A 132,064-nucleotide genomic window follows, 5' to 3' on the forward strand; every position below is an offset into this window, starting at 1 on the left:
AGAGAATAGTAATCTTTAGACTTTTATTTTATCCTTTTGTGAAAAAGGCTGGTCAGTACTGTCAACTCTTAACAAAGTTCTGTTTCTTTAAGGGGGGGGGGGAGAGAGAGAGAGAGAGAGAGAGAGAGAGAGAGGAGTCTGTTGCTATAGAAACCAGTGCATGCATTGCAACCTGATTGTAAAAGGAAAGAAAACACAGGTTAGAGAAAGTGATCTCCTGCTTGCAGTGGGGTAGTTTTTCACTACTTTTTTCAAGGCTCATTGTCTTTTTGGGAAGAGACATGGTGGGTTGTAAATAATTGGGATTTATTTATCTATTTAAATGATTTATGTGGCCACCTATGACGGCAGGTTAGCTGTTGTTGGGCCTAACAGATGAGAGTAAGAATTGAGAGGGGATACCTGGAGCAGGAAAATCTGGGTTTCACAGCCATTCTCTTTGCATTCCTGAATTCATATGTTCATTGTTAAACCTGTTACAGAGTTGGGATTCACTGGGTGTTATCAAACAATTTCTGATTGATGTTAACCCTTAAATCTCTGCTTACGGCACAGGGAGATTGTCCACCAGGAATCTCCATTTCCGCCAATTTCAAAGCAATTGCAGTTTCTTATTCTCACTGGATCCACTTCACTCCTAGAATCCTCTCTGGATTGGACCCAGGTTTGGCTTGTTTTCTATGCAGGTTGATGGGGTAGGATTCTTGATTAATTTGTACGTTCCTTGCCTCTATGTCATACTGAGTATCTCAGACCATAACCTGCCTCTATTTCAGACTTTCCTATTCTTCTATCTTTTTTTGCGGGGAAGGGCTTGGCTATGACACTGCATCTCTCAATTGGCCTGTTTGTTCTTTGTATGGGTTTAAGTGTTGTGTTTGCTAAGTCAAGGCTAATTTTGTGCATTTCACAGGGCTCTTTCAATTTTTCCAGAACCCCAATTCTATGTATAGAAACTCAACTATCATAATATTTTCTTCAGAGTTCTTCATGGGGAATCTTAACCAAATCTGGTCTCTCTAAGATGCAGAAAAAAGTAGGTGATATTAAGGAATACTAAAGATACAAGGCTATCATTGGGGTTTTAGGCTGGTTTAACTGCCAGATTAAATTTTCTCTGAAGAATCCTGAGAATGGTAGCTTTTGAGAATTTTGTAAGAAAGCCTTCCCTTCCACTAGATTTCCAGAATTCCCTGTGGAGAGGCAATGGCTCCTAAAATTTGTAGGGTGGATATACTGAGCATTCTTACATTTTTCATAGAGGAGCCTGCCAAAATCTTACAGGAAAGTACAAGAAAAGTATAATATTCATTCATCAACATGATAAAAATGGTGTGAATAGTGTTACTTTTCTGAATTTCTGGATTTAGGCCTATTAGGGATTTACCTCATATAGACTGGAAAGCCAGTTTGGTATAGTGATTAAGCTACCAGGCTAGAGACCAGGAGACTGTGAGTTCTAGTCCTGCCTTAGGCACAAAGCCAGCTGGGTGACCTTGGGCCAGTCACTTTCTCTCTGCCCTAGGAAGGAGGCAATGGCAAACCACTTCCAAAAATGTTGCCATGAAAAGTGCAAGGACTAGTCCAGGCAGTTGCCAGGAGTCAACACTGATTCAAAGGTTCTCTCTCTCACATACACACACCATTTAGACTTCCATAATTGTTAGATTTGGGGGAGGGGGAGGAAGTAGGCAAAAGGGAAAAAAAAATATATATTCTGCCTTGTGTTTTTCTATTCTTTTGTAGCACTCTGTACAACTGATGCCAAATCTCAACTGTCTGTCCACCTATCTATCTACCTACCTAACCACCCACTAATTGACTAATTCTCTGTCAGATACATTTCTGGTATTCATTTTAATTAATTGGCGACTGTGACTCTAGGGCGCACATGCATGTGTGTGTATACACATACATACACACATATGCACACAGAGTATGAAATTTCAGGATGCACATTTGGCCAAGAACTTTACTTCAAATGTGCAGCCACAAAACTAATGACATAATGAACTAGTTTGTCTGGATTTGGATTGCTGGGATGTGGCAACCTTGTGCAAAGGTTGTGGGAAATATCAGAAATAAGACTATATGAAACAAAATTCTGTGTCCTTTTACAGTACAATTGTCTCCACACCATCTTCTTTCCAGATAAGGGTGTATTCATGCAGCCTTAGTTACCCCTGCCTTTGTGATGTAAGCCCCTACGCATCTCAACAGCAGTAATAACCTTTTATGAAATGATTTCTGTGTGAAGGAATAGGATAAACTGGATTATCCCACTTGCCTCACATAGCACAAGGCTACAATTGCAGCCACACAAGTTAGGATACTGCTGTTAAGGTATCTTATTGCTTAGATAAAGAGTATTGCTATTACAATCTGCCACTGCTTACAAAATCCACCTCCTCTTTTCAGAGCTTTACCATTACTTAAAAGTGCATCCTTCCCAATACATTGGTTCCAAGTCTTGAAGCTCTCATTTCTCCACCATGCAAAAAAAGGCATCAGAAGAGGCAACAGAAGATAAACTAATAGAAAGAATTCCAGTTGCCAGCAAGGAGGCAGTGGACTTCCTGTCACTCATTGGTAAGTGGCCTTTTAATGTATGCCATGTGCTCTTGTTTGTTTCTATTTCAGAATTGTCTTTTAAGCAAAAGCTATAGTTGACATGAATATTTGCCATACTGAATTTTACCAGATAGGTGTCTTGGAGAAAAGTAGACATGATGCTAGACCAGCTTTTCCCCACCTGACACTTTCTAGTTCTGTTGGGACTACAATTCCCAGAATTCTTAGTTATGATGGGAGTTGACCATATTGGCCTGGAAGTTCTGATCCTAACACAGCTGAAGGATGTTAGGCTAGAGGACAATGCCCAGAATGCAGCACTATGAAACCTGGGTTTTCAAAATCAATAGATTCAGCAAAGTGGGAGATTTATATCAGGACCAAAGTACACATGAAGAAGAGTATTAACCCTTCCCTCCCCAGCTGTAGTTCTAATAGGGAATTCTTACATCCAGACTTCTATTAAGCCATGAGATCTTTGTGATCAGGCTGGTGTACTATGGCCTTCTGTTCCAAACTGCTAAGGAATGTTTTCAATCAGCATGGGCATGCCTCTATCCATGTCAACATTCCAGTCTCCAACTGCCAATCCACAATTAATGAATTAATTTCATTTAAAGCATTTGTATAGCTGCCCATCTTAAAACCAAACTCCAGGCAGCTTACACCCAGCAATAAAAAACATATATACAACTAAAACAGCAATAAACCCAAAAAAGGAAAAACAGTAAAATCTGGCATCACAACCACATGTTCTTTCTATGACCTCACCCATCCCAGTGCCTGTGGGAACACTCCAGCAGATTAAAAGGGGAGGGGTGGGACTGTCAGTTCTCCGGGGTGGGGTGTTCCATAGGGCAGGAGCTACACTGGAAAAGGCAAGCTTCCAAGAACCCACAAGGTGACAATGCTAAGGGAAGGGACCTGAAGCATACCTACCCTTTCCATTCTGGTGGGAAAGGCAGATACCCTGGGAGAGGCAGTCCCACAGATAACCTGGTACCATGCCATATAGGATTCTAAAGGTGATAACCAACACCTTGAATTGCACCTGAAGGGAACTGAGAGCCAGTGCAGCTTGCACAGCAGGGGTGTAACATGGAGCACCCAACAGTACCCAACACTGTGCATTCTGCTGCATTCTGGACCATTTGTAACTTCTGGGTGGCCTTCAAGGGCAGCCCCATGTAGAACTCATTGCAGTAATCCAAACAGGAAGTGACCAAGGCATGAGTGACTGTGAGCAAGGCCTCCCAGTCCAGGAAAGGGCACAATTGATACACAAGATGAGTATGTGAGAAGGTCCCCCCTAGCCACGGCTGCCACCTGCTCATCGAGTAGTAGCTGTAAATCTAGGAGGACCCCCAAATTGTGCACTAACTCTCTCTGGGAGAGTGCCACCCCATCCAGAGTCAAAGATGGCATATCACCAGACCTCCCCCCCCAGGGGGGGGGGAATCCAAAGCCACTCTGTCTTGCCAGGATTACGTTAGTTCCTTCCCATCCAGACCCTCACAGCCTCCAGATGCTCCAGGCACGTGCAAATTCCTCTTCTCTCCTCAGCCCAGATTGTTGTTTCTAATTGTCATGACATTTCACAGTTTTCCAAAGTTATGTTTTGGCATCAATCCATGCTTTACCTAACAATTCCCTTTTTTCATAGGCTCCTTGAGCCTACTCTGGCTTTGAACAGAAAAGAAGTCTGTTGAAAATATCCTCTCCTGAATGAGAGCTTTTGTGAGCCATTTTGTGGTCCAAATGCTGGTTGAAAGATGAGAGACTTAAATTATTTATATAACTTGTATAATTTATGTGCTGTCCAGTTCCACAAAGGATGGACAGATGTTTGACTGTGTTTGCTTGACACTAAGCAGACTTAATATGCCTTAAGCACAGTTTTTACACATAGTTGTTGTTTGAACCACAGTTCCCTGAGTTCTGAGAAGAAAGGGTTATTTGAACTTAGTCCTCATCTGGTCTGTAGATATAGAGGAGGGAAGCAAAAAGTGGGCTGCGTTCTCTTTTCCCCCCAATTTGCTTTCACACAGGGATATCCTGCATGGGCAAACTGGGGATGAAAATAGGACAAGAAAGCAGTAAAGAGAGGCTGTAACCCAACTGGGCCATCCCAGTTTATTATATTAAAGAGGGTCTGAGAGTGAGTGGATAAAATTTTCTCCCTGTCCTCCTGAGGATGAAATTCCTATATCTCATTTCTCAGAAATAGAAGAGATTCAGCCCTGCCTTTTTGAAGAATCACTGGTGGCTATTTCAGAGTCTGGAGGGACGATCGGGACATTTTCCATCTCGGTGAAGTGGGCCTGCTATTTGCTGGATGGCTGGCAAGAGGAAGACTGTTTCCTGGTCCACGCAAACAGCAAAGGGACCATTGATGGGGTGCCTTGCAAAACCTCCCTTACAGGTAAATTCAGTGCAGTAATTCAGCATTTGCCAGTCTGGTGTAGTGGGGAAGGCACTGGGCTAGAAACTGGGAGACTGTGAGTTCTAGTCCTGTGTTAGGCACAAAGCCAGCTGGGTGACCTTGGGCCAGTCGCACGCGCTCAGCCTAGGAAGAAGCCAGTGACAAACCATTTCTGAAATCTTGCCAAGCAAACTGCAGCGACTTGTCCAGGCAGTAGCCAGGAGTCAATACTGACTCAAAGGCGCACACACACACATCAGCATTTCTGTGTTTAAACACATTTAAACACATAATTTCTATGCCTAAATGTGGCCTTCCATTTTCAAAATTTAGCTGTTTTTCTTATTGGAAAGTCAACAGGACAAGGAATGTGGAAAACTAAGTTTCACTCTTGCCCAAGTGCAGCAATAAAAGTTTGTCAGGCTGGGTTGGTTAAGCTATTACTACAAGCAATAACACTAGAACAGAAGACTACGGATGCACTCGTAACCCCCTGGTGAAAAATAAAACATTTCCGAGAGTTATAAGAAATTTGCATGCAGCACCAATATGCCAAGATATCCCAGAACAGCTTTCTCTAACCTAATACTCTCCAGATAAAATTCCCATTATCTGGGCCAGCATGGCCAGTTGGAGTTATAATTCAACATATCTGGGGGGGTACTAAATTGGGGAAAGCTGCACAAAAGGAAGTACAGATAGTCCTCACTTAACAACCATTAGTGGCAGTTCAGACTTACAACAGTGCTGAAAAAACTGACTTACAACTGGTTCTCACACTTACGACTGTTGCAGCGTCCCTGCAGTTATGTGATCACAATTTGGGCACTTGGCAACCACTTCACATTTATGACTGTTACAGTATCCCATGGTCATGTGATCAACATTTTCACCCTTCCTGGCTGGCTTCTGGAAAGCAAAATCAATGGGGAACTGCGTGATTTGCTTAACGACCACATGCTTCACTTAACACCTGCAGTGATTCACTTTACCACTACCACAAAAAAAGTCGTAAAATCAGGTCAGATTTGCTTAACAACACTTCACTTAGCAACCTAAATTCTGGTCTCAATTGTTGTCATTAAGCAAGGACTACCTGTAAACAACTGTGTCATTGCCTTGATTTCTTACAAATTCCTTTTTTATATCAGGATATATAACAAAGAAACTGGAGATTTTGGAGCAGCACACTCAGGAAAGTGTGAGGGTGAGTGTCTTACATGTTTTGCTTTTCCCCCACTGCTGGTTTTATCAGCCAGCAGGGAGCCTGGTAGTGCTGGAACTTCTGCAGCCTCCCCCAGATTCCACTTCCCCCAAAGTGCTAAAATGTGCAAAAAACTGTGTTTAAAAGCCCACAAACAAGCTGGCAGGTGGGAGGGGGAGTTGTGAAGTGAAATGGGAAGGATCATTGGGTGGAGTAGGGAAAGAGCTACAGTACCTAGTAAATTTCAGTGGCAAAAAATGCAGGCTGCTTTTAAGAAGAAGAGGGATAAAACAGAAGCAAGAGAGCACAATACTGACAAATTATAGGAGGAAGGCATGGGTTGTACATGTATATCTCTAGTTTATTTGAGCAAATGGTCAAAGGATTGAAGTTGGCTGCAAACAGCGTTCTCTCTTCTGCCAATCTAGACAACATTGCTCTGATCAGTTTCCCTGCTTTGCTAATACATAGGTGCACGCACACTCAAGAGAGTTCTGGTTCTGGCTTTTGGTTTGCTTTTTTTTAAAGACCAGTGACTCTCAGAAGAGTGATACACCTGGGCTTAGAAGGACCTCACTTTTGAGAAGTGCTTCAGAAAGTCTCAGGCATTACGGGGGCAGATGCCTGGTTTCTACTACAGCCCTAGTCAAAATGGTTATGGAGGGCAGTGACCAGAGGGGAGGGGTCTCAGCACTGTAAAGTGGGCAGTGGCAGGAGCCAACTCCTGACCATGTCATCAACCAGATTATCGAGAAAGCATGCCAGATTGTATCCATGACAGAAATTGTGTTGGGAGAAGAGGGGAAACACTACTTTTAAACACTACTTTTAAACACTCAAGACAAATATAAGCTGATTCTGCAGTGGACTGGGGATGAGACAAAGGCAGTGTCACAAGGATATGTCCCTGGTGAATAGTTAGCAAGACATCTTCATACCACAGGTAGAGGAATGTGAGGATGAGCCCAAATTCCTTTAGCCTCCGTCTTGGCTTGAAGTACAAGGGACAAGAGGAGGGCCACCAGATCTGGGTTGCAAAACTCCAGATGGCCATTGGATGGCAGTATAAAGTTAAGAGTTTTGCAGAGGGAATTCCATCATTAAACCTTAGAGATTTTTTAGAGTGTCAGCAGGCACATGGATAGAGATAACCCAATCAACATTTTCCAAAAGCCTTTCACAAAAGTTCCTCATCATAGTTTCTTGAATAAACAGAGCAATCATGGAAAAAGAGGACTTGTCCTGTATGGCTTGCTAGCTAGTTAAAAATAAATAAAAAGCAACATGTAACAATTAAATGGGCAGTTATTAACAAGCTAATTAACTTCTCCATAAATGGTTTTGATTCGGGGGTAAGCAGCGAAATGGCCAAATTTGTGGAGTTTACTAAACTACTGAGAGTGGGAAAAATCAAAAAGTCATTCTGAAAGGTTCAAGAGGGATCTGTTTAAACTGGGACAATGGACAACCAAACTGCAAATGCAATTCAATTAAATATAATGTAAATATAAATATAGGCTTATACATTGGGGCAAACGTCACATATGCACTAATGGATATGTCTGTAGCTAATCAGGAAGAAGATTTTGGAGTGGATGGCTCAGTGAAGAGATCAATTCTGCAGCAGCTCTAAAAGGACAAATGCAATGATAGAGATCATTAGATGTGTGCTACATCCACAGCTGAAATATTGTGCATAGTTCTAGCTGCCATATTTGAAAAAGAATAGAGCAAGAAAAACATGTAAAAGTGGGTATCAAAATGATTGGGGGCATGAACATCTTCATACAAGGAAAGGTTACTGTAAATGTTCGGGATTCTTTAGTCTGAAGGAAAGGAAGCCTGAGGGAAGGCCATGATCCAAGTGTATAAGATCATGCATGGCATGGAAAAAGTGTACTAAAAGAAGCTTCTCTTAGAACAATAAAATCAGAGACATCTAACAAAGTAAATTAGAAGTATTAAAATAGAGAAGGAATACCCTTCTTTCCATAGACTATAATGAAGTCATTATCAAAAGACGTAATAATGACCACTGACTTGAATGCCTTTAAAGGGGGATTTGATATGTTTGTGGACAACTGGCCTGTTGAATGCTGTTCTTGTGGCCTGAGAGAACATAGGAAGAAGGAGTGCTGGGGTGCTGGGCTGTGCCACCTTGAGCCACTGGAGGAAAGGCAAGCGATAACAAATAAGAAAGGCTTTCGTGAAGTTCTTGGGGGAAAGCTATCTCAAGCCTCCTTGACTAGTTGTGAAGCTTCCATCTTTCCAGGAAAGCAAATTCCTGCATCGTTAGGGCTAGTCCTGGCATAGCTATGTCACCTTTCCCTGCCGCTTTTTGCTTTTCCTGCAGTTTAGAGATCATCCAGTGGAAACCAGGACCCAAGCGGTGAAGCGGCACGGCCAGCTTTATGTGACCAAAACTGTAGTGGAAAGAGATGTGAGTAAAGTGAGCTGTGCCTATAGAGCCTGGAATACCTATCCCAATTCCCCCTTCCTCACAGTTCACAAGAATTAGTTCATTCATTCATTCCTGTCTCTAGCTTCACAGGAGGTACAAGGTAGGGACTAATCCAGCTTCCTTCAGCCTAGCACCCTTCAGTTATTTCAGGATCCCAACACCCATCCAAGCAAGGCTGAAGTCTCCAAGCGTCTGCAAGAGTTTCGCCAGCCTATAAAACCTGCCTGACTGTGATTAAGAAACCTGATATATTGCAACTCATTAATCATAGTAAGATAGGTTAGGGAAGGCTGCTCTAGTTGATCTTGCCATTTAACTGTTTCATAGAACGTAATGTTGTGGCACAGGTGGAGAAACTTTGGTGCTCAGACTACGAAAGCATTTTGCATCTTGGGTGCAGAAACAAATAGCAGTATTCTTACACTTCTGTATTTATGCCTCACCTTGCTTCCATGGTGCTGCAGTAGTGAACTCCTGCACTGGGAGGAGTTGGACTAGATGATCTCTAGGATCCCTTCCAACTCTTGCGTTCTATGATGGTACCCTCAAGACAACGTAACTGGTATTCCCAGCCAGGCTGTCTTCATCCAGGGTGACTATCCCCAGAACCGCCAAGTTTGCTGAACAGTCTGTCTTCAGAGCACATCCTGACGTAGCATCTATCTAGCACATGTCCTCAGAGGGACCTGGAGCAAATACGTGCCCACTGACGCTTTCTTGGGGCTTGCAAGCTTGCTGCCCTGTCCCCTTTCATTTTTTTAAAGGAGCCGTTTCATTTAAAAAAAAAGTATATGGAAAGCTCATATGGTGCAAATCAGATACTAGTGGTTGGGCTGTCTTGGCCTTCTGAGATAAGCACCCAGTGCCAAAAGACATGGCACGAGGGTGGGAGAGTCCTGCTTGGATGTCATCCTTTCCCCTGTCCTCTAGGTCAGCGGAAGGAAACACTGATTGTCTTATGTGGCATTTCTTGGCTGGGGTGGGGTGGGGGAGAATGGCTAAAGGTTTGGGGAGGGGAAACAGGATGTGTTTGGAGGGGAGCATGTAAGTTTAATGTCAGCTCATAAATAGATTGCTTTTATCGGAACTGAGGACTCTGAAACTCCTAGTCTTAACCAGTATGCGTGAAGAGGAAGAAGCATTATGACCCCATCCTCCTCTTCCTCTGTCTTGCCAAAAAAATGGGTAGGTTTGTCTTGTCCTTTGGGTGTGCCTTCTATAAACCCCAAACATTTTCCTTAAGGACAGCCTGCTGATCTGGTGGTTGCCTGGGCTTTTGTAAAGGATGTCTAGCCTTTCCTCTCTCCCCCAGGAAGAGATCCACGTCGACACATTTTCTTACAGATGCGAACAACTTCAGGGCCTCATCTCAGAATCTGCCAACTTCCTGGTGCTGCGGGTGATGGCCAGGAGGCAGTCCTTACCACAAAATGCTATTTTCCTCTCATTCAACTCTGACCAGCACATCTGTACCTCTACCTATGTAAGTTCAGCTTGTGGGCACATTATAATGGAGCAAGTAGGTACTTGCACAACCCAGCAATATAGTGGGAACTCTGTCTTGGAAAAGGACTATAGATCAGTAGTAGAGCAAACGTTTTGCCCACAAAAGGTGCCAGTGATAGTCCTGGCATCTCCAGATAAAAGCTGGAAAAATCTCTTTCTTGCATCTCTATCTAATGACCACCAATCAGCTTAGGCAATAGGAAGTTAGATGGACCTACAGTGTCCCTCGCTATAAAGCAGTTTCTTATCACTCCTTATGCCCCCGCTGTTTGGAATATCCTTCACCCGGAAGTGAGATTGGCTCCCTCCTTCCTGGACCTTAGGAAACAACTAAAGACCTGGGTCTGTCATCATGCCTGGGGCGGGAGGGAGAGTAATCATTCCTAGGGATGGTTAGTCTCTTAGAAGGACCCTGCTCTGCTTGCGAATCACAGAGAACTTTTAGCCATTGGGTTCTTATTGTGTTTATTTTATTATGTATTATAGCATTTTATAGTTTTATATTTCTCTTATTTATGTTTTACTGTAAACCACCCAGAGTCCCTTTTGGCGATACATTTGATTAATAAATAAATAAATAAACAAACATTCTTGCCCTACTTCTTTGACATATCCAGGCATACTGATTCCATTTCATCCTATGTGTTTATAATTGGTAAGAAAAAAGAAGTATATGTTGAGCCAGAGGATAAAAGGGCAGGAAGCAGGTGTGTAAAGCTAGTGTTGATGTTGATGGATAAAAATGAAGCCCAGATATTCCCATGCAGAGTTTCCATTTACCTAGAATATGCCCTCAATGTCTAGAATATTTAAGCCAAGGAAGAGAGATTACTCGATGTCCAGACTGAACTGCAGTGTATAGATGAAATGTTGAAATCAACTACCTGTTCACTGGAGCAACTAACACAGTGTTGCCTCAACAGCCATCCTTATGCATTTATCTTTGCCGTTTCTGCCAATTCTTCAATCTCTTCCTAGAATACCCTTGGCTTCCAGAAGCAGCAAGTGAAAAAAGAGGAAGTGGATGTGTTTGTGATTGAAAGGACTGTACACTCTGTGGAGGCACCCCCACTGAATTGGCAGTTCTATTTCCTACCAGATGGGTAAGAAAGCTCTGGAATAACCATTCTTGTTCAGGCTTTTCCTGCAAGCAGTGTGGTCATTGCTCTAAATATATAGATATTCAGTTACGGTCTTTGGTATTGCCACTTAGTGGTAAGGCCCTTGGTGCCTCCTGTTGCTGCAGCTTGGCTTTCTTTGAAGCATTTACAATACTTCAAGTACAATCAATTAACTCAAGCTACTTTTTCCAATAAAAATGGTTTGAGTAAATGCATAGAAACCTTTTATTTTATCTTCTCTATTACACATATTTTTATACCAATCAGTCAAAATAACTCCAAGCAGTTGACAAAGTTAAAAAACAGGCAAGTCGGGCATCAAAATAGGGCATATAAACAGTCAACCAAGTACTTGGCTGCTCAGTCATCAAATAACGCTACCGTGTCAACCCCCAAATGTCCATTCAAACACAATCATCTTAACTACCTTACAGAATACCTTACAGACTGCTAATAGGGAGGGTGCCATTGTACTTCCAAGGGCAGGGTTTTCCAAAGCATGGAGGGTTGCTGAAACCCACACTAAGCAGATCTGTACTGAATCTCTCTTCTTCCCTTCCTTTTACCAGTCTTAGAAGTATTTAAAAAATATTTCTCTAAAAGCTTCAGGGATAACCTATGGTCCTCCAGATGTTTTCTGCATTCAGTCAGTCTTTGCTTACATGGCCAGTGGTTGGGGGGAACAGAATTATAATCTGACAGCATCCAGAAAATTCATAGCTTGTCTACTGTTGCAGCATTTTGGATGTTTTCAGCCCAAAGGCTGATTTTGAATACCATGTATCTGCCCTAAATAGATAGCACCTTCTGTAATTCTTTGCATGAGTAGGACAGCCTGAGACTTGGGTTGATGAGTCTTCCAGCAGGCAGCCCCTGTACCTTGATGCCTCTCAACACATCAAGGAAAGAGAATATAGCTATACCTAGCTGTTTTTCCTTTGGGCCTCAGCCTTGTTGGAGATTAAAGCATTCTGTGAGTGAGAGAGAAACAGCATTGCTGAGAGTGGAAATCTGATCTGAATAATGATTAGTGGGGTAGGTTTTGTAACTGCTGTATAACAGAAATAAGATTTATTTACCAGAAATATGTTGTAGGAATGGACAAGGTCTGGCACCTAACTAACTACATCCCTCTAGGAGGAGAGTCAAAGACCGTAAGTGCCTGATAAGAAAGGTGGGAAAAAGTGACCTGAAATTGGTAATTTCTTAGACAAATATCATGCAGTGTAATAGAGAAAAGACACAGAGTAAATCCTTAACTATCTGTACCCCACTGCCCTCTTGTGGTCAGTAGGTCATGAGGTACTGAAGAGCCAATGCCATTGGATTCATACTTCCAACAAGGCTACTGTCCATTCCCGTGTTTTCTGGTCAGAAAGCAATAATTTCAGTAATCTGAGGAAATGTATTGGAGGAAATATCAAGAGACTAGCTACCTCTTTTCTCTCTCTTTCAAGCATATGATGGTATAGGCAGCATTTGGGAGTTACACATTGTACTGTGTCATAAAGTGTCTGGGTTCGGCTTATCATGTTATCTAAAACCTGTCAACTTCATAAGCAAATTCTGGGTTAGTTATTGCTTGGTAACTTAGGTCTTGGCAACCTGGATAACACAAATAAAAGGGAAGCTTCAGGTTCTTGTAACTTGTGTACCCAAAGACATAGATCAGTTGATCAACTACTAGAGACTGAATTGAATTGAATTTATTTAATTTAGACACCACCTGACTTCAATATATTATAGCAGAGAGAATTCCCATTGGCAGCAATGGCATGCCAATAACAAGCTACCTACATTTCATCCTGAAGCTATTGAAGTCCTATATTGTTGTAGTCCTGTCCAGGGACTTTCCATCCTTCCTTGTCACCCCAAGCTTTCTTCTTCTCAGTGGTGTAATTTAGAGCATAAGAAGTTATTTTTATTGCTTCTGATATCAATAATTGGGAATCACAAATCATTTTAATCTACTGCAAATCAATGCATTACAATCTATATCTAGCCCAACACTGCCATTGGCTATTGCCTGTTTCCTGAAGTTCCACAGACAAATGCAGAAACTCCAATTAGTTTGTTTTACTTCTTTCCTCCTCCATCCAGGCATTTATCTCGCCGTGTACAAATTGGATCCCCGGCCACCATGGTGATCCTGCAGATGCCCATTTTGATTGACACAGGTAATATTTTTCTCCCTGTGATGCAGTTCAGAATTATTGCCAGTGTTGGAGAGGGAGTGTTGCTGACTGAGGTGTTCTGTGTTGGCTGAAATGGACAACTGCTGGAAACATCTGTCTCGGGAAAACAACAGGAACACCTTCTCTTTAAAAACAAGAAAGCTTCAAATTTCTAATACAGTATATTCTGCTGCTTGCTGTCTATATATCCCACATTCCTAAGATTCTCACTCAGTTTCCATCTTTTTCCAGATGAACCAGACCCTCGTCCCATCTTTGAAAAAGTCCTCTTAAACTGGGAAGAGGATGCGGAATTATATTCCAGGTTCTTAGACAGAAAGGTGAATTGTTCTGGGATTAACGACAGGGTAACATCTAGAGTATGGCTCACAATATGGCAGACCTCTAGGAACATAGGATAATTAACTTCTATATAATCTAATAACATAAAACTTCTGTGCAGTGTACAGTCATTGATTTCTTGGTGTCCTTGAAGCTTGTTTCTCTTCCTGCAGACATTGCATTACTACACTAGGTAACTTCACTGCATGCAGGAGTGGTATTTGTGGGTTGCTTATATGCGGTAGCTTATCTAACCAACCCAGAGAGGGTATTGTTTCCTCCTTGATTGTTCTTGTTTATCTGGTGCTGATTCCTCTTATCTGGGTGTGAGTTAATAGGTATGTGATGAACAGGGATGTGTTTATGTCTGTTAGCCTCTTTCCTTAACTTTTGATTGCTTCCTTTCTTGAATGGTATGTAGATGGAGCTTATCTCAATATGTCTGTTAGTAGCTGACTTGTCAGAGTCCCATATCTCTAGGAATTCGCTTGCATTTTTACATCTGGCTTAGTCTAAGAAGTCTACAGTTTCCCAATTGAATTTGTGGTTGAACTTGTCAGTGTGTTGTGAAATTAAGAAGTTTTCATCCTGTCTTCTGACTACCAGTTGATGTTTGTGGATGCATTGTTTCAATTTTCTTCTTCTTTGCCCCACATAGTAATTTTCACAAACCTGGCATTATATGCTGTACATGACTCCAGTTGTGTTTTTGGCTATTGGTGTGTCACAAAACAACCCACACCAATCAAGTATGCTCAACTATCACAGCAACAACCCAATGGCACACAAAATAAGCTGTATAAGAACTCCTAGAGGCATGATACTCTGCAGTAACCCAAACTCTAAAAAGCCAAAATAGACCATCCATACATGTTCCAGTGCAATGGATACCCAAGCAACTTCAACAAAAAATGTCTAACCATGCAACCAACAATTACACAATCCTCACAACCTATGAAAAGGATAACTCTACTATATATCAAAAACCTCTCTGAAACTACCGGCAAATTACTACAACCTCTGGCATCATGGTAGCCCACAAACCAACAAACTCTATCCAAACCATCCTAAGCAAACCCAAAGACCCAACATCCACAGAAGACAAAGCAGGAGTCATTTACAACATACAGCACAAGGACTGTAAAAACCACAATTGCAGTTGGGTAATTGTAGACATCTTAGGCCAAGCCAGATCCAAAAATGCAAGAGAATTCTTAGAGGCATGGCTCTGTTGAATCAGCCATTAACAGACACATTGAGATAAGCATCATCTGCAAACCAAGAAAGGAAGTATCCAAAGGTCGAAGAAAGAGGCAAACACACATCCCCCCTCATCACACACCTATTAACACCCAGATAAACAAGAGCAATCAAGGAAACAATACAATCTACCAAGTATAAACGACCAGCAAACTCTACTCCTGCATGCACTGATGATGTTCCTAGCCTGGTTATGAAAATCTTCAGGAACCAAAGTAAGCTCAGAAAACACCAAGAACCCAACAATTCAAACCTGAAGTACTTATATTCTCCATTGTCTCAGGGTACAATTGCTTCATTATTAAATTTTGTAGCATTTTTACTTAAAAGCAAATACTGTAAGGATAAGCATAACAGCAGAGAGGGAGAATGAATGAATGAATGAGTCTTTTCCCTATGATGCTTCCTGATTTTTGCCCATCAGTGAAGAGGTGGGGGCATACAGGTATCTGTTTCACAATTGGCTTACTTAGTAAATAGAAGTCTGAGTTGACTGGAACTTGTAGCTGATAAGAATCTCAAGGTATGCTCCCTTGATTTGGAAGTAGTACTAAAGAGCTACAGTGGTTGAATCCAGAATATGTTAATTACACTTCATTCTCATGAAATCAATGGGACTAAATCATGACTAACAAATCCCATTGATTTCAAATGAATGTAAGTTGGCATCCAGTGTCACAGATCTACAGCTGATACATAATCTAGTGCTGGAGGAAAGTCCTAGCAAGCATCATAGGGCTGGAAGAGTGGTGTGGCTATGACCAAAATGCCCGTGGGATAGAAACAGAAGAAACGGACAAGAGCATCCATGTTCCTACCTATGCTGAAGATGAGAGGGAGGTAACAGGCAACCTGGTGCTCCTGAGATGTTTTGAACTGCAGTTGCTATTACCATAGTTAGCATGGCCAACAATCGGGGATTATGGGTTGTAACCAGAACACATGAAGTTGTGGAACAATGGGGCTATGCATCCCTTAGGGTAGGAAAGTTTAAACATGAATGGCACTGTGGGGGTGGGGGTAGGTAAGCATCTTGTTTTGACCCTCATTTACTGCCCACTGAAGAGCTTTAGTCCTAAAGAAAGAATGGGCTGGTTCCCTTTCAACAGGAAGAGCTACAAGCAAGCCATGCTACCTATATGCGTCGCCATCCAGAACTCAGCACCTTGCTGGCAGATTTCTTGCAACTGCTTCTCCTTCGCAAGCCTGATGACGTGGTCACCTTTGCTGCTGAATTCTTTGCCCCCTTTTCTGCCCACCAACCGCCATGCAGATCATTTCAGTCATCTGACAGGCCCAGCCCTTTTCGCAGCCATGTCTAGAAGGACTGCAGCAAAAATAATAAAGATCCAGGGAATAACTCAGGAATTTGGGAGAGCTATTTCTGGAAACTGTTGGAGTGCTTTGCCTAGAGAGTTCTATGGTTCTTGTTTTACCATGAATGGTGGAGACTTAGTTATGGCCATCCTGTCTCTCAAATTATGTTTGGAGTGTTTCTGCAAGTAAAAGCTTCTGAACTGCTGAGACTGCATTTGGGGAGATAGTGATTATAGTATTGTACTGTTCTGTATTGTATTTTAATCAAAAATGATGGGCAGCAATGCCAAACTATAAGTAGCCTTTTGTTGTTAAAGATATGAACCAATGAAACCACCTAAAAAAAGTAAATCAGTTGCTGCAAAGTATTCCCAAAGGGTAGGTCCAAATATAAAGTTTTCATGATTTAACAACTCATAGTTAGTAAACTCATAGTTAGTGGGGGAATTGCTGTTGGTTGTGGAAAAATAGTCACTGGCTCCAATTCAGATGTAATGACAAACCATGGCTGGACCTAGAACTATGGTTTGTTACAAACTGCAGTCCAAAATGTCTGTTTTTACTTCTGAGACATATAAGTTCCCCATTCTGCACAGTGTTGGATTTTTTTAAAGCACTGAAACCTAACGTTTATTAAAAATAGGATAGTATCCTGAACTTCCTCTCCTTCTTAAGTCAATATTTAAGGACACCTGATGTATTCTCTTGACATGCATTCCCCTACTTAGAAGCAGTATAATATTTAGAAGCAGGAGATGTGGGAGTTAAAGCATTTTGTTCCTGTTACAGACTATGGTTACCTGTTTCTCATTTATCCTCACAATAGTTGCAAGCCTATGAACACTTATTTTGGAGAAAGTTTCATTGAACTGGTGGAACAGTCTCTGTTTTGAATTTTTTCCCAACATCTGGACAATCAAGCCATAATTCAGAAATGATATTGAGCACGTTTCCCCGATATGAAGATTATATATGTATAGGGGAAACATTGGTGTTGCCTTCAAACTAGAATTAAAGAATTAAGGACACCTGTACACAATCATATGACTGTTGATGTATGATTGTGTAAACAAACTAATTGTATATATTTGTGATAAACAGATATTTGGAGTCTATTTTCGTTAATAAAACTATGTTGTAGCTCCTTTCATATGACATTTTCAGAGGGATATGTTTTGAATACGGCTCTGCACAGCTTTCGCACTAAGAGTCTTGCATTGTGCAAGAAAGTGGATGAAGCCCCTCTCTTTGAGCCATTGAAGGAGCTTGGTCTTTTGCAAGGCTACTTCAGAAATTGCTCCTGACTGTCCCCATGTATGTACCTGAGAAAGTGACATTCTTTCTTGAAAACATTCATATATGTTCCTATAGTTTGCCAAGTCTAAGCTAATCTCTCTTTCCTCAGAGTTAATAAGCATGGGTTCCCATCTCTTGGCACGCTATTGCAACTCTGACTCAAGGTAGACTCAAATGAAGATGTAGGAGCATCTGTCTGGGAGAAAACTACCTTTCTTAGAGAATACTATTTTCCCTCAAAAACCCATTTTTCTCCACCTGCTTTTAGGGTGGGTTTTTCAGGCAACTGCTGCGGCCAAAACCGTGTTTCAGAAATGTGCTATTTGTTTCGTTTGTCGAATATGGCTAGAGGAATGCTCATGCTACGTCAATATGCAAGGAAAATCAAATCAGGCAGTTTTCTTTAGATATTGTGAAACTGGCCACAAGAAATTATGAAACTGAATTGTGGAACTGACTTCAGGATGAGCAAATGGAAGGTGGGTGGGGATTTGTGGGCAAGAAAGGGTTGATTCCTTTTTTAAAAATAAAACTAAAATGTACAGGAACAGCAAAGCAGCATCTGAACTTGTGGACAGAAAGTTGTATCAAAGCAACCACCCCAAGCCAGCAATAACGGGGGCCTAGAGCTAAAACCACATGTCCTTTCTGAAACTTCCTTCTGCCACATTTAAAGGTTAGTATCTCATGAGCATGTGAATTTGGTTCATAAATCTGTTGCATTTGTAATGCATTGCATTGGACAGCCTTGCCCACTATCTGTGTTGGACTTCAGGTGTTTTACCTGAGGAGGGGGGTAATGCTGCCCATTCCCAAAATGCCATTGGTTAATAAAATTGTGATAACAGGGTTGGAGAAAGGAAGAAAAGGGATTGGAAATAACCTTCTTTATAAAGGAAAATTAAAAGGATTTTATGACTTAACAGGATTTCTAATTTTCAGAGAAAATGACAGAACAGTCCTAATTCTCCAACCTATTTGCTTCAGGGGAACTGAATGAGGAAGCGATGCTCCTCCATAGGTGTACAGGGGCTCTGTCAGCAGAGGTGGAGGCACATTCAACCTGGAAGCTTTGCATATGCCTCTTGAAAGCATTATGGGCATGAATTGACCAGAAAAGCCCCACCCTCTGGCATTACAGAAGACTAGGAGGATGCCTTTTATAGCCAAAGCTGCTTATTCCCTCAGAGGCCCCAGGTTCAAGCCCATCAGCTCTGTCAGCATAGAGCTGATGTAGCTAGTTCACCCCACTGGCTTTATTAGAAAACAGCATTTCAAAAAATAAGGATTCATGAAAGGGGTGAATTCCTAATAAATCCACCCTCGCCTATCTTTTGCCTTGGCTGGTAAGGGTTTTGAAAGTGGAAGGTCATCTGCAGATTGTTGCTTCTCAGTTAAATTAGGATTGATGTTCCTGGGAGGATTGGAAGGAAGGAAGCCAAATTATGAGAGGGGGGATAAGGATGAGGAAAAAATGTGGTTTTCTGGAGAACTCTGTTTTCCAGAAAACAGCACTCAATTCAGAAAGGAGAAAAAAAAACCCAACAGAACTACTTCACACAGTATGTAGCTAATGGAATTCACTGCTATCATATTCTCTTGTTTATGTCATTTTAAGAAGGATTGGATACATTCATGATCAATGCTTATTAAAACTCGGTAATCAGAAGTGTGACAAAGAGTTGCTATCTTGGCCTTTCCTTCCAATAACAATGCTATTTTTGTTAGATGCCTATACATAAGTTCCATGAATAATTAGGTAAAGGTAAAGGTTTCCCTTGACGTAAAGTCCAGTCGTGTCTGACTCTAGGGGGCGGTGCTCATCTCCGTTTCAAAGCCTTAGAGCCGGCGTTGTCCATAGGACACTTCCGGGTCATGTGGCCGGCATGACGACACGGAACGCCGTTACCTTCCCACCGAAGCGGTACCTATTGATCTACTCACATTTGCATGTTTTCGAACTGCTAGGTGAGCAGGAGCTGGGACTAGCAATGGGAGCTCACCCCACCGCATGGTTTCGAACCGCCGACCTTCCGATCGGCAGCTCAGCGGTTTAACCCGCAGCGCCACCGCGTCCCCCCATGAATAATTACTCCCCCCCAAAACCCCAATTTCAGTTGACTGTTTCTTGTTGTAACATTTAATTTTACATCCTGGGCACTGTATCTTAATTACTGTGATAAGAACTCACTTCTTCCATCCTGATCATTTTGTTTTAGATATTTTTGTGCAGGGCCTGTATGCAAGGACAGAGATAGGCATGTTTCTCGCCAGTCATTTGTGGTCATCACAGAAGAAACATTTCGTGCTGCATCTCTGTGCTTGGCTTTAACCCCCGTTTGGCTCTCTGAGGGTGACTCAGCAAAACTAAATGAGGATGATGCAGTATCATGTGAGGCCGAACTTCTATATACAACCCAAGCACAAAGAAATTACCAACATTTGCAATCTTGGACTTTTCTTTCAATGACTATTTCATCTCTTGTTTGAATCTTATGAATGAACTTTGGCCCTGCTGAGAGTTACTGCCTTTCTTCATTATAATAGTAACCTATTGACTGGCTTGTTCAACAACTGAGTGACACCCTGGGCTTGGTAGCTGGGTGAAATTTTCTGCTAACTCTTATTTTCTTTCCAGAGTTTATTCTACCTTCCCCTCTGCTTCCACAGACTGCCATTTCTTCAGGTTTTATCCCATGGTCTATTAACAGTGTGGCTTACTTGCTTTACCAATGAAGTTTAACCATTTTGATGAGCACATAGAAGTGCTAACTTCAGTTTTGCTTAAACATGAATAAGGCAACTTTTGAAGGAGGAGAGTTTTGTTAGCCTGAAAAGGTGCTAACAGATTCCTCCTGATTAATGTAATCTTTGTATGTAGTAAAAGCTAGAAAAATCTCCCACTGTAAAATTACTCAGCCCTTCTTCCTGGAAACAGCATTTCTCACCTAGGAGGAAAAATACAGAGAATGTAGGCAGAGGGTAATCAGCTGCTCATAAGGGTAAGTCTCAGCCCACTCTCCCTTTGTACTTTAAAACACCCTGATCAGCAGATACTATTTCTCCACAGCAAATGAGTTTTCAGCTCCCAGGATCTGCAAAACAATTGAGCTGCATCCTCCTATGATGTTGCTGGCCATCTGACTATAGATTAATACCACCACAAAGGAGCACACCAAGCACCCCTTCTTTTGCAGAGATTAAGGATTGTTGTTGTTGTTGTTCAGTCATTAAGTCGTGTCCGACTCTTCATGATCCCATGGAACATAGCATGCCAGGCCTTCCTGTCCTCCACTGTCTCCCAGAAGTTACTCAAATTCATGTTCATTGCATCGGTGATGCTCTCTAACCATCTCATCCTCTGCCATCCCCTTCTCCTTTTGCCTTCAGTCTTTCCCAGCATCAGGGTCTTTTCCAGTGAGTCCTTTCCAAAATACTTTGGCCACCTTATGCGAAGAGAGATTAAGTTACATAGGATAATTTTTTCAAGCCAAAGTGGATTCCCGGTAGCACTTCGTATTGTGTTTTGCTTGTTGTTCTCATTTCCATTTTTCATTGTCTCAAGTTTCCCATGGATGTTTCTAGATCAGAAACCCCCATTGGCTAAAATATCTATTTTGCTCTGTTTTTGTTCCAGAAATGGATTGGTTGCTATAAATCATGGACCCCAACACTCGCCAAGCACAATTTCTCTGTGGCCATTCAGAGAACTGTGAAATCATAACATACAGCCTGATGGCATGCAGTTCAGTATCTACAGGGCTGGCTGGACCACCAAAGGCAGAGGCAGGCAGGCAAGAGTTCCCACTGGGAAAGCAGCCTACCTACAAGTTCTATAGAGCTGTAGGGCATGTCCTCATGTCCCCTACCCACAGCTTAAGCGATACCCCATAACTGTTTTGTCAGTCATGTTCTCATGATGAAGCTTTCATCTTGTTCAAAGGCCACTGAAGAAGCAACTTACATTCATCTTTAGCTGTTCCGGTGTTAGTTAACCCCTCTTCCTCACACAAGTCTTGTTGTCTGAATGGCTCATTGACAAAGTGGTCAGTGATGCAATTTGGGGCTAGGTTCTGCCCAGTTCCTTGTGATAAAATAGGTGGAAGTGACTCCATATTGAGGGCTAGCAGTTTAGTTATTGTTGTGTGGACCCAAAGAAGGGAGGAACCGATAAGGCGAGGTGTATGGAATTAGACAAGCCATTATGGGAACAAAGGGGTCGCTGTTATGACTTGATATGTGCTGATCTTGGCATCAACCCCAAGGAATGTGCATACAGGCATGGGACTGTGCATTCCAAGGCATGCCAAATTATAACAGTCGTTGAAAACTCCTGAACCCATCTTCTCCAACAACCCATGCTAGGGCTCAGCCAACATCTTCCTTTCTGGAAACATTCATTCTAATCTGGCTGTTTCTTGACTATGTTAGGAATGCTTCTTCTAAAAGGCTACCTTCATTTGTTCTGGTAGAAATATTGAATGTGGAGATTTAAAATGTTAATACTTCTGCTTAATATTACATGTGTATTCATATATATACCCACAAGTATAATTTCTGTTTGCCTCTGGTTTTGTTCTTGGTTTATTTTCCCTTTCACCTCTTGATGTTCTAGACTTGAGGTTTTGTTTCGCCAATAATAATAATTCTTCAATAATAATACCAATAAAACAACATTAAAAAGAAAATAATAAAGCAACTTGTAATAGGCTGTGAGAATAACCATGAGAGACAGGAGCAAAAGCCACAGCCTAGACAGTGGTCTGATAAAAGAAATCTGAGTCCGAAGTAGGAACGGGGAAAGGGTCTCAGAATTTACCCTCCCTAGTTCTCTGGAATGTAAAGGCAGGGGAGGGGGAAACCATTTCAGACTTGCAAGTTTTTGTAACTCTAACCTTACAATAAAGATAGCATTAGTAGTCTTGGTTTTGGTTTCCTGGTCTGGATTACCTTGAAAGGCTGACAGTACTATGGAGACATTCTTCCTTCTTGTTTAAGAAATACTGTTTAGTTCTGATATGTGCATAGACTTATTGGAGGGCAGGGTTGTAATGGAAACTATGTATCAACATTTTAGCACACAGTGCCTTTCCCAGGATCGCCATTTAGCTCTCTGTGTGCATGTGGGTATATGTGTGTGCCTTATCAACAGTTCATGACTGACAGAGCATCCAGATTTGCTGTGACAATCAAATGTTGAGGCATAAAGGTCAAGGAGCTTAATTTGCTGAATCATAAAGATAAAAGACACGCAACTGATTTGGAATATTTATTCATTTAAAGAGAAAGCATACAGATTCCAATTCCATGAATCCCATAGATATTACCCATGATACAGCACTATAGTTTCAACAGCTGTGTATGTATTTCATCAGTGTTTGAAACAGTACAGATCAATGGTATTTTGCCTTTTCATTAGCATCAAGAAGATATAATTTTGGATATTTACACAGCTAATCACAACAAGCCTACTAGTATTAACCAAATTATCATTCCAAAAATATTAAATGTTGGGATAACTTCACTCCTGTTCCTGCAACTCATCTATTCCAGGCAGCTCAAATATCCTGCCATAATCAGTGAGGTATAAAATAGTGATAAGTGAGAGACATATAGAACTGTTGTTCTCTGAAGGACCTACGTACAGACATTGCAAGGTCACTGTCATGAGCACCGTTGCGCTGATTGTGTCAGCACAACGGCACACACAACAATACAAGGAAATAGGGGCAAGGGATTAAAAAGATATGAAAGCAAAGACAAAGGCAAGCAACAGACACCGGCAACAAGGTAAGACTCCAGCCGAAAAGCCATTCAAAAAGATACATTGTAACAAAGGGTGAAACTGACGACGCCTGAGCACGAGGCACGCCTGGAGCTGTCAAAGAAGCACGGAAGATGATCGCCCGGCTCAAAGTCATCACCGGCCGGAGGAAGAAGATTAAGCAGACGCCCGGGGCAACAGCAGGGGCCCCGCGACCCTCACCCACCGGCCACGGAACATTCGGGGCTTGGGGCTTACACAACCCAAAGAGGGGGGAGCGCTGACCGGCGCGGGCTATTTAAATCCCGTACCGGCGCGCTCCCTCCACTCTCAGCTTTTCACTAGGCATGCACTATACTTAAATAAAACCAGAACCTGATTTCTCCTAAATCAGCGTCTGTATTTTATTGGGTAGCAGGCAGAGCCTGACGGTCACCCTACTGTATCAGAGTTCATTTGAAATGGTCAGCTGGTCTATTGCAATCTCCATTCCAGGCTTGCATATAGCCTGAGAAGGGTTCTCAGACCAGCCTGACAAAGAAAATTATGAATTAGATGCTAGGTCTCTGTCCTAGAGAAACCTAAAAACCATATTATTAAGGGTATTCTCATTCGAAGTCTGTATTTGTCAGCCCCACAATGTAGGTCAGGCCAAGAAACAAATTCCATAGAAGTCTGAAACTACTTTTATTAAGGTGGACTATTGTAACAGAACTTTGCAAGTCTGATTATGCTTCATCTCCTCCCTTCATCTGAATTAGGGGGCTGTCTGAGTCATGTATGCATTGCTTTTTCTTGCTTTAGGCTCAAGACATGTTTCGTTCCTCATTGCTTTGTTAATGGAGCTCTCCTCTCTCTGTCAAGGTCATCCTCTTTACTCTCTATAGTATTTGCCAGTACTAGAACAAATACTAAGAATACCTTTCCTTTTCCTTTTAGCTTATAGAATGTACCACTTACTCAAAATGTCAGTAATCATGTGGCTTCTGGAAGAAAAAATGGTGGATTGAAGATGGCTCCATGAAAAGCAGAGCCTATAACTGCAGTAGAAAACAGAGCCAGTGACTAGACCAGCTCTTTGAACCTCTCTGGACAAAGAGAGGACAGATCTCCTACAAATGCTCCTGACAGTTGCTCCTCACAAGCAGATCGCAAGACAGCAGTCTCCAGGGAGTTTTGAGCACTGGGAGATGAGGGAATAGCCATCCTGCCCAAACCGTGGTTGATGCCTTTAAAAGACACTAAGTTTGCACACTTCCTTTTCTAATCACATTTGGAAATTGCTTGTTAACTGCTTTTCAGCTATTAGAAACCTTTGGATTGACAAGTCTGAAAACATCGGATCAGTCTACCCTCAATCCTTAATGAAAGAAAATTTTAACTACAAGCTTAAGAACTTCTTTAAAAATTGAAATAAACAGCAAAAAGCTAAGACATTGATTTTAGAAGTAAGTAGTAAATTTATTTATTCGGTCAATGACCAGCAAAATTTAAAAAAAAAAAAAAACACAATCAGGAAATACAATAATAAACTACAAACAAAATATATCACATAATAATACAGCATTCACTCTGCTATTACTATATTAATATATTTGTTACCTTATGGGGTGAGCCTAAAACATTAGAAATTATATGGTAAGAACTTATAAAATAAAAGTAAAAATATATATCCCCTGACAATTTATCAATTAAAATATTTCAAATTTAAAAGTACTTTTTAAAATGAGTTATTTCCTTGTCTGGGTTTGTCTTATTTTCATTGCAGCAACACAGAATTTGGCAACTGTACACGTAATGTAAGGTTTTAAATCCTGAAGTAGATAGTTCACGTAAAAATTATCTGGATACCCAGGGAGTTTTTCTATTAGGGGCAAAATGTAAAATGACCTGATATCCCTATAAAATTTACAGTGTAGCAGTACATGTAAAATGATTTCTACTTCCTCTTCACCGCATAGGCAGATACGCTCAGCTGTGGGGACTTTGTTGTATCTGCCTTGGAATAGTGCAGAGGGGAGAACATTGAATCTGGCTTTAAAAAATGCGATTCTCAACTTAGGAAATGTTAAATTTAGGAGATATCTTGCTGGTTCCCCTACGCCCCTGTTAATCCAGATTCTGTTATGTTGTGGGAGCCTATTAAGTTCATTCTGGAACTCCATGTCCTTCATTCTTTGGATGACTAATTGTTTGGCTTGATCATAGCCTAATGATGTTAAGAATAGAGGAGAGAGTCCATACAAAGCCAGCTTATATTCTACCGCCTGCTTCCAGGGTGAAGAGAAATTATCTACTAGGACTAAAGGAGTTAGACCAACTGAGAAAAATTGGATTTTTAGCCAATTATTTATCATCAGCTTCCAGGACCTCACTTGAATTGACAGCATTCCTGTCTCGAGCCTTAACTGGGCATTTGATGTACCATTGGGTGCAGCCAAAATTAATTGCAGGAATTTTGTTTGGACTGTTTCCTGCGGCACCTTCTTCATATAAATTCCTATTTGTGCCCCATAAAGAATTTGAGCCAATGTTTTGGCCTCAAAAAGTTTTAGAGCTGCAGGTACTAATTGTCCTCCACCAGTGTAAAAAAAACGTTTAATGGTGTTCATTGACCTGAGGGCTGATTGCACTATGTAGTTCTGGTGTGCATTCCAAGTACCTTTTGAGTGGAAGACCACCCCAAGGTATTTAAATACATTGACCTGTTCTAATTTATGCCCTTTGACTTTCCAGGAATGCTGCCTAGCTCTCTTGGCAAAAACTAGAATTTTTGATGCGTCAAAGTTGAAAACCAAATGGTTTTGTCTGAGGTACCTTAGTGTTGCTGCAATTGCTCTTTTCAATCCAGTAGGGGTTTGCGAAATTAAAGCAGCATCCTCAGCATATAGGAGAATCGGAATTTTACACTGTGCTAGGTTGGGTGCATGAATATCCATGTTGTGTAAGAGGTCCACAAATGAGTTAATATAGAGATTAAAAAGGGTGGGGGCAAGAATACATCCTTGTCACACTCCTTTCTGCACATTTACTATGCCGGAGAGGGTCACACCTCACTCTTAAAGTGGAATTGGAATATAATTTCTTCATGAAGTGGAGAAGGCGCCTATCAATAGTTGTATTTATTTTTTTTTCCCCCAAAGGACATTTCTGGATATTGAATCAAAGGCATGTTTAAAATCAAGGAAGGCTACAAAGAGGGATGATTTCTTTTTGTACGTGTATTTTTGTACAAGATGATGGAGTACCAGTATATGATCTACTGTTGATCTCCCTTCTCTGAAACCCGCCTGTTCATCTTGAATTATGCCCTCTGTCTCAATCCAGTCTCGTAATTTGAGATTTAAATGTTTGGCATATAGCTTACTAACAACACTCAAAAGGCTAGTGGGCCTATAGTTGCATGGCTCATTCTTGTTACCCTTTTTATAAATTGGGACAATGATTGCCAGCCCCCAGTCTCTTGGGATGTGGCCAGTCTGGTCTATAAATGTGAACAGAGATGCTAGCAGGGGTGCCCACCAACTAGAGTTCTTTTTAATCATTTCGGGCATAACACAATCAGCACCTGGAGCCTTGTTGACCTTAAGAGATTCGATCAATCGGGATGCCTCTTGGACTGAAACTGGTGGCCAATTCTGAACTTGCTCTAGATCAATCTGACTCTCATTCTCAGTGCTGGCTGGGTCTACATATAACTCTCTGAAATATTCCTCCCAAGCTTGAGTTGGTACCTGATTAGATGGAGAGGTCAGCGATTTTCCCAGCCCTCTGGTAATATACCAGAAAAGGGATGAGTCTCTCATCCTGACTGATTGGATAAGTTTCTGCCAGGACTCCTGCAGTGCTGATTTTTTCTTTTCTTTTAAGAGAGATTTATACTGAGTTTTTAAGTTCTTTAAGAGATATATTTGGTCCTCTGAGGGGAGGTTTTTACTATTTCTATAAGCCCTGTTATATGCCCTTCCAATCTGAGCGCACTCCTGATCAAACCAATTTTTATTTTTTATACCCCGATTTCTAAAGCGTTGTTGTGTTCCTTCATAAAAAAATGAGTTAAGGTTAGCCATTAACATTTCATACCCTTCTTAATATGGTCTTTGGGAATTATTATTTAACAGGTGTGCACCAATTTCTATAGTTTCTGGAGCTACCATCTGTAATGAATGCCTATTCTAAAACACTCTCAGACTCATGAGCAGGAATTCAAAGATATCTGATTTATTAAAGAATAGTATGCAGGATCTCAAAGAAAGCTGAGAATGATAAAAGTGCACCAAATGCAAACTAAAAACCCCCAGTACAAACGAGATCCCTCCTCCCGTAGAATCTTCCCAGGCTCACAATCCCAGGTGCTCCTAACGGCTTCTGATGGTCCGCGGGAAAAGTCCTTGAGCAGAGCACATAACCCAAACACATTCCATTGAAATGAACATAGATACAGAGCTTGGCACAAGGTTTCACAGCAGCTCCCTCCCAAACAGAAACGCGCGTCAGCACCATGGCATGTGAAACGTTACGATGTATACTGTACATTGAAACAGTGAACATGACACCATCCAATTGGCAACTGCCATTGCATTCTTATTGTTCCATTTAATTTGCACCTCAGTGTTATTATTTTCAAGCATTGGGGGAAAGGTTGTTTCTGCTCTAATATATTTCCAGGGAAGTGATGTAGTTAATGTTAAGGGATGATGATCACTTTCTAGTCGTGGATCTACCTCCAGCTGCTGTAGGGCTTTTAGAAGATCACATGACACAATCCAGTAATCGACCATGGAGCTCCTTCCTGCCCCCCAATAAGTGTATTCTGCCTGGTGGTCCCCTTCTACAGAGCCATTAAGAATATACAGCTCTAGTCGAGCAGTCATCTGTCTAGCACACAGGCCAGCCCAGTTAGTTTTTGAATCCTTAGATACTCTTGTATACAAAGGTTCCTCTAAGATATTCTCCTCATAAAAAATCTTGAATTGGCGAAATAATGCATAATCATTTGGTCCCATCCTTGCATTCAGGTCCCCACCAATTATTATTGATGCTGCAGGATATTTATCTAAACAGATAAGGATAAAACTTTCTATACTCTCCCAGGTGGTATTAATCTGAGCATATGTTTTAAAAGGGGGAATATGAATATTAAAAAGCAAAATTTTAGCTTGGTTAAATGAAAGCAAAGAGGCCACTACCTGTGGCTTCAGCGGGGACCATGATACAGAAATTGTAGCGCTCTACTGACTAAAGTCACAATACCACCCTTAGGTCTCCTTCCTGCCTTGCTTGGGGTAGCCAGAATTGAATTAACCCAATAGCCATCTATCTCCACCTCTGATGTGTCCCAGGTTTCCTGGAGAAAAAGAATATCAAATCGTGACAAGTAATCAAAAAAAGGTTGGTCTTTTGATGGTGCTGCCCAGCCTGCGATGTTCCAAGTTAAAAGGAAGATTACATCAGCATTTGAAAACTGTCATAAGGCTTGTTTTTGATGAGCCAATGATGTAAACTCATTATGTTGAGCTGGAGAACCAGAAGTGAGAGGCCGAGCCTCAACCAAGGATTGGCTTATCTCTTGTAGATTCTGTATCTGCTCCTGGGAATGTTTCTCTGAAGGAACGCATTTAACAAGGTGCTGGTCAGCATCTGTCTGTGATAGAAATTTCTGCCTCCTCAATTGTTTGCATGGACTGAACCCCGTTTATTTCATATGGACTGGAACAGTTGTTGTTTGGGTGTCGCTTTTCCTCCATGTCTTTGTCCACCAAGTAATGGTAATTAGTGTCAGTAGTTGGAGTCACAAGATCAATAAGAGGTTCTGCAGTTGCAATAGTGTCAGTAAGGTTTTCTTAAGATCTTCTAGCTTGTATATAATGTTGTCTTGTCCCTTCCTGGGCAGAGAGCCAAAGGCACTGATACGGCCTGCTTCAGCAGAGTCAGCCTCGCTGTCTGTTTGAGGAGGAGGTTGACTCTCACTGCCTTGCTTTTTCAAGGTCTTATGAGGGGAGGGAAGCTTGCTAGCTTCTGTTGCACTTTTGGTGTGGGAACAACATCTGAGTCCAGCAACACCAAATAAAGGATTAACTGTTACCTCGCGGAACACTGGTGGGAAAAATTTGAAGAGATGCTAAATATGATCTCATCTTGAGTATCATAGCTGGGATGGGAGGCTGTTTAGAAGATAATAGAATCCGTTTTTGATTTTGCACTTTAGGGAGCCATTCAGTAGCATCTAGATCTATCGTTCTATGATGACAGTGCAGGAGTTGCCCTAATGAGATTTTAATTGCTCTCCTAGAATCCCAACGTCCCGTGTTGATCTTGTTCAGGGAGACACAGAGAGCAACCTGCCATGTTTGCAGCATGCGTTTTTGCTTGCAAAAAAGTTCCTCAGCTGAACCCGCCATGGAGTTGGTACATATTTTACCTCCTTTTGCCTTACCAGAGGGTTGGGGTTCGCTAGTACTGTTATCGTCAGGACATTTCTTGCTTTTATCAGTTTGTGTTCCTTTAATGACTTGCCCTTTAGCCAAGCATGTACCAGGGATGTCTTCCTTTATCGTGGCTTCTGCTTTTGATTTAGTAATGGCAGTAAATTCAGCGTCACGTTTAAAAAAGAAAGCTTCAAAGTCTTTTTTTAGCATATCCAGATTGTATTTAATACCAGACAACTGCTCAAACAATGTGGTAACGGTTTGGGCTGTGGGAAGGCGTTGCTTTGCCATGTATTCTGTTGTGTTTTCCCAGGGGAGTCTCTCCAAATTCTTTTTTTGTATCCTGTTTTTAAACTTATTTTTATTTCCCTTGAGATTATTGGGTGAGCTAGCTAATTGTTCCAGAGGCCCAAAATGAGAGTCCAGGATGCTCCCATTTTCATTTAGCTCATCCCTAATAGAAAGTGGAAGGTCTAGCAGCTGCTGCTTTTCCAGCTCGGTTTGGAAATCCCTTTCGAATGATTCAAAGGCTGCTGTGGGGGGAGTAGGAGAAGACTTTGTGTTACTTACAGTTTTCTTTCCTTTGAATAGTTCTTCTATTTTTGGTTGTTTCACAGACTTCGAAGGAAAAAGAGAGTTTGGGCTATTTCCATGACGATTCTTCCTTTTCCCCATGTTGTTAGGTCCACTCTGAAAGTTTTGCTGATATCTTTTACTCCACGCTCATCTCACAGTGGAAAGATGTAGATATAGTTGAAAAGGTATAATATAAAAATCAAATTTAAGGGCTACAATATCCTAAAAACTTATTATAACTAAAATTATCAAAAAGGAAACAAAAATAGCTAAAATAAACTATTTAAAAGTAGTGAAATTCTTAAAAAGGCTGGAGCTTAAAAGAACGTGTGTTACTTGATTGCTGGGTTGGCTCTCCATTGATTTTAGAAAGTTATAAATAGTTAAGGGTCCAGATAAATTTGAAATAAGATTTTGGAATTAATTATAAAGAGTCCTGCCTGGGGGAAAGTTGACTTCTTTTTGAATTTTTTTTAAGACTTACAGTAAAAGAAATTAACAATTTTAAAACTTGGACACTGGGGGAAACTAAAGATTTTCATTAAAGGAGAAGAATACATAAACCTGATTAACAGCTACAGAATGACACAAAATACTTTTGTGAAGGATACTTTTGAAAAATGGAATCAGAAGTTAATATCAACAATGTCAACAGCGATATTTGTTTCTATGGATAGACTGTGTCCAAAAGATGTTTTGGAAAAAATGGCACAAGAAGGACAAGTTTTATCTGTTAAGTCAGAGACAGAATTGGCACTGAAAGTCTTCTGCTGACACAGGACTGAAATGACGATGTTTTACGGATTTGTTTATAGATAAGAGATGGGATATGGGAAAAAGAGATCATTGGTTATAAGTTAAGTGGAGGTGAGAAGTTACTAAAATTGTTTATACTTGTTGTGGTGAAGGTAGGAAGTCACTTCTTTATATATTTCTTTTCTTTTTCTTTATTATATTCTTGTTTTTCTTTCTTTTTTACACCTTCCTATCTTCAACTTTTCTTTCTTTCTTCTTTGCACTTTCTATTGCTTTCTTTCTGCTCTTCTTTCTTTCTTTTAGTTTGTATTAGTTTTTACTATTGCGATAATAATATTCTATGCATATACTGTATGTATACACATATATCAATAAACTTGTACAGTTTCTAGTTGAAGTTTCCAAAAACTCCAAATACACCAAAGATGTATGTGGGCTAGATGGAATGACCATGATAGTGAAGAAATGGTTGCTAACTAAACAGTAGTGGCTGTTAAGTGTGGATGCATTGTCTCCCTGGAGTACCTGAGTTCCAGATAGATCCTCCTTTGACTCAAGCTCAGGTTTTGGTGACTTCGTGGTCTGATCCTGTTTAGGTTTTTGAGATCAATCAAAAAGATGCTGCCCCATATCAGAGCAGTTAGGGGGGAGACTAGACCAAATAGCAGAGCAGCTCTAACCTTCTGTAGGAGGAACACCCTGCCCATTTGTTGCACCAAATGAAGGCTGCTGGCCAAATGGCTGAAAGAAATCCCATCTTTCGGGCAGAAGTATGGTTTTTCAGAGGCACCCCAGTTCTCAATATTTCTTGTAAACGGTCCCTCTAACAACAGACCCTTGCTAGCTCATGTGAATTTCATGGTGTGGTATTTTTCCATCACCTTCTGGACTGATCTATGTTAATGTGCAAAAGTCATTCTAGTTCCCCTCTGCCTGCAGGGACACTTGTCTAGACACCACAGGCTCAGTCCAAAGATAACAAGACCCAAAGCAGAAGCCATAAGGCACCACAGTGAAGTTCAAGCTCTGAGAAAAGCAGTAATGCAACTAATTGGACAAAGGTGAGATTTTTTTTTCTCTCCCACTTCCTCAAAAAGCTGTAAAACTGTTCAATATCTCTTGCATTACAGGAAGTGCTCTCACGTTTTGCTAGGAAAAATTGAATCAAAAGTTGGGTTCTCGGAGAGTGGCAGCTGCAACATCAACTGAGAGATGTCCAAATGGCCTTCCTTTCCTAGTCCTTGCCAAGGGCTTCTGCTCTTGTCAGAGCTCTTATGCCTGCCATTCAACTGGCCAAGCTTTTTCTCTTGCTGCCTGGCATATGTCAATGAGAGGGACAGGCTGTTTTGGTACATGGCTGGTACAACATCATGCAGACGTGAAAATGAGCAATGTTCTATCAAGATCTAAACTTTGCCAACTTCTTAAACCTGGATTCAACTTCAGTGATCCCAGTTAGATTCGGTGATGATAATACAGTAAAAAAACATTAAAAAAACAGACTCTTGCATTGAGCATGCATATATTCAGTATACATATATTCCTAACCTTGGACTAGATTACTTCCAAGGTGCTTTCCAGTTCTATCATTCTATCATTCTGTGTTAGTTTGGGCTCCTGGGGCAACATCTGGCAAGGGGAAGACTAGCATTATCCATTAGCCAACATAAAGGAGGAGCCACTTCAAATGCCTGTCCTCCTCTTCCCACCCTGGTTCATTTTCTTTTGTACTGTGCCTCGTAATGCCTGCTCCAGCACTTCCCTTTCCTTATATGTACACCTTAAAGTATTTATATTAGCCAACCATAGCTATTACATATTGCATCCTCACTGGCTACTGTTCCTACTATTGCTGTATCCAGTCCTTCCGCTGCAACTGCTTATCTATTATGGAGGCATCGCATGCTTCCCCAGAGAAGGGAGTCAAGATCTTTTACATTCAAGACAGCCCAAGATACTGAGGAAAGTGGTCAATAACGCTGTGTTCAATCTCTTGTCACTGGGGCAGAGAGAAGGCAGGGAAATGCCCTGAATGATTGTCTTCTTGCAGAGGCTCTAGGCATGATTGAACTGGCCCGGACTGTTTGTGTCTCCAGACATGCTAGGAGGATTCCTTGGGGCAGGACGACGCTATCCTTTTACGGCAAGCTTCCCCACTGCAGTCACTGAAGCTATTCAGTAAGCCACTGCCAAGTTAGATTTTAAAATGCACAGCGGACCTTTAGTAAATCCTAGGTTAACCAAGATTAAATCATCATCATCATCTTCATCATCATCATCTACTTACCCAGTGAGAAACTAGTATTTGTTATTGCAAATTACTCTTTTGGTAATTACAGTGTTTTGTTTTCTGCAGTTGTTATGTTGATATATAACAATTACAGAAAACAAGACACCGAACTGGCTGTCATATATAAGAATAGCAACATACATTAATTTTACATATAAAATTAATGTATGTTGCTATTCTTATATGTAAAATTAATGTAAATTGCTATTCTTATATATGACAGCCAGTTTGGTGTCACAGTTAAAGATGCTGAATAGAAGCTGGGACACTGTGAGTTCTAGTCCTGCCTTAAACACAAACATCCTGGTGATTTGGGGCCAGTCATTCTCTCTCAAGCTCTAGGAAGAAGGTCCTGGCAAGCCACTTCCAAAGCAATTCAGTACAGTAAAGGACGGTGTATGTTAGAGGAGGAATGGGTCAAAGAGAGGCCATTCAGAAGTCAGGGCCAGCATCAGGCTGTGATTTACTAATGCTTCATTCAGTGGCAATCTAGTTATTGCAGTTATTAAAGGTCCACAAGTCCTGCCAGAAAAAAGGTAGTTATATTTATAGGAGCCCATGAGGTCAGCATACATCAAATTACAGATATAATCAAGGACAATCAAGGAAATGTGTTCAGGCTGTCTGGATTCTTAGTCTTCCCTCATCACCAGATGTGATTTCCAGGTATTTCTTCTTCAGATGTTCCAAGATCAGAGCATCATCACACTGAAGGCTCTCTTTTTTAAAATCCAAAATGAATTTCTTCCATTTATGGTACACAGAGAAAGTCTCCTCTGAAGGTCTTCCTGCACAAATAGCACGATGTGTGTGCAGGGGCTCTTTTGGATTGTTGGACCCCAGGCCTACTTCCTTGACAAAGCTCTGCCTTGCCCCAAACACTCAGCTGCTTGAGGCACAGAAGCATATAATCAATTGCTGGTCAAGTTATTCTGTCACCCAGTACGGAAAATCTCAAAAGTATCTCTTCAAGTGCCAGTGACTAAAAGTGTCCCTATAATAAAACAAAACCAGATAAATTGCAGTTCTGTCATGATGCTCAAGCTCTGCTGCTGAGACATATGCTTCTGTCTGCCAAACACTGTGTGCAAGGGAAAATTATACTACCGTATGACTTTCTTTTTGGGAGCACTTCCTCCTTTTACGTTATTGTGAAATCCTGGACTAACCAAGATGAGCTCACTGTGAAGGCTTCCTTCCTTTACACTGGCTTCTCTGTTACTGTACTCGAGGGCATGTGGTGACTTCTCAGCTTTTATCATCTGTGGAGATCTAGCATTGCATCTGATCTGAAGATAACTTTTAAATGGAATCACAAGATTCAGGTAGATTTCACCAAATTGTACTCATTTATTTCTGTGATAAAAATTACATCTTCTGTTCCTCTTGTAATTTTTTAATTGATATTCATTTCTTCCACAGACATCTATTTGACTTCAACAGTACAGAAGGAAAATATAAATGTATTATGAGTGTACCATTACAATGATTTCTATAAAACAGTTTGCATTTTCATGCTTCATCTATTTTTCTGTTTTTTCAGTTGATTTATACCGGGTAAATTTATAGGCTGCAATCTTTATCCACTTGCTGTGAATAAGCTTCATTTAATTCAATGGAACTTAATTCTGGGTAGATATCCTGTATATAGAATTTATTTATTTATTTATTCAATTGATACACCACCCATCTCACTATAAAAGTGAGATTATTTATCTCATTAGGACCACTCAGCCCTGCAAAACCCATTTCTTACATAACTCTTAGCTTTTAAATGTCTGCCTCTTACCCAGCTGTTAAAATCACCAAAGCATGCTAAGAAAATGAACAAACAAAAATGTAACAATAATAAAATTGTGAGATAATTTCTGCTTAACATATAACACAGATTTGTAAAGGTCCCATAACTTTAGACTATGGTACAATTGTGCATTTTTCAACACGGTAACCACTTGAGTTGCATAAACACAATGTTTAAGCTCTTTTGAGGTGATTAACCTGAAATCTGTGATCTCAAGAACATCCTAGATTTTAATCAGCAGTGGTAAGTGTGTGCTGGCTGACATGGCTTGTTCTGGATGTTACTGCTATTCATTTAAAAAGGGATACTCACAGAAGAGAAGAGGCAACCAGGATGTTTCCAGAGCTGATTATTTCAGCCCTTCTTTTCTTGAGTTCCATTCCATTGGGTTTCCTTTGTTTCCTAATGGAAGAAAGGGGACCACGCACCAAAAACTTCCTTTGCTGAATTATAGATCGGAGGAGATGGGTTGTCCCCTTTTCCTTCGGCCAGAACTCTGTGCCATTCATACAAATCCAGTGCTTCACCCTGGAGAGCTGGGAAGTTTCACCACTTGAACCGTTGTTTAAGTAGTTACTGTTGAGTTAAACCACAGCAGCACCTCCAGATGTTGTGACACAGTGACTAAGTTTACCCATCATCTTAAGTCATGTTTTGTTAACAAAATGCTTGTCAAGCGCACAGTGGCTTAACATGATGTATGTTTTCATGCTCGAACCAGCAGGTGGCAGTAGAAGGATTTCTCTTTTTGATCTTTGAAGTTCCAAGCCAAGGGCTAGAGTCAGCCAAACTGAAGCCATTACATGTAGCTCAGAACTTCTCACCCTAACAGTGATTTCAACCCAAAGAAATTACATCCTAGGAATTCCACTGCAAAACTTAGTGGTCATCTAAATATGAGGACAACTGCGTGCTCACAGATCTCACAGCCATAAGACTGAGCTGCAGTCAACTGGCTCTCATCAAAGAGCAAAGGCCCTGGTTCTACTCCGTCAAAGCGGGGTCCTTCCTCACTTAGCAAGCCTGAGTGGACTCCAGGCCTTGTCGGGGCAATAAAAAGGCTACATGGCATAACGCTGTCTCACTCTGACTCGCTCCACCTTCTCTGGTTTGGTTGTGGAATGAAGGTCTGCAAATGACAGTCTGGAGGCAAGACCAAGGCCAGTGTCAAGGACGAGGGGATAATACCTGTGTTACCAAGACATTCCAGGATGCTACAGACAAGGCCACTGAGGTGGTAGTGACTGATTAGTGCTTAAGAAGTTGGCCATTTTGAGAGTCCAGATTGAGAAATTGAAACAATGTCCCTGAAAAAGGCGGTGGCAAACCCCTTGTCTATTATGCCAAGAAAACATGCATGGACATATTAATGTAACTCACTAGAGCAACTTGAAAGTAACTTGATTTACTTCCCTTCAAGCAGATCTGCTGCCTCTCTTCCCCCAGAACCAAGCTTGCTTAGAATAGCCCAGCACCCAGACATATAATTTTACTGACTGATGTGACTAATAAGAAGCACCCCAAGCATTCATATTATTTATTCACTAGATTGATATTCTGCCTCTCCTCCAGGAGCTTGAGGACATATACATTACATTCACTCCATCAATTTTCCCCACAACAAACTTGAGAGGGAAGTTGGGCCGACAGAACGACTGGCTCAGGGTCCCCACTGAGCTTCTGCAGCTGAAGTTGGACTTGAACCCAGTCCTAGACCAGTACCTTAACCATTACACCACGTTGGCTCTGTAGCATCTTCCAACAATTACTGTACAGTAAAGCAGACATCGAAGCCCCATCAAACGTGAAACACAACAAATGAGCTTTTCTTATAGGATAGCTGCTAGGGAGGGTGGCTACTCATGTTCTGTAAGATGCTGAATCCTTTCCAGCATAGATTTTAAGTGTGGAATGATAGCTCATATTGGATGCAAAGAGTACCAGCCAATCAATGCTCTTACTCTCTGTTCCAAACCGGTCAATCATTCAGTGTACTATGCACACAACTTCCAAACTTTGTGAATTAACTTTAACCTTTCCTTCACAAGAGAGAAGCAAACAGGGTTCTACAGTATTGTTCCTACCCACCCACCTTTATCTCTTGTGTGTGTGTGTGTGTGTGTGTGGCGGTTTGTGAAATATCCCTCCCATTCATCTAGCACGTGTGTGTGTGTGTGTGTGTGTGTGTGTGTGGAAAGGAAGCTTGGTTCTGAAAACTATTAGCCAATGAAGGGAGGAGCCTGGAAAACTGCGCCCTCACCATGGCACCAGATCAGCATTGCAGATGTAGATCAGCAACCCCCAGGAGGATTTTATGCAGAGAGAGCATAAAGTGGTGTACTTGCTGCTCCAACGTATAGGTGGGGTCTGGAAAAAATAATTGTCCTCCTTTTGAAATAGTTTTATCTGCTATACTGTACCTCTCTTTGGTTTGATTATTCATTATATTGCTTAACATTTCATGGGTGACATCATTTCTAATTGAACTCCCCTTGAGCTTTGTGCTGAGGTTGGAAGGTGTGTTATAAAACCTGTTTAATATATTCATTCACTTAAAAGAAGTCTGGCAAAAATAATCTCTCTTTCTGTCTCTCTCTGGGTCTTGCTACTGCCTAGCATTATTTCTGTTTGGTGGACTAAGCCAACATAGAGACTCTGCTAAACTAAGAATTTACACCTTGTGCTTCATAAGGTACCATACATAACAGCCCATATTTTCATGTACGTTGTTATTAATTTTTGGCATCTGACTGGCTAATGCCCCAAATGGTTTTCTTTAGATAAATGAAAATATATATCTTTTTAATCCCCAATCGCTATGCAACAAAAGAAGTATCTTTAAATATGGGGAAAAGTACAATGAATAGATGGAATGCTGGAAGTTAGATTTTTATCATTTGGAGAAGTTGAAAAAAATATCTGCCCAAAGTTTCCATAAGAATAATTTACTTGTATCTGCAAAAAAATAACATTTACATTTCCTCACCTGACTCATTAATTATTTTTTTCCTTTGAAAAGCAAAAGATCCCACGTAGCTATTTTAATATGTGTCTTGAGGGCTGGCTCAGAATATGTGGAGTCCTTGGTGCTCTCTGAGCCTTGTTGTTTTCTTGCAGACGTTTCATTGTCAGACTAGGCAACATCTTCAATGTGCCATTCTCTTCGATTGGCTCAGAATATGTATAGCAATCTAACACACTTTATGCAGGTATCCAGCATAGGAGTTTTACATCAACCCTTTCATGGTCAGAACATTTTCAGATCTTGCAATCAATTGCTGATGCCCATCCCTAGCTGAACATGCAAATGCGATTTCACTGCTTCGGAAGTATCAGCATGGACTTACCAAGCTGGTTTTTCCAGACTGTGAGCCTCATCAGAAAAAAGACTTTTTGCTTATAAATCAGATAGTAGTAAAGTAAAGTTACTTGGGCTGTACATGAACTAAGTAGGAAGAGATATGCAGGAACGGGGTAAGGTATGGATATTCCTTCTTTAGTATCTTAGAACTGATATAAAGATATATTTATATTTGTAAGCATTTTTTACTTCTTTTTCTCAAGATGAAGTATGTACTGACAAAGGATTTCCCATTCTCTTGGAAGCAATTCTGTGGCTGTCTGGAGACATGCCTTTTACTATGAAATCACTCAATTTCGTTTTTCAAGTTGTACTGAGAAGGGCTGTCCAGAGAAGATCTTCCATTTGACACTCTCCCATGTTTCAAATTAAATGAGGAAAAATTGAGAAACAGCAGACTTTTTTGCGGGGAATGGTATGAGAGGCCAACTCTTTGGAAGCACTTTCTCTGTTTGTTTCATTGTGGGTGATTGTGTTAGGATCACTGGTCCCAGAAAGATAGTCAACTGAATTCTCTGACTACAAACCATTTTGTGATGGTTCTGAGAAGTGGGAAGTTGGATATGCCATATCTGAGATTGGCATAGCAAGCATTCATGGAGACAGAAGTTCAGTGATCATCTGAGATGACAACTATGTTTTTTCCCTAGGAACTCTTCTCATTATTGCAGGCTAGTATTACAGTGTGTGCACAATGCAGGCATAGTGCTTCAAACGGCATGTTCCCATTGAAATTCCCACCTTTTCTCCTATAGGACACTTCTTATGTGATTACAGGACCTCACAGAGGACATGTCCATCAGTAGCTTTTAAATCATGATGATGGCTGAATACAGAACCTGATTGTTCAGAGGCAGCATACCATTATATAATAAATGTTGGGGAATCATAGCAATGGAGGGCAGTGGCCTTCATGGCTTGATAATACGTTTCTCAGAAATATATGGTAGGCCAGTCTAGGAAAAGAGGTTGTTGTTCCTTTGATTTGCTCCAGCGGGTCCTTGTTTAATCACATCGTGAACTTCTCCACTCCTTTTACTGGCTGCTGCTATCAAGATTTTAAGTACTTGCAAGGTGTTGATATTGCATCAAAAGTGTTCTCTGCCCGTGGGAGAGCTGAAAATTGGGGAGGGAAGGAATTTTCATACTACAAGAAAATGCTAGGCACTGCTATCATAGCAGAAATCATAGTGGTATTGCATCAGTCACTACAGGACATTTTTTAGGGATCCATTCATTTGTGTCTATTTCTATTGACCGCTCCTTGCCTTTAAATTTCCTAGGCAACAAAATTAGAAGGAAAACTCAGTATGGTGCTACTGATTCACCAGAACCACATGATCGCCAGGCAGACCAGGATCAAACCTACTTGGATGAGAGGATCACTATTCCAGATGTTGGTGGGGTAAGCCTTTGGCTATGAGTTTGCACATTGATTGTTGTCCTGGGGTTGCACTCTTGACTGTGGACATGGAGTTCACCAAAAAAGCCTTTTGGAACTATCAGCTCCACAGCATATCTGGGCTCACACAGCATGCTAATGAACCACATTATGGCTTGAGCATGACGGGTAAATCCAGCCCTTCTGCAGGATTGACTGTAACCAACTCCTCTCTTTGATTATTATCCAGATAGGCTGAGAAGTGAAAAAGCATACAGGAAAAGGCCATGGCAAACTCTTTCAGTAGTATTGGGTTTTTTTAAAAAAAGAACTGGATATATGCATAGTCCCCAGCACTGGAGCTGAACTCAAAGGAGACTTTACTTTTTACTTAGAATTAACAATATCTGTGTTCTGAGGATCTAGGGAAATGTGGGCTTTGAACACTGGAAGATAGAGAGCTACTGGAAATTATTGGAGATGAAAACAGGCCACTAGTCCCTAAAAGGATTCTTGATATTTTTAGATGCTCCATTGACAGTAAAATCCTTCCCAGTCTATCTTCTCCCATTACTGCAAACCCTTGATAGAAAAAGGACCATTGTCACTTGCATGCTTTGCAGGTAACACTCCCAGGTTCAATTCCTGGCTGAAGTTGCAGATTTCAGTTGCTGATCAGTTCCAACCAGCTTTCCTCATCCAGGAGCCCTCTAAGCATGTTTGGTTTTGCCTCCCTTAATTCCCAACTGGTGTGGTTAAAGCCACTTCAGAGTCAGACCTGAGGCTGGAAAAGACTAACGTAATCATATCTTATATGATATGCTGCTTATATTTACATGAAAACCATCCAGTTCCGATTCTATGCATTTCCAAATAATATAGTGTTTTCCATTTGGGGCTAGCAAGCAGCAGTAAACCTCTTTTTATTTTATTAGATAGTATTTGATTACACTTGCCACTGCAATTTTGAGAAATGATGACTTTCTTATTATTATTATTATCCAAATTTTGCTACTGCCCATCTCCCCCAAAGAGGGACTCTGGGCAGTTTACAATAAAATTAAAACTATAATAAAACTATAATAATAAACAATTAAGATCCTATAAAAAACAATTTACAAATATTGTAAATTTTTAAAAAGGAGCTAGAGAACACAGCACAGCAGGTGGTACCATCTAACCAGCTCTGATTGATCTTGAAAAGTTAAGCAATGTCGAATCTTCTTGGATGAGCAACCATCAGCAAGTCGCAGAGCTGTAGGATAGCTTGAGAAGTTGAAAAGACATCCCAGAAAAAGGCATGGGCAAACCATCTCTCTGCTGTTGCCAAGAAAACTACATGGAGCCATCAGGAAGCAAGTTTGAGTCAAAGAAGACTTTACCTTTTACCACATTGGAGAATGTCTCTTCTCTACTACCTACAGTGGAGGAATAATTGGTGAAGATGATGGAATTTGCTGAAATGGCCCAACTGACTGCTTTGATTAGACAAAAGACAATATCTACATTTATTGCTGACTAGAACCCCTTATAGACTTTTTGTGTGAAACAGAAAAAAATGAATTTATGATTTATGGTTTTAACAATTAGGAAGAATAGATTATAGAAAGAAATAGGTGTATGTTGTAACCACAGAGCCAGAGGTAAACTTATAATTGTACTTATAACTGCTGTAAAAAAAATCAGAAGTTACTCCTTATATTTCCTTTTTCCTTTGTTTTTGTTCTTTTTTTTAATCTCCCTCTTTTACTTTTACTTTTTCTTACTTTATATTAGTTTCTATTAGTTTTTTATCTTCTTTCTTAAAACTTTTAATAAAATTATATTAAAAAAGAAAGTTGGGTGGCTGGAAAGATTTAGAACATATGAAAAAAATGGGATGGGGGCTAAGGCTATTTTCACCTGCAAGGGTTGCACCAATCCAAGATCAAGGTAAGGAGGTGTCCTTGAGTTTCCAGGATACTGTGGGACCAGTGTTGGTCTTTGCAAGTGGAGCCAATCGACTTTTGGCCTGGCTGCTGCTTCAGAGAAAATGCTGCAAAGACAGTCTTGCAGGGCAGGCAGCTGCTCCCTGGTGGGGAGGGATTCCTGCCGCATCCCTTCTGCCAATTTCTGAGTTCCCTCCTGGCTCCTGATGCCATTACAGAAGCATCTGGTTGGCAGGAGCCATGCAGTTTCTTTTCCTGCCAGCCTGTTGATTATGCTGATCAGTAGGAGATGTTGGCACTTCTTGGGCTATGCTGTTTGTGGTCAAGGGCAGGTGCAGCCTCCAAACCACATCTGCCCACCCTTGGCCTAGAAAAAGGCTAGGAGCAATTTAGAAGAACAGGGAAATGTTTATGCAGGATTCAGAGGGTGTTTTCTTCATATATATACTGTTTGTGTGTATGTGTGTATGTATGTACACACACACACACACACACACACACAGAAACACAAATGTGTTGATCTGCATGAGGGAGAGGAGGGAATTCTTTAATTGAGATCAAAGTGGTATTTCTTATGTCAGGTTTCTCTAAGGGATGCTCTTGTTGGTTGACAAGCAGAGTGATCTTATAGGCCTGATTCAGCAGAATGAGCTATCCAAATATGAAAAAGTTGCAATGACTTTTCTTCGTCTAGTTCCTCAACTGAATTTTCCAAATCTTTGTTCTCCAGTATGGTTTCAGTTTCAGAAAGCTCTGGGCTTTCACCGGGCCAGGATTCCTCATGAGTATTGCCTACCTGGATCCAGGAAATATTGAGTCAGATTTACAGTGCGGAGCTGTCGCTGGCTTCCAAGTGAGTACATGAGGAAATGGAGGACAGGCCCACACAACGAGTAGCCTGCAATGTCTTCTCTGTACGTTCTTTGAGATTACTTCAAATACACATTGTTTTCCATCTTTCTCAATTATTCAAGCCCATCCCAAGGGCTGGAATAGGAGAATGCCTGCATATCTCCAGTTCTCATTGCTCAACCTCTAGATTCACAGAGACTTTACAGAGTTGTCCCCATTCATTCTACCCTCTGTAACTGACCTGCCATGCTGTATATGGACATGTGTTTCTGAGATTCTCTCCCAATATGCTGAAGCTATGTAAAAATGGTGGGTCTAAGTCCTGTTTAGGTATTGTATTCTTGCAGAAACCCCTACGTGCTATGTGACCATGTACCTTTGCTCCCTACACAGCTGCTCTGGGTCCTGCTTTGGGCCACAATCTTGGGTCTGCTCTGCCAAAGGCTGGCTATCCGACTTGGGGTAGTTACAGGCAAGGACTTAGGAGAGATATGTTATCACTACTATCCCAAGGTGAGTATGAATATGCAGCAAGCAGTAAATTGCACCACTAGGACAAGCATCGGCAAATTCTGGTTCATTCAGTGTCTACAGTGGCACAATGGTAGTTGCAAATGGAATTGAATTGGCCTCCATTTGTCTTTCTTTCGCTGTCTTTGCACATTGCACCTAGCCACGATGTAGGTAGCTTGATTGTTGTGTGAACCAAACAATTGTGGTTTATATAAGGAACCATGGGTAAACAAAGAATAATTTGATTTCATATTTCAGACTAAGCCACAGTTGTTTCTAATCATAGTTTATTGGTTAAGCCATAATGGCTGGTTTCATGCAAAATGTTAAAACATAAATCATGGTTTACAGACAACAATATCTCTAATTTTCCTGATTTATAGGTTGCCTTTCTGTTTGAAACTACACACACATAAATACAGATTCCAAAGAATAAGAATATATACATTTTTAAAAAATTAACAATAAAATCATTCACTGTTAATCTTGTAAAAATGTTGGCCTTTTTCTAAAAGCAGAGCAAGTGGGATTCAAATGCAGCTTCCAAGGAAGTACAAGCCATAACTGGGAGTGATGCAAAAAGAAAATTCTCCCCCATCTGAGCACAGGAACATTTCCAGAAGGGCCTTTCCCAGAGAACGTATTGAGAGTTGGTCCCTCAAAAAGCCAGGCCTTAAAAGTTTAAGACTTCGGAATTAACACCAATATGCTTAGAAAATCACTGATAACCACTGCAGATCTTTGTTCATGGGTACCCTGTGATCCCTGGGCCTATTTTTTATTTGTTGTTGTTGTGTTGTGCTTTGTATCAGCCTATTTGCTTCTTTTGCACTTATTGCCAATTCCAGACATCTTTACTTTTTCCAAAGTATGCTGTAATAGTTAAGATGGGAGGTGATTAAGTTCTGGATAACTGTTGCCAAACCTGAGTTGCTCAGGCATGGTTGCAGCTGCCAAACTAATCTTGTGATTCTTCTTTCATTGCTGCAATAGCATGGATTCCTCCAGGCCCTGAGTTGGCCAAGAAGTATGCCCACATCACTGGCACTGCCCCCACAGCCTAGCTGTTCTCTGCTTCATTAAGAAGGCCAATAAGTGGAGCTGTTCTTTTCAGCTTTAACGTGGGATAAGTTAAGGGCAGCAATTGGTGGATTCTTTTGGCTGTGTTTCCCCTCCAACACCATCAGCAGCCAGAAGGAAAAACAGCCACATTCTCTTTGATGAGCAGTGAGTGGGATGGAGTACTGTTAGGTCACCATTTGGAATGGTTTTGCACCTTTAAAGTGGCCCAAGTAACAGACAGCCTGCATGGAGATGCTCTACATCCCAACAGGTCTCTCAGGCTATTTTTGAACATGTATCTAGTGATCTTCTGGAAGTATGTTAAACCTGTGTCTAAAAATAAGAATTTTTATTATTTTTTTTGCTTTTAGGGTAGGATGGGAGTTATTAGCCCTAGGGAGGCTTCCCACTCACATGCCTACTCTTCACACATACATACAAACACACAAACACACAAAGTGAAAAATGGGCTGAAAATACTCAGTCATGAACCTTCAGGTAATGTCTGGTTGTCACTATTGGCTTCCTACAGTCCAGAAGGTCAGATGCTGACCTGTAGATCCTGACCTTTAAATATAGCTACAGTGACCATGTTATCTTGGAAAAAATAAAGGACAAATCTGAAAAAGGGACAAAACTGAAAGAGGTTCATAAGGATAAAAACATTTAATTGTTTATGTTTATAACTTTGCTTTACAAAGGAAAATTCAAGAGCAAAACCAAGAAAAACTTTACAAAAATGCATATTCTAATACAAATATCTCAAATCAACCAGTATATGTAAATTTACTTTTAAAAGACAATTCAATGTCCATATTTTTCACATGAATGTGGAAGACTTTGCATCAAGTGGTACTATTTGCATGGTAAAGGTTATATGACCAAAATAAAGGACAACAGTTTTTGAAAAATAAATACATCTAAAGGACAACTTTCTGAAATAAGGGACTGTCCTTTACAATAAAGAACATGTGGTCACTGTAAATATAGCCCATCCCTAGATTAGTGTCATGTGTGAATGGTGACCACTGAGTTTCTATATAAGTTAGAAAGAGGCATCGAGAAATCCTAGTGCGTCAACTTTTCCTCTGTATCTTCTAACAGCCTCGCTTTTGTCCTTTCTGCTGTAGGCCCCACGTGTGCTGCTCTGGATCATGATTGAAATTGCTATAATTGGCTCTGATATGCAGGAAGTGATTGGGACAGCAATTGCTTTCAACCTCCTTTCAGCTGGACGGTAAGGTCCCCATTTTTCTGTGGTCACAAGGCAAAGCAATGGGCAGGTCTCAAAGACAAATGCTGTGAATGCTCTGGCACCACCAAACTCCAGATTGTACCATTGGTTCTCTATAGGTTCCTGGAATCAGGAGAGATTGGAGTCATATAAGGTGAAACCAATGCAGTCATTTTTCTGCTCTTTGCAAATCAGGCATAATTCCTCCCCATTTTAAATACCCTTCTGGCAAAATGGTTGGGGTAAGGGATTGCCAAAGCAAGACACTGCAACTTTTGTCACATATTTCCTGATGATGTATTTCAGACTGGCCAAGACACAATTATGGAAGCAAAGAACACAGTACTTCAAAGCTGCAGGGTCTAGAACAGCCTTCCTCAAAGGTTAATGCAAAGTAAGGGATAATCTTTGGGGAAGATTTATAACTCAGTGGCAGAACATGTCTCTTGCATGCCTGAGGTCCCAGGTTCGATCCCCTCTAGGTAGTGCTGGAAAATATTCCCATCTAAAGCTTGAAGAGTTTCTGACAATCAGTGTGGGCTTCACGGCATTCACTCCCAATTCCTCAAAAGCAAGCTGAGTCTGATCTGCACTTCACTTTCACCTGTCTTGAAGTGTTATGGCCTCTTGATCTCTAAGCAAGGGTAGAGAGAGAAAGAAATTGGTGGTGAGTGACGAGAGTTTCTGTCTATGGGAAAATGTACTGTCCATAAGCTCTGCAGAACTTCAAGTGAAGGAAACAGCTTTGCTCCAAAAGCAGGTAAGCTGCAGCTGAGCCAGCAGTGCATTGACTCAGCTCTTAGACACAGCTGGTGCTGATTATGAACCAGTAGAGAGACCCACGTGGAAAGACAGAGCTGGAAGTCTGGCCTGGCTTAGCAGAAAGCAGTTTTTTTATAATCCCTTGAATTAAAGACACTCTAGATAGAGCTTTAGCCAAACATGAGGACCCTCAATAAGTATTTTGCTAACACAGCTATGTATCTAACCTCTCCCTTACCTATCCTTCATCTATGAATCATCACAAAAATCCTACAAGACTGAAATTTTGCAGTTAAACTTGGGATAAAAAGCATCAGCCCTCCTGGATTTATGCATATGTGATTCCCCCCTTTGGATCAGACATACATTTATGAGAGCAGGATGCCGAATCTTCATTGTACCCTGAGAAATAGTCAGTTCTATGCAATTATATTCCAATGATAAAATTTTATTTTCCCTTTTTCAGTATCCCTTTGTGGGGTGGAGTCTTGATCACAATTGTGGACACTTTCTTCTTCCTCTTCTTAGATAAATATGGTAAATATTGGGCCAGAGGGAAGGGAGGAGTGCATGGCTGAGTCATCTAGTGAGATATTCAAGTTTATGAGAGTCTGGTTACTGTGTAGTTAAAGATATTCCCATATACTGCAATGCCAATACTAATGTCACCACCATGTATTGCCCGTTTATTACAGTATTTATAGCTATCATATGATGAATGCTGTGGAGTTTCCTGCTATGTATTTGTGAGCAAGTATAATGGCATGAGCGTGTATGTAAGTTAGAGTACCTGTGGCCCACACAAAGCATAAGGATTTTTATAGTAGATGTCTGCTTCTGCAGCAGATGGTACAGTACCAGAATCAAATTTTCTGTGAAGACACAATAGATAGTTCTCAAATTAAGAAATGGTTCTCACAATAAAATGTACCCCCCCAAAAAATAGATGATGCTGATGTGACCCAGATGAGGCAATGGCTCTGGGTAGAAAACTAATGAGAGGAGTGCCAAACCAGGACTGGCCAAACCAAGTTAGGACTGGCCAAGCTATGTTAGAAAGTGGGTGGGATTGGTGGTATTTTGCATCACAGAACAAGGCACTCTGATGGTGAGCATCTCACCTTGATTCTTCTGGAACTCAAATTTAGCTGAGGGCTGCAACTGGGGGGAGGGGGGGAAGCGGGGCATGTGCCCCGGGTGCCGTGCTGGATGGGGGCGCCAAAATGAGTGCTTGGGGAGCGCCAAAATGGGCGGAGAATCCATGTTTGTCCCGGATGACACAGACCCTAGTTGCGGGCCTGATTTGGCCTGGCCAGCGAACTGTGAGTTGGGTAGGTACACATGAGTGGGTGTATGTGTGAGCAAGTAAAGCTTTTATTTCAGAAAGTAACCCTATATTTTAAATTTGCATTTGTTTCTGCGTGTTCAGAGTCTTTGGCTGTATCAGAACAGCAAGGAGCACTCAAGGTATTATAAATACACAGTGTGATTTCAGGAAAATAACTCCTATTTGCCTCACACAATAAGGAGCACCAAGTGAAACGTTAAATGCTGCTTGAAGTAGTCATTAATGCAGCCTTGCTGGCTGGAAGCTCTCAGAATTTTGCTCATAGGAGGGCACCAGATGGAGAATAATCTAATTGAGAATCCCAGTGCCTCCTATGGATACTAAACCTCTTTCTCTTTCGTCTTTCCTTGGCAGGTCTCAGGAAGTTAGAAGCCTTTTTTGGCCTCCTCATTACAATCATGGCAGTAACGTTTGGCTATGAGGTAAACCACAAGTGAGGACTTCAGCCACTCCTCTCCAGGATGCCTAGCGATCTGAGCCTTTGGACCTTAAAATAAACCCTCTCAAACCTCCAGCAGAGTAGTCTTCTCCAACCTGATACCCCACACAGGTGTTAGGGTACCAAGTAATCCCCAGCAAGTTAACATCTGGGGAAGGGGCATGTTATTGGAAAGTACTGGGTGGGAACATCTGATCTAGTGATTAATTTAGCCCAATATTCAGGGGCCAACAGTGGCAACCAGATGCCCCCAGGAAGCTCATAACAAAAATACGTGTCCTGCTTCTTCCCTCTTATTTGTACCCAGTGACTGATTTTCAAAAGTATTCTGGGGTTCTGTATTTGGAGGATGAGGTTCCAAATAGCCTGAAATAAGTGCTCTATGTATTTGTCTAATACTTAAAAATAATAAATCCAGGATGATGGCCATGTCCACATCTGGTGACAATGAATGCCAAAAGGAAATTGCATTAGGGGAAAATATTTTTGTGTATATTGGCATCAGAGCAATAGTCAATCATTGGCACTAACTTGACTGAACATAACTGCCTGTGCTTGTATTGAGAATTTCTTACTTTAGGTACAGCTTTGCCACCTAGGCCTCACAAATGAATTACATTGCAGCACCTTCTCACATCTTTCAGACAAATCAAGATAAACAACAACTATACTGACATTCTAATCCCTTTCATAGGGCAGCATCATTAGGCCCTCATCGTTTCTCTTCTCTTCTTAGCTGCACACACCTTCCCTGGCCTCTAATAAACATCTAACCTGTTTTCCCATCTCCTGGCTGCTCTAATTCCTCTTAACATTTGTTCTAGGGTTCCTTTAAGCATGTAGTCCATCTTTCCTTTTTTATTGTGTCTGCCATTTAGAAGATGCACACCTGATAGAGGAAATGAGGGAGGAGCTATGATCCCATTCCAAAAGAAAGCAATATGTATCTTGCCTTTGTCTGCATTGCCTAACCTTCTGTTCTTCTTACTGCAGTATGTGGTTGTAAATCCTGATCAAAAAGAGGTACTGAAAGGGATGCTTATTCCTTACTGCAAGCACTGTGGACACGAGCAGCTTCTGCAGGCTGTGGGTATCGTCGGAGCCATCATTATGCCCCATAACATCTATTTACACTCTTCCCTTGTCAAGGTCAGTGTCTGGCACTTAGATATTTTATTTCGGGGCATAGATCAACAGTTCCGTATCCATTGGATAAGAAGATATCTTCCATGCCTTCAAACCTATTCATAGACCTTATGGCTTATGACAGTGTGATACACTTGTGATGGAGGAGAAGGCAAAGAGAAGAAAAATTATTTCCAATGTCGGTATATAGTATCTTGTAATAAAGCATTATTGCAATTTATGTGACATTTATTGGGGGGACTGCATTTTGCAACACCAGTAAAGCAAACCAGGATAGCCCCCTGCTGGCCAGGTTTAGGCCATATACTGTATCTTGCATAGTCTCTGTGTCTTCTCTGCAGGTAAAATTCCATGTTTTTAGCAATTACAACCTAATAGAAGTGATATGGGAGATACATGACATATTTTGCAATGTTTCAAGATTTAAAATAACAATATCAGGTAGGTCTCATTTACTGACTGCCTCATTTAGCAACCATTCACAGTTACGACAGTGATGAAAAAGTAAGTTTGCGACCAATCCTCGCATTTACGACCTTCACAGGTCTGTAAAGCCAAGGAAAGCTGAAGTAAGATCATAAGCACAGTCATAGTTTAACTTAACAACCACTTCACTTAATAACCGAGTTGCCAGTCCCAATTATGGTCGCTAAATGAGGACTACCTGTAAGGGATTCTGAATAACCACAGGAGAAGGAATATATACTTAACTTTTTCTTAGTGCTCAGAATGTTCCCCCAAACTATTTTCTTTCTGCAGAGGAAGAGATGCATTTTTTTTTCTTCTGCAGGTAGGGAAACAACTTGGCTGTGGATAGATTTTAAGCAGATAATGGCTTAGTCCAAACATTGAGCTAAATCACATGATTACTTGTTTGGGGCTTTGCAATGTAGTGTGAACCCACCCACTTTAGTTTTTAAACCATGGTATACAGCGTAATGTGTTGTACAAACCCAGCTAAATAATTTGCTGACCAACAGATTTGATGTTTATTGTAAAATGCCCAAAATATGATCATAGTGAAAATGAGAGGTTATTGGCCATAAAGTTTAGCTGCTCGATAATTTCAGCTAACTAACCTTCTCCCGCTACATAGGCTAGAGGGGATCTGCCATTCAAGATCTTACAGTCTTCTTGGCTATGGAAATTCTCTCCTATTGGGTTTTATTTCTTGCTCAGTTTTGTTTTGCTTTTTGTTTTTGTCAAAATGTCTTGTTAAAAATACAATTTTAAAAGTACAACTTGTTTGTGTTAAAAACTACAAGACCTAGCTCTTTCCTTGGGCCTTGGAGTCATGATATGTTGGGGACCTGATTGGATGATGGTGTCATTTCTGTTTGGATTGCTCTTTTATGATTTCATTGGTTTCTGGTTTGTTTTATTTATTGCCTTTATTATTTTTGTAAATAACTTAAGGCTGCAAACATACCTTCCTTCTCCTATTTTCCCCACAACAACCACCCTGTGAGGTGAGTTGGGTTGAGAGAGAGGGACTGGCCCAAGGTCACCCAGCTGGCTTTCAGGCCTAAGGCGGGACTAGAACTCTCATACCATGCCTGATTGGCTCTTGGGCTGAGAGAGAGCGACTGGCCCAAAGTCACCCAGCCGGCTTTCAGGCCTAAGGCGGGACTAGAACTCTCATACCATGCCTGATTGGCTCTTGGGCTGAGAGAGAGCGACTGGCCCAAGGTCACCCAGCTGGCTTTCAGGCCTAAGGCGGGACTAGAACTCTCATACCATGCCTGATTGGCTCTTGGGCTGAGAGAGAGCGACTGGCCCAAGGTCACCCAGCTGGCTTTCAGGCCTAAGGCGGGACTAGAACTCTCATACCATGCCTGATTGGCTCTTGGGCTGAGAGAGAGCGACTGGCCCAAAGTCACCCAGCCGGCTTTCAGGCCTAAGGCGGGACTAGAACTCTCATACCATGCCTGATTGGCTCTTGGGCTGAGAGAGAGCGACTGGCCCAAGGTCACCCAGCTGGCTTTCAGGCCTAAGGCGGGACTAGAACTCTCATACCATGCCTGATTGGCTCTTGGGCTGAGAGAGAGCGACTGGCCCAAAGTCACCCAGCCGGCTTTCAGGCCTAAGGCGGGACTAGAACTCACAGACTCCTGGTTTCTAGCCCAGCACTTTAACCGCTAGACCAAACGGGCTCTCTTTATGACTGTGGTTTTGAATTCTTTCTGTTAGGTTCTGTTGAATTTTTCTGTAATTCACCCAGAGTTACTTTGATTTTGCTGGACAACCATACAAATGTTTTAAATAAATAAATAAAAGGCTGAAATTTGTATTAGGGGATTCTTAACACATAGGTAAAGCAAATATAAAGGAAACTACATTCAGTTCAGAAAATGACAGAATTGCTCAAAGTTTATCAACACTAATGTTCTGAAGAGTAGTAACCCAACAGTTAAAAATTATACATAATACTAAAATATAAAGCTTAATAATGACTAGATAGCATCTTAATCTTACTTTATTTGATTAGCAAGCATACTATACATTTGAAAGAATAACCATTTCTGATCATGCTATATCATATTAGATCACTTTAATCCAATGTCTTCAGTTCCTTTACTCTTAAATCGAAATTGAGTTCTTACTTATTAAGTAATAGGTCCTTAATTATTTGGGCCAAAGGTAATTATATCTAAAGGAATACAAAATTACTTTTTAATACTCAGGCTGAAAATGAACCTTTGATGTAATGCCATGAAAACTCTTATTAGAAAGTATTTATATGTGAGGCAAATTATATTTAAAAGAAGCAAATACGAAGAGAAAGAGAAAACAAAATTAAGCACAAGGAGGCTAGAAATGCTGATTTTTATGCTGCTTTTATTATAAATGCAAATAATAATTAGCACTGGATAATGAAGACATTAATAGAAATGTAATTTCCTTGAAACATAAATTATTTGAGTTTGGAAGCTATTCTCCAAAAATATTAGATTTTATCATTAGAAAACAAAAAACAGAAACTTTCTTTGATAAGTATAATTGAACCTAGTAATAATCAGAATCCATTGTTTAAGCAAAAAGATATATAGAATACTTTTACAAAGTATTATTCTGTTTATAAATCAATTCTGACAATGCTGAAATTGCTAACTAAATCATTAATAAACACATTACTAAATTAATTGATAGATATACAGATTATCAAACAATAATAGAAAATGAAGACATTAATGTAATTAATTTTTTTTTAAAATTGTTAAATTCATGAATGGATGGCTTTGGAGTGGATTTTAAAAAAATAGATACCAAATCTATGTACACAATAAGGTATTTGCAGGCACAAAAATTTCTGACTGGAAACCATCTTGGCTTCTAGTTATCTAGCTGGCTGGGGAATTCTGGGAGTTGAAGTCCACCCATCTTAAAGTTGCCAAGTCTGAGAAACACTGCTATAATCTAACTAGGGTTCTAGCAGATGTCATTATACTTTCCTGTTGCACTTTTAGATCATAATAAACCAATATTCACTGCTCTACTATCCAATAGGCAAAACAAGGTTTAAGTAATTACGCCCATACAGAACACTTGACAAGTCACTTTGTGTGTGACCCAAGCATCCCTCCGAATCCTCACTGCAAAAACATGAAGCACATCCACTTGAAAACTCAGTATGGCTGCTTCCAAGTCCTGAGATCTGCTGTGCATGCAAAGAAGGCTTAGAGAGCCTCGAAGGAGCTGTGCTGAAATTCTGAGAAGTTGCTTCATAGCTTGAATCCAGCTGGATGCTTTCCTCACAACTAAAGTCCCCCATCAAACAATCATTACAGCCCTATTACATATCACTTTGAGTTTGTTACTCAAAGAAATATAGCCAATTCAATTATAAAAATACATAATCTATTATACTATGCTAAGCTTTCTAAAATTATACTCACTTCGCTGGTTTTTGTTGATTTCAAAGCACGTGAGAGAGTAAAATGCTCATTTCTTAACAGTTTTTTTTGCTAGAAATGGGATTTGAACCTGTGGTCAGACATGACTGCATAAGTGCTAATCAACATCAGCGAAGCAGGAATAGAGACAAGTTTCAAATAAATCAGGGCACTGTGGATGCCTATTTTCCATATGAAGATTGGCACAGAGTATTAGGAAGAATAAGAATATTCAAAGCCTTAATATAAAAAAGAAAATGTCATGTAATAAATCAGTTTGCAGATGATATGATTGCTTTTCTTACAAATCCTAACAGAGATACTGTCTAATTACAACTTTAATACATTTCCCACAGTGGCAGAACTAGAAATAAAGTTTCATAAATCATGTCTGTGTTAATTAACGTTGATCAGAGTGTTGCAAAAACACCTTCAGAAATCTACTAGTCTAAAGATTCCCAGGGTAGGTTTAGATATTTAGGAATAATTATGAGAAAAGATTGTTATCAATTTTTAAAAGTTAATTGTAATTTTTTTTGTGACAAATCAAAACAGATCTTTTCTTGGTAGAATAGCCACCCTTAAATTTTAGTCCTGTTTCAAACTTTTCCATTTTCCTCACTTATTATTTTGGAAAATCCTTTCTTTGTGGAGTTATAATTATTTTTAAAAAACCTAGAATAAAACAATATAAACAAAGCTACGATGAAAAGTAGTATAGCAGATATGACACATTACTGCAGTGCTTTCAGTTAAAACGATTCACTTATATTATTCAGACTCAAAACTTAAAGCAATACATACCTCCCAGATACTAAGAAAGTATTTTTAAATGATATTGGCTAAGCATTATCTGTGAAAGTAGCCTGTGTAATGCTTAGCCAACATTATTTTAAACCATGGTTTACTGAAGAAGCCATAATGGTTGCACATAACCTGAAGCCATAATGAATGGATTTATATGTCATGCTGGCCCAAAAACAAAGCATGTGATAGCTTCATGTAAGGTATGAGGACTGAAGCTGACAAGGGTAGGAAACAAGAAGCCAGAGAATAGACCAGATGATTGTGTAAACACAGTGCAGTGCCATCAACAGGGAGGCCTGAGAAACAGACTGCAAGAAGTCTTCTACAAGAAGGCAGGAGAAAGGGATCCAGAATTTAAACCCTGAGGCTCTGCACACAAATGTATAATAAGATTCTTAGACTCCGTAGAAGCTGATTTTTGTCAATAGTAGGATGACTTCAGATTTGGAATAAAAAGCACCCAAATCTTGTCCTTGACTTCTCCATGAAAGTTTGGGACAGTGAGTTGGGGCTTCTAGAGAGAGGTTTATTTCAGTCAACTAGGTGTAACCCTGACAAATATGAACCCATCCCTAGACATGTCTGACAGATGACATCTCACCCACACCCTCAAATGGTTGGACTGATTTCAGTTGTCATTCTACATGTTGTCAAGGGTCAGACAACTCTGTCCCTCACAAACCCTAAAATACTCCCCTCTTCCTCCAAACCCATCTTGAAAGAGCCCGTGGTTGTTGTCCTGCATTTGTTCCAAGAACTCATGCTGAGCCAGCCAGCTCTTCCTCCCTCCCTCCCTCCCTTGAATAGTGGGAGGAGGAAGAAGAGGAGGATCAGCAGCAGCAGCAGGAACACGGCTACCAGTCAGCATCATTCCTCTCTCACTTTTGGTCACAGCTGCAGGGAATGGGGATAGCTCTCAGTACTCAGGCATGTTCAATTGGAAAACAGAAGTTTTGCAATTTGACGTTTAGGGAAATCAAGCTGGAAGACAGCTGGCTCTGCTGCACATGGACAACACAGCTTGAGGCCAAAATGACTTGGCTCCAAAGCTCTGGGCAGAAGTGTCCAAAGGCCACCCATGTCGCTAATGCAGCAACCCCTGTGTCCTATGGGGAGAGGGTAGGTAAGACCACAAGAATATCCTGTGGCACAGATAAAGATAGAAATGATTGCATCTTTTCCCGACAGACCCGAGAAGTGGATCGCACCAGCCAGAAGGCAGTGAAAGAAGCAAATATGTACTTTCTGATTGAATCCACCATTGCACTCTTTGTCTCCTTTCTCATCAATCTTTTTGTCATGGCTGTGTTTGGCCAGGCTTTTTTTCAACGCACCAATCAGGAAGCGGTAAGTCATGAGCCCATATTTTCTTCTCCTGACATAAATATCTATAGGTCCTTTCCCCTATGTGTAGGCTTTTATTCTTTCTGACCAAAGGAAATTATAGAAAAGGCTTGGGGACTCCGTCTGTCCATCAGCCCAAGAGCTCTCCAAAAAGTGAACCAAAGAGGAGGGAGAAGTGTGATGGAGGGAGAAGCCAGCAATCAATCAATCAATCTCTATTTATCTATCAATCTATGAATCAATCAATCAGTTCAAGAAAGGGTCAGATCAGGCTGGGGGCTGTTGGGAAATTCTCCAGAAAAATTCTTCAGAAAAAATTCTACTGAATTCTAAAACTTCTACACAGAAAAATCGCCCAGTGCATCCCCATGGGAGAAGCAGTTGGACAGTGGCTTGGACTGTGGCTCACCCCTCCATTTTAAGTGACCCCTCCTCTTCCCTCCCAGTCATGTGACCCAAAATGGAGCTATTCTGAAGGGGTTGGGAATAATCCCTGTTCTGCATGCTTCCCCTGTCTTGTCTTCTCTGCTTCACTAGGGAGGCTTAGGAAAAAGGAGGGTGAGTTATCCCTTCGGCCAAACAGGAATTGGCCATCCTCTTCTTGTTCACCCATCCTAGCCCATGTAATAGAATGACCTACTGTATCTAAGTGATATTTCAATGACTGGGAGTCAGAGAAACAGGGACCCATTAGTGTAAACCAAAGCAGTAAGAGCTTCCCTTTACCATTTGTGAAGAAGGAAGAAAATTGAGAGGCAGATTTTTGTAGTGTTGGTATATAAGAGAACTGTTCCTACCATTAGACAGAGGAAGCTGGCCATCTTAGGCAACAAAGGCTAGAGAAAAGGGGTACAAGTGATGGTAAGGGGCAGAAGGACAGACCTGTGGGTCCCACGTATTGGTGTGAGAGTTGTAAGTTGCTCTAGAGAGTTTATACAGACACACACAGAGACACAAAAAGGGGCTAGTAGGGATGACAAGGAACATTGGAAGAAATTAGTAGCATTAGAGAAATTTAAGGTAGAGTTACCCTACAACTTTGCAAACAGCAGATTGGTCTTTTTATGGCAGAACAAAGAGTGCAGGAATTTGCTGCTCCAAGGTTCCTTTTCTAGAGTAATAAGTCTCTTTCTGATGTCAAATGGGACAATCTTGGTTTTATCTTATGTCTTATATGCTCCAGCATGATGTCTGTGCCAACCACAGCTTATTCTTGAATCAGAGCATTTTCCCCAACTTTCCCGAAAATAATGAGACTGTGAGTGTGGATATTTTCCAAGGGGTAAGTATACAGCAAAATGATGGCTATCAGCTAAATTGCTGCTGATACAAAATAGATGAACTTCATAGAATCTCCAGATGAACAGTCAATTACTTCTGTTCTCCCAAGGAGTTGCACTGAGAAGCCAGCTGGCAGCCAATGCAGCTCCCATAATAATGTTGTTATACTGTATGGGTAAACCTAGGAATGCCCATAATTACTTGGTCACCACATGCTGAACCAGCTGAAGCTTCCAATTGGTGTGCAAGGGTTGGTTTGCATTGCAGTAGTCCAGACATGAGTCGACAAGGGCATGAGTGATCATGAGCAAAGCTTCCTCTTCCAGAAATGGTTGCAACGGGGACATAAGATGTAAGTGCACAAAGGCCCTTCTGGCCATGGTCTCCACCTGCTGTTCAGAATATTGTGAGTCAACTTTGTCTGGGGGAGTACAGCCCCATCTAGAGTTACAGGTGTTAAACTGATTCCAGAATCAGTTGGCTTTCAAACCTGCAGTCATTCTATCTTGCTGGGACTGAATCTGAATCTGTTTCTCCCCACCTTCCAAATACATCTTCAAATTCCACCACACTGCCTTTCTAACCAAGGGTGAAGATGTGCAATGAAGTATCCTCTGCATATTGATGATATCCCAACTTCCTGCAAGTAGATGACCTCTCCTAGCAGATTGATGAAAGTGTTAAACAACAGGGAGACAAAGTCTAAGACCTATGGATGTCACTTCTATTGCTTTTTAAGTTTCCTTATCTTGAAGCCTTGGGGTTGATTTAAGGTTCCCTCTCACCCACTCCATCACTTTCACTTTAATTAGAGTTATTATCTAATTACTTTCTGGTTTTAGTTCTTTAGGTTGTTGGTATTGTCACTATAAAGTTAGGCTTTAAAAAATGAGATGGTGAGCAGCTTTGTGGAGCCTTGCAGGATGAAGTCAAAATGATTTTATGCATTTTTACAGGGTACAATGAGCATATGCATTGTGGAATACAAAATATGAATTTTTGCCTCTTTCTGTGCAGGGAATTATCCTGGGATGCTACTTTGGGCCCATTGCTCTCTATATTTGGGCTGTTGGAATCCTTGCAGCAGGTCAAAGTTCAACCATGACAGGAACTTATGCAGGACAGTTTGTTATGGAGGTGAGAAAATACCTTGGCATGTATGTAAAAGGGCAAGAATTGGACAAATGTCCCTCTCAGATTCATCCTGATTCTTAGAGAACTTTCCAAACAAGTCGAAAGGCACAACTACACTGTGTTACTCAAAAAAAGGGGGAAATCACTTATTTTCATCTGTGTTAAATTTTACTATCTTTATGCTAATTTTCAAAGAGCTTAAATTATTATTTTTAACCATTTTAGGCTTTGTGAATCCTGAATATGGATAAAGTCAAACAACTAGTTTTTAAGTCCATCAGGGCAGAAAACGGGAGTCAAATGCACTGGGCAAGCTACAGAATTTGGATTTCTGGATACTTCCATTTTAGACAGAAACAAAATAGTAAGCTATAAATACTGACACAGATCAATGTAAATTTAATGCGACCAAGCACTTGGAAACAGAAATGGAAAGAACACAACTCAGCTTTATCATCACAAGTACAACTTAGTAACATTTCTTTCTCAAACATCTACCAACCACAACAGTTCTTAGCAATCTAAATATGCCCTCAAATATGTCTTGATGTCTTTGTCAAAGTATGTGTGAAACCAGAAGCTTCCTGATTCATATGACCATTTCTGATCTCTATTATTTAATTTAATAGCTGCTGGAATCCCAAGATTCCCATTTCTCTCATCACCCTCCTGACTTGTCCCACAGGTGAAATATTCCCTCTTTTTCTAATATTTTATCCCATAATTTTCCAGCTCCATGTGTCCTTCTAAGTTCAGCCTCATTTTATCCTGCTGGCATTCCATCAAGGGAACATCCCTTAAGGCCTTTCCCATGGCACAGTTCATATGCTATCCTTCAGCTGGTAGACAACTATTTGTCTAACATTTGTTTTCCATACTAGCACTATTTCTTTTTCCCTGCCCCAATAATCTCTGCTCTGGCTTGCTACCTGAAGGTGGTGTCCTGGATTCTGGGTTGGCATAGCATGTTGAACAAAGCTGTTGGTAAAGCCTTGTAGCTTTCTTGCTCTTCCCCTTTCTGGACATCATCAGCCAGTGTGAAATCATCCACCACCAATGCTAGCAGTTTTTAAGATGGCTAAACCAATACTCTACCTTGCCTGCCCAAGCCTGATCAAAGAGCTTACCCAGGTGAACATGAAGCAAGTGTTGGCAGGTGGATGGACAAAATTGCTGTCATGTTCTTTGAAACTCTATTGGGCTCTGTTCCAGCAGGAAAAGTCACCTCCTCCACCTGTGATCCCCAATGGGATTATCTGAACACAATCATGGACAAGAGCACATCTAAAAACCCCTAACACTGCCAGGTAACAAGGCCTAGCTATCATTTTAATTTCCCACAATGCCCCACAACAAAGCTACATTGCTGTGGGGTCCTTGGTGCTCTCTGAGCCTGGTTATTTTCTTGCAGGGGTTTCATTGCCAGACTAGGTAACATCTTCAGTGGGAAAAGGGACTGGGCCTTGCTCTCTGTTTATATACTGTGGGTTGTCCAGCTTGTGTTGGTGGAGGTGTTGTTCTCTCCTGGGAGTTCCTTGATTGGGCGGTTGTTCCCTGCTTGGTTGATTGCCTGAGTTAATAGTTCCTTGATTAGGGTTATATTGTGCTGTTTGATTGTCCATTGTATTAATCCTAGTGTTGATTTTTGCATATCTGGGTGTTGATTGCTGGCAAGGGAGTGTCCTGGTCTTTTGGCTTTTCTATTGTCTCTTTTGAATGGTATGCAAATGTTGTTTACCTCCATGTGTCTGTTGATGGCTGCTTGGTCTGAGTGCCAGGCTTCCAGGAATTCTCTGGCGTTTTTTGGATTTGGCTTGGTTTACGACGCTCACCGTTTCCCAGTTGAAACTATGGTTGAGTCTGTCCATGTGCTGTGAGATTAAGGAGTTCTCATCGTGTCTTCTGACTGCTAGTTGGTGTTCGTGGATGCACTCTGCTAGTCTTCTGCCTGTCTGTCCTACATACTGGCTGCTACAGTCTTTGCACTGTATGTTGTAGATAACTCCTGTTTTTTCTTCTTGGACTACTGGGTCTTTTGGATTGCTTAAGATGTTTCGAAGAGTTTTAGTTGGTTTATGTGCTATGGTGATGCTGTGTGGTTGTAATGGTCTGTTGGTAGTTTCTGAGATGTTTCTGATGTATGGCAGTGTTAATCCTTTTCATAGTTTCTGTTGGTTGGGTTGTAGTGGAATGTAATGTAGTGGAATGTAGTGTAGCTACATTAAGAGCATTGGGGAAAATTAACATGCAGGGCTAGATCCGAGTGCACAAAGCCAAAAAATTATTGAGTGGAAGCTCAGTACGACTGATGCCACGGCAGCAGACCAAGGCCACTGCTGGCCCCACATCTAAGTGCTTAATTTGAGCCAGGTCTCCTCTGAATTTTGCTCTAGGGCCAGTCTGCCATGTTGTATTTTCATGCAGGAAGATGCAGCAGAACAAAGAGTCTGTTGTGCAGGCACAGAAGATGTTTTCCTGCTTACAGTTTAAGGCTCTTTTTGCTTTTATTTGTTTCCACTGTTAGATGAAGCTTTTTTTTTTTTTTGGTCAGACCGCAGCTTGTAGTTGGTCAGGAAAGTCTTGTAATTGGTGTTAGGGTTTTTTAGATGGCGTCTGCCGAATCAAACTTCAAAAAGATCCAGAAAAGCAGTGAAAATATACCTATAAATCATTAGAATAAGAGGGTTGGTTAAAATGTGCCTCTTTTTCAAGACAGGACAACTGTAACTCATTAGCCTCCAGGGTATAATTCCAGTTAAAGCTAGGTAAAGACATTTATCGGGACTTGTGCCAAACACTAGTGGTAAACCTGCGCTGTAAGAAATTGCAATGCTGCCATCTATAGGCTGATTGCAAGTCCACCATTCAGAAGTGCCCAGATGGATCAAAGCAACCCTGCATTCCCCAGGAGTCCAACAGATGCCTCCAGAAACCTTGTAAATGGAGGGGGGAAAGGCAATATTCTCTTCTTTGGTTCCATAACAACCAGCATTCAGCAGTGTATGTTCTCTATAAACTTTATCATGATTAACAAGGGATAAATTCCTTCTGGATAAAATCTTTGAAATGGGCTTCTTCCCAAGATCATTCTTATGCTGTAATACACCCACGTAAACATACTCTTTGTGCACATTTATCTGATCCGCTAATTTGATCCACATGCTGTCCCAGGCTATAGGATGCTGTAGGCATAATTTTAAGATTGTCTTCTCCAAGCTGAAGTGCTCGGGTTATGTTAAGCTACAGGGCTTTCATCCCAAGCCAGGATGGCCTGAGAATGCAAGTGAGGGAATGCAGCCTCTAACCCAGTTTAGAAATAGATTCCCCAAAGTTCACTGAAAAGGAGATATTTTATATCTTTATTTCTTAGATTTATAACCACCTTTTCTCCAGGAACAGAAGGCATGCATAGAACATCTTTCTTCTATTTTTTCCAGAACAGCCCTGGGGGGTGGGGGTTGAGAGGGTGGCTAGCCCAGTGAGCTTCCATGGCTAAGGAGGGACCTGAAGTTAGGCCTCCCCACTCCTATGGCTCTTCCCTGTGGCAACCCTAACTGCTGTTATGCAGTGTGGGAGCCAGCGGAAAACTTTGCCACCTTAAAGTGCTGACCGCATTTCCAATCACTACTCTGCTGGGCAATGACACAGAGTAGGGGTTCTGTCTGCATGAGAAGTGGGGAAAGAAGAGGGGAAACAGGAAATGCCTCTTTGGGTGCCAGTAACTGGTCGTCTGCTGTCAATGCTGCAATCCGATAGAGTCATTGCTCTGTGGGATCAAAGAACTGGCCACAGTTTTTCCCCCATTTCTCTCTTTCCCCTTTAGATTCAGGAAGAGCCAATTTCCCCCACTGGAAGAGGAAAGTGGGTTGGATCCAACTTGGCAGCCAGCAGCCCTACAGTGAAGCTTCCTACCCACCTGCAGCTTGGATGCTGGAGGGCCTAAGCCACAGAGTGGGGTTATATAGGTGTCCAGAGTCTTCCAGAAGCCTGCTAGAGAAATCAAATAGAAGAGAATTGGATCAGCCATCAATAGACACACAGAAATAAACCATATTTATAAGCCATTCAAAAGAGACAATAAAAAAGCTAAGAAGGGAACAAAAAAGACCAGAACACATCCTTTCCAGCAGCCAACACCCAGATAAGCAGGGATTAACACCAGGCAAACAATCAACCAGAAAACAATAGCCTAGTCAAGGGACTACCAAGGAGAAAAGCGTACCCCCACCAACACTGGCAGGGCAAGCAACTGTATATAAACGGAGCAAACCCCGCACTCACCAGCACTGATGATGTTACCTAGTCGGGTATTGAAACGTCTCCAAGCAAACAACCAAGCTCAGAGAGCACCAGGGACTCCACAGTGCTAGAGAAATGTCAAGAACTCCCTCCCCACCATGGGTAACAGGAGAAGGTGGGGAAAAGAAGGGAGGGGGGGAGGAATGTCTCCCTTGCTGCCTGTTCCCTGATCCTGTGGACACTGGAGAACTGACAAAGACTTGATTTCAGCCTTGCTCCCTTCTGTAGGGGAGCGTGGGTCTTTTTGGTATCCAGAGAATTGGCACCTCAAAGAAAAGATTTCTATCCTTGTCTCCCATTTTTCTTCCACTTATGTTGGCAAGAGAAGTGGGGGAGATGGCTTTCTGGCATGGCGGGAGACTCACGGCTTTCTGTAGTCAAAATAGAAATGGCCCTGAAATCAGTGGCTGGGAATCTGGAATCAGTAGGAGCAGGGCACCCACCCTTCCCCTCCCAAATCTACCTCAGAATGATTCACCACAGATTGACCGCCCGGTACAGCTTGTGCCATCAGAAGCGGGAAAACATCACTTTTGAAGTAGAGCAAAGAAAGATGGGGTGATGCCTTCACTTGTGGACCAAGGACAGGTTGAGGATAATATTGTGCATTCTTGTCCTCAGGAAATGGTTAGCAGAATGTTATTGCACTGGGGCAAGCAGGCGAGCCCCTAGTCCATAACTGGTGGCCACTGGGGTCAACTGCTGTAATTTAAGCAAAGCTTTATTCCTGTCCAGATTAATATTGCATACATTTCAATACTTTTATAGCAAGCAAGATCCTTTTGGCAGGAGTGTGGTGGGGGGGGGGGGTTCAAGTGAAAGTGATCTGCAGATGGGGACAGAGAATGGCTCCAGTGAAAGTTGTTACTATTAAAAGCATCAAGAACCAGGCAGAAGACTATTGTTTAATCTTTTTCATTGTTCTTGTTTTTCCCTTTGCTTCTAACTAATGGTGCTCTTCCAGTGTTCTGTTCTGAATCTATTCCTCCATAGGTGGTGTGTAAGATTCAACAGGCTCTCCGTGTCTTCATTTTTTATTTTTGAACTGGAGGTTCGAAAGTGTATCTTGGCTTGTGAAATTCACACCTTTTCTGCTTCTTAAGAAATTAGGCAAATTGCTTGTTCTTTTAGAGCACCAATTTGATGTCTAGGAAATGCTCTATGACTACCAATGCCCACCACTGTACCCATTTGGGAAGAATAACCCTTACACAAGCTCTATATTCCAAATGCGCCCTCCAGCCAACTAACTTTTTTTTTTTTTTGCAATAATTTAACTTGACCACTAGGTTGCAACCTTTTTTCAAAATAGTTGCAGTTCTGTTAGTGATGAACTGTACTTGAAGTTGCTGTTCCTTCTACTGGCCCCTAATCATGGTACAAAAATGCCCAGGCAGCATCATTTTTCTGCCCTGTACCCAGGACGCTGCTTTCAGCTTGTCCCCAGCCTACAACTGAGACAGGCTTAAGTAGTTCTTAGCTGTAACTGTAATTTAAAGGAGTGTTTTCCTTCTTATTCTGACACCATCGAAGAGCAGCCTCAAGGTATGCAAAAGAGGCTAAACTTGGATTTTTCAGATGACGGCGGGGGGGGGGGGGGCTTGATAAATGAGGCAATGTCTACCAGTGACTGATAGTAGCTTGACTTTTATAAAACTAGTTTTTTTTTATCCCCCTCAGGGTTTCTTGCAGCTGCGCTGGTCTCGCTTTGCCCGAGTGGTCTTCACTCGTTCCTTTGCCATTCTTCCCACTGTCTTTGTAGCTGCCTTCAGGAATGTAGGAGACTTAACAGGCCTCAACGATCTTCTAAATGTCCTACAGAGCATCCTGGTGAGTTTCTAGTCCCCAGCAGCAACCTTCTCTCAAGATATTTCAGATTCTCAAAGACCTGACTAGTTGTAGACTCCCATATGGATCCTCTAATCCCATACAGCCACTTTCTGAATCTGGCGCCCTGCGGATGTATAGACTTCGGCTCCCAGAATTCTCTGCAGTGGCATCTGAAGGGGAAATTCTGAGTGTTGAAATCTACCATTTTGGAAAGTACTCAAGTTCAGTCAGACTACATTAGGACTATAATTCCCGTTATTCCCTTTCTTCCCGACCATCCTAGTAATGATAGTATTTGTAATCCAGTGTATCTAGAGGCTGTCCATCTGGGATGAATGCTACTGGCCTCTTCCTGCCAATCTTACTTTCAAGGTACTCCCCACATTTTCTTTTAATTCTGCCAGTAAAATAGCCATCTCTCTGTCTATATTCACATGGCATCTTAGCCAGGTCAGGGGAAGATTAAACAGATTGCACAACATGCTTAATTGGTGTTCACCTTGATTTTGTTTTTGGTTTGTTTGTTTTTGTGGCTTAATGTATTCTGCAGGCGCAGCTTGTCTGCTTAGTTTAAGATTCAGTTTATTGTGAGAATGCAGAAAATGGGCTAATTCAGTAACCAAGTTAAGTTTGTTTTGTGAATGCAGACTCCCAGTGGAAATGCAGCATGAACATTGCTGATTTGTTAGCAGTAAACTAATTTATTTAACCACATTTGCCAAAAAAATTGTGACAACAATCTTTATCTGATAGGGACATGAAGGAAAAGATTATTCTAGGACTTTCATCAAATTCCTAAAGTGCTGTGACAGGAATGGGCATTCTACAGCCATCAAATGTTGTTGAATTACAATTCCCAACATTCCTCTCCATTGGCATGCAAACTAGGGCTGCTGGAAGATGGTTCAGCAACATCTGGAAAGCCCAAGATTTTTCACTCCTGAGGACAAAGCAAAGACTTCTTCTCTGATATTCTATGGGTTAAGACTAGAGATAATATGCTCAAGTTACAGGAGGGCAGTTTTGACTAAACTTCAGGAATAACTTAGTGATGGTAAGTGAAGTTGGACAGTAAAAACACAGTCACAGCTTTTCAGGCTGAACCTGGATGCTCATCTGCTAGCTTTGGATATCTTTCATCAGATAAGGAATGGATTACAACCCAGCATGATTATATGGTCCTATAGCAGTGTTAGACAACGTAAGTGACTTTGATTAAATCTAAAATCCAACATGAACAGTGGTTAGGAATTATAGTAGTTGTCCAAAAATATCTGGAAGGCACAACATTGTCTATACTGCTATGATGTAATACAAGTTTGCTAAAGATCCTGTGAGACAAGCAAGAAACTGTAGGAATTTAGGGCAAAATGCTGTCATGAGTCTGAGAGCAGTGGGAACTATCCAATGGGCAATAGTCCCTTAGAAAATATTTTGGTGTTCTGTACATATTGTTCCATTAAAATTTCTGGGACAGAGAAGGGATTCAGAAAGAAAACATAGTGCTCATTTTTAAAACCTGCATGCATGCTCAACCTATTTTTTCTACCTAATTCTAGTTACCTTTTGCTGTCATACCTGTTCTCACCTTCACCAGCATGCAACCTCTCATGAAGGATTTTGTCAATGGGATGTAAGTAGCTAAATATGGATGGAGACTCCTTGGTGATTCTGAGGACCATTTCCGTCTTAAATTTATATTGTTGAATCTGCCACAAAACCACACTGTCCAGATCTCTATCTTTCATCAAAGTCTAAGTTGGCCATGTTTGCTTTTTCTTCCATATAAACAGCTTTTTCTTCAGGTTGCTCTATAAAGAAAAGATGCTCAGGAGGTGTCCCTTTCAAATCAAGTTTAACCCCTGGTGACTACATGGATATGCCCATCCTTTCTTGGCAATAATATGTTGCAATAAATATAGGCATTATTTATGCTAATTACAGTAGTTAGAAGATTGCATGGTTTCCTTTTCTTTAAGGACAAAAATGGAAGAAATCAAGGTATTAGGTGTTCTAAGAAGAGGGAAAGACTTCTACTCCCCACTGAGCTTAACCTTTTCCACTCTGCGTGATTTGGCAGATGTAGATCCAAAATGTGGTTGAGATGGGATTGCTTCAATAGCCTTGATCCTCCCATGTTTTTTTTTTCTTTCACTCACTTTCTCTCTCTGCTGGTTTTTTTTTTTAGCATTGGGAAATTTCTAATGATCCTGATCACTGGATTAATCTGTACAATCAACCTATACTTCGTGGTGACAAGCATCATAAGCCTGAACTATCTGGCATACTACATTGCCATATCATTTGTGCTACTTGCTTATGTGGCCTTCGTCTGCTATCTGGTAGGAAGCTTGTATGTAAATTGGGCACCTTTCATAGTAGTTGATTATCCCCAAATTGGATTTAACCGATATACAGATTAACTATTCAACAGATAAGATTATTGAATCTATTGCATTAGGCTGTTCCTAATGCAAAATCTCCAGAGAAGATCATCAGTGACCTGAGTCCTAGTGGTGAAATAGCAATGCCAGTTTACCCTGAGTACTCAGTCAGCCCTTGCGGATCTCTTTTTCTTCTCCCATTCCTAATCATAATTAAAAGTAATGTTATATGAAGATAGACAGGTTTTTATGAAGCAATATAATGATATTCCTGGAGAAGGCACAGAACTAGACTGGCATTACGTAACATGCTAAGCCATAATGTTGTTTCGCTTTAGCACAGCATGTTGTGCCAAATCAATATGCCATTTTTAAGCAAATCATGGCTTAGCACAACTTCTGGGACAGATCTATCCGTCCCAGGGAAATGATATCACCTTAAGTAAGTTCCTTGTGGAAAGAAAAGGAGCTCACATATATGTCTTCCTGGGACTAGAACATGTTGGCTGAGAATTCCAGGGACGGCAGCCCCAACATATCTGAAGGGCCAAAGTTTGAAGACAAATTTAAGAATGTAAGAGAATTTGTTATGGGGAAAAACTGGTTAGTCACACGGGAACACAGAAGCTTGCTTGCTATTGCAGGTGGTGGAGAAAATAAGGAAGGTTCTTTGTGTGATGGTCAAGACCCTCCCTCATTTATTTACTTATTTTATTTACCCTTCTCATATACATGACTTATATGAGTTGTTCTTGGATTTTGTCTTCTCTTTCACCATTCCAGATTTGGACCTGTCTCATTTCACATGGAGCTGCCTTCCTGGCTCGTGGGCCCCATACTCGGTTCACTTATGGACTGCAGTGATAGTACATCCCACCCATCGCCACTGGAAGCAGCTGAATCACTACTGTCTCTCCCCAACAAAACAGGAAGCAGTTGCTCTTGGGGATCTGCCAGGAGGCAGAGGTGTCAGAACCACAGTTTCTCTTGGCAAGGGATGGACTTCAGCATCAGAAGCGATCACTCAGCAGCACAGTGCCTGCCTTGCAGTTGAAAAGTTCCAAGGACAATTTCTGGCATTCCTAAAGAGACTTCAGACCCGGAAGAGCTGTGGTGTAACTTCCAGAGAGGGTTCAAGACTTGATGCACCCTTGTTTTTAATCCTGATGATATGTAGCTAGTTAGGGGGGGAAAGTGTAAAGAAAGAACGATGAAGAAAGCATTCCAGATACTCACGACCAGAGGTGTGCAGCATCTACCAGCTTGAAAGCCAGACTGGCTTTGTGTGGGACATCAAGACATGCACTTCAGTAGTGGGCAGGGAACAAGCCTTTTTCGGGGCAGCAGGTTCAGGAGCTTAAGGAATGGGGGTAAAGACCTAAATTTTTGACCCCACCATTGGTGGGGCCACAAAGGAATGCTGAAAAAATGCACATGCCCCTTTGGTTCTACTTTTTCCACCACTGCTTTAGACTTTCTCCTTCAAGCTGCATACACTGGCCTGTGATTCTCTGTGGGAAATCCACCAAAAGAATACGTACCCTATATTTACACTGCAGGATCTGGCAGCTACTCCTTCTTTGTCCCACTTTAACATAAAGGCAAGTATCAGAGCCTATCACTGGCAATTCCACAGCTCACACTCTGGTCACTGTTGATCCATGGTCTCGCTCCACATTCTCCGTGCTGTTGCTGCTTCACTTCTGCCCTTAGGTAGGAAGGAGTAATGAGAATGACAGATGAAGCAGTGGATCATCATGATTAGAACAAGGGAGCCCACTCAATGTATGGATTCACACATTGTGCTAAGCCATGGTTTATTTAACTACGGTTTATTGAATAATATGACATGGCTTCTTGGATTTACCAATTGCAAATGTTGGATTTATACAGCACACCAAACCAAAGCAAAATAACCACATTATGATTTAGTGTAAGGATTGATATCAAGAGACTGAAGAAGGTATCTTGCTCTAGGGATTCTCAAAACCTGTAACAAACACTATTAACATAGTGTGGATTGGAAAGCTTCCTCCTCCTCTTAGACACTTCAGTCCTCGCACTTCCTTTTCGGATCACAGTCTTATTTAAATGTTACTTCCATGCCACTGGGTGGGTAGCACATAATGCCATGGCTCTAAGGCACAGATGGAGTGACTCAGAAAGAAAGGAAATGTTGGAAATTAAACCTGAGTGTTCCTTTTTGCAAAAGCTGCATATTCTGTGTACCATGAAGTTCTGTCCTGAAAGATATATTAAGATGAAAAAAAGGATGAAGCTCCCATACCTTAAATTGGCTTGGAAATGGATGACTACAGAACCCCTAGATACCTCCTGATTACAAATATTACATTACATTACAATTATATTATTATAATATTATATATTAGAGAGTGAAAGGTAGCCTTGCAGCATTCTCATCTTCATTTATTCCCCCAGTTGGGTTTTGACCCAAAGAAAAGAAAATGAACTGTGGGCCATCTAGCCCAAAAGTGATGGTAGTGTTTTTTAAGTACTCTTGGATTAAGCTCGGAGGACCAGGAGAACAGTCTGGGAGAGGGAGGAAAGGGTTCAATACATCCTGGAGGAGAAAAAAGATGTCGGGAAAAGCTGGGGAGCAGAAATCAGCAGAGGAAATGAAGAGAGGAGGATAGCCAGAGAAGGAGGGAAGAAAAAAAAACTACACACCTCCACAGAGAAAGCCTCTGCATACAGAGAGAAAGGCTATCCCAACGTTTTGTGGCTGGCCGTGCCCTTCCTGGCTGCCAATCTGTGGTGATGCTCAGCAAGCGTGTTCAGCCTTCCAAACATGTTCATGATCTCCCAGAGTCTGGGGACCCCTGCCCTCAGTACAGTAGTTAAATAAAAGGGGGGGTTTCCTGCTACAATTCCAAGTACCCTTTAAAACCTGCATAGCTAGCAAAACTATAGGAGCCCCATCATTCTTAGCATCCGATTACTTTATCTGAGGGAAGGAGTTGTCAGTTTCAATAGTTGTACCTGTTTCTCTGTCCAAAAAAGCAACCTGATGATATGCAGAAATTGATAGGTGCCAGACTCTGTTCCTGGGCAGCAGACACTTTTCATCTGCTTATTTTAACTGATTGGCAACCAACAGCCCATTAGTACAGCCTCCACACGCAGCAGGGAAAATGTGTCTTTTTATTTTTAATCTGTGGCCCCATAAACCGATCGTATCTTGTTAACTGACTTTTTTATTGCACTGAACTGGTTAGTTAAGTCATGGAAATAATTAGGACCGCATAGATCAACACTGACATTTTGTGGCCTTTTGTACCACACGCACATACCCCAACACAGTTTTAGATTAAAGAACGCAGTTTTTTCTTCAGTGAAAAAGATTATGAAGTGATTTCCAAGAATCAAAAGATGTGAACTGTGTGGTACTGATAGGGTTACTGAAGACATTGTTAATAAAACAAGTATTTTGAAATTTTCAGGGAATGGCATGACTCCTTACTGTTGCTGGATTTATCTATGTAGAGGTAAATTAGGTAAGGGGAGAACCAGGACCGCACAATGTGGAGTTTGCTTGTTTGTTAACCCAACTGTGGTACTCCACAAACCCTGGTTAAAGCAAACATGACTTAGCACAGAATGTGAACCTACTGCTACCTTACAGCAATCAAATCCTCAGAATTGAGCAGGGATTTGGACCTGGCAACATCTCATATACAACTAAAACATTCCATCCATTGTGGCACAGTCAACAATCAGTACTTTAGTCAGCACGGATAATTACTAATGTTATGCAAAATCAAATTTCCTTGTCACAGTTAAGCAGCAACCCCACGTACCTGTTGTATTGTTCACATATCCTTCTTTCATTACATTCCCCTAAAAGTGTACACTCAATAGCCCACCATGTGCCGTTAAACCATCCCCCATTAGCCCCGTCTGGCAATGGCTAGTGATCAGGAATGATGGGACTTGTAGTCCAAAGGCATTCAAAAGTGCCAGTTTTCCCACCCTGATGTCTGGTTAGGTCCCAAGACCTTCCCCTTGTGGTCCCTCAGCTGTCCTTTCCTGATAAGGATAGATGTTCTTCCACATGCTCTGGTGTGCAAGCTGAAATCCTTCTTGATGTTCCCTGCAGCCTTTCCAGCTCACATCTATGTGAATTAGGAGCCCCTGGAGATGCTCCTATCCAATTAGTGCCTTAACAACAGTTTTCTGCAGGGACTAAGCTTTCTAATCTGAGCACCAGACCTGCAGGTCTTTTGCACTTGGGCAGCGTGTCTCCAAATTACTGCTCCCAGTTTATAGATTTGTGACTTCCAGGGGAATAAGAAGTGGCAACTGAATCCCCCACAATTGGGGGATTGGTTTGTGAGCCAAAGAAAGCATAAATGTGGAAGCCAGCATGGTCCCTAATATTAACCTTGCCTGCTCCAGAAGAATCCTCTGAGCCTAATGTCTTCAACATGGCACCTAAAGGAGGCTAAAGTGCTTGCTCAAACCTCCTCTGATGGCTTCTGGGCTTTCTCCTTATTTAATTAAAAAAATAATCTGGCATTTAAAACAGCAGCCTCCAGCATTATTTTTAGTCCCAAGAAAGCCTCCATGCTCCGTAGAGGTCCCACAAGTGTTCTTAGAAAATATGGGTAGCTACAACCTAGAGTTTCTGAAGTGCATCCACCTGCCCAGAATAAAGGTAGAGGACTAGTAGTGGCTTCCTGATGGTCAGGGGTGGGGAGTGGCAAATGGAATCCTGGGAACTTGCTCCCATTTCATGAATGGGCAAACTGCCCTCCCAAAACTGCCCTCCCAGTGGCCATTTCACAAGAATGCCCACTGCATACTTTTAGAACTCTTAAGCACGCCCACTGGCTCTAACAGATGAATGCACTGTGAACATGTAATACTGACTTCTTTCCAGCCAGAGCCACAGCACACTTTTTACAAGTTTGATGAAACTGGAACCTTCTAGATCAAGCTTTTAAAATCTACTGATAAGGCCTTTTGATGGTGAAATTGATAGGAATGCTTGCCTTGCATATGCTGGCAGCTTTTATACAAGGCAGCATTGTAACACTCAATAAGGAAGTTAACCAAAGGTTATTATTGGCTATTTGGCCACCTCCCGCTTTAGCTAGCTGGAGTATGCTTATAGCTATATGGAATAAAGGGTGACTTTTCCATTAATTAAAATGAGAGAAGCATTCATCAATCACCAAACCATATTAAAATACATATGACTTGGGACTAAGTACTGACTTCTATTAAGGGACGCGGTGGTGCTGCAGGTTAAACTGCTGAGCTGCTGAGCTTGCCGATCGGAAAGTCGGTGGTTCAAATCCGCATGACGGGGTAAGCTCCCGTTGCTAGTCCCAGCTCCTGCCAACCTAGCAGTTCGAAAACATGCAAATGTGCTTCAGTGGGCAGGTAATGGCATTCCGTGTAGTCATGCCGGCCACATGACCACAGAACTGTCTACGGGGAGAAACGCCGGCTCTTCTGCTTTGAAACGGAGATGAGCACCGCCCCCTAGAGTCGGACACGACTGGACTTAATGTCAAGGGAAACCTTTACCTTTACCTACTGACTTCTATAAAAATAGGATGTGAGACTAGGCTGAAGCTGCTATAACCTAAAGATGAAACAACCAGAGAGGAGAAAAGCCAGGAATCTTGTGGAAAAGATCCCTTTAGGGAGGTAGATAAGAAGGAACCAAGTCATTAAGGAAACAAAGGAAAAATGTCACCTGAACCAGGCAAAGGAAGTTGGGCCTGAGCACATGGAAACCCCTCCCCCCCACAAATCCCATCAACAGCTACCAGACTTGTAAATTAACCAGGCAAGAGTAGCTGCTAACCTTGTGAATCAACAAAGCAAGGGCTTTGGGGGATAAAAGGGATCCCGAAGCCCGCCCACTCCTTGAGTCTCTTTGGATCCAGACTTGGTGGCTTCCATTCCTCTAGCTAGTGTCTGGCAGCCTAGTTAAGAAGGACGAGGGTAAGTGTGGATGAGCGTGTGTGTGTGAGTGAAAGAGCAAATGTACCTTGCAACCAGTAAAGTTTTGCTATTACTTTAAATTCACTGGGTCTCCGTGTATTCCAGAGCACCTGTTGTGCCTCAGTGTTCGGTTGGAAGTGATTTGTGTGTGTCCCTAATTATTTCCCTGCTGTTGACCAGGGCTGGGTGTCTTGTCTGCTCAAGCCGCACCTATCTGGAAAACCTAGGTAGAAAGCAAGGGAGGCTGACAAGATCCGCGTGCCTCAACAGGCTGTGAGTGAGTGACCATACGCTGAACCTGGGACCGTGTGTAACAAAGATCACTACAGAGAAGGCTTTAGTACCCCTCTGCTGATATTTTAACATGAGCAGGGGGGGCATCCACACCAGAGGGGGTGTCAAAAAAAGTCAAGATGGCATCCATAACCACACAATCAAAGCTCCACCCCCTTTTTACATAGGGCTTCAGACTACAGTATCCTGGTGGATCTAAAACTTCTCTGCAAGCTAAAATGGTTTTAGTCAGATAGCCAAACCCAAATATTTCCAAGTTCTATGTGGGGAGCCAACATTTGTACAGCTGGAATAAATCAAGCATTCCATTTTCACAGCATATTCTTATTTCAGAATCTGAGAGTTCTCAGATTCAACAGTCTTCGCATAAAGCTCTAGCCTTTTTCTCCCACTTACTAAAATGGTCTATTTGAGGAATCCATCCAGATGCTTAAACAGTTCCTTTAACCTTCAGCTGCAGGAGGCTAGAAAAGTAACAATGCCAAAAATGGGAGAAAATAGGCTGCACTGAGAAAGATGACACGGGCAATAATAGACTGCTGTTTCTGAGAAAGGCTAGTGCTAACGTTCAATAGAATCAAACAGTAAGGCAAAAGGATGGTGGAAATGTCTGATGTTCTCCACCCCAACCCTTACCCTTGAAGCATGTTTTTTCTATGTAAAAAGTTAGTGTATCAGAGAAAGTGTTTCAGCCTAGTTTATTTTATGTACTGTACAGAGTTCTTTCCCTTGACCTTTGTCTTTGGAAACGGATTTTATAAAAATAATCCCTACATTTACAGCTTAAGCCAGTGTTTCTCAACCTTGGCAACTTTAAGGTCTGTGGACATCAACTCTCAGAATTCCCTAGCCAGCCATGCTGGCTGAGAAATTCTGGGAGTTGATGTCCACACATCTTAAAGTTGCCAAGGTCGAGAAACACTGGCTTAAACGAATACCATTCACAACTACACTTTACCATTTGCTTCTTCCTAGACGTTGAAACTGACCCTGATTTTTCCCCAACACTGGACAATTCTGCTGAGGCTCGGGGTTTTTTCAAAGCACTCCGTGTCCACATAGCCCTACTGTTTACCCTGAAAGAGGCAGGCATCAATGCTGGTATTGTAAGGAGGGTTGGGAACTGAATGAAGAGGGAAAGAAAAGCCAGGAATTGCTAAGCATGCAGGAGCCATTGATTCAGTCTTTCACTCGCAGCCCTGGAGCGTGAAGAAAGAAGTAGTTGATAAAACGCAACCAGTTCAGAGGCCCCCTTAGTGGGACTAGGCAAGAAGCAGGAAGTGATGCGGGGCACTGCTTCTGCTGGCCTCAGAAAAACAACCCTATCAAATGAATGGAATTTTCACAGCACAGAATTACCAAGCCATGCCACAAGGGCCGTTAGACAAGTTTTGCTGCCGGCTCCAATCCCCAGGAGAGGAAAGAAATGGCATGGACGTGTACGAGCAACCCGTCTTTAGGACTAACTGCACTGATGAGCAGAGAATGTTTAAACTGAGTTTTAGCCACAGTTAGCTCAACTCATTCCAGGTATGCCCAACAGATCGAAATGGAAGTTATGTTGACACTAGGCTACAATAGTTGGCTGGTTTATCACATTTAAAGAGCATTTTTAAAAAACAAAGAGGATGGGGCAAAGATTAAGATGATAATTACTCAATAGAAAGAAGGGCAGAAGGCCTAATGGTATGTTTTCTTTCTTTTTATTCCCTTTTTTTCTTTTCCTTACTTTGTATCTTTAGTGGAGTCCTTGGTGCTCTTTGAGCTTGGCTGTTTGCTTGCAGACGTTTCATTACCCAACTAGGTAACATCATCAGTGCTGGTGAGTGCAGGGTTTGCCCCCTGTTTATATACAGTCGCTTGACCTGCCAGTGTTGCTGGGGGTGTGGTTTTCTCCTTGGTAGTCCCTTGACTAGGCTATTGTTTTCTGCTTGATTGTTTGTCTGGTGTTAATCCCTGCTTATCTGGGCGCTGGTTGCTGGAAAGGATGTGTTCCAGTCTTTGTCTTCCTCTGCTGTAGCTAACTGCTTTGACACGTTCCACCAGTCTTTTACACATCTGAAGTACCAAGTTCCATCCAGCTATGGGCACCTGTGCTCCAATCCCTCTCGGTGTTCAATAGGAGGCATGCTCTAATAATTTATTAAAGCATGCCTCCTATTGAACACCGAGAGGGATTGGAGCACAGGTGCCCGTAGGAATGCACTGTATAGCTGGATGGAACTTGGTACCTTGCACGTGTAAAAGACTGGTGGAATGTGTCAAAGCAGTTAGCTAAAGCTGAGAAATTTCTATTCCAAATAGGAACAGGAAACTGCCCTACTCCAAAACAGACTTACCCAAGTGTCATCTGCCCATTGGCTGGGAATTATGTGTACTGCAGTTTAACCCACTTGGAAAGCACCAGGTTTATGATGACTGTTTTCACATATCGATGTACAGGTAGACCTCGCTTAATGACTACATTGTTTAGTGACCATTTGAAGTTATGACAGTGCTGAAAATGTAACTTCACAACCATTCCTCACACTTATGACCATTGCAGCATCCCACAGTCACATGATCACCATTTTCACACTTCACAGCTGACTTCCAACAAGGAGAGTCAATGGAGAAGCTAGCAGTAAAATCCTAAGCCATGGCCATGTGATGTCTCACTTAACGACCACAGCAGAAGTGAGGTTGTGATCATGTGATGTCTCACTTAATGACCATGTCGCTTAGCAACAGTTGTCAGTCCCAATTTTGGTCATTGAGTGAGGACTGTGTATCCTGTGGTTGTTCAAAAGTTGGTAACTCAACTGTCAACCTTGAATGTCTTCACATGAACCGCTTCCACTGAAAAATGCTGTGCTGAGTTGATAATCCCTGCAGTGCTTGATATGATGTGGTTCATAAGTGGTTCAAAAACCACTTTGTCAGGGTTTTTCAAACTGGGTACTGTTGTATCTTAGGGTTCCATAAGAATTTGATGGGGTTCTGCAAGAGACTGAGAGCAATAACAAAAAAAGTTCATTCAGAAAGAGCCAATTTTCTTATTACAGCTCTGCTTCTTGATCAGCAGTTCCAGGATTTTTTTAACAGGTTTTGTGGCCTGAAAAAGTTTGAAATCCCCTGCATTAAATGCCTTTCCCAACCAGGCAAAACCATGGCCTGGCAACATCTTTTTTCTGCTGTGTCCCACAGTGTTGTCTTCACCTTGTCCATCCCATAAGTGACACAGCTATTAATTGCCCTTCACTGTACCAGTATTAAAGAACTGTGCTTCCCTTTATCCCAATACCATCCAAGGCCAGCCTTAAGGGGTATAAAATCCATTAGCTGTCACAGGGGTGGGGGAGTGAGAAACTGTATGTCATAATGTCATGATGCAAATCCCATGATTTCTGCACTGGCATCCAAGTACAAAAGGGTGGTGTTTACAGGGTGACATTATAATGCCCATTCTGTCATTTTTTCCCCCACTACCACAGTTAACAGCGGATGTCTATGCTGTTTCCTGTTGCCTGGGAGAGTCATCAGGTGATTGCAGTACACTGAAAGAGACGCAAGAGAGACAGGTTAGGGATTGGCAATGGAGATGGCAAAGTCCATGCGATGGCAAATGTCATGCGGAAATAGTTTTCAGGCAGTGCCTCAAAGAAGGGACAGCAATAGCATTTCACTTCAGCAGGAAGGCAAGGCCATACATACATACAGACAGCCATACTGCTACAGTTGGATCCCTCCCTGCTTCCCTGATTTATTTTGATACTTGCAGAAAAACAAGTTCAGAAGGAGTCCTGCAGTTCTAGCCTGCCTGATGGGGAATGGATAACAGGATTCTAAGACCAATTTTAAGAGAATGGCTATATACCCTGGTAGATCTTGGGAGTCTCATAGTTAATGCATTCCAGGTGGAGTCCGAATTTAGTTGAAGGATTATGGCCACCCATCTTAAACAACTCTGGGTGGCTCACAACAACTGTAAAACCAGTAATTATAAAACAACCATAAAACAATGAAACGAACAAAAACCCCTTAGGATGCCCCACAGCAAGTTCCAATTACCCTCGTTCTAAGATGCAAAATCAGTTCAACTGCTCTCCTGCGGGAGGGCTGCCATTCACAGGCTATCACTGAAGCAACTGCGGGCGTTTTAGGGATTTGTTTTAAATAGATTCCAAGGGTTAACAGTATTCTAGCCGTGTGCTCCCTTGTGAATGGTCAAAACCCTAAAGAGGATTCATAGGAGCAGCTCTCCTGAGGCATAAAAGAGCAGTTCAGGAAACATTTGGAAAGAATTATCAGAGGTATTTTATCTTATGTTATATGCGAAGTACCCATGAGTAGCATCCTCTGTCTCTGGAAAATAGGAACGCAAACAATTGCACGTCTTTCAGATTACAAAGAGAGAGAGAGAGAATGCAAAATTCAAATGCCTGTGCATGGATATTTCAATCCTACTTTTTTAAAAAAGAATTTTGGTTGGCCATTACATTTTTATCTTTGCATTGATATCCAAAGGTTTAGAAAGAGTATATCGTCTTAACCCTTCATTGTAAATAATCCCAAGCACATCTATCTAAAACAATCGTATATCCTTCTCCTTTTTATTCTTTCGTTTCCCTCCCCCTTCTGCCATTTCTCTATTTGGAGATTGTAAACCCTGGGATAGGAATGTGTCAAGCCTAATCTCTACCAAATACTACATACCTGAACCATAGTATATAAATAATGAAGTAGAGAAACTACCAACAGTAGTGGTTAAGGCACCAAGCTAGAAACCGGCAGATGGTGAGTTCTAGTCCCACCTTGGGCACGAAGCCAGCTGGGTGACTTTGGGCCAGTCCCTCTCTCTCAGCCCTACGAAGCAGGCAATGGCAAACCACTTCCGAAAAACCTTGCCAAGAAAACTGCAGGGACTTGTCCAGACAGTTGCCAGAAGTCAAGACTGATTGGAAGGGATACACACAGACCAAAACAAAAAACAAAAACCCTACCAACAAGGCTGAGCTCTGAAGCAGGGAAGAGAAATTGTGCTTCCTAAACAGCACTCTTTAAGGAAAGCTGAGATGACTGGGATGTGGTGGAGGGAAGGCTATTTGAAATGTGCGTAGTGCACAGTTAAGCTGGTGGAACTGCCTGCTACAAGAGACAGTTACGCAAATGGTTTGGGAACGCTAGCCCGGAATTAATCACACAGCAATTAGAGAGGCGGAACCCCCGGGGATATAAGCAACAGCAGTCATTATGTCACACCCAAGGGCCTGTTCCACTGTCTCGAACCATAAGGAGCAGCAAAGAATATAAATCTTCATTCCGCTATCCTGGCCACCGGAGGTTGGTGCGGTTTTTTAGGCCTTCAGTTATCCTAAAGTCCGGCACTTCGGGGTCTACCTGGTAATATAAGGCAAGAAGAAATTTATCCATAACGTTAGGCAGGATGGAGTAGATGCCACAGCATCTACTCCAGCGTCGATCTGGGCCGGAGGAACGGGGATCCTGAAGCAGAAAAACGACAACTGCCCCTCTCCCCCTCCATGGGCGGAGCGACGAGATCCAAATCGGGAGTTTAGCACTGTGCGTTCCAAGGAAAGGAAAGGGATTTGCAATCGATCCCTTAACGTAGGACCAGCTCTACGTCGAGCGGGAATAAGGGAAAGCGGTGCAGAGGAACCCCAGAGAAGGGAAAATAGGTTCTTCCTGCGGAGTTTGACCCTCTTCTATCCTCCCTCGCCGACGGCGGCGCTACTGAAGCTTCACAGCAAACTTAGTTAAGATTCCGACGCGCCTGCACACTCTTAAAAGAAAAAAGGGTCTTGGCGCCTCTCATCGTTTGAAAGGGCTCTCTCTCCGTCTCCCCACCCCCCAGGGCATCGTTAGAGGTTTTTTTATAACATTCCTTACGTTTAAGCTCGGAGGAACCTGTATGCCAGGCCCAAAGGAATAAAACGTTGCAGTATGTAACGAAGGAGAGGATTACGCTTTTTTGCACCCAGGGGCGTCCCACTTCCACCGCTCCCGTCGCTGCTGCCCGCCTCCCTATTAGTTTCGCCTGTGACTGCGGATCATTCTTGAAAGACACTCCCTTGACCGTTTCAAGTTTCCCCTCCCCTCCTGTCTTTCCAAAAGCGATGTTCGGTTCCTCCCCGTCAGCTGCGTCCCGGATTTGATGGCCACTTTCGCTGCAAAAAGAAAGGTGTTTCTTTTGGGTTCCCCACCCCGCGCAAAGGTTTAGCACCCAGTGACTCCTTCGCCTCTATTTCCCACCAGTTCCTCTGGAATCTCCCAAGTCTGAGGCACCCAGCTTCCAGGCCCAAAAGCTTGTTTATGCGAAGATTTTCTCCTCCCTTAAAAGGGCGATGATTATATTGCACTAGGGACCGTCCAGAAGCTGTTTCGTGTTTGCGCGCGCACACGCACGAGCTATACTCTTAGGAATGACACAACCCCACTTCCTCTAATTCCCAATCAAGTGCAGGTTCACATGGGTATAGTTGCACCCGATGACAGTCGACTCAAAAACCACGAAAAATAGAGTAAAAGGTGGATCGGGCGTTTGGTTTACCCTGGCAACCAGTTCAGTTACAGCCATTAGAAAAGTAACTTCCGGAGCGACAACCGCGCATATTCTATCGCAGAGACGAGTCTTATGGGGCTTTTAACATGGACATTGTTGCAAGCTGTTCTGGGAACGTATTTTTCAGTTGAAAAACTGGGGAAATGTGCTTATAAATAGAAAATAAATACGAAACCACTTTCGCCTTCCAGTTGCCCCTATTTGTTGAATATCAGACAGTGCACTTTGTGAGATACCAAAGATAAATCCTAGGGATGGAAACAATTTCATAGAGAATGTATATAACATCCCACATAGTTAAGGTTTGCCTAGGAAGTTAACCATTCTGGGTTCAGAAACCTTGCCCAGACTGTTAGCCGGTTACAATCAAAATGTATTTGCAACTTCGTCGGAGACTTTGAAAGTGGGCTCGATTAAAACAAACAAACAAACAAACCTTGGTGCTACAACGTGTAGCTTAAAAGCCCAACCAGGAACACTGTGGGGCAGCCTTGCCCCATCTGGGATCCTCTAGAGCAGCGTTTCTCAGCCTTGGCAACTTGAGGAGGTGTGGACTTCAACTCCTAGAGTTCTCCAGCCACCGGGTTCTGGGAGTTGAAGCCCACACCTCTTCAGGTTGCCAAGGCTGAGAAACGGTGCTCTAGGTGCCAGCCTGCCTCTGGATACCAGTTGCAGGGGAATGCCCGGCAGGAGAGAGAGATGTCTCCACCTCCCACCTGTGAACACCCAGAGGCATCCCATCAGCCCCCCCCCTCCCCGTGAGAAACAGAATGGGGACAATAGGGGGCCTTGGTCTGATCCAGCAGAGCTCTTCATAGCCGGCTGGGTCCTAACACTTGACACCTCCAGCCATATTTCTATTCATTGGTCTTGCTAGTGGGGAAAATTGGTATTTGCATTCGTTTCCTGAAGGGAGAACTGAGAGTTTCTTGAAGCATTGAGTCCTCATGATCGGTATTCAATATCGTTAATTGGGCTGGAAATCAGCTGAAGGTATCAAGACCTATTGCTCTGTAGAACCAGAGAAATGCAACTGCCAAGCCCACAGGTCTGTGCTGCATATCTGCAGAGCTATTTTCCCTTCCACCTTAATTCCCGCCTTCAAACGTAGCATTTATTGCCAGTGTCTTGTGTGGGACGATTTCTGCCTCCAGTTTGTTCTCTCCCTCTCTTCTCTTCCCCACGTGCCCCAGCCAGCCCGACCTTCCGTAGAATGCTGCCCCTGCCAGGAGTTTCTCCAACCGTTTGGGAAGTTCTCTCTCTTTTAAACCGCCAGTGTCCACACGCACTCGGGAATCCCTTTGCGGAAGGGTCCTCGTAACGCTTAGAGGCCCTCGTCTGGAATGGTCCTGTTCAGCCTCCCAACTGCTTGGTGCCCTGTCTATTGCGCATCTTAACCTGGGAAGGACCCCTTCCCGCTCCAAAGGGATTCCTTGCAACCTGGGATTAAGCTTGTGCGGGGCGCAGGCGTCGGAACAGTCAGGCACACGGCAGAAGACCGAACGGCATTTCATTCTGCTATGCGTAGGGTCACCATGAGTCGCAAACGACTCAGCAACTAACAACAGCATGTATCGTATCTACTTCAAAGTACCCCTTCCAAGCATTTGAAGGGAAAAAGTGTGAGGTATTTGCATTCGGCTAAGTTCGCAGAAAGGGCTTTGCTTTTGTATTGTAGCCATGCCACTAGAACCGATTGCAAACTTAGGAAACAGAAACAGAACACCACGGGCCCTTTGGAGGAATCTCTCTCACACACACACAGACACAATCCACTCTCTTGGTGCTCTTTTCCTGTTCCTTTTTTCCTTACTGGGGTGTTCCCTGCCCCCCTCCCTTCGCACAGGCATCTGCAGGGAGGGAGGAGGCAAATGACACTTGTGATGACACAGCCACACAAATGCCGTGACTTACATCTTTGTGTCAGATATCATGTCACTACTCTGTAATTGTGTCATTTGCATGAGGGTGTCATCACCTGCAGTTTTTTTTTTCCATTTAGACATCATTGTGGCTTGTTAGGGGGAACAAGAGGACAGGACTGGACCTCTGCTGGTTTTCTCTTTTAGGATTTCTATGGTTCTGATTTTTAAAATAAATGTTATTGTGCATGGAGTATAGAATCTGGGGTCCCTCTGTGCTGCTTAGCTCTGAGTCTGCGTCTAGTGATCCATCTATACGCCTGTGGGGAAGGCTGGATATCCCAGTCAGTTCTCCCCCTTGCAAAACTGGCGCTTGTCTAGCTGGATCTGCCAACATGACTCCTCTTCCCCTTGCCTGATTTCCCTCTGCTTACTGTGTGTCTTCCTTCCTTTTAAAGAAACCAGGCAGAAGTGGAAAGTTGTGATTTTGCTTCCCCGTTGTGGTGGGGGTGGGACTCTAGCACAGAAGGAAAGCGCAGGCGTGCTTTGCACACTCAGTGGCTCAGGTTCAATCACTGGCAACTCTGACCAAGCTGGAAATGGCTCTGTCTCTGTTACCCCAGAAAATCTTTGCCTCAGCAGACAACACAGAAGTACTTGGACCAGTAATCAGACTAGGTTCACACACCCTGCTAAGCTATCATATGGTTTTATTGTTTGTCACACATAGGCTGTTGGGTGAATTCAGCCACTTGCTGAGGTTATAAACTTTATGGCTTCACTTGATGAGTGTGACCCAATCTCTTATTCAACAAGCCATGGCTGAACAAAGTATGGGTTAGATCAGTTTCTCAACCAGGGTTCCATGGAACCCCAGGGTTCCACAAGAGGATGCTAGGGGTTCCCCGGGAGATCACAATTTATTTTAAAAAATTATTTCAAATTTGGGCAACTTCACATTAAAGAGGTAAGTTTCATTCTTTATTTTTAAGAATACTGTTAGTGCATATATAGAGGCCTACCCATGAAACAAATATACTTCTGTAACTTCTTATATTTGAGCCTGAATGGGTAGGGATTCCCCAGGCCCTGAAAAATATTTCAAGGGTTCCTCTGGGGTCAAAAGGTTGAGAAAGTCTGGATTAGATAATGTGTGAACTCTGCCAATATAAGGCACCTTTCCATGTACCTATGGATAAAGTCTGGTAAGGATGAAAAGCCACTTTGAATTCCTTGGAAGACAAGTGGGAGGAAAATGAAGCATACAAAAGAACAAACGGGAGAAACATCTCCACATCTGTGAGGGGAAATGGGGATTTCTAAGGGAATTCCTCACATTCCAGATACTCTGGAGGCAGTGAAGAGACCTGACGGTTGAGGACCCTGGCAGAAGAGACGATGCTACCGTGGCACATTGTGTAGCTCCTCTGTTCCTTCCCTGGGCTAGTAAGAGCTCTGACTGGAGCAGAGATCAGCGTCCAGAGTCTGTGTGTGAGGTAGATGAGTCTGTGTGTATGTGTGTGTGCAAATGGGCAGACAGAACCTCAGCTGCTTGACTTGGAGTTGAGCATTGTATAGGCTGGCACTTTTTACCTAGTCTTACAAGAATTAGTGATGGGGAAGGGGTATGTGTGTGGAGTATCGCGGTATTCAGTTTAGATCAGTGTTTCTCAACCTTGCCAACTCTAAGATGTGTGGACTTCCACGCCCAGAATTCTGAGGGGTGTGCAAGTAAGAATCAGAGCTGGAATACGCATCGCCAAAGCAAAGACTATGTTCCAAAACCTGCCCCACAGTCTTTGTTTAACGTCTTTGAAGAATATTGCACCAAGTCGCACACAGAATCCCTCCAGAATGGCTTATGCAATCACAAATCTGGAGACACCATTGAGGGCCACATGACAGAATGGGCCACGCAACATGTGAGGGTAAATTGCAGTTGGGTGGCTGGTGCTTCAGGGTGGTGGGCAATTATCCCAGGCATCACTGTCACTTTATGGGTCATGTAAACTGATGTAAACTCAGAAATCAAGTTCATTTCCTGGCCTGTCCACAAACACCAGGCTAGAATCCAGGAGACTGAGAGTTCTAGTGCCACCACAGACTAGAACTCTGAAAGCCGGCTGGGTGACCTTGGGCCAGTCACTCTCTCTCAGCCCAACTCACCTCACAGGGTTGCTGTTGTGGGGAAAAGAGGAGGAAGATTAAGTATGTTTGCTCCCTTGAGTTATTTATAAAAATAATAAAGGCGGGATAAAAATTTAATTAATTAATTAATTAATAAAGCCATTAATGAGGGATGCAGTGGCGCTGTGGGTTAAACCACTGAGCTGCTGAGCTGCCGATCGGAAAGTTGGTGGTTCAAATCCGCGTGACGGGGTGAGCTCCCGTTGCTAGTCCCAGCTCCTGCCAACCTAGCAGTTCAAAAACACGCCAATGTGAGTAGATTAATAGGTACCGCTTCAGCGGGCAGGTAATGGCATTCCATTTAGTCATGCCGGCCACATGACCACGGAAGTGTCTACGGACAAATGCCGGCTCTTCGGCTTTGAAACGGAGATGAGCACCGCTCCCTAGAGTCGGACATGACTGGACTTAATGTCAAGGGAAACCTTTACCTTTAAGCCATTAATGCCCTTTCATGTTTCCAGGATCCACAGGGCTCATGCTGCAGAGAAGTACAGTGAAGATGGATTTTCAAGGTTTTCTCCACTTCTGCAGAGTAGGCAGTTCCTCAATGGTGGGAACCCCCACTTTGTCCCATCTCCTTGTTTCCTTTCTATGTTCCTGTTGCTTTCTAGCTGCTGTGAGAGATGGCTTTGCCAGTTTGGTTTTTTTAAATGATCCATGATATAAAAAGTAAATGTAGTATGGAAAGGGCATCTGCAGGTTGTGGTCAAAAAAGTCAGGAGGGCAGCTGTGATGGTGCAATTGAAGCACCACGTGTTTTTAATGCGCATCATAAAAAGCATGCAGTGCTTCGATTGCATCATTGCAGTCACCATCTTGATGATTCTGACTACATCCTGCAGATGCCCCTGCAGTGTGGGAAGTACAAAAAGGGAAAGGGGGGCTGGTCCGCTGGCATCTGAGCCCTCCTCTCTGGCCAGCTGGGAGGAGAGCTGCCTCGCTCCAGGGGAGGAAGGAAGGACAATGCCAGCAGTGCAAAAATGCTCTGGATGGTTGGACGTGGTCACAATCTTTATAATGAGCTTCTCCTCAAAACCTTTTATCCTACCCATATTTTAGTTTAGCCTTTATTTTTAGATCACTTGACTTTTTCTTAACAATACTTTTTTACTCTTTTTTATTATTGCTGCTATTGGGACAGTCTTTTTACAGAAAGTACATTTGCATTGCTGTCATGGGGAAAAAGAAGAGACAGCAGACACCTTCTGCAACACAGCCTTCATCTAAGCCTCTGAAACCACAGAAAGGTGACAGATCTGTCACAAGCAAGCAAGCTCTGGACGGTTGGGGAAGCCTGTGGTCTCCTGGAAGGCTCCTGCGTGGATGAGGGGGCGTGTGTGTGTGTGTCCTGTGGACCCCGCCTGCAGATGACAGCTGCCCTCTCTCATGAGGGCACCACTCAAGACACAGTTAACTGCTGGCTGAGCTGGGAAAGGGCCCAAGACCCTTCTTGCTCCTTCAAAAGCATGCCTCAGTGTGTTTATGTATACACTTATATGATCGAAGTTTATACCTCAAAAGCACAGCTATGTTTATCCCTAAATATGTAATATTTGAAGCTGTGGGTGAGCCAACAAACTCCACAATCAGCGGTGAGTGAGTTGCAGCTCACTGGCCATTCTGCAGCTGCTCAGAATTTGTTACTGAAATGTGGTGATCTGGTGCCTAACACAGAATTGCTGTCTTAACTGCTGTCGTATGTTTTAAAGGGGGGGGGGGTAGCAGTTTTAAACTTGTTTCTCTTTTGTGTCCTGGCCCTGCCCTACTTTGAATAATGCCTCCCTCATCCCCCCCCACCGCCCCAGTATTCCAAGGCAAAGTACAGCCTTTTCTGAGGAAATGTCACCCACCCCTCCTAAGGCCTTTCCGTACAAACAGTCTGGCAACCTCTTTTTCCTACTCCGTTCCCATGATGTTGCCTTCAGACCATGGCATTAAGTAACACTTTCTTCCTTGTTCTGATGCCCTTCAAGGCCAGCCTCCAGGTGTGTAAAGTCTGTTCAGCTTTGTCACCTCTTAGCTTGGAGGAGAGCCAGGTGGATGGCAGTGGCTGGAAACAGATGTAATAGAGGCCAGCTTGGCAATGGGGGCAACCAATTTTGTGCCAGCCGTCTTCTTCTGAGTCCAAGACAGACAGATAACCATTCAATAGTCCCTAAAGGCCCCTAGATGGACACACCTCTTAACCGCCAAACCAGTGCTAGTGCCCAGACCTAAAGAACCAGGTGAATTCCTGCAGACCAATGCATTTTATTTTCCCTCTCCCCATTTCAGAGAGGTCAGCCATGGGCTCTGACAGTTCTTCCTTAGTAAATCCCTGAACCTTGGAGGGTGGATGAATTAGTCTAAGGGAAGAATTTTTCTGGAACCATCAGGGGCTGGTGAATACTTGGGAATTTCCTCTGAAAAGGATGCTCAGGCCTTTTACCAGAATCCCAAAGGGGTAATGTTTGCCAGAATGTCACAGACTCCCTGCTTGTTTTGGGAATCCATCTTGGCAAATGAGGCAAAGATTCCCATCAGGACGCTTGCATGTCTCCCATCAGGCCAAAGAGAAGCCTGCTGGGCAAGGAACTGATCGGGAGGGATCGGCGGCTCCACATTTTCTCCCTGGCCGCTGTTCTACGTGAGCAAGTAGGGGTCGCTCTGAAAAACGACCCGGTCCCTGGAGGCAGGCGGTGGACGGACCGATTCTCTTACCCCAAGTCTTGGCACCCAAGTCCAGCGGGGCGGAAAGGTTCCCCCAGCGAATCCAGCCACACCCTCCCCCTCCGGCCCGGCCGAGCGCTGCCTCGCAGAAGGAGATTTGCAAGGAAAAGCAATGCCGAGAGTTTGTGGAGTCTGCTGCGGGAAGATCTAAAATGAAAACCAAACCGCGCCGCCTTCTCCCCCTTTTCGCGCCCAGCGATCCCACATGTGTGGGGGGGTGGGGGGGACCCTGCCTGTAGGATGGTGGTGGCAACGTTGGTTAGTTCCCGAGAACGCCGCTGCTGGCTGTCCCGGGCGGCCAGAGCCATTGCCCTTTTAAGGGGTAGCTTGAAACCGCGCCTGGGCTCCATGTTTGTATCAGAACCCGTGAAGAGGGAACTCCATGTTGTAACAAAGTTTCCTTCGCCACTGTCTTTTTTCTCCCCCTCCCCCTTTTTGTTTTGTTTTGTTTTTCCCTTTCCCCATCTCCCCCCGCCCCTCCCCCACCCTCTCATTTCCCCTCTTCCGTTTTCTTTCCTTTTATTTATTATTTTCTTTCTTTCTTTTTTTTTCCGTTTCCTTCCATTCCGTTGTTGTTGTTGTTTTTAAACAACAAGAAAAATCTGTGAAGTCCCGGAAAATTCCCTGAAGCGGCGGAGAGACAATTGGAGGAGGGAGGAGAGCGCTCTGCACTTCTGGTCTAATGGACAGCGGGCCCATTATCACCCAGGTTAGCAAGGAAGAGGTGACTAGTCCTCTGCAGGAGAAAGGTAATCATTCTTAACAGCCCCCCCTCCTCCTCCCACGCGGGGCACCGACGCGGAGGCTTTGGGGACCGCATCTGCCTGCCCTCCTCAGGTTAAATGCTGTGGGGGGGACTCTCGCTTCCTCCCCCTCTCTACACCCACAGGTCGCCCAAAGCGGAGCTGCAGAACCGCAGCGGCCCTCTCGCGTTTGACAGATCGTCTTCGCCCCTCGCAGGGGAGAAGCGCTGGGTCGCCCTGCGCGCCTTCTGTGCGAACGGCTCGAGCCGGGAGGGGCGCTTTGCAGACTTTTCCCAAAGGCCCCCCGGAGTCACTCCGACTTGAGATTCCGGCGGCGAAGCCGGGGGGGGGGGGAAGCGGCGGACGGAATGTCTTAGCACGTGTGTTTCTTCTGGGTTTTAAGCTGCTCCCCACCCCCCGCAACGCCGCGTCCCGCGAATTCCAGCCATTCCCTAACACAGGCTCGGTGGCACACAGAGCCGTCTTCAACCCGGGGCCCGCGGGATGTATTGCATTGCATTCGCCCCGACAGCGTCGGTAAGGATGGTGGGAGCTACAGCCTCACGCATCTGGAGGAAGCAAAGTTGGGGAAGCGTGCTAATCCGTTCTGGACAGACCCATTCTGTCCTGGATGCCAGGGCAGCAAGATATCAGCGCATCGCTTTGCACACGTGTGTGTATTTTCTCTAGGAATGATTGCAAATTCCGTGCACGCTTTCAAAAGCCAGCCGCGGTCGCTTCGGTCGGGAGCTGCCAAAAGGCCTCCTTCGCCATAGCAGATCGCTTGATACTTCATATCCTTGGGAAGGATTGGGGATAGACTGAAGGGCCTACGTTTCCCTTCTGTGCATGTCTTGAGTCTTCGTGCGTCTCCGTTGCCCCTACCCCAACTCCTCTTCACCGAATATTATCGAGGGAGCGGTATTAGTCCAGCAACAGGTTTTATTCAGAGCTTTCAGGCAGCTTGCCTTCCTCAACCTGGTGGGCTCCAGGGCTTGAGTTACAATTCCCATCTTCTCAGCAGGGTGGGAATTGTAGTCCGGGCCATCTGGAGCATGCCAGGGTGAGGCAGCCTGGTGCGAAGGGCATCCTGTAGCACACCTTCCCCCTCCCCATATCCTGGATGCCTCTCCTCTCTCTCCTCTACATCCGACCCATCCATCGCTGTTTTTCCAGAGGGAGAGAACTGGGTGGTTTGCAAGGAAGGTGCATTTCCAGCTGTGAATTTGGCTGTTTGCTGCTTTGGGGGGATGGGAAGTGAGGATGGGAAGGTGGGGATTGGCTTTCTAACTAGGGATGAACAAAACCTCCCAGCAGAGACTGGGCACTGCACACCAGCCAGCCTTGTGCCAGGTATTAGTAAATTAACCAGAGGGCTCCTCTGTTGGAGAGAAGCCAGAGGTGCTGAATGGGGTGTTTTTACTGATGTCTTGGGATTGATCTCTTAACTTGCAGGGATCCAGAGTCTTCCTGAGTTGGTAGGAGGAGCAGCATTTTCTCAATCTTTTGGCATATCCCTTCCCACCCACTCTTCCTTCCAATGCAGCCCATTCTGTAGCCGCTCTGATGTTATGGGAGAAACGTGCAATTGTTTTTGTCCTCATTTTGAATTATAAACAGGGTTACACCAAGGGAAATCTTAACAACAACAACAAGGGGAGAGGGGGGGAGAGAGAGAGAGTTGTGGCTTTGCCACTCTTCTAGATTTTCTCCACCACTTCCTGGTGAACATTGAGGAAGGAACTGGTCAGCAAGGTTAGGAAATCTGAGGCTGCCTTTACTTAAGAAATTTGGTCATCTTTCCCATCAGATGCTTTGACAGTGAGGAAAAAGAGGGGCTGGTTTGTTGCTGCTGGACAGACCAGACATGTGGATGGAGGCATCCCTTGTCATTTGCAGCAATCTGCAGGAATGTAGCTCTTTATTCTTCCCTCTCTGATTTCCACCATTTGAGCCTGGACTTGTCAGGCCAATAAAGATGCAGGTACAGGACCAGTGAGGAGGATGGGGAGAATGGAATTCCTTCTGACAGCGGAAACCAGTTTGACTGAGCGAGAGAAAGCCACAGCTGAGCTAGGGGGACCAGGGATGAGTCTTGGAAGAGGGTGGCAAGCCTTTCTTAATGCGTGTCATGGGAAGCAGTATCATTTCACTGGGACATGATAAAATAATGCTGGGTAGAGCTGCGACTCAAGACTGGAGTCTAGGGGAGAGTGTCAGAGCCATTGGTTTGTAAGCAGGGAGCGGACAGGCTTGCACCAATTCTGCCCTTCCAGATAAAGAAATCCCACCAACCTACCTGAAAGAAGACAGCTGTACACTTCTGAGTACGCAAACCCAACTGGAGGCTTATTGAGTGGCAGGTTCTCTGCCTTGAGGAGTCCCACATGGAACAAGGCCATGTATGCAAGACCTTGTAAACATTTGGGGTGGTTGAAGAGTTTGTCCCTCTCAGTGAACCACTGAAGATAGGAAGTTCTTCCTTATGCTGAACTGAGCCATTGCAGAAGGAGTATTTTCTGTAATGTGTGTTAATGGCCCTTCAGGTCAGGGCTTCTGACAGTTTCCATCCTGCCTGCGGTCCTAGGTGTTCATCCTTGGAAACTTGGAAGGGGAAGCCGAGGTCTTTCTCCCATGCCATGGAAGAGGCTTGGAACAAAAATAAAATAGAAGGCTGGAAAAGGCAGAAATATAGTCAGAAAACAACCTTCATGGATGCAGAAGCTTCCCAAGTTAAGGTTTAAACATTGCCAATTAAAAGGTTAACAAGGCAATGGAACACCACTACCAGTCAGAGTAAACAATGCAGATTTGAAAGAATGCCTAATGTAAATTAAGATTCCGCCCCTTAGAGAAAAGAGCCTATGGAATGGAACTTAGGTAAAGGGGTCAGCAACTTTCAGTGACTGGTGATTCACATGTAGGAGCACAGGGACAGGATTCATACATAATGTTAAGTCAAGCCATTTTAGCCAGGTTTTTTCATAATGCTGAACCTTTATGGTTGATTTGCAGATCACGCTAAGCCAGAAACAAGTCAATCACATTGTGGCTTCTTGCTGTATGTCCATCAAGCTCATATGGATGGCACCAGATGGGAGAATGTGGCAAATACCCCAGTCCATTCCTCTTCTTTTCTAATATTTCCCTGAAAGAGGCCTGCAGGTTCTGTTTATAATAAGAGAAAGCTTCCAAATGTGAATGCAATATATCCAAGCTGCTTTGAGGAGGTAGGGTATTGAATAGAAGTTTATCTGGTTAAATATTATTTTCTCTGAGAATTGCCCTAAACATAAGAAGCCCGTTCTAAAAGGTTTATTTCATCCTTCACAATACTTTATGGATTTTAGTGAGAAAATGCTCATGTTTAAAGCTCCCATTCAGTTCCTGCTTCATCTTGTTTGACTGGATAACTATATCAGGGTGAAAAAATGTTCGAGCTCCCTTTCTCTATTTTCAAAGGTACAGTACTTAATCATTCTTCTCAAGTCTGTTGTGATCATTCCTTCTATAGGCTGAACATGTTCAAATCCTGCAATTTCACTGCTAAGAGAATTTACAAGCTCCTACATAACTTGTAACAGTTCTTCATCCTCCCACAGTATCTATCCAGACCCCAAAGCTTATAATTTTATAATTCTAATTCATATATATATATATATATATATATATATATAATAAATTTACAATTTTATTTTATAATTTTATAATCTATAATAAATATTTTATTCTGGTATTTTATACCAATTGCATACTGTAAAAGTCTCAACCTCAGAGTGAGCTCTAAGGCAGAAAGTCCCTGATTCTAATGTTACTTCTGACATAACTTCATCAGGAGACTTTCCTCCTTGAACCCCCTCTCTTAGGGGGGTCTAATATGGATGGTTATAATACTGGTTTACTGTTTAAGGTAAGGTTGCAAAGATTACAGCTACAATAACAAATGCAAATGAAGTCATTTGTACATGTGAAAGTGCCATGCAAGGATAATTAACAATTATATTGCTTTAATAAATTAGAATAAAGGGAGGATATTGTAAATAGTTCTCCTTCTTGTGTTAACAAGCTACAGAGAAAAGTGTTGCTTCTCTTAAAAATATGACTCAAAAATATGATCTCCCTAGCTCTGGCAGACCAGTGCAATTATGATATAATCTGGAGTTACACCATTTCAAACCACCACTTAATTCTGCATCAAGCAGAAGCATAAAGCAAGACTCATTGAAAAACCAATTTCCAAAAACTGGTAAGAGTTTTTATTAATGCCATTTTGTGAGAAATAGGAGATAAGTATCCTAGACTTCTAAAATTTCAATATGAAGCCCCAAACTGCCTCTTTTTAAACAATAAATGTGTTTAAGGGGCAGCACAGTTCAGTCACACATGCAGAGTTTTATACTTGTGCCGACTTGGCTCACACAGTATGCTTAGTTGGGTTTGGGTTGCAGAAGTCTCAGGCAGTATAAATGACTCTCCAGCACACAGTTTGTGACCCCCCCCCCATCCCTCACCAAGACTGCACCCCCAAAACTCGGGCAAAATGACCCATTGTCAGCCTTGTGGTCTCTGGGGCAAAGTTAAAGTGTGGGTGGAAATAGGCATGAAAGTCCCTCAAAAACCTTGAAAAATAGCTTGAAAGTATACAACTGAAACTGACTACATTGGGGCTGAAATCTGTGGCAGAGGCTTGGCACATTTTTTATATTTGGGAGGAGGTTATGGGTAGGAATAAAAGTGGTTTGCTGCCCTAAGGTTAAAATAAATGGACAAAACATGTTTGTCCCCACGCCTTGCAGTGACATCTTCATGACCTCTTCTGCCCCATGGAAGGCTGGGAGGCTAGGCTGCAGAGCCCAGCCCTTCAGTCATGGCCCACCTGGGTTAGTGTTTGGGGCAGACCCATCCATTGTGTTATGCATAAATCAGACAACCATGGTTTATTCTGTGTGCATAAATAAACCCTGGCTTTGTGTTAAATGCAGTCTTTATCTTAGAAAGGTAGGCCGGTATTATATCTTGCACATATTTGGGGGACAGGGTGAGGCTGAGACTTCCAAGTCCTGTGAGCCTTACCTAACATCGATAGCAGTAAGGGATGATGGGAGGTGCAGTTCAAGTACATCTGGAAAACAGCATGCTGCCCTGCCCGGGCATGAGGCCATCTGGTGACTTCATAGCTGAAGCAAGATTTCTTGGACTTTCTACCCACTTCATTAAGTCTCTCTCTCTCAGTTCTTTAATTTACTGTTTATTTATTTGTTTTACAGTTTTTTACAGCCTGCTCCTTAATACAAAAGCTCTTGGCAGGTTACAACCCATTAAAAATAATTAAAAACAATAGCAATAATAATAAATTCACCCTGGCCCCCCACTTGCAAGATAGATGCCAATAGCATTTAAGTAATCTTCAAGGGTGGGTGAAATAAAACTGTCTTCGGTGATCTTCTAAATGCCATAAGAGAAAGAGTAAAAATGCAAACAAAATCATTGCAGCAGCAGTCAGGGAGAAAGGGAATTATTGGGAGTCGGGTAGTGTATAGATTTAATAAATTAAATTAAAAGGACAGCTTCTGTGTCAATCTGATTGCAGCTCCTTCCATGCTTGACAGCTAAGGGGATCTTTTCAAAGCTTCTGTGTGAGGGCTGAAGCAGGTGTGAATAATGTTTAAAAGCAGGCCTTCAAACTGCCTGACAGAGCCAAAGCATCAAACTCAGATTTAAGTCTCATCCCAAAGCAAATATATAAGAAGGCAATATGTATTCTTTTTGTTTCCATCCCATAAAGAATACAGGGAGCAAGTGAATACTAACCTGCCTCACAGGGCTGCTCTAAAAAGAAAAGAACAATGGGAATAAAATGCACTATTTAAAACAGTATGATTAATGTCAGTGTAATGTTATGGTTATGGAGTTAGAGTCTGCCATGAAGCTCACCTGGTGACTTTATTTATTTGTTTATTTGTTTATTTAATTTTTATCCCACCTTTATTATTTTTATAAATAACTCAAGGTAGCAAACATACCTAACACTCCTTCCTCCTCCTGTTTTCCCCACAACAACCACCCTGTGAGGTGAGTTGGGCTGAGAGAGAGTGACTGGCCCAAGGTCACGCAGCCAGCTTTCAGGCCTAAGGCGGGACTAGAACTCTCAGTCTCCTGGTTTCTAGCCCTAATAGTTTGTTTTAACCATGATTTGTGAAACAAATCAGAGTGTCCTTGTTTAGCCATAGCATCCCAGTCCTATAAGCCATGGTTTATTCAGCACCATGGCTAGATTCACACAATTGTGCTCAGCTAAAACCAAAAAACCTTGTCATGGTTTTGTATGAAATGGGAACCTAGGCACTGTTTAATCAGTGCCACTAACTGCCCAGTCATAATTTTCCTTGGTGATAAAGGTAGGAAAAGGATCAAGTGGTTTTTCTCTTGAAATTGGCTGTCATTTATTATGATGGGAACATGTTGTTTTTTTGAGCAATAGCTGTCTTTTTGGAGCACTGTGCTAGAGACTAAACTCCAGAAAGTCATGACTGAGGCCAGAACAGAAACTAGATTCAATTTTGTTATGGTTAAACATAATTCAAATTAAATATATTTGATATGATTACATTCTGGTTATATGCTTAATCATTTTTCCTTCTGTCACATTAACAATTACAATTTGGTAAAGACATTTGGAGGTCTCTGGGGGTTGTAATAAAGGGAGGGGGGTGCTGGTTGGACACCTCTACACTAAGAAAGCAGCTGGAATCTACATTCATAACTTCTCTCTTCCACTCTATCTTGATGATTGTAGTGAACATTTAAGCATGCTTAATCAGACTTCTACTTGTACAAATTTCTTGATTAGACAAATTCATGGAAGGCAGTTTGTTCAATGCCAATAAATAATGCCTTGGTGTTAAGTCTGAATGCAGGCTTTATCTCAAAAAGTCCTAAAACAGCTCTATTAAGAGGGTTCTCTCTACGTTTAGGAATGGTGTACATTCCTAAACAGTTGCCAGGAGAAAAATGGTATGATCATCATGTCCCACCTGCATTTTGCTAGTTGGCTAGTATGGGAAACAAGGTAGTTGTTGAGTTGGACCATAGCTCTAATTTGGGCAGTGAGGATTTTTTGAATATTATAATGCCTTCTTGTGAGCTGGCAGGCAAGTGGCCTGCCAATGGTGGTTTATCTCCCTACCAGCAGCACCATTTTTGCAGTTCAAGCTTTCATTAAGCTCCTGGTGTGCATGGATGGTGAACTGTAGTTGGTTGGGTTGATGGGTCAAAAGATGGGCAGGCCTGTTGCAGTGTGAAGTTGTGATGCTGTTCTTTTCTGATCTCATTCCTGCTGGCTAGAATGTAGGCCTTGTGTTCTAAAACAATCTCTGTGACCATCTCCTTTGCATGTCATGCTCAATGAGTGCTTGCCTCATTTGTATATTCATTGCAGTGACATCATTTGCCACTGCCATTGTATGCAGGAGAAATCAGTGGAGTCCATGGCTCTGCTTGTTTTGATTTTACCCTTCCTAGTTAAATCTGGCATAAAACTGAAGGAGACCAGCATCAGTCGTTTCATTTATTAGTTGTTTTAAAGCACGTGTACTTTGCTCTTTGGCCAGAAAAGCTCTAGTCATTGCTAACAGATCAATGAAAGCAGAACAGCCTGTCCTCAAGTTTCAATCAGTACAGACACAACACAGAATTAAAAAGGGGTAGGGAAGAGAAAGGAAAACCACATTTTAATGTTCTTCACTCTTTTTTGCAATGACCTGCTGAAATACAGCAGGACACTTGATCTTAATGCAACAATTGGAACAGAAATTGTACAGGCAGAGGAAAAGCCCCAAATTGCAGGCCTTTTTGCTTAGCAGGACCTGGAATGGCACAATTTTCCTTTGCTGGGCCTGTTGTGAAGGTGCCTGATTGCTAAGTGTAGCCATTACTATGTGCCATTGGCAAGAGTCATTGTATACTTGGAATGTTTTCTTCAAGCTACTTGTGGTGTTCTCCTTTGCAAGGATGAGAATCTAGCTTCTTTGATTAGTAGCAGCCTCAGAGACCAAAGGTTAAATATTGTTCAGCTGCAGCAAGAACAATCCTATTTCTGGTCTCTGTGTAATACGGCAGGACTTCAGGGACACCTTAATGTTTGGCGTTGAATTCTTTTGGACCATTCCATTGCCTCATTTGCTGTGGATAATCTTAGGTTCCTGACAACTTGTGCATCCTGTGGGTTGTTGGAGATGAGTGCGTTGGTAGACGTTTGAACAGGTGGGCTGTGCATTTCTTGTGACATTCAATAAAAACCTGCCACATCACAAGTCTGAATAATCTTTACTGTGGATAGACTCATTTTTGAGTGATAAAAGGGAAACTTTAAGACAGGTTTTTGTGAATGGTGCACCACTCTAATATCTTTGTTAGAGCTAGCCAGGGACATCCAGATGCTTTTATTATCAGTTCTAAATAAGCTAAGTGTAGGTTCACTAAATGCACATTGTTGCACTAACAATATCTGGCTGGTCTGGACTTTTTCTTGGGAAATCAGAGGTAAATCTCAAGTGTCACAGCACATTCTGAGCATTCCCAGGTCCCTATGTTTTTTTTTCCCTACCTGGGCCACCAGTGTACAGTGAGATTTTGTTTCTTATCCACGCTGGGAAACCGGAATTGGGCTCTTGAGCATGATGGTTCTTGGCAAATGACAAGTGTTTTACTTTGCATTTGGCTCCAGTAATCTGTTCAGTATTCAGGCTTTGCCCCGGCAATTCTTGTGTTTTGTATTCATGTTAGGAACCCCAGATCTCAAGTTTCTTTTTTAAAAGGTTGAATGGTTGATGAACAGAGTCTGCTTTACTTGCTGTGCTGATTTGGCCCACCTTGAATTTTGTTGTCTTCACCTGATGAGGTGTGTGATTTTCTTCTTGTTAGCCTTGTCAGTAAAAAGAGTAACCACAGAATATTTCCAGGAGGAGATGAGAACTGAATCAGAAAGAGCAGACCTGAATAGGGATATTTTCCTTTTTGAGCATGTTTACAATATGCAGCTGCCAGTCAATGCATAGGGTGTTCCTAAAACAGTCTGCTGAATGTCTCAGTGGTGATTGGGGGTTGCTACTATAAGGAAGCAAATGGTTCATGAAATTGAGAGCTTGTGGAATTGAAAGCTTTTGTGGTCTGAGAATGGCCTTGTTCTGCTCTCCACTAAGAACTTTCCTTCATAGTTACTGACTCATTAGGATCTGCTTTAGATTTCCTCTGCAAACCAGGACAGCAGCTCTATCATAATGGTCCTAGATTAGGGAGGGGGAATTTGTGGTCCCAGGCCCACTTAAGCTACTTTGGATGACTCTCAGAGAACCCTCTGGTCATGATTGCTGAAAACTGACAGCAGCATTTCCTGCCATGCCAATGTGAGTCTGTAGTGTAAGCCCATAAATAATGTATATCATTGTTAAGAAAAGAAACTCATCCCTATCCACATGTGCAATATGGTACCACTCACCCCCAGATTTTAAAGGGACTCTGGACCATCCAAAGTTTTCCTTCTACCTCCAAGAAAAAAGAGATTGAGCAGGGTGGGTAGCCCACAACCTATTGTAATGCCCTATCCCAATTACACTGCTGAAATTCAGCAGCAAAGTACAGAAATTAGATCATTTGATTGTTCCTATGAAAATAATAAGCAAAATGCTCTGGTAAAAGTGGTATACGTATTGTAGTTTAAACTCCCCCTTGCAAAGGTAGAAAAGGGAGAATATTTGCTGCATCTTTCTGATGTCACCACTTTGCCTTCAGAAACTCAACATTGTTTGTTTGTTTGTTTGTTTACTGCCCATTTCCTACCACTCATATAGAGCAATTTCCTTGTGGTTTACATATAGCTGGCTGAATAAAATATCTGATCCAGCAATTTGTAACTCTTTGTTTTCTTCATAGTTGGATATTCAGATTCATACCCAGCTTATATAGCTGGTATTTTTCTCCAGGAAGAGAGACAGGAACCCACCACAGCCAGAGCACCATGCTTAAGTGTGCCCATGAGGATGAATGAAAAGGAGACGCACCTGGCAGGCATGAAGTACAACTTTATGTTTATTTCACACTGAACACATTACTATCAAGTGAGATGATGGCTTTGTATCAATCCAGGAATAAGAAGGAAGTCAAATGCTAGGCATATGTTTGGACTACAATTCCCATCAGGCCCAGAATACACAGCTGGAAGCAAAGGATTATGGGAGCTTGATCAACACTGTCTTGAGATTACCAGACTGCCTTCTCCTATAGTAGATAAATCCATGGAGAACAGGCCTATGAGAAGCTATTCCTTTTTAAAATGGAACCTTCATGTTTGAGAATAGCATGCCACTAATTATGAGTGATGGATCAAATGTAAGAAGACCCTTGCTGTGAATGCCAGCATTTATTTACTTAGCTGCCAAAACTAAGGCTGCAGGTCTGAGCTAGCCAGGTAACACTAAAAGTTTACATGCTGCGGCAAGTAGGGCTGGACTATGCCAGGCAGGTAGACAATAAGGCTGCAATCTTGGACACACTTAACTGGGAAGATCACACTGAACTTCAGAGAGGACATGCACGTGTAGGGCATTTCTGAGTGGAGAGTGGGACAGGCAAGGGAAAACTGAACAAAGAGAAGATCTTTCCTCTTGCCCATGAGACAAGGGTGGGCAATGTTTGGGTGGTTTGGGCAACCCTAAACAGTTCCAGAGGCCCAAGTGTCACAGGCCAATAATGCAAAGTAGGTATGGCCAAGTCACACATTTGGGCAGAGCAAGGATTTTCTGTTTTTTCCTGAGTTTTTGCAGGGGTATAGTGGTTGTGGTGGTACAGTTTGCATGTGTTTCTGGCCTCAGAATGGCAGGATACAGCATAGTTGACTTTTGGCAGTTTTATCACTGAAGTTTAGAGATAGGATCGGATGGATGGGGCGTGAGGGGCTTCAGGTACCACATGTGGCCCCGGGACTGCTCTTGTTCTAAATAAATTCTGCTTGAGTTTGAACCTTGTCCATGGTTTTAAGAATAAATATGGTGCAATTTGTTTGCAAGTGCTATGTTATGTGTCTCATAGAAGCAACATCCAGCTTCTACCTCTGTATGTGGTTAGAACAAAAGAGGTCTGTTGGACTTAGATAAACTTGCAACAAACTGAGTTTAAAAACCAAAAGCAGATCTTGTGACTCTAGAGTAGGGGTACTGGGAATGAAAGTGCTACTAATCTCCCTCAGCTTTCCTTGCTAGACTGGCTTTCTGGGCTATATGTTCCTCTGTCCTAGCCACAGCCATGATCTGGGACATCTGAGAGTAAAAAAAAGTCTCATGAGATCTGGGGCTGGATTAGAGAGCAGGAGCCAGGTATAGCAAAGAGATTAGATGGGAAAGTGAATCTAAACTTAAAGCTTGGAAGATGATGTATGTTTAAAACTGCCCCAGGTTCTCCTAGGGCTGGGATCTTTGTGTGACTAAGACAAATGTGAAAGGGGAGGAACATATATTTTCCATCTCCATAAAACAGGTGTCGATGTTTTGTGGAACCTGGGTAGAGGAGATTATGTTTTCTTTTCCTTCTTGCAAGGTATGGGTTCAGTTGTGAAGATCAGAAAATCAAATATTAACAAAATATCTTAATACTGAAAACTCCTTTTAACAGCTAAAATGAGATTCCTTCAACCTGGTCTCCTCTTACTTCAGCAGAATCCAATACTGACTAATTTCTTTCTTAGACTATTTGATGAACTACATCTCCCTTCCACAATTAGACCTAGTATTTGCATGCTAGTTTCCTCCTTCTCCCCAGGTACCCTTGCATGTACATCATACCCACACATATGTACATCATACCCACACATCCACTTAGTCTGGCATTTCTTCATTTTTGGGAAAAGCCCCATATCTCCATCAAGGATCCAGCCCACTTGATCTCTCCCCCAGCATTACTCTAGTCCAACCTCCTACAAGCTGGTTCTGTCCAGATGCATTAAACACCCCAATTCCCTGATCAGGTAGCCATGTTGATTGAAGTCCATCTGGAAAGTACCAGCTTGTGGGAAGCCTGATCTAGTAAAAGCTGTCAATCAATCTTGTTTAATATCTTTTTGATCCACCTTTTTCTCAAGTGAACCAGACACATAGACCTATTTTGCTAACAGTGCTGCCTGCACTTATAGGTTTATTTAGTTATCCATCCATCCATCCATCGATCCATCCAGATATCCTGTTTAGTGCTTATCTTTTTATCCTTTCTTCCCTGCAGTGATAAATGCACCCACTCACAGACAGATGGTATTTTTCATTGGCAGTTTATACCCAGTGTTGTAGTAGTAACTTGAGAAGATGACTGTGTGAATCATTATGCATCCATGCTAAAACCAGCCTAGTGGGAGGGATGTTAGGTAGAAAGTTATTCCCTTATATACAATATTATGATTTTCCCCTCTGATCCTTCTTCTCAGGAAGTAAACTTATTTTGACCATGTGCATCCATGGACAATATGATTCCATGGCAAATATGAGATTACATCTTCAAAACATGAGTAGGTGAAGAGAAGGGAAAGCTACTCTACTGATCAAGTAAATCCTATTATAAGAGCTGCCTAAGTAGATGTTGAAACTTTGCAAAATAGTAACATGATGCATCTCACTCACACACATACTGTATATGGATATGGGACTTTCCAAACTTGCAATGGGTCAAAGATACAAAGAAAAAAAAAACGGAAGCTTCAAGAAAATAGATCCTTGTGTGTGGCTTTTGTTTTGGGCAGAGGTTGAGTAGAATACCTCTCCTTAGGACCAACCCTACTGTTAGGCAGAATGAGACAGGTGCTCCAGGCAACAGATGCTGGAAGACAGCAGCAAAGTGTTGGGGTTAAGAGCTATGTATCACACAGCCTTGTGTTCCTGAGCCAGCCCATAGCCTTCAGATGCAGGAAAAGATGCTGTCCTATCTCTGGGTTGAAGACGGATTTCTCCTGCAGTCCACCTGGCTTGGAATGGAAGGGATGCCCCTTGTTCTTGTCTCAGGCAGCAAAGTATCTTTGGCAGGACACCCATGCAGTTTCATTTCCACTTGTTTGTCTCTTCTGGCCACCTACCCCCAATCCTGCAGGTGTTCAGAACCAATCATCTTCCAAGAAACCCAGGAATCGCAGCATCTTCCAATCCCTCTTTTGCTGCCTGTGCCATGACAACTCAGAGCCTATCCCCGTCAACAACAATGCCCCAGTGCTGGTGGAAGAAAACGGTTCAGTGACCAAGGTATGTTTAACTGGCTGTTTGATTCCTGGCTTTTTGGTCATTGAGGATCTTGCCTTACAGGATGTAACTGGTCTCTTTGGTGCTCCTGAGAACAGCAGATTCATTTGTTAGTAGGAGCTCTTGAACAGTCTTCTCCAATCTAAGACTTTCCAGATATGTAGGATTAAAACACCCATCTATCAGCAAGCAAGAAGAAGGATTGTGCATGATTGAGATTGAGGGGTATTGTAGTCTAAAACATCTAATAGATGTTATGTTGGGAAAGGATACATTAGAATTAAGAAAAGGGGTGTTGCCCACTCCCTTATTTCAGTCCATGACATTTCTGCCCATTGAGGATTCTCCAGCCACATTTAACTCTAGGCAAAATTCCCTAGATTCTTGATCAAATGTTAATATTGTGAGCTCCAAAATAGAAAAAGCCCAGGCATTAAGTGGGAGAGAGTATGCAAACTTTAATGGGTGTTTTCATGTGACATTAAGCCCTGAGAACCAGAAAACAGCTTAAGAAATTAGAATGCCCATTCCAGACCACTCAGTATGTATTAGTCATCCTCTGCAATGCTTTATTTGCTTTCTTGTACTTGGATAAGGAGCATTAGTTATATTCCACATAGATGGAATATCTGCCCTGCAACCCAGAGGTTGGAAAGAGACCTTTAAAATGCCTTTGGCTGCAGGTCTTGTCACATGATCCCTTTTTGCTTACCTGCCCAAAGATAATAAGAGGACAGGTGACAAGCTTGAGGAAATGTGCAAGAAGAGTCATGGCTGCCTTGTCTAGCATTTCTCTGGTGTCTAAGCTGCAAGACGTCAATCTAGCTACAGATTGGGTTTCATCCATATTTGAAGGAACACTTTGTAATAGAACAAGTAGCTACCCAGTATTTGCCCTGGACTATACAAAACCAACACCGGTGACTTAAGCTATCCATCTACTAATTTCAAGAAAAAGATTAGGGCCTTATCTAGAGCCTTCTGTATTTCTGGCATCCCTCAAGATTTAACTGATATAGATTAAAAAAAATTAAGAAGCTAAGAGTAGTGCTAATATAAGAATTTGCTATCTGATTTAGGGAGATCATCAGAGCCTTTAATTATTCAGAGCTACTGAGCTACCAGCTCCTTTTAAACTGCTGCTCCAAGTTGGTTCACTTTTAGACCATCTGAGCCTTGATATGAGTGCCCTCTATCGCCCAATTGTATAACTGCTAATACTTAAGCTTGGCTTCAGAACTTCCCCCTACTGTTTACAAGCGTAATGCACCCCACTGCAGCAACTTCATCTTCCCAACCCACATTTTATAGCTATGGAATCATGGAACAGGGAATGGGCTTGTCATGAAGGGGGAAAAAAAAGATATTCTAGTCCTCAATCTCTTTAGCTTGGTGCTGGCTACCCTTTTGTCTAATCTTGTTTCATAGAGGACTCAGGACAGAGATCTTGATACCTGCCAAATAACCCTTAATACTAGTATGGGGAAGCAGACTAAAAGGAGACAGCATCCAGTTTCACAAAACACAGGAGGGAGCAGCCCTGATTTTAGAGCATTCATGCTCTTTCCAGGTTTAATGCCCATTGTCCCCCATGCTAGTTGTCAGAGGTTGAAATTCCTCGTTTCTATTTCTTTTGCAATCCAGATGCTTTATCCTATGTGTATATGTCTCCCTGCCTTTCTCACTCTGCAGGCTACAGTCAAATACCTGTTGCCAGAAATCAAACCCCGGGATGCCAGTAAAATCTGTGTGGTCATTGACTTGGATGAGACATTAGTACATAGTTCCTTTAAGGTCAGTTCTTACCCATGCATCTGCATATATACAAATACATACTTAGCCCGCCCCGTCTACTTTTGATGACCAGTGGGGCCATTTGCCGATTCTCATTTCCGCCAATTTGATTAAGTAACATTTTAACAGCTATATTTTTAAAACTTTCATTATAGCAGCCTTCCCCAATTTGAGTCCCTCCAATGGTTTGGAGGAAGTGGGTGCGGGAAGGAGATGTATGACTTATTTGTGGACAGGGCAAAATCTGAGGCTGGTCTTGTTACAGAAACCAAGGAAGATGATTCCAAGATAACTTGTTCATAAGTTGGGTAGTGGAAAGAAGTCTTTCAGGAGGTGTGATTCACCTTGTGCTCCTTCCTCCCTCTCTAGCCAGTGAACAATGCAGATTTCATCATCCCAGTGGAGATTGACGGGGTCATGCACCAGGTATGGAATCTGTGTTGGAAAGTGGGAGAAGAGTGATTGTGGCCAGCCTGTATTGTCCTAGTGTGGGAGACAAATTTCATAGTTTAACCTGAATTGGAAATGGTTGCTATAAGAGTACTCCTTGAAGGTACAGTAGCTTGAGGGAAAAGGTCCATATGATAGTACAGCATATATTTCTATAAGATCTTCCTCTCAATCTCAGCATATCCATATAGAGTAAGAACAGTTCTGATCACTGGACCATGTGAACCTAATGGTCTAATTCAACATAAGGAAATATTCTGTATATTCCCAAACGCAGGTCAGGATGAGCTGTGGTAGAGCTGAGATTGAAATCCTATCCCCCTCTATATTTATCGTGTGTGCTATTCCCATATACAAAGGCTGTGGCTAGGTTCAAGTAATCCAGGATAGGCTGTAGGTACAGCAATCAGCCTGTTCTCGATTACTTGGCCTTGGAGGCAGCCAGCAGCATCAATCACAGTGGACATGATAGTTAAATGTGCTCACATTCATTCGGAGAGGAACCAACAACTTAGCATTCTTCTCAGGTGCTTTGAATAGCTCTCAGGTAAGATAGCTCAGTTGCACCATTCCATACCTTGGAGTTTGCACCATCTCAGATGGACATTGTGTGCTGCATGTTGAAGTGTGGGGGTCTTCTTGCTCTGATCCTTTGTGCAAAAAGTACAAACTGCCTTCTCATAACCTCTCTTGTATGGTGTGAGTTTGGAGGATCTTCAAGGTCGAAGACATTTAGCACTATTGAGTAAAAGACAATGTAGAATTATTCCAACTTTTTCTTCTTAATAATGGGTTTCCTGTGGGGAAAAAAAATGGAAAGAAGCAATGGACACATTATTGTGGAATTACAAATGGAAGATGGTGTCACTTTGATCTCTATCTCCATGCTTGATGAAATTCAGTAAATAAGGCAGGGCAAGTGCAAGAGAAGAGCCACATCTAAAAGTACCTTGGCTTCATAGATCAGTTCTGGGAGGCGTTGAGGTTGGGGACCATCTATCTTCAATAATATGCAGGGTGTCAGCCCTCCAAGGTAGACCAGGTTTGAACACCAAAGTCAGGAACACTAAAACCACTTTTATTATAGGATCACAGTAACAAAATTTTGTGATTCTGAATGTGCTTCTTCCCTCCCTGCCTTTATCCTAAAGAGAACTGGGGGGGGGGTTTCCAGTCTGAGATGCTTTCTCAAATTCCATTCCTGCTTTAGGCTAAGGTTTCTCTTACCTGACCGTTGTCTTGGCTGCGGCTCTTCCTCCTCTTCCTCCAGGTTATTTTCACAGCCCGTTACACAGGGAGAAGTGTGACAGGTATAGTTCTGGGCTTCTGTTACAAGAGAAGGATGACCCACACCTTGGTGCAGGTCCTCACTTTAGCCCGGTGGTGCCTTTCTTGTGCTGCTTAATGTCTATATGAAACTTTTGGGAGAGGTCATCTGTCAGTCTGCAGTGAGGTAGTGCTAATATACTCAACAGCACATTGTCCTCCATGCTGTGATAGAGCTGCTGTGAAGCCCTAAGCCAGTGTCTGGAGACTGAGGATTTGGATGGTAGGAAGAAGCTCAAACTAAATCCCAGCAAGTTGGAGGTTCTAAAGCAGTTCTGGGATTAGTTTTGGTTAGGGTTGCCCTCCCTGACTTGGGCAGATCTGGAACTTGGCTGTCCCCCTAGACTCATGGCTTCTGCTGGACTGAGTATCAGCCTTTCAAGGAAGGCCAGATCAGGAAACAAGACACAGCAAGGACTCCTGGAACTCTATTTTATCATTATACTGCATAATAACAGAATCTTCAAAGCTTTTCCTCTGCCCTTTCTTATACCAAGTCAAGGTGAGTTTATTATGGGCCTCTTTCTCATGCTCTGACCTTTCTCAGGCTGAGATGTCATTTACTGTCTTTTTAATCTGCTAACGGATCTTGCATTCTTTTGCCTTTTTTATCTCTGCCTTTCTCTACACAGAGGTACTGTTCATCCAGAAGCATCTTGGTCTCAATTCAGTTCCAGTAATAGTTCTGGATATGATCACACGCACCCTGTAGAATGGGGTTCTGTGACTTGGATTCCTCCAGGACTCATGGCTCATGCTGGAGCAGTGGGTGGAGGCCATGGCCAGGGGACTTTTGCCCAGCTTAGGTTGGTGCACAACTGCAACCTTTCCTGGCAGTTGTGACTCATGCCCTTGGCAAGACATTTTTAGAGTACTGCAATATGTTTTACATGGGGCTGCTTTTGAAGATGACTTGCAAGCTAGAGTTGGTACTGAGCCTAGTGGCCAGGCTGCTGGCAGGGAGACATGCTACTGCAATGTACCACCCATAGTCTGATAGCTTTTGAGACCAATTCAAAGATCTGCTTATAACCTATAAAGCCCTATAAGAAGCAGCTCCAGTTTGCCATAGAAACTGCCTCCTGCAAATGGATTCTACCCATCCTACCCAGTCTTCAAGGAGAGGGGATGCTTAAGGTCCCATCCCTTGACAGTGTGACCCCAATGCTCTAGAACACCTTGCTCCCAGACATGCACCTGTTCCCTTAGCTACTGGTCTTCCATAAGGCAGGGAAAACCATTTTGTTTAGAAAGATATTTGAATTGTAGTGATTCAGCCATTTTGTTTAGATGAGATTTTATTCTGATCAGGTTTTATTACATGGGCATGTTTTGTGGCTGTTTTTATGTGCAGCGATTTATTGAATTTTAGGGTATTTTATTGTATTGATGTTGACAGCCACCCAAAGTCCTGGAACACGGGCAATATATAAACTGATATAATACATAAATAAACAAATACAAGCATATTTCCTGGGTAACCAGTTTTACTACCTAGTCTTCCTTGCCATCTTCAGGCAGGCTTTTGTGACACTCAGCATCACCTTCTTTCAGACAGGAATTGGGTCCAGCTCTTTGTTGGCCGAGCAGGTAGGATGTGGAGACCCCGTCTTCATCTTGCTCCATGATCCCCCTCCATGATTTCTCTTACTCTCACCAGGTGTATGTGCTGAAGCGACCCCATGTGGATGAGTTTCTGCGGCGGATGGGTGAGCTCTTTGAGTGTGTACTCTTCACTGCTAGCCTGGCAAAGGTGAGATTCTCCTCCTTCCCATATCATCCCGCTTTCCCACGAAGTATCCAGAGTAATGGCCTTCAGTTTGGGGAAAGTGAGGCATCAGAAGGAGAAAATTTAAGAAGATGCTCCTGGCAACCTTTTTATCCAGTTAACCTCCTGGTCCATTCTAAACGCAGAATTAATCCAGAAATCCTGGCTCCCAGTATCCCTCTTCCCTACTGCAAGCTGCAGTAGAAAGCTGTTCCCACCCATCTAAAACAGTTCTGGATTTTCTCTTCATTCCATGCTTTCTGCAACATTTTGCTGGATGAAGAATTCTGAAAAATTCCAAAGCTGAGACATTCTTTGTACCATTTTCTTTGGTCCTAATAAAGCAAGTGCTATATTGTAGGTGTTGGATCTTTCTCTGTCTCTTACAGCTAAAAATAGAGCTGGATGAAGTCATCAGGAGAGGCCTGCTTTAACTAGCAGTTAGTTGGAAAAGTCTTAGCTGTTTTATTAACCTCACTGGGGAAAGCACTTATTCATTTCCAGTCTAGTCCTGTGGAATACAAAACTTTCAGGATTCTAGGGGGAAATGAATGAATGAATGAATGAATGAATAAATAAATAAATGGGAATGAATCTTGCTTCCTAATGCACCCCTCACAGAGCCTCTGGAGAATCTAGTCAAACTAATTTTTCTTATCACCTGTTTGTCCTCCGACCTCAGTATGCAGATCCTGTGGCTGATCTGCTGGACAAGTGGGGAGCCTTTCGTGCTCGCCTCTTCCGTGAGTCCTGTGTCTTCCACCGGGGGAATTACGTCAAGGACCTCAGCCGCTTGGGACGCGACCTGACACGGATCATCATTGTAGACAACTCACCTGCGTCTTACGTCTTCCACCCTGATAATGCTGTACGTAGCGGGAGAACTAGCAGCTTTCTCAGTTGCGGGGAGGCAGCCATTTTAATTTGGAAGCCTTGTCCTCTGCACCTTGCTGTGCAAAGTTAACTGTATTGAACAAACCTGAAAATGCATGGCTGAAGAAGAGGGCAGGTGGGACGATTTTCTACTTGGTGCAGACAGAGGACCGAGAGGGGCTTTTTCCTAATGCCATGCACAGTGCAGATGTTTTTTGCAGTTGGCAACCTGAAAGCTAAATAGTATAGCAACGTCATATGCAATCCACAGCACCCTATGAAGAAGAATGCATGCATAAAGCAGGTGCTTCTAGGAGCCACATTTTAATTACTGATAGCCACCAGCCCAGTAACCTCTTACCTCTTTTCATCCCTGGCAGGTGCCTGTGGCTTCGTGGTTTGACAACATGGCTGACACGGAACTTCTTGACCTGCTGCCTTTCTTTGAGAGACTCAGCAAAGTGGATGATGTATATACAGTGCTAAAGCAGCATCGGACTACTAGCTAGTGACCATGGTGGGGTGGGGGGGAGGCAGGGCTTTGGGCAGGGGAAGAAAAAGCGGTAGGTATGCCCATTTTGGCTACTTCCTTCTGCTGAGCAGGATGACCTGTTCCCTCAGCCTCAACAAGCAATGCAGTGCCCAGGAAACCCTGCAGGAGGCAGCAGAGAGCAATTATTCCCATGAGGCACCAGGAGAAACTCCAGCATCTGAATGTGATCTTGAACCCCAGAAAGGAAACCTCCTTGCTGCTATGGCTAACAGTTTGTCCCCCTTGAACTATGGGCTGCAGAAACCAGGACCTCAGCCCATTTCTCTCCACACACAAACATCAAATGTGACCAAAGCTATGGTCCTTTCCCTCTAATCAGAACAGTTCTCCATTCGTTTGTCACCAACTTGGGGGAAGATACACAAACCTCATTCCCAGGTATTCACTGCACTTCATTGTTATATCTTTGCATATACCTTCATTGTCCCAATTTCAGGAAAAGGGCATTTTGATGCCCATACTATATTTCTGAGCATGATCACTGATCAGCTAGGAAGAGCCCAGAGTGAAAGTATTCAAGAAAAGATGGAGAAGAAAAGCTAAAAAGAACAAGCTTCATCAAAAGACTTAGATTTTTGGCTTGAAATCTAAGAGCTGGATCTTTCACAAACTACAGAGGGGCTGTGGACTGTGTATAACCATTACACGTAAGCTATCTCTTGGGACTAATAGTGAGGTCAGTTTTGTCTCTTGCTCCTCATAGAAATATCCCACCTTGTGGGAAAATTCTTACATTTCTAAACATAGTGAGGGAAGAAGAGACGGACTGGAAGAACCCCCGTTTTACTGATTTTTTCTCTAAATCGGACAACAGAAGGGCAGGAGATGTTTCATAAGGAGGGAAGAAATGCAGGTTTGCTTTTTCCTGCTGAGACACAGGATGAACCAGCTATATCACCTTTACTAGTAATGGAATAGGAGGAGGAGGAGTTGAAGCAGCACCAGCCCACAAGTCCCTCTTTTTGATCTCTGGAAGTAGGTCTCTGAAGCCAGTTCTGTGACTGGTTGTATCAGGGTAAGATGGTTCATGATATAGACGTTTGCTTAGGAGGGAAGACCAAGATGACATTGGAATGCAGAGAAGGGACTCCCTGAGATGTTTCATGGCTAAGTGAAATATGGTTGACAAGAAAGAAAATACTATGGGATGAACAGAATGATAGAAGGGTATCATCTCTAAAATAACCAAGTTCTAGAATTAAGAGATTCTTATATTAAAGAACAGAAGCTGGGAAGCCATGGTCCCATATGTTGCTCAACAACATTCCTGGTTTCCCCAGCTAGTATGAGGGAGGCATAAGCTGTACGTCAGCAGTATCTGGAAAGCCACAGGTTCCTCCCCCTCCACCCCTCAGCTTAGAGAAGTGGTTAGTGATACTGTCCTAGAGTATCTACGTGGAATGCTTTGGAATCGTCCTCTATGCACCTTTTCCATATTCTGTGTCAGCCCTGACTTCTCCTCCAGTCTCTGAGCCCCTTTTTCACACTATCCTCTCAGTGACAGGAACTCAACATCATGTGGAATTAGGGAGGGAGAGAAGATGTGGGAAGTGTATTCCTTGATCACTGTGTTTTTTGTCTTATGCTATAGTCAGTGCCTTCAAATCCCACTGTCTCCCTAGAATTCTGTAACCTTTCTGGATTTGTGGAGTGTGTGGGAAAATTGTGCCTTTTAGAATCAACAGACCTGCTGGTATAGAAGGAGGAGGAGAAAGCAGAGTTTGTGTGCCACAAGGGGGTGTCTCCATTTCTGCTGCTTTGTCCGCAGTGCTGTGCGTTCCCAAAGGTGGTGTTTCAGCAAAACTAAGCTGGCCCATCCCTGTGGTTCACTATGTTTCTTCCTACTTTTTCCAGGACCTTTGAAGCCTGTTTAATAGGAGAGAATTTTGATACCAAACAAGCATTGTCTTGGTGTTCTGCCTAGTCACCACTTCTAGTTATGGATTTGCCTTGGTTTCTCTCCAGTGCCAAAAAATTTGCCTTAATTTTTTTTTTTTTGATATAAGAATTCCTTGTGCCTTTGCCTATTGCTCTTGGATTTAAAAAAAAAAAAAGATACCATAGACCTCAAGCACTCTAGCTCAGGCTTAGAGTAGGGCAGGTCTTGGTTCTTCTTGGTAGCTCATTTTTTAACTTCACTGCCAAGGAACTACTGAGCTGCCTTCTTCACCATGAAACAACATTACAATTAGAATCGTACCAGTTTACTGTTACAATGGACCAGAAATGGTTGAAGTATCTGATCACTGCTGGCCTCTACCTGACCAGGCAGTTCTGGTTAACATACTGCTCCCTCTTAGAGAGACAGGATGTTCAGAAATCTTTTGAATAGGGCATTGCAACCACAGCTGTCAGATCAGGCGTGTTTGAAGTTGATTATTAAATCCAGCAGGTCATCTTTCAACAGTGCAAACTACAGATTCCTTGAACAGTGGACACAAATGTTCCTTTTTATTTTCTATTTAATTTTTTCCAAAGGAACCATTAAAAAACCAGCCTTGTCCTAACAATCTGAAGTTAAAGGCAGAGTGGAAGAAAGGAAAAATAATTGAGGGACAAAGAAGAGAAGCTTTGTTTTTCCTTAAGTCTACTGTCTTCTTTTTTCCCTTCTTCTTTTTGCAGATATGGCATCTATTGCTGGTACTGTATGGAAAGACCCATATGTCTATTGTCTCTCCTTAGGGGTGTTTGAGAAATTGAACCTGGCAATTTTCTCAGTGACTTGCCAGATTTGCACTTCCTGGATGAACATGTGCATTGAAGCACTGAAAATATACATTGAATAGCTTTCTCCAGATTTTATAGTTCTTCAAATGTTGTATCAAAATTCAGTGAAACTGTTATCAAGACACATTTTAAAATGTACAGTATTTCTAAAAGGGTTTTTAGAATTTAAGTAAGGGAAAAGTAAAATGTAGTACAAAATTATCTCTAATCATTCCACACTATCTTTTAAGCCAATCTATATTAATATCAGGTTGAATTAACAAGAAAGAGTCTTGTGGCGTTTTAAGACTGTTTTTTGTTGTTTCTCCAACCACAGAAGCCCCTCTGGGAAAAAAAGATAATCGGGTTATAATTTATGCACACTTGTTGGGCAGAAAACTGTTAAAGAGTATTTACTTTTGTGTAAACTTGTATTGCATATTTCTTTGCTGCTTCAATGGATCATCTTGGTTTAAAGATGGCACCAGCCCTCTTTGGCACATACATAGGTTTTCCCATTGGAATAGCTAAATTTGGCCTGATCTGTACTGTATCTTATTTCCATTTCTCACCCTACCTCACTTGCCTCCCTAATGCTGTGTTTGATGGCGTAAGTTGAAAGATTTAGAAATTGCTTCATCCTGGCAAGACCAAGAAATCTTCCTCCAACCCTCCACCCGCCTGCCAAGAGGCCATGAGCCAGCTTGGACCCATTGGCTCCCACAAACCAAGAGCTCCCCTTTTGAGGTTTATCCAAATTCTGTGTAGGGAGTTGCCCTGTGCACACCACTTTGGGGGAATCACATATTTTTTCAGGGTGTAGAAAGAATTTTAACTGGGCACGTTTTAGATTATATAAATATGTATAACGTGTATGTGTGTGTGTGTGTGTGTGTATATATATATATATATATATATATATATATATATATATATATATATATATGGAAAAAATAGGAAATAAGGAATTGGGAAAAAAAGTATTGATGATTTTTATAGCTGTATTTTAGCAATTTCATGGGAGATGGTAATTATTTTTGTGTGCTTTTTTGTCCTTATTTCTGATATAAAAGGAAATGCATTTGGCAGTGGTTTTTGCCCATGAGTTGACACTTCTATTGAGAGAGCCTGTACCCTATCTCCAAGTGCCTGCTACCTCCCTGTCCTTCTCCAGCACAGTCTCTGAGGCAAAGGAATGAAATAACCCAGGTAGTATTCGTCAGGGCCAGCGTTACTAGCTAAATTGGCCAGGGGTTAACATGAGGGCCAGTCAATGCTCTCATTCCACAGTAAGCTTGCTTTTTCATCTACATCAAATATACAGTGCCCAAAATTGTTCCATGGGAGAGAAATGACTTCTTTCTCTTCTTTCTACTTTCCTTTTCACATATTCTGTGCTTGTATCCACTTTTCCCTTCTTCACCACTTTCTGTTCCTACCAGATATTGTTCTCACACTGACCAACCCCATCATGATCCTTCAGGGTAGCAGCAAGCAAGCCGCTTCTTAAACAGCTGCTCAAATGATGCCTGTCTCACGTTCTCCATAGAATCGCCTTCCCACTGGGGCCACATCCTATTTCATTTCTTGTATTAGGAGGGCTAGAGGTTCAGTGCCAGCAAGCCTATTTAGACTCTGAGTATTAGAAAATTCAGCACTTCGCTGGGAAAGTGCCTCTGGGTGCCAACTTGAGAGCTCCAAGGAGCCACACAAATTTACTTCTCGACATGCCAAGGCAACAGATAGATTAGCTACACCATGCTCCTGGAGTTTTTGAAGTGGCTGAATAACATGCCACATCCAAGTCTCACGTTATTAATGTTACTGGTCTCCTCCAAGCAGTGTGAATGGAGAAGTTGTTATTCCCCATTCAGATTGCTGGCTGTATCTGATGACCACAAGCTGAATCTTTAACCATGGATGAGAGTGTGAGAAAATTGCCAATCAAAAGTGCCTTCTCGTGGGATTCAAATTGTAAAATAATCTTTCAAGAAAAAAAAATACAAAACTGTAAAAACAGTCTCTGCCTTTTTGTGCAACAGGAAGTGAAAGCTGTGTTGATAGTGGGAATTAAAAAGGAGGAAGACAGTTGCTCTTATTTATCCAGCTTTTTAATGCAATGGGGTGTCACAGGTTTGCTTCACCTCATTCACTCATGGGTCAATAGTTTTCCTGTTCAGATAGAATCTCTGAAAAAAAGAGTTATAATGGCATGATTTGCAGCTTATTTTTTTTATCAGCCTTAACATAGGCATGTTAAATTTTAAAGGCTTAGCTTTTTTATTTTATTAAACCTCTCAAAGGTCCTAGAAGAGGATTTTCTATGGGAGAACTCTGTGTGATGGCCCCCGTTCCAGGATCTTAACTTTAGAAATTCTCCAGGCAGTCCATTAGGAAGCTTAAAGAATTCATTTATTAAAATCCAATTACATAGGACAGTTGCAAGGCTCCGAATAAAGTTTTGGCGCCAAAGCATTCTAATTAAATCATTCCCTCTGACATAGGTCCTCTTCCCTATCACAAACAAGCCCATTCTCACTCCTGATCTTCCCCCTCCCAGCTCCTTAGACTTAATTAGAGTCCAGGTTCTTATCAGCCCGGCCTTGGCTCCAGTGGCTTGTGAAGGAATGTGATTAATGATCCTCTCTGTCTGCGACGCTGCGAAAGCTGACATGGGTTTGCTCTTGTCCTGGCTAGCAGCTAATGCATGTAGCAGCAAGTTCATGGCAGGCATGCAAAGCGAGCCTGACACCCTGTTTCCTTCAGTAATATTAATGCATCATTGTCATGTCTTCTGCTACCCATGGAGATTAAAAAATTTTTTTTTAATGTAGTTCATGGTGGTAAAAAAGTCCCTGCCCCAGTACATTTTTAAAAAGCTTTTGAACATTTCTCTTCATAGAATCTTTAGTCTGTTTTGAAGAAAATTAGAGAAAGAGTGTATGACAGGCATGTATGATGATTTTGAGGCTTACAAAGAGGTTCTGTTTCTGATCTAGCAGGCAAAGCCAAGCCAGCAGACATTTTCCACTGTTTTACTCATGCATTTTTCATTCAGAATCCATTGAGGAAGATACTCGCACTGCCTATGCAGTTTTAAAATAACTAAATAACTAACTTGGATTGCTTGTCCTAAGTGCAGAGCTAGAAAAGTTACAGACAAGCAGTCATCTGGAGCACCACCATTATGACCAAAAGTTAAAGTAAGGGTGGAGAATGGGTGTGTAATCCTCTACATGTTTGAATACAAATTCTATTAAGGCTATTTGGAGGGCCACAGACTGCCCACACCTGGGTTTAAGAAATTAGACAAATTTATGGGGAGAAGTCAGTCAGTGGTTTTGGCCATGAAGACTGCATTTCCATATTAAGAGGCAGTATAATCCTTGGGAACAAATGCTAAGCTAAATTAGAATGTTCTTCCAGGTTCCAGGGCTTGTGAGTGTCTCAAACAGGTTGAGTGGTCCCTGTTGGAAACAAAAGATTTTATTAGAACAGGAGTAGGCAACCTAGTACTGTTTATATGCTTGGGACTACAATTCCAGTAGGTTCTGGCCAATATCGCCAATGGTAAAGAGTGATGGAAATGGCAGTCCTACATCTGGACAGCATCAGAGTGGAAAAACTTTTAGTAAAATCTCAGGTTCTCCTAGTTACTGGCTGTGAGTCCATTTATTTTATTAAAAACGAGGAATGAGGGAACAGTCCAAAGGCCTTATATATCCTGGGCTTCTTAATAAGCTCAAAGAGGATTTCTGCATTGTAATTTTACAAAGGAAAGCAAGACTTCTGAGCAGAACTGAACTGCACTGCACAAGAGTCCAACAGGTGATATAATTATTGTGAATAGTATTACTATTAATTGGAATGATGTTGGGGGGAGGGGGGTCAGGCTATTTTGCACACAATAGATCCGCCCCTCTCAACTTCATAGTTTCATACCACTCTTCCATCACATATGGGGCTACTCTTTTCGATATCTTTGCCCTTTCTGATACTGTTGCCACCCCATGCCCATGTGGTCAATAAATGTCCCATTTATCTGTAATGTCAGTTTTCCTTCTATAGGCCTGCAAAAGCAAACAAACAAAACTAGAGGTTTATTGCTTCCCCTCCTAAGCTAGACCTCTTTCCAAACCCTTGCAAGGTAAGTTTTAAATGATTTGAACTTCAGAAGACAGCATCACCTCACTTTTACAGTGTTAGCATGGTTCAATGGTAGTCAGAGAAAATCATGTAACTTTCCTTCTGGAAAGGGGTTGGGCTACTCCAGATCAATAATCAATACTGTATCTGTTGCTATGACAGCCAGTTCTGGTGTAGTGGTGAAGGCACCAGGCTAGAAACCGGGAGACTGGGAGTTCTAGTCCCACCTTAGGCATGAAGCCAGCTGGGTGAGCTTGGGCCTGTCACTCTCTCTCAGCCCTAGGAGTCAGGCAAGGGCAAACCACTTCTGAAACCTTGCCAAGAAAACTGCAGGGTCTAGTCTGGGCAGTCATCAGGAGCCAAAACTGACTTGAAAGCACCCAAAACCCCACACCCTGTTGCTGCTTTAAGACACACATACACGTCTGCTACTTGAATTAACTTGAGTAATTTGCCACTGGATTCTGGGTCATTCCTGAACATGCACTATAGACTTCTGAAGATTTTATCCATTCCCCCCCCCTTTTTTTATAACACTGTTGGTGCAGCGGGGGAAGAGGTTGGCTTCTCTTCAGACTTAAAGCACAACTACAGCTCTCCAACTTAAAGTGCCACCCTAAAATGAGGACTTTGGCTGTCCCTCCCTGTAGCATTTCTCAATGTATTCTGAAGCTTCAGCTCCTAATTGTTTACTCATCATCCCTCTGCAGAGATCTGAACAGGCACCAGTGGTGTAGTAGCACGATTTTAGAATCCAGGTGCAAATAATTTCCAAGAAGTTGCTTTTGGACTGCTGCGTGTATCATTGGGACCAAGTGCCTTTTCATTACAGAAAGAAATAATATTATTTTAAAATAATTAAATGAGCATCTGTAAAACTGTCTGTGTCCAGCTGTTTCCTTTCTGATTCTAACAATTTTTTAAAGAAATAAGGAAAGGATGCTGTGAGGAGCAGCAGTAGTGCCCATGTCAGCCCAAGAATTGATACAGGTCTGTTTACTGTTGCTGCTGGGGCGGTAAAGTGCCCCTGGCTCCAAGCAGACATTTTGGGGAGGAGGATCTTAACCGCAGGGACCCTGTACCATGATCCAAACTCCAGCCACAGTCAGGAACCCATTCAAGTCTAGTACCAAAGCAGAATGTATCTCTGTGTGTCTTCTATTGGGCTTTTGATCTCCACCATCGTTCCATTCAGAGGCAGCCCAAAACTCTATCTTCCTTGCCTTGTTTGCTTCTCAGTCTCTGATCTAGCTCTGTCCTGCTGTTTTATCATCTCTCTCTGTCTCTCTCCCTCCCTCCCTCTCTTTCTCTCTCCCTCTCACACACATACTCAACCCTTTAATGAGCTACTGTCTTCCCTAGTCATTTTTTCACCATCTTTCAGTAAGTACTTGCTGGAATTCAGCTCATTGGAGACCTAAGTGGGGGGCAGGGGGAGCATAAGCTGGATGTCTAGTGCAGCAGGAATAATGCAAGGCTGGGCTACTGGCTGTCCCCCTCCCTCTCCCAGGACTGTTGCGTTCTCTCACTGAGAGGAGAGCATAGCAACCAAAACCAGCAACAAACCACGGAAAGGAATGAATATTGGGGGGCAATTTAAAAATTCACCTGGCATCTGAAGCACCAGGTAAGCTGCAAGGCTACTTTTGCCTTTACCTAATACAAATGGTGGGTTAGTTTTCCCAGGTTATAGACCTACTCTGCACCCCTAACAACAGCTTGAGAGGCAGATATGAGATGTTTAACTCTGTTTTGATTGTCAGCTTCAAGGCACAGGCGTTTTCCTTCCAACTGCCAACCAAACTAAGGTTCATTATAAAACTAGAGCCCTGGGGAAAATCAGGGCAGACTCTTCACAGAAATGGCTATGGGCAAGTGTTTGGCCGTGTTTCAGAAATGGGATTTTAGGAGAAAAAGCAAGAATTATTATAGGGAAAAACTGCTAATGATATCCTCAAGGGTTAGAGGACATTGTAGAAGAAGGGCCATATTAATCTGTTGGAGCCCAAAACCAGAAGCAATCTGGGTGGTAGCACTTTTCTGACTAACAACTTTTACTAAAAGGCATATTTTTTTCGTGAACTCTAGCTTACTTCAGATTCCTTCTGATTAAGGGTTAGAGGAATAACCTTGACCTTAGCGATTCAGCCTGCGGTAAAAGTTTCTTTCCAGTTAATGTAAGGAATGCCTAAGACCAAATAAAAGACTCAGACTCTAAATCAAGTTTAAGCTCTGGCTTTTATTTAGAATAGAATGCACACCAGTAAAAAGCTGAGAGTGAGGGAAGTGCGCCAAAAGTTGAAGTAAATAGTCTCGCGTCAAACAGCGCTCCACCCCCACACTCCCCGGGTGTGCCCCACGAGTTCCACGGAGTGACAGGCCATCAAGACTTGGTAGGTGAGAGATCGTCCAGCCCCATTTGCCCCGGGCATTGCCCTGTTTATCTTCCTGCGAGGTAATGGTCCATTACCGGGCAATTAGACCTCGATATTCCTCGAAAGCCCAGACGCGCCCTTCCGAACCTCGCCCTGATCCTTTCTTTATCAGGGGCGTCAATGGCCGATTACCGGGCGATGGGACCTTGTTTGTTCAGTAGATCTCCCAACCCCATTACCTTCTTTGTCCGGTTTATCGCCCGCACCTCTCCAGCCATTGACACGCATCCATGCTTTGTCATGCGAGCCGTTACGATGTCGCAAACATCGCAACGGCGATCATGACATACCGCCCCCCTGAAGAAAATCAAGCTGAGGGCTTGGAGGGATATGCAACGTGGAAGTTGCGGACTAGCTCGTGGGCCTGAATGTCGCGGGCAGCGACCCACTCGGGGTGGGGAAAGTGTTTCCAGCGCACTAACTATTGGAGAGAGCCACGAAGCTTGCGGGAGTCGAGAACCTCCTTGACTTCGAAGTGCTGCTGTCCGTCGATCATGACGGGTGGAGGGGGGGGTGCGTGGATGCCACCGGGAGGGGTCACTGGCTGGCTTGAGTAAGCTGCAGTGGAACACAGGGTGCAGCCGCTTCAAATTATGAGGTAGATCCAAACGCACCGTGACCGGGTTCACAATTTGTGTAACCTGAAAGGGGCCAATAAATTTGGGGGCCAGTTTCTTGGAAGGCTGAGGTGACTTGATAAATTTAGTGGAGAGATAAACCAGGTCCCCTACTCGAAAAGGTGGCTGTTGGTGCCTGTGCTTGTCAGCCTGAAGTTTGTATGAGGTCTGTGCCTCATTGAGAGCATCCTTAATGACGGGCCAGGAGTCTGCGAGTTTAGAACCCCAATCACAGGCCGCCACTACTGGAGATGGGGGTTGTGGGAGCTCGGGAATGGGGATGAAGTCCCGACCCAATACCACCCTGAAGGGGGTTTGTCCCGTGCTTTGATGCACAGCGTTATTGTATGCAACCTCCACGAAAGGAAGTAAATCCACCCAGTCGTCCTGGTGGTAGTTGATGTAGGAGCGGAGGAATTGTTCAAGGGTGGCATTGAGGATCTCAGTAGATCCGTCAGTCTGGGGATGCCAGGAGGTTGACAATGCTTGCTTGGTGCCAATTAATTTCAAAAAAGCCCGCCAAAACCGTGAGGTAAATTGTGTGCCCCTATCGGTCACCAAGCGAGAGGGGCAGCCATGAAGGTGGTACACGTGTACCAAAAAGAGCTTCGCCAGCTGTTGCGCCGACGGGATAGAGGCACAGGAGATAAAATGAGCTTGTTTGGAAAAATAGTCTTTGACTACCCAAATGACTGTTTTCTTTTGACTGGGTGGTAAATCCACGATGAAATCCATAGAGATTTCATCCCAAGGGCATGAAGGGTTAGCCATGGACTGCAGCAGCCCCTGGGGTTTACCGGACGGTTGCTTAGACATTGCGCAAACAGGGCAGGATGCCACATATGTTTTGACATCCTTCCTCAGTGAGGGCCACCAAAATTGGCGTCGGGTCAAGAGGAGGGATTTGAGAAACCCGAAATGACCAGCCTGTTTGCTGTCATGAGACCGGCTGAGGATAGTTGATCGTTGCGAGTCAGGGACGTATAAATGTCCCTCCACCCAGGTGAGGTCTTGTTCCATGGAAACCTTGTCAGGGTTAGCAAGGAGCCAGGGATCAGACTTTAATGCGAGGGCAAAATCTGCACGCAACCCACCCGGCATCTGTGGTTGCCTGCGGCCCGGAGCAGGCTGCACCAGAGTCGTTCGCAAGGTGGGGGGGAGGCTGTTCCTGAGCGCGGCTCTGGGTGACAGTGGCCAAACCCAATTGAGACTCAGCACAGTCCCCACGACGTCGGAGACAGGCTCCGCGTCCTGGGGCAGTCGGGAAAGTGCATCTGCCAAAAAATTCTTCTTCCCCGGAATAAACTTCAGCTGAAAGTTAAAATGGCTGAAAAATTGAGCCCAGCGAATCTGCTTAGGGCTGAGGTGCCTGGGCATGCAGAGCGCCTCAAGGTTGCGGTGGTCTGTCCAGACCTCAAAAGGGCAAGTCGCCCCTTCTAAAAGGTGACGCCAAGCCTCCAGTGCCACTTTTACTGCAAATGCCTCTTTTTCCCAGACATGCCAGCGCCTTTCCGTCTCAGAAAATTTCTGGGAGAGATAGGCACAGGTCTTCAAGAGTCTGGCAGAATCCTTTTGTAATAGGATAGCCCCAGTTGAAAAATCAGAGGCATCAGCCTGAACGACAAAAGGCCGTTTGGGGTTGGGATGGGATAAAATTGGCTCCACTGTAAAGAGAGCTTTCAACCGGTCGAAAGCAGCCTGACAGGCGGGAGTCCAATTGAGCACGGCCCCTGGGTTTTTTTTACCTTGCACGTTTCCCCGATGCCTTTGGTCCACAACAAATCAGTCAAGGGCAGGGCAATCTCCGCGAACCCTTTTGCGAAGGATCTGTAGAAATTTGCGAATCCCAGGAAACTTTGGAGCTGGTGCCGGGTGCGTGGGCACTCCCAGCTCAAAACAGCCTGAACCTTTGCAGGATCCATTTCCATGCCCTTATCTGAAATCCTGTAACCTAAGTAATCCAGGCATGACTTATGGAATTCGCACTTGGAAAGCTTAGCATAAAGTTTAGCGTGCCGGAGCTTGGTGAGAACCTGTCTTACCAATCTTTCGTGTTCTCTCTCAGTTTTGGAGTATATCAGGACATCGTCCAGATAAACCAGTACTCCTTTAAACAAATGGTCATGCAGAACCTCATTAATTAGTTGCATGAAAACCCCCGGGGCCCCTGCAAGACCAAAAGGCAGTACCTTATACTGGAAGGAGCCCAAGGGACAGTTAAAAGCTGTTTTCCATTTGTCCCCCTCCCTGATGCGAATGCGGTAATACGCCTTGCGGAGGTCAAGTTTGGAAAAAACCTTTCCAGTCGACAAGTGTGCCAACATATCTTTCATGAGGGGGAGGGGGTACTTGTTTGACAAGGAGGCTGAATTTAACCCGCGATAGTCTGTACACAGTCTTAGGGTACTGTCCTTCTTCTCGCGGAACAGAACAGGCGCTCCAACCGGCGAGTTTGCCGGTTCGATGAAGCCCCGAGCGAGGTTTTTATCGAGGAAGTCCCACAACGCTGCCAATTCCTTTTGTGTCATTGGGTAAATTTTTGGCTTAGGCAATGGGACATGAGGGAGCAGTTCAGTGGCATAGTCCGTCTTGCAATGGGGGGGTAACTGGTCCGCCTCCTCCTCCCCGAAGACGTCAGTGAAGTCTGCGTACTGTTCCGGCAACCCCTCCATGGGGGAAGCGTGAACTTGAGGGTCAACAATCTCAGCCCTCCCCACAGTCAAAGTGAGGGATTTCCCCTTAGCAGGCGCCTGGTAGAACCCATCCTCAAATGTTATCATACGGGTCCTCCAGTTAATGTAGGGATTGTGGCGAGTTAGCCAGGAGATTCCCAGAACCACTATGGGCTTGCCCACCGGGGTGACCACAAATTCTATGGTTTCCCTGTGCGTGCCTATTTGTAGGGTAACATTCCCTGTACCCTGGGTGGCTGCCCCCCCCCCCACGCTGTGGAACCATCGAGTTGCTGGAAGATCAGCAGCTTCGGGAGAGGGAAACAGGGTAAATTTAGCACAGCGACTAAGTTGGGAAGGATCAGGCATCTGGAACACCCAGAGTCCACCAAAGCCCTGACTTCGATGGTCTTGGAGCAGTAGCTCAGTTCAATTTTTACAGCCAGGATGGGACAGTCCGCACTCACCCTGGTGGTATCACGCCCATTCTCCACCACCTGCCCAGCGGCGCTGTTTAGGACAGGTGGAAGGCATTTTCTGCCGGCTGCTCCGGGGCGGCCAACCCGTCCCCTGCGAGGTAGACGTCCTCTTCTTCGTCTGGGGTCGCTAGTGCCCCTGTCAGCCATCAGGTAGGGTTGGGTGGTTTCTGCGGAGCCTTCTGCATCAGTCTAGGTGGGCGATCCGCCGTCCTAGCCTTGTGGCATTCTGCCGCACGGTGACCTGCCTTACTGCACTTGATGCATTGCCCACGGGCAAAGCGACGTTGTCTTTTGGCATCCCATGTCGGGCCCGACTGTGGCACTGGCCCTTTCCCACTGGGAGGACGCCTGTCTCTCCTAGTCGCCAGCATGAAGGTATGCTGGGCGTGTTCAGCCTTCCCGGCAAGACAGATCCAGTCATGCAGTGAGTCCGGATCATCTCTGTACAGCACCCATTGCAACACCTCTCGATTGAGGCCATCCTTAAACATATCGATCAGGGTGGCCTCCGACCATTCAGGGACCTTCCCTGCCAAGACCTTAAATTCTAGGGCGTAATCTGTGACCGATTTCTGCCCCTGATTGAGTTCTTTAAGAGCGCCTTTAGCCCTCTCCTTCGCCAGGAGGTCTTCAAAGTACCACTTCAAGGCGGTCAGGAAGGTGTGGAAGGTAACCAGGGCTGGGGCTCTGGACTCTGACATTTGTACGTACCAGTCTGCGGCTCTGCCCTTAAGTTTTGTGGCAATAGCCGAGATTTTAGCCCCTTCCGATGCAAAACAATGTCCATATTGCTGTACGTAATTTGTTGCGTTGGTTAAAAAAAATGACAGGTTCGTGGGGTCGCCATCAAATTTTACTGGAAAGTCTTTAGCGATCCCACCAACTGGAGAAACCCCAACCTGTGAGTGAGTAGGGGTAACCCCCACCAGAATAAAACCACAGGGCCCTGGGGAAAAGTCCCGTGCCTGGCCCCTTCCTCTCGGGGCCAGCGATAGGGTGGGTGGGATGCTGAGACCCCTCCCTGCGCCCTGCGCAGCAGCACTCTTTGTGAGCTCACTCACCACAGTTGACATGGATCGCAGCATGTGTTCTAATGATTGCACCTTGGACTCCAGAGCCCTGATCCTGTCCAGTGTGATGGGATTGTCCATCCTCGGTGCTGCCAGTTGTTGCCCGATCGGCAGTCCTGCGAATTCCCTCTCGGGCATCTGGGGGTATTGGAGTCTCCAAGTGGTGTGGGATGTCCCCGGCCGGGGGTCCGTTACGCCGTCCCACCTGAAGTGTTGTTGACTCACGACTCCCTCTTCCATCGGGGCCCTCCACTCCAGGCTGGGGCTCCAGGCTCCAAACTGGAGTGTGGTGTGGGTAGGGAGGGGGCTCGTGTCCCATCTTGGGAGTGCCGATTCCAGAAGCTGTCTGGTCACCTCCCCCACTCGCGTTGAGTCCTTCGCGTCTCTGCTCTGAAGCGCCGACTCCAGGATCGTCCCCGGTTCAGTCATCGCTAGTTGCTTCTCTCCCCCAAAAAAATTTCCTGGTAGAGGCTAGCGAGGTTCGTTCTTAAAAGACTCTCAGCTTTATGTAAGGAATGCCTAAGACCAAATAAAAGACTCAGACTCTAAATCAAGTTTAAGCTCTGGCTTTTATTTAGAATAGAATGCACACCAGTAAAAAGCTGAGAGTGAGGGAAGCGCGCCAAAAGTTGAATTAAATAGTCTCGCGCCAAACAGCGCTCCACCCCCACACTCCCCGGGTGTGCCCCACGAGTTCCACGGAGTGACAGGCCATCAAGACTTGATAGGTGAGAGGTCGTCCAGCCCCATTCACCCCGGGCATCACCCTGTTTATCTTCCTGTGAGGTAATGGTCCATTACCGGGCAATTAGACCTCGATATTCCTCGAAAGCCCAGACGCGCCCTTCCGAACCTCGCCCTGATCCTTTCTTTATCAGGGGCATCAATGGCCGATTACCGGGCGATGGGACCTTGTTTGTTCAGTAGATCTCCCAACCCCATTACCTTCTTTGTCCGGTTTATCGCCCGCACCTCTCCAGCCATTGACACGCATCCGTGCTTTGTCATGCGAGCCGTTACGATGTCGCAAACATCGCAACGGCGATCATGACAGTTAAGCTCATGACTTCATGGAGACATACCTATCCCTTTCTTAGCAACAGTACAAAAGCTTTTTGCCACGCCTTTTTTCAAAGATGTTATTCAATTTCCAAGTCCAGCCGACAGCCTGGCTGCCTCTCTTCCAAGAACTAACCTGTTTAACTCTACTTAGCTTCCAACCTAGACAACATCAGTCAGGGGCCTGCAGCAGCTATGGCTTTTCTTGCCCTAGAAAATCCATTAAAGGAAGTGATGATAATAGTAAAGAGTTTATTACACTTGTATGCTGCCTGACCCTCAACAACTCTGGGTGGCTCACGACAATCAAAGAAATTACAATACAACATAAACAATAAAGAAAAACAGATGGCAAGTGTGATGAAGTGAGGGATCTCACTTTCCCTCAGTGAAGGCCTGGATGAAGAGCCAGGTCTTCGAGGCTCTTCTAAACAACAGCAGAGTGGGGGCCATCCAGATCTTGGGGGGAACTTTGTTCCAGAGGGCAGGCACTGCTACAGAGAAGACGTGCTTACGGGGTCCTGAGAGATGATAGTGTTTAATCGAAGGAGCCCAGAGTGTGCTGACCCTGAAAGATTGAATTGGCTGGGCAGATGTTATGGGAGACAGACAGTCCCTCTAGTAACTATGCCCTATGCTATGTAGGGCTTTACAGGTAACAACCAGCACCTTGAATTGCACTCGGAAGCAAATTGGCAACCAGTGCAGCTTATGAAGCGGAGGCATGCCCATTACTGCTTGCGCCGCCACATTCTGGACTAGTTGAAGCTTCTGGGTAATCTTCAAGGACAGAGAACATTGCAGCGGTCAAGCCATGAGGTGATTAGGGCAGTAGATATACAATGGGTTGTTTTTTGTGTTTTGAAAATGTCCTTACTAACTGAATGTGGCTGGCAGACAAATTAGTATATTTAACAGGATTTTTAAAGCTGGAATTTCTCCAGAATTTGTTGAACTTCTATCCTCCCCATCCTCCAGTTGGCACCCAGACTGTTGAGAGTTGGAGTCCTGCCACATCTGGAGGACCACCATTTTCCCTACAACTTTCTAATGCTCCCCACTCATACACCTTAATTATGGTGATTTTTCAAATAGAAAGGAGAGATATAGTTATTTGAAGGTATGCACTGTGTGGAAGGACACAGGTATTTAACAGATTCTTCATGAAAGACAGAAGCAAAAAGCTGAGCATTAAACTAAACTTGTGCATTAGGAAAGGTGATTGAACAGAATTGTGCCTCCTAGGGAAAAAGGGTATCACGATAATCACAAGAACAACTTAACTATATTTTTATCATCTTGTTATCTTGTCATCATCTTTTAAATTGCTATGTTAATTTGTGATTTTAGGGAATCTTATGATGAATCTTAAGCAATGCCTTGACACCATTTCCCACCCACTCCACCTGTCCCCAGGCCATCTTTAGGAGTAATTGGAGTGGGAGCTTTGCTTCTCCTCCAACACGGCTATCTCAGAGCAGAATGTCCTCCTCACCACAGAAGCAAATGCAATAAAGAAACAATGGGGCCTGGAGACAGGGAAGGCTACCAGAACCGATTTTTTGTGCTCCTGATCCCTACAGAGCAAGAGTGTGGACCTTTGTGCGGGGCCATGAACCTGTTGCAGAGGTTAAAAGGTCAGAGGCCAGTGGCTAAGTGGAAGTGCCCAATACTGGAATCAGCACATTAGGACAGGTCTGTCTCAGTCATACCCAGCTATTATTTTTAGTGGTCACTATTGAGAGACAATTTCACAATCTCTACATTTCATTTTCCTCTGATTTTTCCTGCTAGTATGCCTTCCCCCAATTCAGTGATAAATGTTACAGAATATTTCTCTCTCTCAAGATGATAACCATGAATTTGATGATGTAAAAGGTAGTTCGCAAAACTTATGCTATAATAAAATCAGTATTGAAGGTTCCAGAATGTTACTTGTTTCTGCTGTTAGTTTTCGTTTGTCTCCAAGCCATCACATTTATTTGGTCATTTAGACAGCTTAGTCATCTGCCAACTTTCATGCTTCTCCACATCCCCATCTATGTTTCCATTTCCCACATGATGCAACCTTTTATCTGTATTCATGTGTACCTCCTCCTTAAATGCACACTTGTAGCTCAGCATAACCCACCAGACATGCCTTCACACCATAGGTATCTCCCAATACGAGTCTGGGAAGCTTGAATGGGTATGTCTACACAGCATCAAGGACAAAGTTAACTGGGAACAAAGTTATTCCAACAATATAATGAGATGCAGGGTCCATAAGCATAGTGCTCTGGTACTAGCTGGCTCTTTCCATGCTTTAATTCACTTCTAAGGTGTTGTAAAAGAAGGTAAAGGGGCAGAGTCAACATCATAAATGTTTTCTCTTCTCCATTTGCTGTTTCTTTTTATTGGTGCCATAAAAGGAGGAGACAGCTGGTTAATATTTGAATAAGTCGCTGGGTCAATCAACCAGATAGCATTTGCCTCTCTCTGAACCCAAGATGTTCCTTGAAACTCCCAAATTATCATCCTGGTTTAGAAGACAACTTTGCCAGTTCTTCTCCATGTAAGAAATACCCAAGGAAAATCTCCCTTACATTGCCCATAATAATCAGTTCTGGAACACTGCTCTTTCATACTTGTTTCAGCTGCTCAGCCACCCCTTCAAGGGTTACTTTTAAGATGTGGACTTTCTGCTCTGGGTGTGTACTTTTAACTTTGTGACAAGGGACAAAAGGCATGTATCTCTTGCCTGTCCCCTCCCATTTTCCCTGCTAATGGCTGCTTGAAAGCTAGGCCATTTGTACTGAAGAACTCATTAAATGCCTTTTTGAATAGACCACACTCATGATCTTGATTTTAGTTTTGTGGGATTGCTAGTTAGCAAAATAATAGCAAAGGAGAATCAAGGTCATTGACTTGTACTAATTTTTTCAAACCAGAACTCCCACTATTCTGACATATAAGTTCTCCTTCCTTAGACTTGTGGCTTCTTGGGACGAGATGAACTTTTCCCAGGTTTTGACCATCAAAACCACCAATTTGCAGAGGAGTATCTTTGGGGGTTGTGTGCCATATTTCCATCTTCTAGCTAACCTGAGTGCAATGTAGTCATTTTGGGTACATGTCATGTCCCCCATTTTCAGGAAGTGATGTGTAAGTATTCCATTCCTCCCAACTTTTAAACCTTGAACGGCAAACTCAAAGGACTAGCTATTTTGACAGTAATGGTGAAATAATGTTAATGAGTGCATTCTTTCTCATCCTCGCATGACATACCCAATTGCCACAATTAATTTACTCATTAGTTAGATTTGCACCTTGTCTTTCCCTCAGGTACTTAAGGCAACATACATAACTGTCAGCACCTGATCATTCGAGCATTCACACAATCACAGTCAGGAGGCTGGGATTCCTTTAACTGTTTTAATGAAGCATAATGAACCGTACAGAAGACAAGCTGCGAATAAAGATTTCCCGCTCAAACCTAACTTAAAAACTACATTCCCTTAGTTAGTCCCCTTTCCCATGAAACCATGTCACCACCACCACCACCCCATCCAGATGGTATTCCTGGCATATCTCAACCCCGTGTCCTTGATGTCCTCCATAACCATAATAAACCACTTCACACTCCAACTTCACACCCCATCCCATCTGGCGACACGGATTCCATTCCTTGGAGAAGGAAATGATGGTAGATGCTCCGATAAGGGTTTCTGTAAAACCTTTGATGTGGGGGATCTGACAATAACACTCTTTCCTTGCATTTTTTACATAATAACCCAGTGAATTTCCATGGCTAGGGATGAATTTGAGACTGAGTATTCACAGATCCAATCCAACTAATCTCTATATCTCGGTGGCTTTTCTCTCCCATAGAACCATCACAGATCCTTATCTTCTGTATGATTTTCCCATTATAGGAAGATCATATGTTTGCATAATCCTCACCCAATGTCCCCTGTGGAGCTGGGTTGTGAAGCATATAGCTGCATGGTCTGGCTGTTGAGCCTCCCTATTGCTTGCAGTTATGTGGGACCATAGAGCCAGATTGGTCTAGTGGTTAAGGTACCAGGCTAGAAACCAGGAGACCGGGGGTTCTAGTCCCACCTTAGGCACTGGGGGTTCTAGTCCCACCTTAGTCACCCATCTGGGTGACCTTGGGCCAGCCACTTTCTCTCAGCCCTAGGAAAAAGGCAGCGGTAAACCGCTTCTGAAAAACCTTGCCAAGAAAACTGCAGGGACTCATTCAGACAGTCTCTGAAAATCAGACACAATTGAACAGATTAAAAAAAAATGTGGGACCATAGTGGAGAAGATATGTCACTCAGGGTTAAATTGTTTCTTGATATTTTCTGAGCTTGCTTGTCTTCCTGATGATGTTGCCTAACGTGGTAATGAAATGCCTGCAGAAAGAGAAGCAACTTCAGAGGACACCAACAAATATGTGGACCCTTGCACTGGAAAAGGTGAATGGGTAGGCAGGGGTTCATTCTGAGTAGACGATTCTGTCCGCAAAGATTCTTGGGCTAGGAGGAAGCTACTTTTGCAATGACCCTCAGTTTTCTCTACATGCCACTATTTTTGCTTTCCCTGCTAGCACAGGGAGCCAGTAGAAATTAGCTGCTGTAAGGAATTTCATTTGCTGATATGATTTAATAGTGGAGATAAGATAAACTGAGTCTTTCCTTACAGTTTAAAAAGAAAGATAATATGCCATCTCCATGCCCTTTGGCCTTTGTATAGCAATCACTGCAAACAATTCAGCATATGGCCAGAGAACCATAGAGGACTTGGGGACCATGGATGACTAAGTTCTGTAGTAGAACTTGTTGTTTATTCATTTAGTCGCTTCCGACTCTTCGTGACTTCATGGACCAGCCCACACCAGAGCTTCCTGTCGGTCGTCAACACCCCCAGCTCCCCCAGGGACGGGTCCGTCACCTCTAGAATATCATCCATCCACCTTGCCCTTGGTCGGCCCCTCTTCCTTTTGCCCTCCACTCTCCCTAGCATCAGCATCTTCTCCAGGGTGTCCTGTCTTCTCATTATGTGGCCAAAGTATTTCAGTTTTGCCTTTAATATCGTTCCCTCAAGTGAGCAGTCTGGCTTTATTTCCTGGAGGATGGACTGGTTTGATCTTCTTGCAGTCCAAGGCACTCTCAGCATTTTCCTCCAACACCACAGTTCCAAAGCATCGATCTTCCTTCTCTCAGCCTTCCTTATGGTCCAGCTCTCGCAGCCATAAGTTACTATGGGGAACACCATTGCTTTAACTATGCGGACCTTTGTTGTCAGTGTGATGTCTCTGCTCTTAACTATTTGATCGAGATTTGTCATTGCTCTTCTCCCAAGGATTAAGCGTCTTCTGATTTCCTGACTGCAGTCAGCATCTGCAGTAATCTTCGCACCTAGAAATACAAAGTCTTTCACTGCTTCTACATCTTCTCCCTCTATTTGCCAGTTATCAATCAAGCTGGTTGCCATAATCTTGGTTTTTTTGAGGTATAGCTGCGAGCCAGCTTTTGCACTTTTTTCTTTCACCTTCATCATAAGGCTCCTCAGTTCCTCTTCGTTTTCAGCCATCAAAGTGGTATCATCTGCATATCTGAGATCGTTAATGTTTCTTCCAGAGATTTTAACTCCAGCCTTGGATTCCTCAAGCCCAGCATGTCGCATGATGTGTTCTGCGTACAAGTTGAATAGGTAGGGTGAGAGTATACAGCCCTGCCGTACTCCTTTCCCAATCTTAAACCAGTCTGTTGTTCCGTGGTCTGTTCTTACTGTTGCTACTTGGTCATTATACAGATTCCTCAGGAGGCAGACAAGATGACTTGGTATCCCCATACCGCTAAGAACTTGCCACAATTTGTTATGGTCCACACAGTCAAAGGCTTTAGAATAGTCAATAAAACAGAAATAGATGTTTTTCTGAAACTCCCTGGCTTTTTCCATTATCCAGCGGATATTGGCAATTTGGTCCCTAGTTCCTCTGCCTTTTCTAAACCCAGCTTGTACATCTGGCAATTCTCGCTCCATGAGTTGCTGAAGTCTACCTTGCAGGATCTTGAGCATTACCTTACTGGCATGTGAAATGAGTGCCACTGTTCGATAGTTTGAACATTCTTTAGTGTTCCCCTTTTTTGGTATGGGGATATAAGTTGATTTTTTCCAATCTGATGGCCATTCTTGTGTTTTCCAAATTTGCTGGCATATAGTATGCATTACCTTGACCGCATCATCTCGCAAGATTTTGAACAGTTCAGCTGGGATGCCATCGTCTCCTGCTGCCTTGTTATTAGCAATGCTTCTTAAGGCCCATTCAACCTCACTCTTCAGGATGTCTGGCTCTAGCTCACTGACCACACCGTCAAAGCTATCCCCAATATTGTTATTCTTCCTATACAGGTCTTCCGTATATTCTTGCCACCTTTTCTTGATCTCTTCTTCTTCTGTTAGGTCCTTGCCATCTTTGTTTTTGATCATACCCATTTTGGCCTGGAATTTACCTCCGATGTTTCTAATTTTATGGAAGAGGTCTCTTGTCCTTCCTATTCTATTGTCTTCTTCCACTTCTACGCATTGCTTGTTTAAAAATAATTTATTAATTATTAATTAAATAATTCCTTATCTCTTCTGGCTAACCTCTGGAATTTTGCATTTAATTGGGCATATCTCCCCCTATCACTGTTGCCTTTTGCTTTCCTTCTTTCTTGGGCTACTTCTAGTGTCTCAGCAGACAGCCATTTTGCCTTCTTGGTTTTCTCTTTCTTTGGGATGTATTTTGTTGCCGCCTCTTGAACAATGTTGCGAACTTCTGTCCATAGTTCTTCTGGGACCCTATCTACTAAGTCCAGTCCCTTAAATCTGTTCTTCACCTCCACTGCATATTCCTTAGGAATATTAGTGAGCTCATATCCAGCTGATCTGTGGGTCTTCCCTAATCTCTTTAGTCTGATCCTAAATTGTGCAAGAAGAAGTTCGTGATCGGAACTACAGTCAGCTCCAGGTCTTGTTTTTACCGACTGTATAGATGTCCGCCACCTTTGGCTGCAAAGGATGTAGTCAATCTGGTTTCGGTGTTGTCCATCTGGGGAAGTCCATGTATAAAGCCATCTCTTAGGTTGCTGGAAGAGAGTGTTGTTATGCACAGTGAGTTGTCTTGGCAAAATTCTATCAGCCTGTGTCCTGCTCCGTTTTGTTCTCCCAGGCCATGCTTACCTGTAATTCGAGGTGTCATTTGACTGCCCACCTTAGCATTCCAGTCTCCTGTGATGAAAATAACATCTTTTAGGCGTGTTGTCCAGTAGGTGCTGCAGATCCTCATAGAACTGCTCTACTTCAGCTTCTTCAGCATCTGTGGTTGGGGCGTATATTTGGATCACTGTGATGTTAGATGGCTTGCCCTGAATTCGAATTGAGATCATTCGGTCCTTTTTTGGATTGTATCCAAGCACTGCTTTAGCCACTTTACTATTAATTATGAAGGCTACTCCATTTCTTCTGTGGCCCTCTTGTCCGCAGTAGTAGATCTGGTGGTCATTTGATGTGAAGTGGCCCATTCCAGTCCATTTCAGTTCACTGACACCCAAAATGTCTATCTTTAATCTTGACATTAATCTGGTGTTACAGCTCTTCCTGGAGTGTATCATTTTAGAGGACAGGAAGGAGAATGATCTTTGGAAAATCAATAGATGCAAGGAGGGAACTATTCTCTGTGTAACACCCACTCACCCGCACACAGTATTTGCAGAAAGGGAAGAGTTCCCTCCTTGCATCTATTGATTTTCCAAAGATCATTCTCCTTCCTGTCCTCTAAAATGATACACTCCAGGAAGAGCTGTAACACCAGATTCTAGAGCAGAAATGGGAATAAACTATAGCCTTTCAGGATAGAAAAGAGGAAAGATGTATTCCCTCATGAATGCTGTTGTAAAAACAAAAACAAATATCTTTGGTATAGTAAGTATACCAGTAAGTAAGTAAGTATAGTAACAATAGGCTGCATGAAAAACAATGTGCCAAAGGACAATCCTGTCACTCTACCAATTGTTGTGATTATGTTGTGGATATTCTTGCAAAATAAAAATACATTGATAAACCCGATAAATTTTATTTATTTATTTATTTATTTATTTATTTATTTAATTTATGTGGCCGCCCATCTGACAAAATGTAACTCTGGGTGACATACAATAAAATGAACAATATTTTAAAAAAATACAATTAAAACATTATTATTATTATTATTAAAAGGCTAAGAGAGAGTATTAGATGTTACAAACAATGTAGCCACCACATTAAATCATCATTTCCTTCAGACCCCCAGACCTGTTGACACAGTCAAGTTTTGAGGGACTTCTGGAAGGACATCAAGGATGGGGCCAGTCTCACCTTGGGGGGGATGATGTTCCACAGGGCGAGTGCTATGGCAGAAAAAAAATATTGTAAAGGCAAGGAAGGAGTTATTTGCATTTATGTTAGTGACAATACTGGATGTACTAACTGGCAGTATGATGTCAGTGAGCTGTTAAAATTTGAGGCCACTGAGGAAGTATTTGAAATGGGTCTACTCAGTGTCAAGTTTCCTCTGACCCTTTGAAACCACTTTTCTTCTTCCCACAACATTCTACTACTAACTTCAGACAAAAAGATTGAACTTTTCCCAGAGGACAATGTTCAGTCATGTACTCTTAAAAGTATTTAATTTAATTTGATTTGATTCATCATGTACTCTTACAGGCAATTTAGCTCTCAGGAAATTTGGACCTATATTTCATTCGGACATTTTCTGTATGCTTATCTTTTGTAACTGTCTTTATGCTTGAGTAATTTTTCCACAGTAGATAAATTGGCTTTATGTTCACACTGCAGCTAATAAGGAGTGAGCCTGATTCTCATGAATGTTCCTTGAGAAATGGTGGCAGAAGGAGAAGTTGTCCATTCACAAAATGGTTGCCAGCCTGTCAGTCACAAAGCAACTATTTACCAGAATGCTCCCTGCCATCCACAGGACGCTTTATGTTTCCATTTACCTCCTTTTTCAGACGAGGTGGGCACACTTCCAAACTAGGTTGCAGCCACCTATTTTCCCCCCTCTAGGAAAGGTAATGGAATCCATTTGGAGCCCAGAGTACTTCTTGGAAATAAAAGGTATGGTAGAAGCTAGCATGTTGCTTTCAGCACAAACAGTTCCTCTCCTCTTCCCTTCCCCTATATTCAGTGTGGGACAGTGTGGGAAAATCAGATGGAGAAGTTTTGGTGTCCAGGGCCCAGGATTGCTTCAGTCTTCTTTGAAGAATGATGATTGCTGAGGGGGAAACTCCAATGATGATGGCATTGAGAAGACAGGCAGAAGAATGATTAACTTAGTCCTCATGGTTCTGGCTGAATGTGGTCACTGGCAGAGCATAATAAGTTGCTGTTTCTTTCTGTCAATGTGTCTCTGTGTCTGGTTTTAAAAGGGAGTTGGAGCTTTGGTTGTTCCACCAACAACGCCCTTTCCTGGACAGGATAGCCAAGCTACTTTTGTCCATGTTTACATTCCAGAAACGTGCTCTATATGGAACTGCTCTTTCTCTCAGTCTAAAGACTGCAGCTGATGCAGAATATGGCACTTGGCCATACCCATAGCATGCCTATGCTGAAGCAACTGCACTGACATCCATTTAGCTGCCAAGGGTGTTCAAGATCCTGCTTCCAACATAAAAAGCTCTAGATGACTTGGGGCCAGGATACATGACAGATCATCTTCTCCATTACAGACTTGGACAATCACTACTGTCATCAACGTTGGTCCTGCTCTATGTGACACAACTGACTGTCATTTTGCAACTGCTCTCAGGTAGGCCTTCACAGATTCCTGATTTCTTGTAAAGCTCTCCCTGCTGAAATCTGTGAAGTGTCTTCCATTACGCCCCTCTGTCCTCCCATGATTAATATTATAAAAGAATAGAGTTGTCTTCCATTCCCCTTTCCCCTATTGTAATAAACATATTGTTTTAATTGATAGTATTTTATCTTTGTGCTTTAATATATATGTACTGCAGTTGGAAAGCATCTCTATATATGACTTCATGGAAAGTGATATAGAAATATATGAAATTAGTAGTTAGTAAAAAATATCATTGATCATTAATTTGATAATTGAATAGTTGGATTAGTATAACATTCTCAACCATGCATTTTACATTTTTATTGAATTACAAGTAACATTATCCTCAGCTAGCCTGGC

At 42.8% G+C, this 132,064-nt stretch overlaps 3 protein-coding genes and 1 long non-coding RNA gene across 6 annotated transcripts; 3 read left to right on the forward strand and 1 right to left on the reverse strand.

The window, feature by feature from the left end:
* The first annotated feature begins 2,467 nt into the window (after positions 1–2,467).
* On the forward strand, positions 2,468–16,791 carry CATIP (ciliogenesis associated TTC17 interacting protein). The gene is made up of 9 exons (XM_063288897.1): positions 2,468–2,589; positions 4,793–4,993; positions 6,145–6,200; positions 8,551–8,637; positions 9,971–10,141; positions 11,143–11,267; positions 13,386–13,462; positions 13,712–13,800; positions 16,171–16,791. The coding sequence occupies exons 1-9, from the start codon at positions 2,493–2,495 to the stop codon at positions 16,381–16,383; spliced, it is 1,116 nt and encodes a 371-aa protein (XP_063144967.1). The 5' UTR covers positions 2,468–2,492; the 3' UTR covers positions 16,384–16,791.
* LOC134487227 (uncharacterized) lies at positions 13,185–35,919 on the reverse strand. The gene is made up of 2 exons (XR_010066838.1): positions 35,602–35,919; positions 13,185–13,577 (listed from the first exon to the last, which is right to left on the reverse strand). It is a non-coding gene; the product is annotated as an uncharacterized LOC134487227 (long non-coding RNA).
* SLC11A1 (solute carrier family 11 member 1) lies at positions 34,706–67,471 on the forward strand. Of its 3 annotated transcripts, none has more exons than XM_063288884.1 (15): positions 34,706–34,813; positions 39,934–40,055; positions 42,690–42,812; positions 43,205–43,324; positions 45,517–45,623; positions 46,849–46,919; positions 48,085–48,152; positions 49,163–49,318; positions 55,204–55,362; positions 56,543–56,641; positions 57,658–57,777; positions 63,754–63,903; positions 65,463–65,536; positions 66,092–66,245; positions 67,071–67,471. In XM_063288884.1, the coding sequence occupies exons 1-15, from the start codon at positions 34,795–34,797 to the stop codon at positions 67,149–67,151; spliced, it is 1,623 nt and encodes a 540-aa protein (XP_063144954.1). In that variant the 5' UTR covers positions 34,706–34,794; the 3' UTR covers positions 67,152–67,471. The 3 variants fall into 3 exon arrangements, with proteins under 3 accessions (XP_063144954.1, XP_063144956.1, XP_063144955.1); XM_063288886.1 differs by lacking the exon at positions 34,706–34,813 and adding an exon at positions 38,708–38,768; XM_063288885.1 differs by lacking the exon at positions 34,706–34,813 and adding an exon at positions 38,708–38,763.
* An 18,407-nt stretch (positions 67,472–85,878) lies between these two features.
* On the forward strand, positions 85,879–109,581 carry CTDSP1 (CTD small phosphatase 1). The gene is made up of 7 exons (XM_063288875.1): positions 85,879–86,629; positions 99,746–99,894; positions 101,584–101,685; positions 102,055–102,111; positions 105,122–105,214; positions 105,912–106,097; positions 106,483–109,581. Exons 1-7 carry the CDS (start codon positions 86,563–86,565, stop codon positions 106,609–106,611), a joined length of 783 nt encoding a protein of 260 aa, XP_063144945.1. The 5' UTR covers positions 85,879–86,562; the 3' UTR covers positions 106,612–109,581.
* The last annotated feature ends 22,483 nt before the right edge of the window (positions 109,582–132,064 follow it).

This window comes from Candoia aspera, chromosome 1, assembly GCF_035149785.1.
Source record: "Candoia aspera isolate rCanAsp1 chromosome 1, rCanAsp1.hap2, whole genome shotgun sequence".
Classification (NCBI taxonomy): domain Eukaryota; kingdom Metazoa; phylum Chordata; class Lepidosauria; order Squamata; family Boidae; genus Candoia; species Candoia aspera.

What these genes read in the sequence shown, in the direction of transcription:
- CATIP (XM_063288897.1), top strand. Translation starts at nt 2,493, where the DNA reads ATGCAAAAAAAGGCATCAGAAGAGGCAACAGAAGATAAACTAATAGAA. An exon ending in ACATCTGTACCTCTACCTAT is followed by an intron (nt 10,142 to 11,142) that starts GTAAGTTCAGCT and finishes ATCTCTTCCTAG; the next exon opens with AATACCCTTGGCTTCCAGAA. An exon ending in TTCTATTTCCTACCAGATGG is followed by an intron (nt 11,268 to 13,385) that starts GTAAGAAAGCTC and finishes TCCTCCATCCAG; the next exon opens with GCATTTATCTCGCCGTGTAC.
- SLC11A1 (XM_063288884.1), top strand. An exon ending in CTATTCCAGATGTTGGTGGG is followed by an intron (nt 40,056 to 42,689) that starts GTAAGCCTTTGG and finishes TTTGTTCTCCAG; the next exon opens with TATGGTTTCAGTTTCAGAAA. An exon ending in GAGCTGTCGCTGGCTTCCAA is followed by an intron (nt 42,813 to 43,204) that starts GTGAGTACATGA and finishes CTCCCTACACAG; the next exon opens with CTGCTCTGGGTCCTGCTTTG.
- CTDSP1 (XM_063288875.1), top strand. Translation starts at nt 86,563, where the DNA reads ATGGACAGCGGGCCCATTATCACCCAGGTTAGCAAGGAAGAGGTGACT. An exon ending in TAGTACATAGTTCCTTTAAG is followed by an intron (nt 101,686 to 102,054) that starts GTCAGTTCTTAC and finishes CTCCCTCTCTAG; the next exon opens with CCAGTGAACAATGCAGATTT. An exon ending in TCACTGCTAGCCTGGCAAAG is followed by an intron (nt 105,215 to 105,911) that starts GTGAGATTCTCC and finishes CTCCGACCTCAG; the next exon opens with TATGCAGATCCTGTGGCTGA.